Genomic DNA, 134,745 nt, shown 5'->3' on the forward strand with positions numbered 1-134,745 from the left:
TATTACACGTAACAACTATTGTACAGAAGGATTGAATATCAATTGCCTATACACCAGTAAGGGGCCTTATTTTATTTTATTTATTTATTTGTAAATGTTAGGGGATTAATTTGATACCCAAATAAATGGACAATTAAGTTGCTCAAATCGAAACAATTAGAATCTCTTTGAAGCTAATTTACAAAGCTATCAAAACCGATCAGCAGAAGGCGGGTCGGGTCGCAACCCGTCACAACTGCTTTTTGCGTGGTGAGATGAGTTGAGATATTGTCGATTTAACCCACCTATTTGACGGGACAAGTCATTCATATGAGCCTAAACCATTTTGACAACGCTACTCATTTATGTCATTTTTCCTTTTGTGGAATACGTTGATTAAGGAAGATTTGTTTTTAAATTTCTAAATCAAAACATAAATTTGTGTTTAATCTTTATCAGAGAAATAAGTTTTCGTATTTCCTGGTTTACATGGAAAAAATTCTGCACTCTTTAGGGCCACATATCTTTAATAGATGAAAATAGATACAAAACATTGAAAATATAATACTGATATATGATATTTAAGTATCAAATATTTTGAGATCGAGCTTGTAGCCCAGTGGTTTCACCCTCTGTCGGATTAGATGGTTCCCCGGGTTTGATCCTCCTCCCCCGTTGTGTTGTAATAAAAAAAAAAGTATCAAATGTTTTAGATTTTATACAAAAGATAAAATTTTGAGCATAAAATCTCAACAATTATATTAATATCAACATTTGTTACACTTGTTTGAATACTCAAATATCATATATTAGTACTAGATTTGAAAGAGTTCATAATCAAATGCCATATATTAGTATCATATTTTTAATATTTTGTATCAATTTTAATCCGAGAAAAAACATGAATCATTAATATCAATACTTGTTATATATATTTGAATACTAAAAAAATCATATGTTAATATCATATAAGAAATATTTAATATTCAAATATCATATATTAATATCATATTTTTTATTTTTTATATCAATTTTCATTGGAGACCCGAGAGTAACATATTTTTATGGATAATGAGGCAAAGAAGGATTTTTCTGACAAGGACATATCAAATAAAAGTATATCGATAATGATTTATTGCTCATTTTTCGTTAATTTAGTATGTCTGTAGCAGTAAAGAGTTAAGTTAATTTTTTACAATAGTTAATTATGAATTTATAATATTGAAGTTTATGTCAGAAAAAATCATGTTGCGTTATTTTCCAAATTTATTATTGTCCCAAAATAATTTCTTTTAAATTTAATTTCTCATCACCATCTTGAAATACTATATAAACAAAGTAATACCTGTTGTGAAAAAGTAAAAATTTACGGTAAAAAGTAAAAATCTCAAACTCTCAAAATTATCACACTACACACTTTATAATATTTTTCTCTCAACTCAATTGTGATTTTCTTCACAAATGAGAGATCTATTTATAGAAAATTTTTACAAATAATCCAAAAATAAAATACATCATTACCTACATCATCACACACTAATTTTCAATATTCAACACCTAATTTTACCTAATTTTCAACATTCAACATTCACATTTTCAACACAAATATTTAACACATTTTTAAATAATTTTTCAACACTCCCCCTTGTGATGATGATCATAATGATTGTATACATTACGTGTTTTTATACTGCCTCGTTAAAAACCTTACTAGGAAAAACCCATTGGGATAAAAACCATAGTAAGGGAAAAAGAGTGCAGTCACGTAAACTCCCCCTCATGTTGACACGAACAATTCTTCACAAATTTCGTAGATTGCGCATCCCAATATTATATATGTGCTTTCTGAATATTGTCGTAGGAAGTGCCTTTGTGAAGAGATCTGATGAGTTTTCACTTGATTGAATGTGACGAACATCAATACATTTATTCTTCTCAAGCTCCTTGGTGAATGCGAAGAACTTAGGAGGAATATGTTTAGTTCTGTCGCTTTTTATGTATCCTTCTTTCATTTGAGCAACACATGCAGCATTATCTTCATATAGTATCACAGGCTTCTCGTCGAATGATAATCCGCATGAGATTTGGATATGTTGAGTCATTGATTTTAACCACACACATTCACGGCTTGCTTCATGTAGTGCAATAATCTCGGCATGATTTGATGAAGTTGTTACAAGTGTTTGTTTCTGTGAACGCCAAGAAATTGCAGTGCCTCCACGAGTAAATACATATCCAGTTTGAGAACGTGCTTTGTGTGGATCAGATAAGTATCCAGCATCGGCATAACCAATTATACTTGGATTAGCATCTTTTGAATACAAAAGTCCCAAGTCTGTCGTTCCTCGTAGATAACGGAATATATGTTTAATTCCGTTCCAATGTCTCTTTGTTGGATATGTGCTAAATCTTGCCAATAAATTTACGGCAAAAGATATATCAGGCCTTGTACAATTTGTAAGATACATAAGGGCACCGATAGCACTTAGATATGGTACTTCTGGACCAAGAATATCTTCATCATCTTCACATGGACGGAATGGATCCTTTTCTATGTTTAATGATCTAACAACCATTGGAGTACTTAAAGGATTTGATTTGTCCATATTAAAACGTTTAAGGATCTTTTCTGTATAATTTGTCTGGTGAACAAATATTCCACATTCTTTTTGTTCAATTTGTAAACCCAGACAATACTTGGTTTTTCCAAGATCCTTCATTTCAAATTCTTCTTTCAAGTATGACACAACTTCTTGAATTTCCTTATTTGTTCCAATGATGTTTAAATCATCAACATATACAGCAATAATTACGCATCCGGATGTTGTTTTCTTAATGAAAACACAAGGGCATATTGAATTATTTACATATCCCTTTTTCATCAAGTGATCACTTAGCCTATTATACCACATTCTGCCGGATTGCTTCAACCCATATAATGATCTTAGTAATTTCACAGAATAACATTCTCTGGGTTTTGAACTTTGTGCTTCAGGCATCTTAAATCCTTCAGGGATTTTCATATATATATTACTATCAAGTGATCCATATAAGTAGGCTGTAACAACATCCATAAGACGCATTTCTAAATTTTCAGATACTGCCAAGCTAATCAAATACCGAAACGTAATTGCATCCATCACAGGAGAATACGTTTCTTCATAATCAATTCCAGGCCTTTGAGAAAAACCTTGTGCAACAAGTCGAGCTTTATATCTTACTATTTCATTTTTCTCATTTCGCTTTCGAATAAAAACCCATTTGTATCCAACAGGTTTTACACCTTCAGGTGTAAGGACTATAGGTCCAAAAACATTACGTTTATTTAGCGAATCCAATTCAACCTGGATGGCATCTTTCCATTTTATCCAATCCTGCCGATTTTTACATTCACCAAAAGATTTTGGTTCATGATCTTCATTATCATTTATGATGTCGATTGCCACATTATAAGAAAATATATCATCAATTTCTTCTATATCTTTTCGGTTCCATATTTTTCCAGTATTAATATAATTGATAGAGATTTCATGATTCTCGTCAGTTTGTGGTTCTGACAAAACATTTTCATCATCATGTGTTTCTTCAGGAACATCATTCTCTATTTTGTGATCATTATGTGTTTCTTCAGGAACATCATTCTCTATTTTGTGATCATTGTGTTTCTCTATGAATTTTCTTTTTCGAGGATTTTTATCCTTGGAACCAACTGGCCTTCCACGCTTCAGGCGTTTAATGACATCATGACTATCTTCAATTTGTTTCTTCGGAATTTCAATTCGAGCAGGGGCATTTGCAGCATGTATATATGATTTAGTTACCCCTTTTGTGTCTGCAAATGCATCTGGTATTTGATTTGCTATTCTTTGCAAGTGCACAATTTGCTGTACATCTTTTTCACATTGTTTTGTTCTTGGATCCAGATGTAACAATGATGATACATACCATGTAATTTCTTTTTCGGTATGTTTCTGTTCTCCCCCTAACATTGGGAAGATTTCCTCATTAAAATGACAATCAGCAAAACGTGCTGTGAACACGTCGCCTGTCTGTGGTTCAAGATATCGAATGATCGATGGACTATCATAACCAATATAAATTCCAATCTTTCTTTGAGGTCCCATTTTCTTTCGTTGAGGTGGTGCAATAGGCACATACACCATACATCCAAAAATTCTCAGATGAGAAATGTCTGGTTCTTTACCAAATGCAAGCTGCAATGGGGAGTATTTATGATATGCACTTGGTCTGATGCGAATTAATGAAGCAGCATGTAAAATTGCATGTCCCCATATAGAAATAGGGAGCTTTGTTTTCATAATCATTGGTCTAGCAATCATTTGCAGACGTTTAATCAATGATTCAGCCAATCCATTTTGAGTATGTACATGAGCAACAGGATGCTCAACAATGATTCCCATAGACATACAATAATCATTGAAAGTCTGGGAAGTAAATTCACCAGCATTATCAAGTCTAATTTTCTTGATTGTATAATCGGGAAATTGATTCCTCAATTTTATTATTTGAGCAAGTAATCTTGCAAATGCAACATTTCGAGTTGACAATAAACATACATGTGACCATCTGCTGGAGGCATCAATCAATACCATAAAGTATCTGAATGGTCCACATGGTGGATGGATTGGTCCACAAATATCACCCTGAATACGTTCAAGAAACATTGGTGATTCAGTTTGGATTTTGGCTGGTGATGGTCTTATAATAAGTTTTCCAAGAGAACATGCTTTACATTGAAACTTATTATTCTGAAAGATCTTCTGGTCTTTCAATGGATGACCATGTGTATTTTCTATAATTCTTCGCATCATTGTTGAACCAGGATGTCCTAATCGATCATGCCAATTGGTTAATATTGAAGAATTATCAATTACCATGTTTGATTCAATGGGACGTATATGTGTATAATGCAATCCAGTAGGGAGCATTGGTAGTTTTTCAATCACATATTTCTTTCCTGATTTATATGTGGTAAGACACATATATTTCTCATTCCCTTCATTCATTGTTTGAGTATCATACCCATGGGAATATATATCATTAAAACTCAACAAATTTCTTTTCGATTGTGGTGAATATAAAGCATCATTGATCAAAAATTTTGTACCATTAGGTAACAAAAATTGTGCTTTACCACATCCTTTAATCAAGTCTACAGGACCTGATATTGTATTCACCGTTGTTTTTGTTGGTTTTAGTTCCAAGAAATATCTTTTATCTCGGAGGATAGTGTGCGTTGTACCACTATCGGGTATGCAAACTTCAGCTTTGCTCATAGCATTTTCCATATTTGAACTTCAAAAAATATGCAATGAAAAAAAATTAATGACAATACATATTTAAATATAACACATATCATAATTGTACAATAAAACATTATCATATAAATACATGAAAAATAAATTATTGTACATTTATATTCTACCACTATATTGTTCATTTTCAGAGAAATCATTGAGAAAATCTGCAGCATCAATATTGTTCATTTCTATCCCACCAACATATTGATCATTTCCAGAGAAATCATTCATAAAATCAGCAGCATCAAAATGAGTTGAATCACTCAAACGGTCACTTCGCTCAGTGAAGTTGGTCTCCTTTTCTTTCCCCTTTATCGATTCTTTATAAAGTTTGCAAAGATGCTCAGGGGCTCGACAAATACGAGACCAATGTCCTGGAGTACCGCATCTGAAACAAGAACTTTCAAATCTTTTCGAGTGATTTTCATTAACACTCATGTTTTCTTGATGCCTTTTCTGTGGATGGTTTGGGACGTTATTTTGAGATGAGTTATAGAAATAACTATCTCGATTATTTTCAAAACCACGGCCGCGTCCACGACCACGACCACTTCCTCGTCCACGTCCACGTCCACGACCTCGACCTCGACCTCGACCTCGACCAAAACCTTGTCTTTGAATTTGATTTTGGTTTCCAGGTTTAAATTCATTTTTACTTACAGCATTTACTTCTGGAAATGCTGTTGATCCAGTGGGTCGGGACTGATGATTTCTCATTAATAGCTCGTTGTTCTTTTCCGCCACAAGAAGACAGGCGATGAGTTCAGAATATCTCGCAAATCCACGCACTCTATATTGTTGCTGTAGTGTTATATTTGATGCGTGAAACGTGGAAAATGTTTTTTCAAGCATTTCCGATTCTGTAACCTCATGTCCACAAAATTTTAACTGCGAGATTATTCTATACATCGCTGAATTGTAATCACTGACTTTTTTAAAGTCTTGGAATCTTAACATATTCCATTCATCACGGGCGGTCGGAAGTATAACTTCCCTTATATGTTCAAATCTCTCTTTTAATCCTTTCCACAGAGCCATGGGATCTTTTTCGATGAGATATTCACATTTTAAACCTTCATCAAGGTGTCGTCGTAAAAATATTATAGCTTTTGCTTTTTCTTGTGATGAAGATATACCATTTTCTTTAATGGTCTCGCTTAGACCCAATGACTCAAGATGCATTTCTACATCAAGAGTCCATGGCATATAGTTTTTCCCAGTAATATCAAGAGCGATGAATTCGAGCTTTGCCAAGTTTGCCATGGTGGTACTAAAAATTACGATGCATTTTATTAGTTAATGAATATTGCAATACAAAGTAATGGATAAACAACAAGTACAAGTATTCGTAAAAATAAAGAAAACACACGAGGAGGATATTCTCCGATAAATACAAGACTGGTGAGTATGATAACCAAAATAATTAAAAATAACCTCGTGAAAGCCATCTTCTTTTTTTCTTCGAAAATTTGATGAAGAATAATTTTTTGAGAAGAAGATAAATTTGGAGTGATTGAATGTATTTGTGAGATTGTATTTATAGAGCAAAAACTAGCCGTTTTGTTACCGTTTATTACCGTTGGTGTATAAGAAAATAAATGTATGTATTTGTATAATTTTATGGTAATAATATGGTGTATATAATATTAGTCATATTTAAATAATTATGTATATCATATCACATTATTATAATTAGGTGTCATAAGTTATTTTGTTTAAAAAACCTTATAGGCTTTTATACTTGTCGTATCCCTTACCGGGAGTGTGGGATGTCGTCTTAACATCCTCCCAGGATTTATAACAAGTTTTTGAAAAAATTATTTTTATTATTTCTAACAATAACATTATATTATATATTACATATATAAACAATAAATAAATAACAGTAAAATAAATATTATTACTTTTGTTACCTTTTTCTTCTGTTCGGAGCTTGGAAAAATATGGAGGACTTTTAGAGCTTCGTGCTGATAACGTGTTGTGAAAAGTAAAAATTTACGGTAAAAAATAAAAATCTCAAACTCTCAAAATTATCACACTACACACTTTATAATATTTTTCTCTCAACTCAATTGTGATTTTCTTCACAAATGAGAGATCTATTTATAGAAAATTTTTACAAAAAATCCAAAAATAAAATACATCATTACCTACATCATCACACACTAATTTTCAATATTCAACACCTAATTTTACCTAATTTTCAACATTCAACATTCACATTTTCAACACAAATATTTAACACATTTTTAAATAATTTTTCAACAATACCATATATAAAAATTGAACCCCTTGGATGTAAAATCACTAACTCAATGTACAGTCATGCAACATGGGATTTATCCACAAGCTTGAATAAACAGCTACCAGTATCGGTGAACTGAATCGATAAATGTATAAAAACACACAGTTCCAGCACAAATAAGCTTTTCTGGAAAATAAATAAGAAGCGTGCACATATGTATACATTCTTTAAATCTTCAAAACTTACAACACTGAATATGATGCGCACTATTTCGCTGCACCTGGTTCCCAAGGTCCAAAAAATCACTAATTATGTATATGGAGATGAAGAAATCGAGTCGAATAAGACACCGGTATGCCTTGAGGAGATTTGAGTAGTTTGACATGTATATTACATGGATAATTTACAAATTTTATTGAATTCAGGATCAATGAATGCATTTGAGACGGTCTTCGAATCCAATATAGAGTAAAGACAGGAATGTCCTTCTGGTATTCGCATAGGCGAACTACAAATCAATCAGCCAAAAGTTTGAACGTTGGAAGTTTCATAGACGTTCATATATCATTTCCTGCAGGTTCAAAAATTAAATGTCCATTTGTAAGGATCACGAGAATCTAATCAACTCTTTTATTGCTAATTCCCAGGAAGTTAACAACCTAAACTTTGCAGCTTTACATATCTAAGTTTTGCGATAGAGAACGTGCAGTAGTGACGAACCTGATCGCAGATGGGGCACGTGTTGCTTCTTTCCTTCCATTCGAGTATGCATGAAAGGTGAAAGTGATGGCAGCACTTGGTCAAGATTTTAGGATTCTCCTTGTCATACTCTGCAAGCAAAATTGTGGAGAATAGAAAGATTGAAACATCAGACAAGAACAAATAGTCAACCATTATAAAAGTTGACTAAAATGAAAGTGCGTGTGAAAAACTGATCCATTAGTATATACACTGCAAGGGTATTCGTTGAAAGTAGTATAAAATCAGTTCTCAGTCTCTAACAAGTGAAGCTTCATAGAGTTCATTAATCTTTTAACATTTCTTAGATTATATACCAAGTAAGCATTAATGTTAGGCTCTAGAATATTCTATTTAGCGGTATAATAAGGATGAGTCAACTGCATTTGAGTCAAAAAGCTTCAGACTTGGTATCAGAAGTAGCCAATTGAAAACGTAATAACTAGTCGCACTGTGAAAGTGAAAATGTAAAGAACAGATGTAGCATACTTCTGGGAACAAAATATCAAACAGTATTCACCTTCAAGACAGGTGGGACATGGGTCATCTTCATCTGTTGAAACTGGAAGCGGTTCCGACTTAAAAAACTCAAGATCCACTTTCCTCGGAGAAATGGGAAGAATTTCTGATTCTTTTAAGCAATTTGCTTCTTTAAGTACTATGCAGCTAGGCTTCTCCAGAGTATGCGCACTTAAGGTCACTTCTCCAGACTGGGGATCAGTAGATTCTGGGCGACCAAAAACTACATCATATGGGAGAGGTGCGGGAGGGGATCGATAAGTGTCGGGAGTTGACATATTTAGGTTCAAGTCGATTAACAATGCCGAAGCTCGTACGGTAGCTATACCATCATGAGATGTCAGGGAATCATGCTCTTCTGAACCTTGTGGATACTGTGGAATGGAGTTCACATATTAGAATTGATCATAAAAAACTGGCAATGTCCTTAACATGACAATTGCAAACCAAATGTAATGAGATTGCTTCCTAAGATCTCCAATACCATATTCCTATGGAGTTCAAATAACTAAAAGAAATATTGATTTTAACAAGCTTTTTTTAGCTCACATACTCTAAAAAGGGGAAACTATATATTACTACAAACCAAATGTCCATGAAGATTAGAAATACTAACAGAGAAAGACACGTACAAGGATATTAAAATATCACCTGAGGGTCATTAGCAAAAAAATTTCAAAATAAGCTTGGTAAGATCGATAAATAAGATCACTCACATAATAATACACTGGCGTTCGGTGAAACTGAGGCTTCCTAGAAGAACAACAGCAACCTCCCATTGCACCAAGTTTCTTAGTTATTAACTCAGACTTCGTAATGCTTCTCAACCTCTTTTTGTTCCCAAAAGCTATAAAATCGGAAGAATAACGATGATTACATTACAAGAATCTGTTATTGCAGAGCAAAACAAGAAATAAATACGAAGCTGCTATGAAGTTGCCATGAAATAAACCAAATAAAATGCAACAAGGAAATAGGAAGGATCAAAATGATTTCAAATCACACCATAAAACCCGAACCATCCAACAATAAGGGAATTATGTTTGTGATCACAAGTGTTCCCAAAATGACCGGAACGCAATAGTAATCGTGTTAAGAGGGAACTTTATGGAACATGCTACAAATTTCCATTTTCCTATAGACTCACATATTTTCATAGATACAAAAAAAATGATTTCGAACACCCCCATCCCTCCCTCTCCCGAATTTTTCGAGATTCCTTTTTCCCGAGTTCAACAAACTATTGGCTCTGTCACCTACGTACCAAAATTCTCAAACCTCACAAGACCAACAGAATTCCATGGGAATGGGGACACACAGAGTGGTGGCCTTGCCGACTACTAAAAATTTCAAAGGGAATGGGGACACACGGAGTGGCCTTGCCGACTACTAAAAATTTCAAATGAAAGTGTAAGTTTTAAAGCAATGCAATACATTATGACGGCGCCTCAATTACAGAGCCTTGATGGTTCAATATACACCAAATTCAATTTTTTCCTCGATTCCAAATTTCAAATCAAGTACAGCGTCTCATCTTACTCAAAAGCGGAAAAACAAAATCTTTACTCACATCAGTGCTAAAATGCGCAAGCGAGTCAACACACAGAAGAAACAACGACAGATAATTAATCTTATCCAAAAACACTCAATAATTCAGTACAGTAACACGTAAAACCAAATACGAAAAAAAGCTAAAACGAAAAAAAAAAACAACTTTAACAGAAAAAGAAAATATCAATTCCACATAAATTAAGCAGCCCATCAAAACAAAACCGAAAATAAACACACATTTCACAAATCGTAGAAAAACACCCACAAGCAAGGAGCTTTACCATTGAATTCTGGTAAAAAAAAGTTAACAATTAAGAGGGTACTGCTGTGTGCTGCTAGCTCGAGGAAAAAGGAAAGGGTATTTATCCCATCAAACCAGCCTACTCGGCCTTTTAAAATCTTGCCAAGATTGAGGAAATATTTGCCAGTAACAGTAAGCAGAGGGCTTACGTGGGAATGGACAGAAGTTTCAGGAAGTAAAAAATGGTGAATAGATTTGGCACGTAAAGCATTTTTGCGTGGTGGTTAACATTTCCGTTTTATAATATACAAATATAATAATATTTTTTTATTCAGACAGCAAAATAATAGAATAATCAGAAAAATTATTAACAAGGAACCGACGTGTCAAGGATCATGGTAAAAATTCGATGTGGCCCCTCAATTTGGATTTAACGTGAATCATTGCCAAAATGTTTCTCTTTTTTGAAAAAATAAATATTATATCTTCTAGTCTTATTCTTATAATAATAATAATAATAATAAAATAAAAAAAATCTTATTCGAAAGCATGATGCCGAGGGTAAAAGCATGAAATTTAGAGTGGATTGGGTTTGTACATTTCTCGATTCGGTTCGCTACTCTAGATTAAAGTGTGCTATCCCAGTATGTACCTCACAAATCTCATCAGATCATTTATGGAAACCGCCTAGCACTAACTTATTTCGGCTAGATGTTGATGCGGGGTTCGATACCAGGCGTAATAGATTTAGTGTTGGAGCAATAATCAGAGATTCACAGGGAGTAACTCGAGGTGCCCATGCTCTTATCATCTGTAATCCCGGTAGTGTCCTTGCAGCTGAAATTCTGGCTATTCGTTGTGGTATGGATCTTTGTCTACAGGTGGGCGTTGCTTCTGTTTGTATTTATTCTGATTCTAAGGAGGCGGTTCGTGTAGTTCTCAACCCAGATATGGACGCTGGTTCTGTTGGTGTATTGGCTCTTGAAGTTCATTCTATGTTCCTACTGAATAATTTTGTGTCAATCAAGCATATGCATCGTTCGACCAACACCGTGGCACACTTTCTTGCTCATAGAGCATTCAATAGCTCTTCTAATTTACTTTGGCTAGATGGAAATATTCCATCTTGGCTTTCTTGTATTGTAACTCGGGATTTTCCGACTTGATGTTATGAATGTTTAAACTTTAAAAAAAAAAAAATAATAATAATAATAATAATATAAAAATATGTAAGATAATTAATAGGCGTACTCCTTGTTCTCACTTTCTAAGTATTGCAACAGTTCTATGGTAGCTCATTAAATTTAAATAAAGTTAGATTCATCAAATTATTATTAACATAAATTTAGAGATATTTGAACAACTTTTTTAGAATTGAATCAGGTCAAAGACTCGATATTAACATAATAGTCAACACTCGTCGTTATGTGTTGGACTATCATGTGAGCTACTTGATAATGTTTTATATTAACATAACAGTGAACACTCGTCGTTATGTGTTGGACTACCATATGAGCTACTTGATAATGTTTTTAAAATTCATGTTCCAATGATTCATTCTTGTACTTGAGAAGGTGTGTTAAATATCCTATATCAGCTTAATTAAGTTTTTGAAAATTATTCGGAGACAAGTATGGAAGGGTTTTAAACATTAAAATTTAAATCATGTTATAAATAAAAAGAGCTTACAACTGTATAGGGAAGATAAGGGTCCATAGCTCAGTGGTAGAGCAATTGACTGCAGATCAATAGGTCACCGGTTCGAACCCGGTTGGGCCCTCTGCATGTTTTGTTGATTTTGTGATTTTCAAATATCATCTTTTACAATTTTTATTTTGGTTGAGATTACAATTTACAAATAAAGTTTAAAAATTTGAACTCTTCGAACACTTGCCCCGTGAGTCGCTACTTTCACTTTTCTACGTTGTTCTTCTGTAGAAGTAATATGGATTTCATATGGGATATTCGACTTTTTTAAAATTAATTTCTCTTTGTATATGATAAAAATATTATTTTTCATTTTAAATATAGATATGTTTATTTGTTTCACAGGTGATTCGTATGATAAGTTATTATATAATGTGACATAAATATATATTATTTTAAAAATAAATGTACTTATTTATCTTATATTACGCTACTGAATATATATTTATCCTCTAGTAGATATATAGGTTGTTTATCGGCAGCCGGCGGCCGATTAAAGGTTGCAAATCATATATATACATACACTCAGATCTCTTTTTGTTTGCATTCTGAATCAAAACAAAATTTTCTTTCTTGTGATAAATTGATTCCGACAGCTTAAATTACTTACAATTTCAAAAGGATTTCCTTGTTTGCACCGATCAACTTAGCGCTGAGACCAAAAAGATTCAATGTTGGACCCAAAAACAATGATAAATCTGCCGTTAATTTCCATTTTAAGAAACATATTCAAATGAATTTTACTGTATTATTTAAATTTGAACAGTACTATAAATCCCCATGTAGCGAATGCAATTTTTCCAACTCAAGAATCGAACTCAAAAAATGATGAAGCGGGCTCTCTCGGTTTTCCTTTTCTGCACTCTCGTAATGACTTCAATCTTAATTGTTGAAGGGGGATCATGCAAGCCTAGTGGCAAGATCAAGGGCAAGAAGCCCCCGAAACATGGATGCAACACGGGGAACGATTCCGAATGCTGTGAAGAAGGCAAACATTATGATGTCTACAAATGCTCGCCACCCGTTTCTGCCCGCACCAAAGCTGTTTTAACTATCAACGGCTTTGGCCCCGAGGCAGATGGTGGAGGGCCGTCTGAGTGCGACAAAAGGTACCACTCGGATGACATACCGATAGTCGCCCTTTCCACGGGATGGTTCAATAAGATGAAGAGGTGTTTCCAGAACATCACTATTCACGGTAATGGGAGAAGTGTGAAGGCTATGGTGATTGACGAGTGTGATTCTATGAGGGGTTGTGATCAGGATCACGATTATCAACCTCCCTGTGCGAATAACATTGTTGACGCTTCCAGGGCCGTGTGGAAAGCTTTGGGGGTGCCTGAAAAGGATCGGGGTGAGATGGAAATTCACTGGTCCGACTCTTGAGAATAAGAGTTCTTTTTTTTNGATCCTACTAGCTAGCTGCTTTGTGTCTTGAAAATAATGGTTTGGATGTTTATAGTTTGATTCTCTATGTGGAATCTGTGACTCACCACTTATGTGTAATGCCGTGATGATGTTATCGTATAAAATGTCACTTTATCATCTTCGAAAAAAACAACATTGAACCAAAATCACAAAAAAATTAAGATACATAACTAAAATTACAATATTCTATCTTTGTCATCAAAACAAGATACCATGATTATTTACAGAAAAAAACTATCTTTTTGTCATTTATGTTTATATTTGATAATCTATCTTATCAATTTTCAATCTTAATCCTTAATCTTTTTGTTCAAACTAAATTAGTATTTATTCCAAGGTGGCCTTGATCATGTGGCTCCAATGCTAGAATGATACGACGACATTTACATATGTAATGACACATGCATACTCTGAAAGAAATTGTCACCCCAATTTGCTGCTTCCGGGAGCGAGGATCAGGACAGGACGAGGATAGAATTTGAGGACAAAGGTAAGGATTACAAACCCACCCGCCGCCATCCCTATACCAAATGGATCAAATTTGTTATGATCCGGATGATACTTCTGAAGAAAAAATAAATAAATGAATGAATGAATAGTTTATAATATATGAGAAGCTATTATTTTTAATTAGGTAAAACCATGATCATATGCTTTGGCACGTTTTGAAATTTTAACTAAAATCCCAATTTTTAATTAATATGTTATGAAATATGATATTTCTTAAGTCTACTTTGTTTAAATCCACCAACAATGGCACAAGCATATTTAAATGTCGATGCACTTATAAAAAAAATAATCATATCATGAATTTTCATTTTTTTTCATGTTTATTTTAAAATTATAATTAATGGATATTTTGTAGAGTAAACACTTTATTGCATGTGATTAATAATCAGCCTCAAAAGGAAATTAAATGTTTCCTTTAATTTTTCCTAAAAGCACCCTGAAAAATCTCTCAACCCTTTGAAATTTTCATCCACTCCTCCATTTCTATACCAAAAATCAAGGATCCTTCTTTTTATTGTTATTGTTTTCTCTTCTTTTTATTTCTTCTTTTCCATTTCCATTGTCCATTTCATCGTTTCTGATCAAGCTTAGTTTCTTCACAAAATGGTATGTCGATTTTTACTACTAAATATATGTGTGTGTGTGTGTGTGTGTATTTGCAAGCGACCTTACAATTATTTAGATCCTATAGTTTTCTGTGTTTTACATACATATATTCTTCTCCCTGATCTGACATTTGTGATGCGTATAATTTGCACAGCAGGATTCTATAAATGTCGAGAAAATATGCGTAAAATTTAACTCGGAACACGATTTTTTTTCCGGATGTTACATATGGGATTCATTCATACAACTTTAATTATTTGCCCCCTAATTTTAAGCCAATCCATGTAATTTTCTGTGCAGGCAAATGCAGCATCTGGAATTGCTGTGAATGACGAGTGCAAGCTCAGATTCTTGGAGCTAAAAGCCAAAAGAAACCACAGATACATAGTGTTCAAAATTGACGACACTGTCCAGCAAGTCACCATAGAAAAGATCGGTAGCCATGATGAAACACACCAAGATTTCAGCGAAAGCTTGCCGGCTGATGAGTGCCGATATGCTGTCTTCGACTACGACTTCACCACCGATGAAAATTGCCATAAAAGCAAGATCTTTTTCGTTGCATGGTCAGTACCCATACGTATATATAGTACATGCATGTAAGATTTTCTGATTTAAGATATTTATCAAGATGGTTTCGAATGTGTGTTTTTTCTCCTATTATATAAATTAAATTGCTCCAAAATTTCCCACAATTCAACTCCAATATCAAGCATATGAACCACAAATTAGATCAGCACTTTCTAGACCATATGGACACGTGATATAGATGATCAATGTTAAATAAATTTAATCTATAATGTTGTTGGTTGAGTTTAAATTTGTGGTCACGATATATGTTGGTCCCACGTGCGGAATTTGAGATAATAAAACCCGAAAATAAAGAATAAACTGGACACCGAGATTTACGTGAAAAACCCCTAAAAATTATTAGGGTAAAAACCACGGGCAAGATGAAAAGAATTCCACTATAATATTTCGTGGTGTACAACTCACTCACTGTGTTTCCAAAGAGAACACACACTCTCTTAATAAAGGAGAACAAACACCTCACAAATATTATAGAATGTTATAAGATGAGAGAAAACTCGAAGAAGGGATGATTTCAGAATGAAGGGGGAGCTCTATTTATAGAGCCTCTTGACCGTGTGAAGACGCGTTTTATCTTTCCACGAAATAGCCAACCCATGTTTTAATTATTTCAAAACATATTGTTCCCACCTCATTTAAAATTCTTGTCGGCATTTCTCCCACTTGGAGATTAGATTGATAATCAAACATATCTTCACACATCCTTTCAATCTTGTCATTCCCTGCTGCTTACGTTTTCGCTAGACCACTTGAGGATCTACACCACTCAAACTTATCAGTGTTCACTGACTTGGTCAGAAAATCAGCTATGTTATCCTTTGTATGGATCTCCAGCATATCCATGCTTCCTTCCTCTACTACTTCCCGCACAAAGTGAAATTGGACTCCAATGTGTTTAGTCCTGGAATGAAAAGCTGGATTCCTTGCAATGTGCAAGACACTCTGACTGTCACAAAACAAAGGAACATTCTTTTGTTTGTGTCTGATCTCCTCCAATAACCTTTTAATCAATATTGCTTCCTTGCAACCTTGAGTAGCTGCCATGTATTCTGCCTCTGTTGTAGATAACGCCACAACTGTCTGCAGTTTTGAAACCCAGCTTACTGGTGCTCCTGCAAGTGTAAACACATAACCATTAGTAGATTTTCTCTTATCAGGATCACCTACATAATCTGAATCAACATAGCCCCTGAGTGTAAAATCCGATCCTCCATAACATAATGCAGCATTCGAGGTACCCTTAATGTATCTAAGGATCCTCTTAACAGTGCTCCAATGCTCTCTTCCAGGATTCGCCATATACCGACTAACTGCTCCCACTGCTTGAGCAATGTCCGGTCTTGTACAGATCATAGCGAACATCAAATGTCCCACTGCTGATGCATATGGTACTCGAGACATCTCAATCCTCTCTGCTTCACTGCTAGGACACATCTCGGAGGATAACTCGAAGTTAACAGGAAGAGGGGTCGATATTGGCTTGCTATCATGCATGTTGAAGCATTGCAAGACTTTCTTCAAATAATTTTTATGGGAAAGCCAAATCTTTCTGTACTTCTGTCTCGGTGAACTTGCATCCCTAGAATCTTGTTTGCTGGTCCCAAGTCTTTCATATCAAATTCCCTAGCCAACTGTGCCTTCAATCCTTGGACCTGATCTTTGTTGGAGCCTGCTACCAACATGTCGTCCACATACAACAGCAAAATGATATAATCATCACCAGACCTCTTGAAATACGTACAAGGGTCTGCACTTAGTTTGTTGTATCCAAGTCTCATGATATAGGAATCAAATCTCTTGTACCAACACCCTGGCGCCTGTTTGAGACCGTACAGAGATTTGTTCAACCTGCAAACCAAGTTCTCTTTGCCTTTTTCTGCAAAACCTTCTGGCTGGAGCATATAAATTTCTTCTTCAAGATCTCCATGAAGAAACGCCGTTTTCACATCTAGCTGTTCTAGATGTAGGTCAAACACCGCACACAATGCCAACACTACTCTGACTGTTGTAAGCCGAACCACAGGATAAAATATCTCATTGAAGTCAATGTCTTCTTTCTGAGCATACATTTTTACCACGAATCTAGCACGATACCGCTCCACTTGGTTATTGCCATCACGCTTGATCTTATAGACCCAGCTGTTGCCAATGACTTTCCTTCCTCGTGGTAGTGTAACAAGATCCCAAGTTTTATTCCTGTCTAATGCCTCCAATTCTTCTTGCATTGCTATCATCCACAAGGATACATCCGAGCTTTGAGTAGCTTCGTGGAAACTCGATGGCTCACCATCCTCTGATAATAGACAATATGCAATGTTACTTTCAGTGACGTAATCTGAAAGCCAACCCGGTGGTCTTCTGTCTCGAGTTGACAACCTCACATTGGAAACCTCAGACTCAACTTGTTCTTGTTCTTCATGCTCTGGTACTGTTTCACAAGAAATTTGACCTTCATCAGTCTTATTTTCCACCTGAAATATAGTAATTTCTGAATTCGGTGTGCCTTTGTCTCCCTTTACTTTATCTTCATCGAAGATAACATCTCTACTGATGACAAGCTTGTGAACAGTAGGATCCCGCAAGCGAAACCCCTTTACTCCATCAGCATAACCCAAGAAGATACATTTTCTGGATTTCGAATCCAACTTTGATCTTTCTTGCTCATTGTACAGAACGTACACCGGACTTCCAAATGTATGAAAATGAGAATAATCTGTCGGCTTCCCAGTCCACATCTCCATCGGAGTCTTCAGATCAATCGCCACTGAAGGAGAACGATTGATAATATAACAAGCGGTTTTGACTGTTTCTACCCAAAATGACTTGTCTAGACCCGCAGTCCTCAACATAGCTCTTGTTCTGTCCAACAAGGTCCTGTTCATCCGCTCCGCCACTCCATTTTGTTGAGGTGTGTAAGCCGTTGTGAACTATCTTTTGATGCCTTCATGTTGACAATATGCATCAAATTCGTCACTGGTATATTCTCCTCCATTGTCAGTCCTCAAACACTTGATTTTCTTTTCTGAATCAAGTTCAACTTGCGCTTTGAAATATTTGAAGATCTGGAAAACATCTGATTTCTTCTTGAGCGGATACACCCAACATCTCCTAGAGAAATCATCAATAAACAAGACAAAGTATCTCGCTCCTCCTAGGGATACAACCGGTGCTTTCCAAACATCCGAATGAATCAGCTCCAATATGATTTTGCTCCTGGCAGTAGAAGTTCCAAACTTTAATCTGTGTTGTTTACTGGTAACACAATGCTCACAAAAGGGTAGTGACACTTTTGTAAGTCCCGGCAACAGCTTCCGTTTTGAAAGAATTTTCAAACCCCGTTCTGACATATGCCCGAGCTTTTTATGCCATAACACTGTTAATTATTCTACTGAACCATTTGATGGAACAGCTAATTCTACCTCCTTGTGTGTTTCTCCCAAAAGTACATACAGATTTGCAGCAATCTTTTCCTCCTTCATAACCACAAGCGCACCCTTCACAATTTTCAGGATCCCGTTCTCGATCCGAGTTTTGCACCCGATGTCATCCACTTGCCCCAAGGACAAAAGATTTTTCGTCAGTCCTTTCACATGTCGTACTTCCTGTATGGTGCGAATGGTGCCATCAAACATTTTAATTTTGATAGTACGGACCCCAACGATTTCCAAGGCATGATCATTTCCCATGAATACAGATCCTCCTGAGACTGGTTCATAATGATCAAACCATTCTCTCCGAAACGTCATGTGCCATGTCGCTCCTGAATCCATAATCCATGTGTCACAAAATTTGTGTCTGCCTTCTGCAACAGTCGCTGCTTCGCTGAATAATATTTCACCACTGCCTGAAGTACTGGTCACATTTCCTTGAGACCTCTTGTCGATACTCGTACACTCTTTCTTGAAGTGCACTTTACCGCCACATTTAAAGCAGTAAATATTTTTCTTCTTACTTCTCGACTTTGATCTACCCCGTCTTTGGCTCCCACTGGAGTCACGGTCCATAAATCTTCCTCTTATCAACGGTAAAGCCTCTGCATGCTTCGATGTTACCAACCTATCTTCCTGATTCTTGCGCCGGCTTTCTTCTCCGAGAACCGCAGTTAAGACATCGTCGAATCTTAGAAAGCCCATAAGAATATTGTTGGTAATATTGATGATAAGTTGATCATATGAACCTGGTAGACTTTGAAGTAGAAGCTCCGCACGTTCATTTTCCCCTATTTTATGCCCCATGGAAGTGAGTTGGGCAAATAGAGTATTTAGTATGTTGATATGGTCGGTCATCGATGAGGATTCCGCCATCTGAAGAGTATAAAGTCTTCTCTTTAGGAAAATCATGTTGTGTAGCGACTTGACCTCGTACATCTTTGTCAGAGTATCCCATATAACTTTTGTTGTTTTAATCTCAGAGATACTTGACAATACTTCGTCTGCTATAGCCAATTGTAAATTGGCAACAGCGTTGTCGTTCATCTCATTCCACTTTCCATCATCCGTAATCTCCATCGGTCTATCTCCAATAGCCGCCAAGCAATTCTCCTTTCTTAAAACTGCTTGTATCTTTATTTTCCACATCATAAAATTGCTTCCGTTGAACTTTGCTATCTCGTACCTTCCCGCCATTATGTCTACAACAATTTTAGTAGACTGGACAAAATAATCATGTCTTAAATAAAAAATCTCAAAAAAAATCTTTTCTGATGTGGAAGATCAGTCTAGGCTGCAACCACAGAGCAAACTCAGAATTTTAAGAAATTTTAAACCAAAGCTCTGATTCCACTTGTTGGTCCCACGTGCGGAATTTGAGATAATAAAACCCGAAAATAAAGAATAACTGGACACCGAGATTTACGTGGAAAACCCCTAAAAATTATTAGGGTAAAAACCACGGGCAAGATGAAAAGAATTCCACTATAATATTTCGTGGTGTACAACTCACTCACTGTGTGTCCAAAGAGAACACACACTCTCTTAATAAAGGAGAACAAACACCTCACAAATATTATAGAATGTTATAAGATGAGAGAAAACTCGAAGAAGGGATGATTTCAGAATGAAGGGAGAGCTCTATTTATAGAGCCTCTTGACCGTGTGAAGACGCGTTTTATCTTTCCACGAAATAGCCAACCCATGTTTTAATTATTTCAAAACATATTGTCCCCACCTCATTTAAAATTCTTGTCGACAATATATACAATGCAGGTCTCCCGATACGGCTAGGGTGAGAACAAAGATGTTGTATGCAAGTTCAAAAGACAGATTCAAGAGAGAATTAGACGGTATTCAGGTCGAGTTACAGGCAACCGATCCCAGCGAAATGAGCTTGGATATCTTCAAAGAAAGAGCTTACTAAGTCCTCTTCCATTCATCACCTATGCTTTATTGTTATTGTTTTAGGGATAAAAGAACAAGTTTGAAGTAATATTCTATTTGAATTTGAGGTTTTTTGGAAGGGTATTTGTTAATTGCTTTTCTCGATACCTTTTTTTTAAAAAAAAAAAAATCTTTTGTGTTGAGTTTACATGTACCTTGATGTATGGAAAACAGCCATATATAGCACGCAGTATGTGTGCTTAATATATTAATTAATTTAACTATTATAATTTTATTATACCATATGATAATGAAAATAATTGATTGTTTATAATTGTACAAATATAGTCGGTCTATTTCAACTCATTATGTTTGATAAAATTTCCTTCACACAATATATTCTTCTTTATATGATTTTCTTCTCAATTTAGGTCTTCATATAATTACTTCTGTTTTAGGATGGAGAATTGTTTTTATATAAAAATTACAATTTAACACAAATTTTAAAACCACAGAATATATTGCTCCATAGCTTTTTTTTTTTGCTTGCTAAGCATAATTTGCCAATGACAAATGCTGTTCATATATACATTAAAGTTTTGTGCGTAAAATGATAAACAATCTAGATTTTTTTTTTTTTTTTTAAAAAAAAGGTATAATAGAAAAGCATCTATTCCCTAGCATGGGAGTTCATATTTTAGATTTTCATGAAAATCATGTTTCTAAACTTGAATAGACATGATTAAATATACAAAAGAAGATCGAACATTACTTTCAGTTATTGAATGATTTGTAATTATTCTTTTTTTTTTTTTGGTTTGAAGCTTTCTAGTACTCCAACCCAACCCTGTGTAGATGATGTCGTATTTGTTCTTACGAACGTGAGCTTAGGAATCTCAAATTTTGGTATATATTCATATGCATTCTCGTACCATCAATGTGTAAATATGAGAGTATAAAATTTCAAAAAATAAATGTACATGAGTGTCTCAAAAGTTTAACTTTTATACACTGCATGCAACTTTTGTTCAAAAATTCAGATCATTGTCAGCTGCTCAATTTTGTCTTATGCTATTTATGAATTTTAAATGAGTAGTTATATGGTTTGATTTACCCAATTCAAATATTTCTTACACATATATCACTGTATTTTTACAACAAAAATCCCATTCAGTAATAATCAAATTTTGGCCAGAGTGAAAAAAAAAATGATCTTCAAATAATTTATATTCTGCCCCTTTCATTTTGTTCCCACAGCACAACTTATTTTGCTAAATTTTCTTTTCGATCACGAATCGCCTGAAGCTCTGCAGGATCAAAGGAAGGAGGCAATGTGCATGGGCTGAATCTGCAGCAGTTGTCACCATTGAGTGTTTCCTAAAACTCCTCAATCCTCGGACGGAACAAAACAATGTTTCCGAGCATACTTCCACGTCCCCTTCCGGGACAGAAGGCTTATATTTCATAAGCTTTGAGTATTCATGCAAGAGATGGAAAATGTAGTCATAAACATGTATACTTCGTTTTCAGATTTTCTTGAACGTAATCGCTCCCCGATTTCCCGATCTGCTGATGTAGCAATATACAAAGGGGTATATAAAAAAAGAATTATATAAACATGAAATTAAAACTTCGGCAAAACAAAGAACAACAAAAAAATTTTAAAACTTCAGGATTTTTTCAAGATTTTGAACTGTAACTTTTGTTGCAAGATGGCAAAATGTGATTTTTAGTTGTTGGTTGGTATTCTTTTATTTGTTTTGGGAAATCACGAGATAGAAACGGATGAACCAAATGGCATGGCTACAAGAAAATAGTCGAAGCTAGAGCTTGACTCTTTTTCCTTAAAACTATATCGCCACGCCCTGGTTCTCACGGTTGTTGTCAATTAGTTTCCCAAAATACAATGACTACGGCTTCAAAATAGTAGCACTACAATTTTTAAAGCCACACGAACTTTGAAAATGTTTATAACGCTATCAAGGAAGCAAATCAATCATGGCTCTAACATGTATGAGAAACACATTTTTAGCTTCAAGCAATCCGGTAAAATGGCTTTTGTTGTATTAATTGTAAATTATAACAACTTACTCGCATAAAGATGACTTGATGGAAGGATAAAAAACACCTTTTGCAGATGTACCCTGCTTTCTACCAATTGTTCCGAGAACGACTTCGTACAAGCCACATTTATTTCAACATATTGAATACCTGCAAATGAAGGAAAACACAATATCAGATAAAGTAACTGACAACACAACGATTGTACTCATGAAGCAATGATAATTAACTAACAAGCCCACCTGCAAGTTGAAGTTTCTAGAGCAGTCTGAGAATGTTGAAATTCCTCAGGTGGGCACGGGAGCTACCGAGAGGAGTGGCTGTCAGTTACAAAGAAAATTGAGCTACATTGCCAAAATGGAGGGAAACCGCAAACTATGACCTCATTAACTTGAAACGGGCTCATCAGTTTGTTAGTCAATGGAACAATTCGCTCACGTAGAGATCTTTTGAGAAGATTTTCAGAATCAAAATTGGGTAGACCAACTGTTATGGAGGAAATATAAATAGGTTCCAGAAAAGAAGAAGGGCTCCTGTATCCAAGATTCCAAATGAAAATTCAATCAGAGTGCATAACTAATAACCAATTTGCACATGAAGAATATTTCAAATAACTCTTACAATTTCGCAAAGCATGTTTCCATATGACCTATTTGTGAGATCAAACTACAGCCGTTGGAATTTGCAAAACTCAAATCTTTTGAACCATATAGTATCCAAAGGGACATGTTTTGCCTATTATCTCAATAGGGACAATTATTGTTTCCCAATAACTGCGACAACTTGCAGATTATGGAACAGAACGTCAGACCTTAACATTGATATCAATTGTAAGATTAAACGTCTGCTACTTTAATAATAACTGAAACTAGTAATGGTGTTGCAATGTATATATTTTAATGCGTACAATAGTCATAACACCACGTTTCAAACTGCTATCTTAGTTATTGCTTCCCACACCTTTCCCACTCAAAAAATAGTAGAAGATTCACTTTATCAATACATAACAGACAAATTTTAGGGTACTATTAACTTTTTTACTTGCTATTTGCTACTTCGATAAATAGTCAAACCTTCAAGTAACAACAGATGGTGTTGTGATCTATCCTTATAAGTTTCCGTGAGGTACATGACATTCAAGATGAGACAAAACATCACATTCTAGAGGTGAATCTATAAGTCATTAGTGTGGCATAAATTCTCGTGACTTATTACCTTAGTGAAACATCCAAGAAGTTATCATGAGCTAAAAGTAAGTAACCTTGAACTCCAACAACATTCCACCGTGCAATCTTGTCAGATCAACTTACTGACAAAGTTGTATCTCCTCGACCAGGCTTCCTATGAACAGTACCAGCAATTGAGAAGAGTGACCTGGAGTCTAATCTTTAAATAAATCAATATTATTCAAATCATTGCAAATTATATAGTTATAAAAACCCATGCCAAAGAAAGGAAAACAAGAAAGCTACATGTAAAAGGAGTACAATAATTTGGTCCAGAAAACATATTAAAGGAAACTAGCAAGGAAAAATTCATCAGTAATACCATTGTGCGTCAGAACAAGTGATGCATTGCCCGTCTGATACTTTTGATGAACCATTATTTAAACATGTGAACGTCTGAGAATTAAGTGAGACATCCCCACCTGTAACAGTATCAGAGAAACATAACTTATTGGAGGTAAAATAAAAGTCCTATCCAGAAAATACTACAAAATATTAGACATCTACTACCTACATAGCAATGGTGATACATACAAATGCAACTTCCAGCATTGTTTAAATTTAAACATTCCTCGGCCAAGGACACCAGAGTTAAGAAGGAAAACTGATTTGGTAATATTGTCATTCTGCAACTCTGTGCTTCTGTTATTATGCTCATATTTACTTTACAATAAATTTTTGTGAGGCGATGAATCTCTGAATAGAAGAGCCTGGTTAAATTATATGTAATCAATTAGATGACCTGATACCTTCAGATTTCTCTTCTTCGTTGCATTGCTGAACTAGCTACGTTGGTCACTTATACAGGACGGACCAAAACCAGGGAGGCCAACTAGTCACCCTCTCAAGTTAAAAAAAAATAAAAAATTTAAATTTTATTCTGCTCGTGCATCTAAAATCCTAGTCTTTATAAAATCAAGCCAAATTTTACGCAACAAGAAAATAGTACATACATAGAAATTTAGCTAAAAGGACAATTTGAGAAACTGAAATCCTACCTAAGGAGGGATCTTCTAGCAATGACTTAAGCATGAGAATCATTGAGGACGTCGCTATTCAAACTCCGTCCCAGTTCCCAACGCAACCACTTGTAATTCTGACAATGTTCACATAAACAAACACAAAACTTAAAATCACCCGAATAAAAACAGCATAAGGAATCCACGATCTGCAGGGACAAACCTTGAGTAGGGCCGGAGAGAAGAAACGCTGCCAAAACAGAGACTTCACGTCCTTGAAGCTTCCCCTTTTTGGGAAGAGAACTGTAACCGACGATACTACCTCTGAAACCCTCCCCCCATTGCTTCTGAGGTTCGGGTGGAGGAATGGCTTCAAAATGGGCTCCCATGGGGGTTGAGGAAACTGAAGAATTGGACGACTTATGGGCCCATGAAAAGGCCTTCATTCATCCAGTGAACTTTGAGTGGCCCAATAAATTTAAACTGTTTCCTTAAGCATAAATCGGCCCAATTCCATTGGTAACTCACAAGATAAGAAGATAATTCAAGTAATGAACTTTTACGTGACACAAACAAGGAAAAAACTTGTGTGAGACGATCTCACAGGTCATATTTTGTGATACGGATCTCTTATTTGAGTCATCCATGAAAAAGTATTACTTTTTATTGTAAATATCTGTATGGTTGACCCGTCTCACAGATAAAGATTCGTGAGACCATCTCACAAGATACCTACTCCACAAACAAACAACATTTCAGCAATCTCATATTTTATTTTGGGGAATAATCCCATTTATTTGTTTGAATAAATAATATATGTAAGCAAGTTTTTGTTTCTCTTGAAAAAGAGAATCATGTGTGGCCCTCCACACTTTTACTTAGAAAATAATAAATAAATAGTACTAATAATAATATATTTCGATCTCATTTTTAATTCATATAAAAGATGGCATAATTTTTAAATATAGATTGAGGTATAGAATTCAAGTCAGGGGCACTTGCAGTTTGAAAAATATATATATAACGACGGGGGGCCCCCTACGTCATAGATTAATTGGTGAACACTGGCCATAATGACTTTATTAAATTATTGTCCTTCCAAAGTTGAAAATAATAAAATAGGTTGATATTATTTTGAATAAGTTTATATCTAACTTCGTTTAATACACATTAAATAATATAATGAACCTGCTAAAACTGTAAATATCTTTCAAAAATTATAATTAAAATCATTCTCATAATAATAGTGAACAACCTTTTTTTTTTTTTATCACGACCAGCATCATTTATTCAACTTCAACTTGGGCATTACAGTCGTTCAATATTATAGTGCTAATAGAAAGATACATTACATCAAAAATACCACAACAAGTTTGTTGGAGAACTGTTTTAACCGGCTCTATTTGTTTGTCTCTTAACATGAACAACCTATTTTTAGAAAATTACAAATGACGGAATAATGTAGATGAGTCAGCATCTTATTCTTATCTGGATATACGCTACGTGGAGTGGCTCACACTCAACAATTTAATATTATTGGCCTCGAACTATTTGGAAGCATCTCTATGCGTAGCTATCGTGATTTTTCATTCGAAAATTATGTGTGTTACTACTCTATTTTGATTTATATCAGTTAAAAGTTTGATCGAAAAATTCGAAAACTCGAGTTTGATTTGTTTAAGACATAAGTTCGAATACGGCTCGAAATATTCGAAAATGTTGTCGGATTATTCAAAATAAAATGTCGAAATATACATGTTTACTATATGATTATATTATGTTAACGAAATTATGAGTTGAGATTAAAAACGTCTATGCTTAGATATTGAATAGATAGTCATCGAGAAACACTTGAAATAAATCTCATCATAAAAATGTTAAAAAACTATAAACATATTTAACATTTAAATCAGAAATACAGATAAAAAATAACAATATCACAAATAAAATTATATAATTTTTTTTAAAATTTTCGAAATAAAGTCAATATCAATAATTTATTTTTGTTAAATATTAAATTTTAGTTTTTAATATATAAAATATCGTATTTGGTTTTTTAAAAGTAAAATTAATATTTTATATAATTCAAAAAATATATAAATCTTAATCATGAAATTTTAATGTAATATATAATTTCCACTTCATTTCGTCTGGCATTGTAAGAGGGTCGCACCTTCGTTCTCTCTAGATTTTACCGTATTTTTATTTATACAGAAAAATGGCGACCGCAGTGGCTGAGGAAGTTGTTACGGAGAATCCTGAAGCGACGGAGCCACCGGTTGCGCGGGTAGTTGAGAAGCCGAACCAAGCTGTTGTAGATAAGCCTGCTGTCGCGCCACGTCACGCCGAAGTTGTTACGAAGAATCCTGAAGCGGCGGAGCCGCCGCTTGCATCGGTGGCTGAGAAGCCGAGCCACGTTGTTGAAGATAAACCTGTCATCGCGCCACCTCCCGCCGAAGCCGCTAAAACTGTTGCAAGTAACTTTGATTGAACAAATCCCTGTTTTTTTTTTCCTTTTTAATAATTCGTGACATACGATTCTGTAGTATCAGGAACCCAGACAAATTAATTCACTTTGCTATGCTCCTAAGATATGCGTGCGGAGAAGAACTTAAAAGATGACAGATTGAGTTACTTACAGTGGGTTGGATCTGGTTAATCGACTGTTTCTTGCTCAGAATCTTGTACTGTTATTAGTATCAAGTTTCATCTAAGTAAAGAAAAAATAAAAAATTTAGAATAAATATGAGTCGATCTGGCAAATTTGTGAAGTTGGAGTTGTAAATTAGAGTCTTGACGCAGATTATTTGAAAAGTTACACCTGAAATGCAAAGATTGTGTTTAAACTTAATGAGGGACATTGTGTCCAAATTTTCGTGCAGGCGTGCCGGAACCTGTGGCAAAGAAAGGCTCGAAAAAATCCCTTGATAGAGGTGTGTATATGATTCGATTTATCCAAGTTATTGAAGGAACAAATAAATTTGTGTAGATGCAAAAGGAATGACTCGTGTCTAAAATGTTTTACAGATATTGCTCTTGCGAAACTTGAAGATGACAAGAAGTTGTCGTGCATCATGGCGTGGGAGGAAAATGAAAAAAGCAAAGTGGAGAACAGGTAAGGCTCTGATCAACTCTCCTGATGTTTACTTCGAAAGTCTTGTGAACGATTCGTATTCATCAAGTTCTACTCTTTCAGTCTGAGTTGTCTACGGAAATTTAACGTGCAGTATATCAATCTGGTGTGGAATTATAAGAACTCATGTTGCAACTATGAAATGTGGGGAAGAATCAATTACGATGAGGGGCAAATTCTTGATTTTTAAAGGTTTATGAATTTTTTTGTATGAACTTGGAACTGTTTGAGACTGTAAGCTCGATTAAGATAAAAGAACGGACATTGGTGAAAAGGAACACCTATCGGAATTTGACTTCATCATTTGTTATTCATGGATTTACTTGTAAATTTCTTGGCAATCAAGAAAATTTCCACATTTTTTTTGAAATTTTCCATTTTATGCTATAAGAACCTGCTGGTTAATTGTGATCACAATTTATATGATGGAACAGGGCTCAAAAGAAGGTCGCAGATATATCTTCATGGGAAAACACCAAGAAGGCATCTCTTGACGCCCAACTAAGAACACTTGAGGTAAAAACACTCAAGTTCGATTCACTCCCTCACATCTTCAAATTCTCATGTGTTCTAATGTAAATATTTTGGTGATGAAGCTACTCATGATCATCACTTCAGATTCCATAAAATCCTGAACAAAGTTTGAAAGTTGTAGATTCCAAATGTTGAACTTATTCAGCTAAGCTTGTATCTCTACAGGAAAAACTAAATGAGAAGAAGGCATATTATGAAGAAAGAGTGAAAAACAAGGTGGCACTAATTCACAAACAGGCAGAAGAGAAGAGAGCCATGGTTGAAGCTGCACGTAAAGATGAGATATTCAATGCAACAGAGGCGGCTAATACATACCGTGCAACCAAGCAGATTCCTAAGAAATCTTTTGGATGCTTTTAACGTGTGAAGTATAGCAAGAAGTGACCCACAAAGTTCGAAGATTTCCTTGTAAATTTTGTTTTTTGATATGGTTTTTTTTTTTTTTTTATGTGCAATAAATAAATGGGTGTTGATCTTATTGTGTGTCCTCGTGTGTTAATGTATGGTTTGAACACTTTTCCTGTGCGAAAACAGCTTTGATGCTCGTAGTATGCAACTACAAATCAATGCTAAGAGCATGTTCCTTTCCTGTTTGACATTGTAGAGTCGTAATCAGAATTAAAGCCTTTTTCACAAGTCTTTTGCTTCGAACTCTAATTAACAACTTACATCGCTAAATTGACTAGTCAATTCATTGAGAATCTAACATTCAAATCAGCCTTCTTCGATAACAAACATGAGATGGTGATAACCGAAAACATTACAATCTCCATTTTTCCAAAAGCTGAAGACAATAACTAATAAGAAACTAACAAACCCAATTTCGGTAGCACTGAAGCGAAATTCAGCCAAAAGCTTGAAGTGGAGAAAGTTGCAACCCAGCTTTTTGTGTATAAAATCACTACCATAAGCTACAGAAATCATGATGTCCCAAGAAACTCATGTCATTATTACTTGGAAAATCAAAAAGCAGCTGGAATCCAGATTCAGATGAATCCTCTAATTCTTCTGAACTCGCTGTACCCAATACCCGTTGTTGCACATTATCTGTGCAAGATTTGATAATCTTAAGCTCATGCTCGTGGTCTTTCTTGTTCCCTACGTTCGGTGAGCCCACTCGACTCAGGTCAACTTCGGTTGTCATTCCTGAAATAGAACCACACTTTGTTAACGACGATGTGATGGGACTTTGACAATCCAATTTCTCGGTTTTCTCCTCGTTTTTCAGTCTACGAAACGTCTCTCCAACCTCAGAATTCCACAGACGTAAGAAGTAATCGGTGTCTGATTTTTGTACTTTCGAGATTAAGAGTAGGGATTCCTTGGAAAGTCGGGCTTCGGCTTCGAGCCTGGCGTTCTCCCATTGTGCCATGTGGCGAGTTGAAGGAGACGAGGGTAGTCGATTTGATGATGACAGATTGGATACGAAGGCCTGCTCGTGTGTCTGAGGGTCGATTCCCACCTGCAGCAAACGCTTCTTCAGATGAGTGTTCCACAAGTTCTTGATTTCATTGTCTGTTCTGCCCTGTAATTGAGAAGCAATGGCGGCCCATCTAAAGAAAATAAATATCCGATTCAGTAAAAGAAAGGTCACAATAAACATTTACTGAAACATTCAAGAAAAAAGTGACAGTTGCACCATCAGCTGCAGCAAAGTTCTTGTTACAGTTCAATTCCTTTCTAAAAACCAGCAAATGTGAGATTCGGTAAGGAATGAGGCCATTTTCGGCCTGGTGTATCTGCCTATGATGATGCAAGTAGTCCCACGTTTAAAAAAAGAGCAATTGACAACTTGGTTCCTCATTTTTAATAAAATAATAATTAAAGATCCTAACAACATCAAGGGCCTTTGAGCCTGGTGCATTAGCGACCTGCAACAAGAGTTTCCAAAACTTATTATTGTCAGTGGTTGCATCTCAATTTGAAGCCTGTGTCACGCATCAATTCGTGGTGATGTAAGATTGAATGATCACAGGCAATCTCACATTACCACTGAAAATAGTTCGCCCGCACATAATCAATATATCGTAACCATGACCTGTTTCCAAGAATGGCATGCAACTGAATGACAAGCTTTTCTTCATCAGGAGTGAAGGGGCCTCGTTTGATGTCTGGCCTTAGATAATTCGTCCATCGTAGCCTGCAACTCTTCCCACACCGAAGAAGACCTGTAGAAAGAATTGTGATAAATGAATAAACTGAAACTGGAAGATTGGTGCCGTGCATCAAACTCCTAGCCCCTAGGAATACAAATTCAAGAGCGAGACACGAAGACTCGTCGACCACCAGCTGATCCGGACTCAGCTCAGTTCAGAACAAAATCCTCACACATTTAATAAGAATCCCATAAATCAATTTCAAAACTTTTAACTTCATTCGCTGCTACATTATCTGCTCCAAGTTCTTTTTGAATCGGTATACAAAGCTCGTGGTATCATAACTCATACCTATAATATAACATGACATTTATCCAAGTAAACGCACTTCAAGATTTGAAATGATGAATTATATATTCTTGAAAGTAAGAATAAAGGGTAGAAAACCTGCAAGTTTGGGGACAGAACGCCAGCTCCCATGGCCGTTTTTGCTGATATAGTCTACCAATTTCTCATCTTCCTCAGAAGTCCAAGGTCCTTTCTTCAACCCTTTTTTGTCACAACATGGTGCTCTCCCCATTAACAAAAATACAAACAAAAACAGTCCAATGATTCTTCAAAACGACTACCTCTTCCTTTCAAACAACAGTACAAAAATGTACAAGAAACCAAGAAAATACAATCCTTGAAGATTCTTGGAACTAAATTGTATTCACGACAGAAGAAGTGAAGTGAAAAAGTAAAAATTGAAAACCCTTTCGAAATCTTGATAAAAGATAATGTGAAAAGACATAACAGAGAACTTTACAGATCAGACCGGCGACACATCGGCCGGCTACGCATTGAATGCTTTCACTTACATTAATATAGAGATATATTCATTCAGATTCTAAATATAGGAGCATTTATCTATCTTATCGACTGAATATGTTCTAGCAATAATTTTCAATGACATCGAAGAAGATATAATGGCTGAATTTATTGAACAAAGAAAAATTCTTGTATTTATTGTGTCCCCGTTTATTAGTTTCCTTAACTCTCAGGTTTCACGTTAATTTATTTCTGGCATTTATGTGCATGCAAGTCTCGTGCAACTTGATGAAGTATGCATGTTAAATTTTAAGTGATTAATTTGTCAGTGTTTGCTGCCTCTAAAAAAAACATTACACTTTTTAATTTAAAAAACTGTTTTTTTTTTTTCCCGATGTTTCGTACCAATTTTTTTTCCTTCTGCTGATCATTTGAATTAAATTCAGAACGTGTTGATTATGATTTTTCAAAAATGATTTTGATTTTTGGTAAATAATATAAATCTTTTTGGATACTCTTACCCGCAATATTTTTTATTTTTGTCTAATATAAAATTACTCTTCAATTACCTATATTCATGTTCACGATATATCATTAAACGGATTTGGATCATCTACTGTGACTGAAAACACACTATGTCCCCATCAAACTCTATCTTTTGCAAACACTCTGATAAAATATTTGTTGTGTTATATTAAAGAGCCACTTATTTACCAAACAATCTAAAAATTTCAGTTTTTTACCAACTAAAAAAATAGTTTTCATTTTTATTTTCAAATACTATTCATTTCTGTATTTTTCTCAATTATTCATAAATTTAATTATTTTTCTAAAAGTACAATATTTGCAAACACATTGCCCACATGAATAAAAACACTGTAAATTGGTAATAATATAACATCAGAGCACAAAGCGATAGAAAATCTGAGAAATATTAATTAAGAGAGCAAAAGGGAAAGTGAAAATTTCAAAATTTGTGCTACCAAAGAGTACTGTTGGACACTGTGTGGGTGGTATTGTGAGGAGTAAATGCAAAGAAAAATCCAAATGTGAAAGAGAGAGATGCATGTGAGGATGATGGCGTTTAATGGGGGCTTTCTTCAATGGTGAAAGAACACATTCCATGCATTCAATGAATTTCTCTCTTTCTTTTTTTACACTTGCATTCACACACATGTTTGCGGGGTTATCAATGCCTAACTTCATTACAATATTCATAAATTCGTGTGGATCAATTATAAAATACATGAGATACATATTACAATAGTGTATGTTATGTAGGGAATATTTTTATCTAAGTATCTTGAATGACTACAATCCCATTATATAGGTAAGCACAACGGTTTGATCTTCTGTAGGTGAGCACGGATCCGGTAGATAGAGAATAAATAATTATAAATTATTTAAAGCTTATACACAGTATATACGACCATTAGGGTCCGATTTTTATGAGGCCAAGGATAAATAATAAAAAGACATGATGATCTGTTGAAATAATTTTTTTTTACTTAATATTAAATAAAAAGAAGATAAAGTTTTTTTTGACCTAATATTAAATAATAAAAAGAGTAATCTGAATATTTTTTGTTTATAATTGATTAAACTCGATCTTTTCTTAAAGTTCGGTTTGAACAATTTAAACATTATCAAGAGACTTTGGGCATTCATTGAATTTGGAGAAGTTAACGAGTTATTCTTTAACTAGCTTGATGAAGTATTGTATAGAGATTCAACAATTTTTTAAGATGCTACAGTATTTGACAAAACTGAATTATTTATTCTCAAATATTTATATTGCCTACAAGATTTTGTTAACCATCCTAGTAACAGTTGCATAAGCAGAAAGAAACATATTGAAGTTGAAGTTAATAAACATGTATTTTCGATCAATGATGTCACAAAATAGACTAAATGAGTTAGCTATGCTGTTGATTAACAAAGAAATGATTCGAAAACTGAATTATACGAATTTGATACATATTTTTTCCTCTGAAATAGCTAGATAATTATTATTTATGTAATTATTTCAAATATTTTTTGACTTATTTTTTTTAATGTAATATATTATTCTTGTGTTTATTGTATTTATTATTTGCTAATAATATGTTAACATTATTTATAACAACAAAACAATTAATTTTTAAATTTTCGCTTCAATCGCCCATCAAAGACATGTACAACTCTGACAATCATGGCATCCGAAGCTTGCATTTAATGGAGGGGCAGATGTTGATGAAGCAAAAGAAAAGGCAGGCAATAAAGACACTCCCTTATTATTTTTTCTTCTTATGACTTTGCTTTCTTTCATTCTTTCAACTTCGGACTTCGAAAACTCTAGTTACGGTACCATAGCTGGTTGCTTATGTGACTTGTTCCTTCATTTCTAGACTTTAACCAAGAAATAGCACGAACAATATCATGACAAATCAAGCAAATATAACAAAAAGTTTATATATACTTTACATTCGGTATTTTCTTGCAGGGTTCTATCCATGCATGCTCAACATAATTTAAAGAATAGGTCTCTTGTGAGACGGTCTCACGAATCTTTATCTGTGAGACGGATCAACCCTACTGATATTCATAATAAAAAATAATACTCTTAGAAAAAAAAAAAAATTTCATGGATTAAAATAAGATATCCGTCTCACAAAATACGACTCGTAAGACCGTCTCACACAAGTTTTTGCCTGATGAGTTTAAGGATAAAGTAGTTTTACATCTAATTCTTAATCAAGATAAATTGTGAGTTAAAAATAAAATATTTTGTGGAGCAAAATAACAAAAGCCAATTTGATCACCTCTAAGGCAAGGAGTCAAAGAGAGCAATGACTTTTGTGGGGGCTAACAAATGAAAGGCTGGCAAACACCTAGTGGGTCAGCTCGATGGCGATGTCCGATCAAATGAATTAAATGCCGTGGGGTAATAAATATTTATTGTTTCTTGCCGTCAAAAAACACAACCACTACATAAAATATTCATCGTATTTTTTACATTGGATATCTAGTATTTTTTTAGTGTGCTTCGACCATTAATTCTTCAATCCATTTGATTTATATATTTTTACTTTAAAATGTGATCATAACACAAACACAAATTACCATTTTATTAAACTTCCATAGGCATAGATAAAGGACAGGGAAATCTGTTTTTCATCATTGATGGGAACGTGCAATTGGAAGGTGAGTGCACCTCGATTCACAGAAGTGAACATGTTAGCCCAGTGACCACAACATTTTAACCTTGAATATACAGCATTTCGAATCATTACGGGTTAAATGGTCGTGCGACGTCCAATATCTTGAAAATTCTTGTATCGTCTGCCTCACAAATAAAATAGAAAGTGTTTCATGACCAAGAGCATGTAATTTCTCTGTGACAAGCTACTGGTTTCTGCCATAAAGAAAGATGACGTAGATGGTAAATCAACGGTCTAGGAGGGATGCACAATCGTAAAATGATGTAAATACCAAAAATACAATATCCATGCGATCTATAACTCACCGGTGTTTTCGATCAACTGGTAAATAGCAGCCACCAGAGATCATTGGCAATATATAGCTTGATCTATATGTGGTGGGATCTGCTTAATCTCCGTCCCTAGTTCTTGTTCCATCCTATACCTGAAAGATGAGAGACACGTGGTAACAAAAAAAAATCTCAAGAAATTCACAACCCAATAACTCTATTCCATATCAGTGACCATCAAAAAACAAGGAAGTAAAGTCTTACAAATTGAACCGATCCTCGAAGGTAATCAGATTGACAGCTAACCCAAGGCGTCCGAACCTTCCAGATCGACCAACCTACATGTAACATAAACAATTTATGAGGAAACAATTCGACAAGTATGACAAGTGAACTGGCCAACAACCCAAGCCACCATACCCTGTGTAGATATGTCTCCGAGTTTTTAGGAAAATCAAAATTGATAACAACATTGACAGCTTGAATATCTATCCCTCTTGTGAATAAATCTGAAATTTGATACACAGGAGAAAAATGAAAATAAAGTAATATACAGATACAGACACACACACACACACACACACACAGAGAGAGAGAGAGAGAGAGAGGACATCAGATAGAGTAACTAACAGGAGAGATCAAAACTGAATAGGATGAGATTAGAATCAGAACCTCACAACATAAGTAGCACTATTTCCCTACTGCTAGTACAAAGTCATAAGCAAGTGCCATGATATTTCCCTAGGATGGAGTTAAAGGTATAATGCAATTTTATGGAAAGAAAAATACTTTAAACTGTGGAGAACAATAGAAAATGGGTTCGAGAAATCCTACTGCAGAACGTACCCGTGCATACAAGATTTCTACAGGCACCATTGCGGAAATCATGAAATACTCTGTTGCGATGATCTTGAAGCATCTTAGCGTGAATATAGAAACAAGAAAAACCGAGTTCTGTTATTTTCTTGGCCAGAAGTTCTACTCGATGCACGGAATTGCAGAAAATGATAGACTGATTTATTTGAAGCTGCATCACAAAGACCACAGATTTGACAATCAGAACAAATTCATCACAGATGGCAATACATAAGCAACATATTATCTCTAAAATATAAGATAACAGGAATTTGAACCTTTGAAAATAATGTATTGAGGCAGTGAACTTTTTGTCTTTCTTCCACAAAAGCATAATACTGAGTTATACCCTTGAGGGTAAGTTCATCCATCAGGTTGATGACGTAGGGCTTTTTCAGGTACCTATCTTTGAAATCTTTTACAGTAACAGGAAATGTCGCAGAAAACATAAGAATCTGACGATTTGCAGGTAAAAAACGGATTAATTGCTGAACAGAAGGTTGAAACTCCGGTGACAAAAGCTTATCGGCCTGAAATTATTGACATGATGAGGACAAGATTAGCGCCCATGTTCTGATATGTCATGACGTTACATACACTTATTTTCTGAGTTCAAATAAGGAAGAATAAACATCCCAATAAAAAATATATATAATGTGAGATACCATGACCAAAGAAAGACCAACAAAGTCAAGTTAAATCCTCCCACCATAAATGAAGAGTTGTTCTAAAAAATCCAGGTACACCATTGGTCTCACTACACCAATCACAAGTTCTTTAAAGAGAGCTGACAAAAGTTGATGGAGAAAAGACAATAGTAAGATTGGTTAAATGAGGGATTTTTTAAGTTGATATCATTGTTATTTAGGAGACAAGATGTGTGCCTTATCAAAGAAAAACTTGCCAAAAATGATATTTTTATAATCTACGTGATTGAGATGAAGTTTAATACAATATTACATAGCAACAAAAATATATTTTAGAAACAATTAGGATTTAGAATTAGGAGGGATTGTCTCAAAATCCAGGGTGAGAATGATATCAGCATATTATGCTTATTCCACGTCTTTTGTGTTCCTCCATTATCAAGTAACATAATAAAAAACTTGTGGGCAACATCAATAGATTATACACACCTCATCCATTGCAAGCATAGAGCAATCTTTCAATACACAGATACCCTTTTTTGCAAGATCAAGAACTCTCCCAGGTGTCCCAACAAGTAAATGAACTGGCTGATAAAGTCGCATTATGTCATCTTTCAAGCTTGTTCCACCAGTGGTAACCATGACTTCAATTTTTAAGTGCTTCCCAAGTTCTTTGCAAACTTGGGATGTTTGGAGAGCAAGTTCTCTAGTAGGCACAAGAATAACAACTGCATCGAAACACAAAGACAGACAAGAAAGGTAAAAATTTGATCAATGCACGAAAAATATCTCAATCAGATATTTGAGAATCATATGATACCAAATTAATTTAGAAAATGTGTTCGATAAGCTTAAATGATGGAGCAAGACTCAAGCAATAGCATAATTATTAATTATCATACTAAACATAATCTTCCTAAGACCTTTAATAATCATTATTAAATGCAGTAACATAATGATATAAGGTAGTAGACTAGTTATCAGAAGGAAAAAATAACTGCTACCACTACATATTTGTCTTTACCTCAAATAGTCAGATTCAGTTCTCACAAATTATCAGGTTTTAGCTCATATAAACCTGACAAACATCATACTACAAACTAGGACTCAAAAGAAAGTGTGAAGATGAAAATATTCTTGGTCCTAAATGGATATTAAACCTTGAATAGCATTTTTATCTTGATCAATTTTTTCCAAAGCAGGAATGCAGAAGGCAGCAGTTTTCCCGGTTCCATTTTTGGCCCTCGCCAATATATCGCTTCCAGTGAGAGCAATTGGAATACTCTCCTCCTGAATGGGAGATGGCCTCTCAAAGCCCTTCTCATATATTCCCATGAGAAGCTCACGCTTTAAGAAGTAGTCTTCAAATTCATTTCCTTTTGTAGCCGTTACATCCTAAAAGACAAGTGAAATAGCATTCAGGAGCGAATTATACATATATAGATGCATGCAGGAAAATGACAAATTATAGATGAATGTGACACAAACAAGTTTCCATAAAATAATGCTGCTACTAAAGCGTAACATAAGAAGAAAAAATTATAGAACTTTTGATGCATGCAGCAAAATGACAAATTATAGATGAATATGACGCAAATGAGTTTCCACAAAATATTGCCACCAAAGCATAACATAACAAGAAACGATGATAAAACTTTTGAACAGCACATACAGATTTCGGGATGGTACATAATTGGTAAAGTCGTATCTACTTAAGAGACCATCCAAGATTCAGAGCTTTTGAAGCGCAGATTACAGAGTATCCAGTTGAAGTGGAAGCTCGAACAAGGATGAAAGTAAATTCAAGTGGCAAGATAGCCAGTTATGACCTACAAACTTTTTTTTTCCTTTTTAATAGTCGCAAAGAAACTAGGGCAATCCTGTTTGAGTCCAAGCAACATATAAAAGGTGATAAGGTTCCATCAATGACAAATTAGATTCAGAGGACAATAGTACATTAGAAAAAAATCCGTGGCTAAGTTTTCTGGCAAGCTTGTGTTGGTTCTGAAAACATGAATTTTCCTTCAATTTCTTTTGCGGCGTTTTCTCAAGGTAATGAGTGCTGCAAGCCACCAGAATCCGATATATCAAATGAAATTACAACTTCCACAACCATTAAAAAAAGTTACGTCATTAAAATTCAAATGAAAATCAATTCATCTGTCAAAGGTAATAAATATATACCCCTCTAATAGCTTAACCAGATACACTTATACACCTTAATGGGTGATGTTTGATCCACTTATTGATTGAAATTATTAAGGAGCTTTACCGGAGCATGTAAAATTGTTTTTAAAAAATGGCGTCTAAAAAGAGTATGGATATTATTCAGCTGAAACATATCAGGTTTTCATATAACATAACAAACAAGACAATCATTATCACAGCGAACTTGGGACCTTAGGTACTAGGAACAATCAAACAACGTTTAATATACAAAAATTTTAAAGAAATTGACAGGGCAGCACACACGCATGTTGGAAATCTAACCTCGGTTTTAAAGCGGGTGTCCTGAGGTGGTATCTTCAACCGGGCCTTCCAATCTTGTGAACTGGTCAAGAAGAAACGTAAAAATGACCAATATTTATATGGATATTGAGAATCATGAATAACAGTACAAGTTGGGGAGAAAAAAAGGGATGAATACTAAAACTTTCACAACGCCCATATGAGACATTTTCACATCCTCTGGAGTAAAGGAAAAAGGTAAAACATTTACTTTACCCTGCATTTAGTTATAACAGAGTAGATCTCTGTAAGATTTGACACTAAATTATGACGATTCGAGAAGAGTGTAACTGAATAAAAAAGAACTGAGGTAATATCATGAATAAAATGAATCATCTTTTCATGTCCACGCCCAAGTTAAGGTTATCTTATAGGACTATCAAAAAAAATAGGGGAAAAACGTGAACACGACCTCTATACTACTAAACAAGAGAGGTCTCGCTGGTAACAAACCGGAACCATGCAACCAAATTTCAGGCCCATAAGCGAACACAAAAATTGAAGTTATTTCATTAAAATTATATACCATCCCATTGACCTTATGGACCCACCAGAACACCAATTGCTACGGTACTTACAGTTTGTTGGATACTCATTTCAGCCAATAAACTATAGGGCTTGACAAAATTTTAAAGCTTATTCAATTTGTTTAAGAAGGTGTTTTGCAGAACTTATAAACTCTAAAAAACAGTTTATAAGTTGTTTTAGAGCTTATAAGCTTTCATAATATGTTTGGTAAAAAAATTGCGCTTATAAGCTTTCATAATTTGTTTGGTAAAAAAATTGCGAACAGCTTATAAGTTGTCAAAATAAGTTGTTTGATAGCTTATAAGTTGTTTTAAAAAAACTTCGGATACCCACTTTTTTCAAAAAGATCTTATTTTAATATTTCACTTTTCCAAAATATCATTGTATAACTTCTTTAATTCCCGCTTCGTCCTCCTCAGATTTTGACAAATTATTAACCTAACATATTACTTCTACTTCTTCTCTTCTGAGCACCACTTCGCCTAATCGCCCCTCCGTCTCATCATCTGTCGCTGTGAGTCCTCATCCTTGTTAATAGTGTGAAGTTTACTGGTTTTGTCGCTAAATAACTGTGTTTATTCTCGTCAAATCTGTTAATCGTTTTTGTTAAATCTCCAGAGAGTTTGGTAAGAGATTTTAGTTAGGTTATTGTTTTATTTAATCATTGGTGATTGTGTTCTTTTACAAGAATTTTTTGTTATTTTGTTGTTTGATAATTTAAGATTCTCAGCTTAAAAGCCCATCTTCTTGTGTTATTCATTTTTAGAATTGATTGTCTTTCTGTAGAATGACTTGTATTTGTAATATATTTTGCTTTAAATTTTTTTCAAGTGATCAGCATCACTTTGTTGTTTACGCTAATTCCAAGATATTCAATTATTGACAACGGTGTTAAGGTTTTATCGAGTAAATTATTAACTACAATTTTTTTAATCAACATTTTACTTGCACACATTAAAAATAATATTAATTTTTTCCCATGAGTTGACCTGTAAATATGAATTTCATCCCACAAGGGGAATGTAAATCTATGAGAAAATAATTATTTTTTTTTATAACTTGTGCTCATGATATAGAAAATAGGCTACTGCAAGAAATATTTAATCATTCAGGTGAAACCATTTCAAGAATGGTGGTGGAGAGGTTCAGTGGAAAGGGGATCGTTGTGGAAAAAAATAATTCATAGTTTATATGGGATACAGGAAAACAAGTGGGATTTGGGGTTGGCAAAGAAGACAACTTTTAGAAGTCCTTGGTAGTGTATTTCTCGATCTTACCAGACTTTTCATCAACTTATCAGGGGGGTGCCAAAACAGGGGAATATCATTCGTTTTTGGGAGGATGTCTGGGAGTGAGATAACTCGTTTAAAATAAGATTTCCAACTTTGTTTCGTATTTGTATTTCTAACAATAAACCGCTTAGTCATTTCATTGAAGTTGTCAATAGTGCGGGTAACGTTTCTACCATTTGGGACGTTAGATTTAGAAGAGATCTCAGCGAGGATGAGTTTCTTGAGTTCAACAACTTGTTTCGAGTCTTAGAGAGTGTCAGATTAGAGATGGGTACTGAGGATGTTAGAGTTTGGAGGAGGGACCTTTCAGGTTTGTTCTCTGTTAGATCTTTTTATTGCTCTTTTTTCCCTATTTCCATCTTTCCATTATTCGACTTCTTTAATACCATTTGGAAAGTACATGTCCCACAAAAGATTAAGATCTTCTCGTGGATCGTGGCCTTGGGGAAGTTACCTACGTGTGATTCAGTGCAAAGAAGGTGGAAGAATTGTGCTTTAAGACCGCAGTGGTGTTGCTTGTGTCGAGAGCACGAGGAGAATCAAGATCATATTCTTCTACACTGCTCCTTCACCACAAGGATTTGGATTAGAGTTTGCAACGAGCTGAGAATACAATGGGTTATGCCGAGGCATGCTAAAGATCTCTTTCATCTCAATTCAGGGTGCATTTTCAACAAGAAATACTGTGAATTCTGGTACATGATCATTCACGGCATATTTTGGTCCATTTGGTTGGAGAGAAACCGTAGAATTTTTGAAGACAAATCGGATTCTGTTGATCAAGTATGGGAAAATATCAAATTTAGGGTTGCATCTTGGATAACTACCTTGCAAAAGTTCAACCATTTATGCGTTTCAGATTTAGTGAGGGACTTCAAATTTATTTGGTCAAGAGAACTTTGTCTCCTTGTAATTCTGGTGTATTTTAAGGCTGTTGTTTGCTGTAATGCTGTCGTGGAATGCTCATCCACGTACAAATTGTATTGTCCAAATATTATAATAAAATTAGTTTTCTATCAAAAAAAAAAAAAGAAGATATTTTCAGAGTTTTGAAAGTTGTTGGTAAGCTAGCTGATGATATAATTAAACCTCATCCTGACTACAATGAAGGCAAAGGATACCATAAGCCTCAAAATCAACGATACACACCATTTTTTTATGTTTGTTATATTTATTTTGAATATTATATATTCATGTATTAAAGTTATTTAATATTTGTAATCTGCCAAGAGTTTATTTTCTAAATGATTAATAGGATTGCATTGGGGCAATTGAAGACACGCGTGTCGAGGCACGATTACCAATTGATGGCACACATGTCAAGGCACGATTACCACAAGGCAAAGCGATCCCATACATTGGGCGCAAAGCTTTTCCCACACAAAATATTCTTGCAGTTGTAGATTTTCATATATGTTTTACATTTGTGTGGGCTGGGTGGTAAGGACCTTTTCATGACAATAGAATATTTTGAGAAGCTATTTGTAGGCCGGAACTTAACTTTCCTTACCCAAAAGGAAAGAAATACTACTTGGTTGATGCTGGATATTCAAATATGACAGGATATACGGGTCCTTATAAAGTTGAAAATTTAAGGTATCATGTTGAAGACTTTCGCCGAGCATGTAGGAATTGTGTTGAATGTACATTTGGAGTTTGGAAAGCATGGACTATTTTGGCCAATATGTCTTACTATCATATTGATACGCATAGAGAAATTGTGTTGGCAACAATGGCCATTGACAATTTTATAAGAAAGAAAAATGTTTCAGACGAGGCATTCCAAATGGCTGAGTATGAAAGTTATCAACCATCTGCTGAACATAATACATCTACTACAAACTCTACGGTGGAAAATGAAGATAACCATGACAATGTATATTGTATGGCAGTGCGCGATTCAATTGCTATGGAAATTGCAAGAAGTGGATGATAATTTTAGTGATAGATTTTTTACGTTTTTTTAATTAGTAAGTCATGTGTTGGATATTTGGTTTAAACAATTTTGTAGATTATTTTTGTGTTATTTTGTTCTTGTGTTATTTATTTTTAGAATTGATTGTCTTTTCTGTAGAATGACTTGTACTTGTAATATATTTGCTTTAAATTTTTTCAAGTGATCAACGTCACTTTGTTGTTTTCGCTAATTCCAATATATACAATTATTGACAAAAGTGTCAAGGTTTTATTGAGTAAATTATTAACTACAATTTTTTTAATCAACATTTTACTTGCACACAATAAAAATAATATTAGTTTTTTTCCCAAAGAACATCAAATTTTGTAATTTTAAATATAAAATAGATTTATTTCTTACTATTAAAATTAAAAATTATTTTCAAATATATATGTGTAACTACTTACATTAATATTATACTTTTTTGGTAATTTTGAAAATAAAAAGATCTTATAATATCAAGCTCATTAACATCTTTGAATTTTTTAAAAATAAATTCATCCAAACACTTTACCAACTTATTTTTAAAATAAGACCTCTCATAAAACAGATGTAAGAGCTTGTAAAAATAAATTTAGTCAAACACGCTCTAAATCAATAATTGGCCTATAGTTCCTGAGAGTCTAACGATCATAACTCACATGAATATTTTTGTCTAAAATCCAATGCCTAAACTCCAGCACGTCAAATAGTTGTCCACATTACCACCCTTAACAGAAACACTGAGACATACCAAAAATAATAAGTTCCAACATGCTACTTCTTGTCAAGAAAAAAGAGGCATTTGGGCAAATTGATACATCAATACTCAGGACAAACGGCTAGAAATGAGCTAAAACCGATGTGAAAAATCAAATCACTTAAACCCTTTGTTTTGGTCCATTGAAAATCAATTTACCCCCCAAAATAAATTACTTAAAAAACCATTAAAAAAAACTGCACAACTTCAACTGGCGTCTAGGTTGAGCAGCTAAGCTAATCATGGCCAAGAATTCCCCGTAGATACAGAAAATACTAACCTGGAAGCAACACCCTCTGATTGCACGGTCTTTTCAACTTCCTCGAGGGCTGAATCAACGGGCGGTAGCTGAGTTCTTCGCAGCCATTGCTGTGGCTGAGAGTTCTGCAACACTTGATGGTTTTGAATATTCGGAGCTGGATTCCTCTGCACGTATTGTTGGGTAGGGTTTCTGGGTTGAAAACTAGGGTTTGCTCCAGCATTAAAATTCATTCCGCCACCTCGGCCGCCGCCCATTCCCGGCGGCGGATATCTCGCTCTCGAACTCATCACCCGGCTAGAAATACTAGACCCAAATTCACACTAAAAACAAACAGCACAGTTTTTACGCGTACAAGTATAACCGAACTAGGGAAATGTAAACTCGAATTCACAGATCGACTCCGCCGCTGATTTTCGAAACAAAGATTTAAGGTCTAAAACAGAGGGAATAACGAACGCCGTTCAATCGGAAAATTACTTATGTATTTTGAAAGAGCAAGAGGGCTCCAACGCCGCGGAGTTGACGAAGAGGAGAGACGGAATCAGGGCGTACACAAAATGGCGCGTGCGGAATTGAGTTTGCTGGAGTTATTATTAATATTACTAGTAACAGTCGTTTATACGAAAAAAATTTGCTCATAAATTGGGGAAAAAAAAATTCAGAATTATCTCTGATATTTTCAAAACTAGTATAAAAGAAAAAGATATAAAAAATAATAACAAAAAATGCAAATAAAAGGTGATTGAGTTATATTCAGTTTTTATATCATGCACACCTATGTGAACATCGATGAGGTGTCACTCACTTATTGGATGCGCAATTTTTCTATATTTCATCACATCCAATAGGTGAGTGACACCTCATCGGTGCTCACATAGGTGTGCACGGTAGGTGTGCAGGATATCAAAACTGGAGTTATATTTATGTATATGTAACTTGGAATTAAATTGAAATGATAAAAGATTTCATTTAAATTTTGGAATTTGATATAATATAAGGGTTAATGGTTGAACATAAGGTTGAAAGATGAACCAAGAAATAGTAAACACGAGGTTCGCTGTTAATTAGGAGGTATAAATTCATGTTGTAGCCCTTCAGCCTGCTTAGCCGATAAATGGTGTTTAAGATGTTTATGGGTGATTTTTATGAATTTTTGTTTCTGAAATTGTCCTCGATAAATCCTCTGTTGTTTAATTTCTATGGTATATCTTTTGTAATTCATTTTATGTTTTGTAAAATTGCCATAAATGAATCTTATATCCATTCTTATTGTGGAAATTAAATAACTCCTTTTATTAGTTCAGTAATTTGAATATGGTATATAGGCTGGAAACCAATAATCTCCATGTATGCGAAAGCCACTAAGGAAACATTTGGTAAAACAATGCCACATATCAAATTCAATTTACTTAACTAATAAAAAGAGGTATTTAATTTCCAGAATAAGAATAAATATAAGGTTCATCTATAGGAAACATTTTGTAAAACAATGTCACGCATCAGATTCAATTTGTATTCCAAGCCTCAGATAGTATCAGAGCCATGGAAATAGTTTTGGTTGATGATTTAACACTGTTTATTCAAATGAATATTTTCAGTATGAAAGAAACTGTTAAAAACAGTTTAAATGAAGAATATGATTTACCTGAAAATTTAGATTTATTAAATAAATAGACTATTCCTAAAATAGAATCTAAAATGATCTATAAATAAGGAAACATTTGGTAAAACAATGACACATATCAAATTCAATTTGTATTCCAAGTCTCAGATGATTTAATTTTACTTATTGCAATTATTCAATAGTTATTTTTAGTTTATTATTATTATTTGACAAAAACTTGTGTGAGACGATCTCATATGTTGTATTTTGTGAGACGTATATCTTATTTGGGTCATCCATGAAAAAATATTATTTTTTTATGCTAAAAGTATTGCTTTTTATTGTGAATATCGGTAGGGTTGACCCGTCTTACAGATAAAGATTCGTGAGACCGTCTCACAAGAGATTTACTCTTATTATTTTGTGACAATGGACTCTCGATTCTTTTTTTTTGCGCGCATTGATAAGCTAGGAGATAACGTAATGATTTTCAAACAACATCAGTCGTGTATATCACATTGGCAAAATCTTGTACGACTAAGTTGTCCGAAAAATGTTGATAATATTTATTTTATTATTTTATATATTTTTTATGACAAAATACTTTTGTAGGACTATATTACGAGTCAATTTTATGATACAGATCTACAACCTGACCAACCATGAAAAAATCTTACTTTAAATGTCAAAATTGTTGCTTTTCATAGTAGATATATGTAGGATCGGTCCATTTAATTGATATAAACCCGTGAAACGATTTCACAAAAGATTTTTTTAGATATTTTTTCATTAAATTTAAAATAATAATGTTTGTATAGTATCAAAAAATTTAATAATTAATTTAAAATTAATTCCATATGTGAATCCAACTGCGGAAAACGAAACCATTTCCTATCTCGGAGGAAGGTTGCCGCTCATAATTTCCGGTAATACCTACTAGGTATTGATTTCGAAATTGTGTAATTTACAACTTGTGATGCAATTCGTGAAATTTACGTGTTGATGACTTACGCATGCTTCTCGTGTGTGTAGAAATACGAGGATCCAAGAGATTCTCGACGAGGATAATCTAAAATGGTAAGTTAATCTGTAGATTTTGATATCGCGACATTTCTTAGGCTTTTAAGATTTTTGCCCTTTCTCTTGGTTTACAAGAACTGATGTTGTTTGCTTCTGTATTGCCAGTCGGCGCTCTTCAATTTCCATTCTTTCCTAACTGTAGTATTGTTAGGCATCTGTGCGTGCACGTATGTAAAGATTCAATTCCCGGCACTTCTTGAGCAGAGAACTGGGTGAGTCTGCTTGTTATTGTTGATTTTGCGGATTCAAATTTCTGCAAACCAATTATATGTTATGTGATCTTTGCAATATTTGTGTTTATTATCTTCCATGTAACATTTTCGATGGACAAATTTGGGGGATTTGTAAGATAAAGGTAATGCCAATCATCTAACGCTCAACTCATATAAGTTATAGCACTATTGTGGCCCTTGATTCACTTGCATAATTGAGCTAAGATTCGAGTGTCATTAGTACGGATGATAATTTGATAAACAATTATTCTTTTTACTTGCATTTGCTGAATTGTTTTTGATGTCTTATTTCAAATTCCGTTCTTGAGCCTGCATACTCCCTTGTGCTAATGATCTTTATATTTTAAAAAGTACAATTCCTCTTACAAAGATTAGGCGAACAATGATAACTTAAATATTGGTTGAGCCTGGTGATGGAGTAGAATGACTGGACTAGTGGACTATGACCAACCAATCAGTAACTTCAACAAGGTAAAGGATAGCTATTGCTTCACTGATCTAATTACCATGTCATTTACTGCTTCCAGGAGGAAATGGGTTGAAATTATATGTGGTAAGACTAACTTATTTTTTTCACAAACATTCTTCCTTGTTTTGGTCACTATCAATCGACACTCAGCAATGATTCTACCAAGATATTTGCGTCATTGCAATCTCAGAGTACTAACCATTAGAACGTTGTAGTAGTTTCGGACTTTTAGGACATAATGCCTAGGATAGATTATTTTTAGCGAAACTTAAGTTTCATAAACGATACCCTATATGTAAATACATCTGAGCAATTCAAAGTTTATCATACTTCATGCATTTGCTAAACGGTTCGCCCAGACGAAACTCAAATTCTAAAATGATTTGACAGTTTGTTATTTGCTGTCCTTTGGTGCCCATTGATGTAGTTCTGGAAATTATTTATGATAATGGTGGCTTATTTGTGATTATGGAGTTACAACCTATTAGTTCAGGAATTCTCCTATATGTTGATATCCTTTTGCTCTAGTCGAATGGCAATATATTTCCTGTTGTAGTTTATATTTTTTACTCTCTCATTATTTCTTCTACGATATATTGATGATCTTTGATTTTATTATTGGGCGTGTTTTTCTAAGTAAACACTTCTTCCTCACACATTTTTAGTATGGCAGGTTTCGAGGTGTTTTCTGGAAGGCTGCTAGAATAGGTATCGTTAGCTATATATTTTAATGTACAATACTTGTTTTGCGGCGACTGAATTATTTGATTTATGTGAGCAAACTTCAAATGTATCATAATATCATAAGCACGCACGATGATTGTTTACAATAGCTCGGCTCTTCAATTTTCTGGAACATCTGATATTAGACTTATAGATAATGCCTCGAGTTTTAGAACCACGTCAGATAATCTTTATTCTTGAGTAGTCCAGCCATCTTTGCCAGGATGGTTCTCAGTTGCTTAATTGTTATATGCTTCTATGTGGGAGCAACATTGATAATAACCATGCGATGTATCAACAGAAAGATGAGGATCACTTGCTTGTTTGTTTTTATTTTCCTTTTGATATGATATCCGTGCTCTATGAATTGTAAAACATTATAGTAAGAGATATGTTTAGTGAGCTTTTCTCATGAATATTTGGTTCTTGTCTTTTCACCAACTTTCAATTTTTTCTACACAAATTCAAACTGGATTCTACTCCCTGCAACAGGTGAAAGACTGAGCCCTTGGGTGGCTGTAGGATGCTTCACTATGGGTGTTTCAATAATCTTTTTTTGAATAGGATCTGTGTGCTTCAGAAGTAAGCTCCGATGACCAGATTGATTTTGCATTATTAAATACTCTGTTGTGTTTTGTAGTAAAAAGTTCTGTTCAGAGTTTATTTGGACGACACAAATACCATATTTAATGATGTCTTTTGTCCAGTTGGTACTAGTTTCATGAATCATCATTTTTTTTATTATCATTATTCAGAATTTAGGATCAAAGTTGCAGTTTCTTGGTGTCTCTTGTAAAACTTGGTTTCTTTCATTAATACTAGAGAATAATACATGCAACTCACTCATGTGCCCGCATTTTAAGTGGCTTTGCCAAGTTTTTTTAAATGCATTATAGTTTAGGGTGAAAATTTAATAAAAATTAAGAGTAGTTTGGTTTTAAAAATGATGCATCAAGATGTTAGATTTATTTTTTACTTTCACCTGTTGTTTGATAATAGTTGCTAGTAAAGATCTATGCTCTGAGTAAATTAATGAAACAAGAATTTTTTTCTATTAGAAAGTGACACACCAAGAAACTAAATTGATTTCTATAAGCCTCCCTTACTTAATATATAACTAGCGATTTGGCACACACGTTGCATGCGTAATATATTAAAATATTATATGTTACACATATTTTGTTTATCAAGTGTAGCTATGATATTTACAAAATTAAATATGACATGAGATCTAGTAAGATGAATTTTCTATAATTATGAAATCTGAAATTTTTAAAACATTTTATAATATGAAATAAAAAAATAAACAAATAATAATTTAATAAATAAATGAAACACAATCATATTTCTTGTTTGAAAGAGTTAAATTGAAGAACAAAATTATATTCATTATGATCAAATGTGTGATGGGTAATTTCGGAATTAAAAAAAGCTTTACCAAAAGTTAGTTAAGTATTAGGGCATATCCCTTAATTAATTGTATAGATGATAAGTATAGATGGATAGATAGATAAAGATTCAGGTTTATTTATATTTATCAACTTCTGTAATGGAACCCCGTGAGATGCCATCCAGCAAGCCTGTCTGGATTGAAGAAAGGCCCGTACATGCTATTTTCCATTCTGAGGTTTTACCTGCCTGTTAGTTGGCCTATAACTTTTTTTTTGAAAAAAACTTGTTTACTATATTCACATCTGTAGATGAAGGTTTCTTGATTCATGTTGTTGAAAGTACTCTTCATTGTTTTTGAGTTCTACTTCTTTCCTTGTGATAGCTACTGCCTTTTTCTCAATGCTCGTGAGTCATTTGGAATTGGCTGTAAAATTTGAGATTAGAGCTGACAATTTAGCAACTGATACCTTTATATTTTCACTTAAATGTTCTCCAGTGAAGTAGAAGTTGGAAATCGGTACATGCAATTGTAGATTAATTTGAAATAAATTACGGCATTTTAGTAAATTGAACATTAATCTTGAACATCCTAATCTGAAATTAGTACATTCAATCTGTTTAGCAAGGAATATTTTCAGGTTTTTATTCCCCACCACTAATTTCTAGTTTCATTATTTGCTTGGATTGCTCACCATAAGTAGAGATGTACTACTTGTATGGTCCGGAAAGAGAAGAATTCTGATACACGTTTCAAAAGATACTGACCTATGTTTTGTTTTGTTTTGTTCATGAACTTGGTTATCGTTGTCTCATATATCTCCAGAATGCGTGCTACCATCACAAATTATGCTGTCTCATGCATCTCCTAAAATGTGTGTCCCTTCATAAATTTCACATCAGGAGATCCATAGATTCCTACTACTGAATAGTTCCCTCTATGATGTGTTTATTTATTTGACTGGAGAAGTTTTCTGATTCCAATGTACTTTTTTCCTTGTGAACAATTATTAATCAGTGGAGTTAGTTCTCATGAGAACTATAGTACACATGTTCTTTTCATATCCATCTACAGATTCCGCCCCCTGTTTAGTGTTTTCACATTTACACCAAAGGGTTGGCATGTGTGTGTTTAAATACAGAAGCAATTTAGTGAGTTGAAATAAAGGAGGTAGGAGCTTCCAAATTAGCAGTCACACAATTAACAACATAGATTGTTAGCTTATGCTTGAACCTTCTGAAAATCAGGATTCTCTCCTCTCCCCATTGAAAAACTGCGAGAATTATCTTCTTAATCGGTTTCTTCTCGTTTGTGTTGGTTATCACTTTCCTTGTAGCAGGTTCTTCTTTGCTTCCTTTAGCTGTGCCGTTTCTTTCCTCTACTGCTTCTTTACTTTCTCCGGCTTCCGAGTCCGTCCCCCAGTCAAGAGGATAACTCCTTAAAAAAACCCTTCTAGTGTTGTAGTCTTCATAGCGAAAACTCCGCACCTTCATATAATTTTCATCCATGCCTTTGGTCTAAATATTCAAGATTGTAGGAACTCAAAGACAGCTCTTGTTTTATAGGTGCTGTTGAAAAGTGTTAGTGTGTGTTTGTTTGTGCTGTATGCTATAAAGACAGAGACTGTACTAAAATAATAGCTAATCAACTAATTAAGATCATATTTATATGATCAATGTGAGTATTATATCTATTTATTTGTCTTTCCTAGTGTTTTCTGCACGATTGGGTTTAATCGGGAATATTTAATCACTCTATGCTGTTGCATTTCCTAGGTAATGTTTTTTGTTTGATTGAAGTCCTGAATATGCTTTTGGAATACGTAACATTAGTTCTTGTCTAGCATTCTATTTGAACATAAAAATGAATCGATGTAGAGATTATTAAATTATAGAAATTGTTGGGATGGTCCCGATTGATTGATTGAAGGCAAAATTAGAGCTTGACTTCTTGGATGGGTATGATTTTGGAGGAATTTATTAGCAATTTCTCCGTTTAATGAGAGTAGAATTAAGATGATCGATTTTTTTGTGAAGTTCTCGTGCATCAAGTTGTCGATATTGTATCTTTTGATTTGGTTTACTAGGTGAGCTTTAAAAGAGATGATAGATCCTAATGAGTAAGACTGTCTTCGCTGAGAAATGTTAAGAATAAAGAAATGGTGAGATTGATCTCGAAGGAGATATGTGATGGCAGTGATAGTGAGACGTGTTTCTCTCCAGACTCATAATTCAAATAGTCCGACTCATCGGGATCCAAGTAGTGCAGCTCCTCATGTCCACACATCGCTTAGTATGAAACTTCGCGTTGACGTAATTATAAGAAAATAAAGTTATACTTTTGTTAAAAACTATAGTTTTTGACATAGTAATAAACCTTTGATTCTTACCTAGAGCTAGTCCAAATTGAATTTATGTTGTTATATGCGCAACTTAAATAATCTGATCGTCACTGAAACTAAAAGAGAATTAGAGTAACGGGATGCCTGTTTTCCAAATACGTGGTTAACATATTTTAAAGTGAACCCGAGGAGATTTATACAGCCAATTTCAACCTATATTTGTGTAAATTATAAAAGAAAAATGTTAAAGTACATAAAAATAACCAAATTTTAACAGCTTACCATCGACGGCAATACCAACTATGTCACTATCTTGTGGCAACGTATAGCAGGGCAAGGCACGTCGAAAACGATTACCATTTGCAAATTTTAACTTTTTTTATTTACTCAAATGATTTTTTTGTTTTATTTTAATTGAACATTGATTTTGCAGATACACATACATTTACATTTGATATTCGCAATTCGGCGCAATTACATGACTTTTGTTGAGGAAAATGAATCTTCATTCGGTCGATTTTATCAAATGTTTTTGGAAACTCAATTTCATCAATTAGAAAACTATAGCTTCCGATACTTTCTACTCGTGGAATTGTTGGACTTTTTTTTTTTTTTTTTGGAAAGCTGGAATTGTTGACTTTAATCATAAATACATGCGTTTGAATGTGTGGATAATTCATTTGCAGCACAAAAACTTAAACACGACAATTTTCCGGGGCATAAATCTTGTAAAGTCGAAAGTTTTTAATTTAAAAGAGATGAACCAGTTTCGTTGCTTTGTTTCCTATTGATAAACAATATTATGTAGACAAATGAGATTGATAACAAATCTAACTAACATAACTACCATACACTACAAAAGGAAACACTGTCCCCTTCAAAAAATTCCCTCCCACACATTCTTTTAATGGAAGAAGTGAAGAATCCCACCTATTTTCCCTCCACTTTAACCGGATTCTGAACCATTTTCCAAGGCAATATCAATCCTCCATTGCTTCACAACCAATGGCATCTCTATTCAGAAAATGAAATTCTATTATTGGGCTGATATAAAATTGACTTTAGTTTTCAGATAACCTATTTTTTTTTTACCTTCGATTCTATCAGTCTACGTCTCCGCGTACGTGGGAAGAAATAAAAAACTGTGTTGAAGTTGCAGAGATTTCGTGAGGGAAAGGCGCGAAGAAATGGCGGCGGCATTTACGGGAACTTTGGATAAGTGCAAGGCTTGTGATAAAACTGTATATTTTGTTGATTTGTTATCTACAGATGGGATGAATTATCATAAATCTTGCTTCAAATGCAGCCATTGTAAAGGGACTCTGGTGGTATGTAATCTTTATTTTTAGCCCAACCATGGTGGCGAGGATTCAAATGATTTGGCATACAGATTAAATTTTGCAATGTTGTTTGCAGATGAGCAACTACTCTTCCATGGATGGAGTTCTCTATTGCAAGCCTCATTTTGAACAACTTTTCAAGGAGTCTGGAAATTTTAGCAAGAATTTTCATGCTTGTAACACATTTTTTTTTTCATTTCAATCAAGTTTTATTCATCCCTTATACTATTCTTGATTATAGTAAAGTTTAATACATTCATATTTTCTTGCTAAATGTCGTATTATTCTTTACATTCTTATAAATGTTTCAGCTGCAAAATCCGAGAGGGAAAGTTCTTTGGTATGTTGTTCGTTTTTCGTTCTTAATTTCAGTAAACACCTATAAAATGCAATAAAATGATCTCAGATAATCAATTTAAGGAAATCACATTTTTTTCTCATTTTTACAAGAATTTTTTAATGTTAAGAAAAAATCCCATTTTTACAAGATTTTTATAATATTACATTATATGCAGACAAAGACACCTAGTAAGGTTTCAGCAATGTTCTCTGGAACTTTGGACAAATGCTCTGCTTGTAAAAAAACTGTTTATCCTCTGGAAAAGGTATTTAAGTGAAAACATGTTTTATGATATATAGTTTATAAATGATTTTACTGAGTTTATATATCATTTTTTCTCTTTATATTTGGTGTATTAAATAACCTTTTGACTAATAATTATAAATTATGATAAAAGATGACAATGGAGGGAGAATCATTTCACAAATTATGCTTCAAGTGTGCTCATGGAGGATGTCCTCTTACACACTCATCATATGCTGCATTGGATGGGATCTTATACTGCAAGGTTCATTTTCAACAGCTATTCATGGAGAAGGGAAATTACCAACATGTTCTCGATGCCGCTACTAACAAAAGGAGTGGTGTAGAGCTGATAGAGTCCACAGAGACCAAGAACGAGACCATCGATCACGAACAGTCGGATGATAATGAAGATGGTCATTCAAAATCCGATCTTGAACTCGAATCTGAGAAGACACAAGAACAAAGTTGAAAAGTGTTTATAATTTTTTTAGTTGTTGCTATGAATCATGAAAGTTTTCGAATATCTTGTTGTTTTAATTTTTCTATTCTTGATTTGTGACAAACCAAAATATTATTTTATGTTGAAAAAAAATGCTTTTATACAATTTATTAGTCTTGGACACGTTTTATTTACATTAAATTAGAGTTCTGTAGATTAACAGAACTGTTGATTTTTAACCTAAATTTTTTTAGCTTAGGTTTGGTGACTCATACATTATTTTTATACACTATAATATAATAATATAAAAATAATAATATTTGCGTTTGGTACGTAAATGCATGCTGCATATTTAAGATATCTTTTTAGCAGTGCACAAATTCATGACAATAATTGACTCAATATTTGTTGATTCCATCTCTGGTGAATTTGGATTGAAACTTGGATAAGGGAAGAAGATGCAGCAAGATTTCAATGTGTAATCTTTTCAAGTTTTAACATCTGTTTTATGTCTTTGTTTTTTTTATTAAATATTTAAATATTAGTTTGTAAAATAAATAAAATAAGGGAAACAATACGACAGCCATACACTTAAAAAAACCAGCCGATTCGGGAAGACCAAAGGATAGGTCGGAACTACCGGTCGGTTCGGAATCCGAACCGAACCCACGCAATCAGCAAAGGAGTAACGCGTCCGATGAGCATCGACACGTAGGAGTTCAGAGCTTTCGAACAGTGAAGGTGTCAAGAAATCAGTGACACGTACAGTTAGCAATATCTCTTGTCCCATCGTCACGGGAAAGCCTGTCGCAATGTGATAACATCAGCAATAAATAGAATATCGTGAAAAACAGTCGATGTTTCTTACATCAAAGCTGATTTGGCCCCCGATGGAAAACGTTAGGTTGAAATGCGCAAACTTCTCACAGAGAACAAACACCATTTTTGAGCGTACGTTGTGAATCTGATTAAATATGAACTCTTTCCATCAGAAACAAACTAAAACGAGACTAGTTTCTACAATTTGGCCAGTTCTAACCTTGAGCTTCTCGTCTCCAAGAAAAGATTTCAAGCTCTGCATTGAGATAGATAATATGGTTAAATTAAGAAGTGGCTAACAAATGTAAAATTTAAGAAGTTTAAAATGAAGAAAGTCTACCACCATTTTAATAATGCATCCACGTTCAACATGTAGTTCTCTAACACAGGACTGACGTGACAGATATAGCAGCCTTTTTTCAAAAAACTAAATTAAAGTAGTCCAATTATCAGTTGATACCTGTGTTCCAATCAACATGCCATCCTTGTAAGCCACAAGGCCATTCTCAGCGAACACAGTCGTAGTCACTAATTAATAACTGCACAGGTAAAGAATATATATATGCCATCTTCAGAATGTTGAGAGTGAAGACGGCCACGATTAATTATGATATCACAACATAGTTGCAAAATAATAAATTGAAAGAGCTATTAAATATTGAGAATGAATAAGTAACTGTACTTTAAAGCAACATTGTATGATAGATTTCCAAATTTAATCCAGCATAAAAAATCAAATATATATAGACATTTATTTTGGCATGGCTAACGTGAGGATATTGAGAACATCTTATCACGCTCTTCCTTCTTTCGTTGCAATGAACATATCAAAATGCTGGGGGAAGGGGGTGGGGACTCATGGCTACAAGTTCCTGATTAATTCACCAAGCTAAATGATCAAGCATTTGAGACCAGGTCTAACTGGAAGGTGACCTGTTTGTCCAAGCTGTTCCGATATTTTAACAAGGTCGGATCCTCCAACAACACCTACCATAACAACCTGGAATAAAAAGATTACATTGATTAAAGCACCATTTTCTACTTTCTACGTGATTTTTTAAAAAAAGGGAACCATGATTGAAGAAGAGACATTATCACATTATCCTACATTGGGATCATGAGCTACTTGAATTAATAAGTTTAATACCTTCCGAAGTTCCCGCATAAATTCTAGCATCTTAGTAGTAGTCACCTATAACAGACATATTAAAAGCATAAATTGAATTAGGAAAATATTAAAAATCAGTAATAATGGGCATGAATTTCATTGAAACTGCCAAGAAAAACCATTATATGTCATATATTACATACGTGCCACTTAAAAGCCATCGAGTACGAATATCATACATCATATATCGCATATGCACCGCTTAAAACTACCGAGTAAAACTACATACACCATATATCACGTAAGCACCGCTTCGAAACCGCCAAGTACAACTATCATACGTCATATGAGCACCGCTTCAAACCTAGCCATTCACTCATTTCACTCCATGTAATCCATGGCTTCTCATCATCCACAAACTACTCAGTCTCGAGCTTCGATACATCAATTTTTTGCAGCTAAACACAGGGAATTTTAGCATCATATCTAGTGTACACACAAGATGCATTGATCATCACTACATCACATAATGTTTTTCGTGCATAAAGAAAACCCCATAATTCCGCCTGTGCTTTCTCAGCAAAAACTGTATTCTTATCACTATATAAAATTAAGAAAGCAAATGGCCACAGCTCTTGAATTATTAAATTAAAACGACAGACAATTCATTTACTTGAATCGGAAAAATATTCTTCACACTAATCGAACCATTCATGGTGAGAAATCCTAAAAATTCACGTTAAACCAAAAATGAAATCTTTCTGGGAGCAGTAAGAGTTCCGTCGACATCAAACAGGGCAATCAAAACGGATTTCTTGACAACATCCGTGACCAAAATGAACAGCTTTATTCCCCTGAAATCCCAAGTTTTTGTCATATCTCTTCAGATTCAAAATATTAACAAAGAAAACAGAAGATTCAGTTCAAAAAGCATCATTACCTCTGAAGATGAAGAGAGAGCGCTGAAAGCGATACACGGAAGTGATCTCAATAAGACTGGCCGTTACTTGGCTGTGTGGAATGAGACATTTATAATAACGAGTGAATTTTCAATTTGGCCACTATATTATCGTGATTTCTATATAACCCCCTGTAGTTTCTAATATTGTCCCTTTGCCCTGTTTTAGGGAATCAGCTTAATATATATGAATTTTAAATTTTGACTAAATATTTTGATAAATGAGTTTTAAAATAAAAAGATATACGTTTGATTTTTTATTTGGAAAAATTATTTTATCGTATACATCAAATCATGTAAGATTTTGTTTGATAAATATTATTTAATATTTAATTATATTTAAGCTGATATCTATGTTGAAGATTAATAGGAATAAAGCATTTTAAAATGTAGTGTGTGGTCAATATATAATATAATAATTGAGTATTTTTTTAAGAAGAGGGTCAAAATTGAATTAAAAGTGATAGTTATATTGAGAAGTAAAGAAATTCATAAAAAGCACCTTTTTTTAGAAGAGTTTTAAAAATATTATGATATTTGTTATTAAACATGGTATTATCGGAGAAACGTTAATGTAATTAATGAAAGATAATGTGAACAATTAAGTTAGTTCGGGAAAAACTAAAATTTATACGACATTTAAAAGAAAAAAGTCGATATCATCCATAAGTTAAATATTTGACAAAAATTTGTGTGAGACGGTCTTATGAGTCGTATTTTATGAGAAAGATCTTTTATTTGGGTCATCCATGAAAAATTATTACTTTTTATTGTGAATATCGATATGGTTGACCCGTCTCACAGATAAAGATTCGAGATAAAGTCTTACAAAAAACATACTCTAAGTATTTTAACACCAAAATTTGTTATATCTAAATATCAAATCAAATAGGAAGGTTTGTTGTCATATACGTACTATTTGAAAATAATACATAATTTTTCTTAAAATTACCAATATGAGAGACCAAATAAAAATTATTTCAACATATTTGTTAATTTTGTACATTAAGCACTATTTGATCAACAAAATGAGATGATAGATGATTCTTGATATACAGATAACATATTATTTATATCTATTCTATGATTCTTTATAAAGTTTAAGTCAAATATCCAATGAAATAATGATATATAATCAATTAATAACTTATAGTTTATATCAAATAATGCCTAACACTTTATATTTGATAGGTTAAATAATTCATAATTTTTATTCAATAAGTTTCCACATCAATTCGTATCTCTTAAAAATTTCTATCAATCCATAGCTAACATTTTCATACGATTAATTAACATGCACAAAACTTAGTCCTAAATTAGTTGGAATCGGCTCACAAATCGCTAAAAAGCGTGTCATAGAAGTGAAATTATGAAGTCCGCATAATTTGTTACATCAAGGACAGTTCAGGGAAGAAAAGCCTTATTATTAAGAACAAATACAAATATTAGGCCTCCAACTTCTCTATCTATAACACTTGCTCTGGTTTCTATACAAGTTCATAAATTAGTCCCTTTTTTATTGATTAGGCATAATCAACACACACAATGTGCTGCAGAATTTTTAAGCGTTCTGCAGAGAAAAATTGTCTTTAACATAGAGAAAAAGCTTCTTCATTTCTCATGAACAAGAGGGCTGTAAACAGGAAACCACATGTTGTTTCTCACATATTGAACGGTCTCTTCCTGCATTCGAAGTGATCAATTAATATACTAAAACTTCTACATCTACTTGGTAAGTTAGACATACACTTTGTGTGCGCATAAGATTTATTGTAAACAAACCTTTTATACTAAAGCTAAAATTTTCAGACTAGATCTCTAGGTGGAAAAACATCTTCATCTTAACAAACATGAAACTGCATATTATTTTTGGAAATATATAAACTATACCTTAGACATGTGTGACAGTTCTTTGGGCCCAACATCGCCACGGCCTTCGGCAACTTCTTCAGCAATGGCTTCCCTAAGAACAGCAGCTCCAACCTCTGCTGTTATATCCCGAATACTGATGACGACAAAACACAAAAACTTTAGAAGCCGCCAAATCAAGTTGAGTATTGATTGTATGTTAAAATTATCCAAATTCAAATTTCATTCATATTTTTTCTAAAGATACGGTTTCCTTCCAAAGTGATGAGTCAACTATCATCGAAGTTCTTGAGTTGTTTGTGTCAGTCCGTATATATCCCATGGATCATGAGTAATTTCTCCCAAATAGTTATGATTTGCAACCATAAATAAACTGTGTCGTTTCTCCCATAAAAAATTTAAAGAATGTTCTGGTCTATAAGTTTACATCATGGATTATCCTCTCTCAGCATTAGGGGTGAAAAGATCAGAAGACACGTAATTAATCACCTGATATCAATTTTAAGAATGAATGCCTATCTCTCTGCTGTGAAAAGTCATTTAAATTTGGGAGACAAATTTCACGCTTTTAACATGGACACAAAAAATTCAGGCATAATCTTGTGATTCTTGTCAGCTTTCTTTAAAATATTAATCGAACTTGGGAATCAATGAAAGAAAATGTAAAAAATTCACATAAGATTAGACAAAAAGGGAACAAAATAATGCTATATCACTTGTGAACTTGGAGATGTTACCTGTTAATAGAAGGATACAGGATACCACTTTCAATTTCTTCATCTATCATAGAAGAAGCAAGGCTGAAACAAATAAAAGGAAGAGAACAAGACAAATTAGGGAAAGATAGCTATTTTATCAACGATGCACTTTTCTGAAAACAAATACAAGAAAACACCGGACTCCCTCCTATATTAGAGCATTCATTAAAGCACACTATTCATACGGTTTTCAAATGAAAAAACCTTTATATCTCATGCATATTATTCATTAAGTCATAATGTAAAAGATGATATTCCATTCCGCTCGGCAGCAGCTTGCAGCATTTTATCCGTTATGATGCGAGCACAGAGACAAGACTTCCCAAGCCAATCCTAAATGACCAGAACCATAATTTTTATGTTCAATACTGATAGCATTAAGTTCAAGTTTAGTTATAAAAGTCATTACTAACCCTGTAAACAGGTACATGTTATTTGCTTGATTCACATTACCTGTTTTTCCACTCCCTGCAATAAATTGTACGAAATTGTTATTCAGCTTAAAATTTTGAAAGTATGCAACTGCTATATTATTGCCTCCACTTCTTTCTACTTGTCCCCCCAGAGAGAAAGTGCAAGAGAAACTTGAAGGGTAAGATGCTCTTTACTTTCATACCAAGTTCAACATTTGCAAAAGGACTTCCACTTGCAAAGACTATATTTTCACCAGCATATTTGAAAGCATCAGCAGCGGAACATTCAGCTGTTTGACAGGGAGTGGAGTGAGCACATAAAAGTTAAAATGCCATAAAATAAACAAAACATTTGGTAGAAAAAGAATGCCCAGAACAAACCATTTGCCATGGGATTTGACATCGCAAAAATAGCGGGTTTAGTGGAGTCTGAGTCTCGCATGGCCTTAAGCACCTGGTCACGTAAGATTTGAAAATTAGTAAGAATTATCATGCGAAGAAATACATTTGATGGGAAGAGGAGACACTGACCTCTATTCCTCTTCGCATCAAATGTATTTCTTCGCATGATAATTCTTACTAATTTTCAAATCCTTGAGTAATAAAATTGCTTATGTTGCATGCAATGTTAGAAAATGCAAAGACCACTGAAACGAGAATTCGAAAAGTAAACAGTCTCTTGATTGTAGAATGCTGGAATACAAGATGAAAACTAACAAAGACACGAGAGAGAGAAAGCATGCTTTTCTCAATAAAAGTTTGGATAAAAAGCTATGTCGGAGTGAAACCATGCAGATAATGGGTGGAAAGAAGTCACAGGGCCTTTGATGCGATCAAAAAGGGAAACCAGGAAACATGTAAAATATGGCAGAGATTCTTATCGTGATGCTAAAATAAGGTGAATGAGAAACTATTATGTTGGATAAAATATTAAAGTCGAATCACTGAAAAAAAACGAAGGTTCATAACACAGGTACCAGAAGAAAGTTCAACAAAATGGTTGCACACCTGCTCATTAAAGACACCGCCAACTCCAGACAAACCAAGAAGCACATGTGGCTTAACCTTTTTCACCTGCATCAAAGTTTGTAGTCCAAAATTTAAATTTAAAAACAAAGTTTTAATAACTAAAAGAAGGAGAACCTAAGTAATTCCAAAGACCAAACCTTCAGAGTAATGATATCAATCCTAAACATGATTCAACCCTTTCCAGGCAAGTTAATCTCATGATAACAATTTAAATGGTTTTAAAGAAAAGACCTACCACTTCAATGAGACTGGATCCTTCACCAAGTCCAAGTCCTTCAATTTCACTATGGGATTTAGCAAATGGAGCAGCTGCGGGATCAATACCTTTTCTTTCTTTTGTTATTAGACCCTGTGGTCATACATATTAAAAATAATCAAAGTAGAGGAACTATTTATTAGTATAGATTTCCACTCTGGCAGAGTTCAAAATGGTAATCAGCCCATTTTTCTACAGAACCAATCCCATTTGTTGGTTTCATATCTATCTCTCACATACAAACATACAAATTTTCTCCTTTTTTTTTTTTTCATTTTTGGTCTCCTAGCTTTCTGTCGGAAGGGATTATAAATATAACACAAACAAAATTTAAGGTTAAAGAAAAAATTCAAAAAACGCTTGTATAATTGATAACATATTGATCTTTTCCCCATCCATTACACACAAAGCCATTATTTTTTCCAAATATGCAACATAAATACCACTAAAGATTGCAGTAAGATGCTCGAAAAAAACTTTGCAGTAAGAATAGAATAGATTTGGCATTGGCAAACATAAATAAATATTGCTTGAAAGAGGTAAACCAATACATCTTTGTCAAGCAAGAAAAAGTGTGAATATGCAGTTGATTTTGTCATTCTGGAAACAGCTTGTGAGGCCATCTTAAGAACACCAAGTCCAGCGCTGCAATCAACAGAATGAAGCGAGAAATAAAAAAAAGTGTCCCCACGTGGATTTATCATGACACAATTCAATCAAATAAAGATCTGTAAAAACCAATAGTACACAACCTTCCAGCTCCAACCACAACTATCTTTTGGTTCGCAAAATCAGTCAAAGGCCGTCCCTGTGCCCTAACTGCAGCAAGGAGCCCAGCCAAAGCAACACCAGCCGTTCCCTGCATAAGAAGAAAATAAGCATAAGAACACTAGTGCATAGATGCATAATACTACTGCCAGAACATCTGACCAAGTTTCACAGTTTTTACTACTGTTAGAGGGATAGAAGGAAGGGCTTGCCTCCAGTTTACCTGTATGTCATCGTTGAACATGCAAAACCTTTTACGATAACGTTCCAATGTCTCAAAGGCCCACTTCATTTGGAAATCTTCAAACTGGGAACATTGTCTCAACAACCAAACTGTCAGCATGGTCTAGAACAATATGTCATACAATTTTCAATACAAGTATACCTGCACAACAGCCTTAGGCCAACGCGTATGAATTGCTTCAATAAATTCATCAACAATTGCTAAATATTCGTCTCCTTCCAGCCTTGGTTGTCTTAATCCTAAATCTGTAAAACTACAATCATGTGAAAAACAACACTAACAGGAGTCATCTATCAGCAAAAAGCTTCAGGGATTTTATTACATCTAACATACGGAAGCCTTAACCAAGAAATAAGATTGAGATAATCTTTTAGGCACTGTCGGTACAAATGATTAAATAAGGATACATTTATAATACATATTCATCCTTGATTTGATCAACTGATTAATGATTCTATTTTATTTCTTATCCTATAAAATTAAATGATTTTTCATTCAATAAATAATCACTCATCATCATATCAACCGAAACAAATGGTGTCTAATATACAACAAAATTGGAGCCGAAAATAGCAAATTTATGAGTTTCCAATGTTAGAGATGTAAGCGAGCATGTAGAGTAATAATCAAAGAGCTTCGCAACTCTTTGTTTCTTGAACAGAACACAAAGCTTTTAGTTAAACAGTATCTTAACCCAACTAACATGATATGAATTCAGAGGAGAGAATCATGTCTAAAGTAAGAACAAGAAAAAAAAAGACTGATATAGGATCAGAGAAGGGATAAAAGGCATAATCAGCAAACCAAGATATGAATAAGCTTAATCATGTTCACTCACAAAGGGGATCTTCAAGAAGCTTTGGATTGTTTGTGCCGACATCAAGCATAACGGGCAGTATCTGGAAACATGGGAAATTAATTCCGTGCACCAAAAAGAAGGAACAAAAAACCAAAAACAAATAAGAAAAATAGTTGCAAGACTGGCATACACTCAATATCATTAAAATTATCTAGCTTTGTTTTCAAAGACCAGATCTGTCTCATTATATCTTGATATGGCCCTAACTTTGGTCCACCACAAAAGGTTGGCTAGTTATGGACATGCGTATATACATTTTGTAGATGCTTGCATATTATATTCATGCTTATGTGTTTTTTATAGTGTGATCAAAATATCTACCAAAGTAAAATTATAAAAGATCATCCCAAATCCAAAATATTCAGTGAGGGCACAAAAACACGAAGATGTCATTTCACTAGGCTGTCATCTATACAAATTCTTAGAGAGGAACCAGTAGAACATACTCTTTGTGGGTTGATGCCAGCAGCTGCTACATAAATGTCAAGTTTCCCTATTGGGATACCTATTCCCTGAACACCAAGATCACCCAGACCAAGGATACGGCTGCCATCTGTCAGCACAATCATATCAACCTGCAACATGAAATGGTTTGACATGTAACGCTAATCATGGTAGCTGGTGAAACATCATTTCAGGGCTTTAAAACTGCATAAGATTCAAAACAATACAAACGAGATGATAATTTCATATCAAACTCAATAGCTTCACAAAAAGGAAAATCACACACACACAATCCACAGTCATGCGAGAACATAGACTTGTGCCTTCTTTCTCATGATCAATGAATGGAAAAAATCACATGGTTTAATACCAATCAATAAGAAAATCCATGGTCAGAAGAGAAGGTTTATACAATTATAATTTGTTAAAATATATAGGATGTATTTGTTCATGTGAAATCAGTCACAAGGAACACTTTCCCATAGGATCCTGGACCTTCTCCATGCACTATAATTTTTTCAAATTTGACTTTGTAAGAAAAATTTTCATCGGGTCAATTGTGAGAATATCAATTTTCTTTGTAGTACCGAGCATTTGCTGCGTCACCAAAAGCTATAACTGGTGATAATAGTAGAACTCAACTCCTTTAAACCACACGGTAGCTCAAGTGTCACTTTTTGATTGTTTTACTCAGCGGACGCAACCTATACTCTGATATCATTGTCTGATCGAGCGCTTTCCGCTCTACAAAAAGTTATATCTTGTGGTAATTGTGCGACTTCAGCATCATGTTTCATTTGTTTTACCCAATAGACACAATGTTGCATCCCAACAAAAGTGGACAAATGAGCATCAATTTTTTGAAGAGATAAAATTAAAGTTAAGGGGATACAGAACGAGCTCGTGGAATGTAAGAAATATTATATTAAAACAGTGAATTCATACAGCTGCTCCTAAAGAGCCAACAGTAAAAGTGACTCAGATAAATGTCACATCACTATTTTCCACAGAAATTATGCAAAAACTCACAATATCTACAGTCATCTTAAGTGCATAGATGGTCAGCTCCACATACAATCAACTTCAGGCAGCAAATAAAACTTGACCCCGCTCCATAGGAAAATGGTCACCAATGACAAAAGAATAATGGTATCGTTGTGTTGCCTCTAAGAAAATTATACAACACCAAAGGCTATAGCCTATAAGAATTTCTTAGAATATCAAAGGCTGATGTCGTGCAGAAGATTCAAATAAAATTATAAATAATGAAAATTAGGATTCCTAATTATCCTCATGTTTCTTGTTTTTGGTTCTGAAAATTGCTCCTTGCCATTTTCCGGATTGAATTTCAACAAGAAAAAGAAATATCAAGTTTGAAGAGAGAAATTATTTAACCACAAAGATAATAACAATGAAGATGGCATCCAAGTTCTGCACAATACCTGACGAGCCGGCCAGTTGTAGATCACAGACATCATTTCCCCCTTATCTTTGGCACTGAAATACATTCCACGTGGACGTCTAAATAACCCTGAATAGTTTTGGCATACCAATCCAACTGTTGGAGTATATATTATTGGAGCAAAATTCTTTATGTTATCAATGAGAAAACCTGAAAGGGAAAGCAAATATCACTTCGACTGATACTGATCTTACAAAGGTTTACCTCCATAGAAGCCATGTATCAAAAAACTTACTCGGTAGTATAATGTTTCGTTCCTGTCATGCAATCTATTCAAAATTCTCCATTTTGCAAGGGATACACTATCACTGGGCTGACCTTGAGTATTTTTTTCCAATGACACATATGAATCCACTGAAACAGAAGAAGGATTAACTTTATAAGCTACAAGCTCTGGCCATTATAAAATAACGTACCAGATAGATGTATAAACTAACAGCTAGCTTGATTTCTGAAGTCTTGAAGACATAAATAAATATGTAAGTAAAATAACAGAATACTCCTAGGATAATTAATGACAACAAAAAATACATAAATTAATCCTTTGCTCGGCAAACATATATATCTCTAAGTCCTTCCTATATAAATTAAATTCCATTCATATTTCTTAATCAGATGATAAAAATTGAAAAACGATCAGTCAAATCGTCTCTTCTCCTGAGTACAACACCTATCTCCTTTGCGATGATTTTTCTCCAGTTTGATAATCATAAAAGAATTTAAGAAAATGACAGCAACAAGCTCTATAAATCTTACAAAAGCTATTTTAATTAAGGACGATTTTGCACTTAAAGAAATGACGGACTCTTTGTTGATAGTACATAGAAGATATCAGGTAAATGTCATCCAGAAGACAGTGGCTTTAATAAAACAGAGCAACACAGGATTTGACAACATTCTGATCTTTGCATTTTTTGAGAGAGAACGAAAACACCAACCAATATGTTGTTACAATAAATAATTTTGAAGAACAATGAGTATCAAAGAGTGATGAACTAAAGTACTAAACTGTTTCAAAATTGAGTGTACGGGTTAGCTAACTCACTAAAACGAGCATACTGCTGTTCAAATGATATCACGCGAGGTGGAAGGAGCCCACGTAGCCCCAGACGATCTCTTTCCGTCAAAGGGAAGCCTGTATCCTGCTCTTCGGAACTGAATCAGTCATAAAATTTTCAAAACATATCTTCGGAAATGCTAAGATGACTTCATACTCCGAATAAATATACAATCGCTTGATATTATTCTATGCATCAATATACTTTCTTAGCCTAAAAAAATAAATCACGCCAATGCATAACCAATAAGCACACAAAGTTACTTCTGTTTTAGTAAACATCTACAGCGTCTTTTTTCATTCAACAATAGACAGAAAATTCAAATCACGCAGAGATACATTATGCATCGTGTCATACTCGTAGTTCAGACTGACGGAAACCGAAAAGAAACACCAAGGAAGCAACTTGAAGTCATAACAAAACAAATACAGATATTGAAATGCAAAAACGAAGCATCATACAACAATTTAAAGATCGAATCAAGTCAAATCAAGAAAACTAGAGGCTAAAAGACAAACCTTGTTAAACCAGGGGTCGTGGAGAATGTCGGCACCACGCTTGTGCACAATACACGGTCCAGGAATCGCAGTCGACATCCACCGTCGCGATTGTCGGAGACTCGACGTCGCAGATCGCGCAACTTTCCACATCATTTCCCTCCTGTGTCAAAAAATCTACAAAAACGATAAATCAGTCAACCAGCCTTCAAAATACTGTGCTGATATATATAGCGGCTCGACGAACCCGAAAACATATAGATTCGATGAATTGGTAGTCAGATTTTAACTTTTTGTCGAAGTTGAAATGAACTCGAAGCTGCTACGCTGACAGTGACGACGCGAAAACGACTTTAGCTTCCCGTAAAAAAAAACAGGGGGGCAGGAGAGAGGCTGGGCCTGGTGGAGGGCGGGAGATTACTGATTAGGAATATCATAATACTTCCCGGGAGGGCAGAGTTACAATTTAATACACTAATTTATAATTTTAATTTTAAGTCACGTTTCAACGATAAAAAATATGATTTAATATTGAAAATATGTTAAGTAAAATATGCGACTAAATCTTCTCGTTTCCTTGGGTGGTTTGTGTTATTTGGTCAGGTATCTTGTGAGACGGTCTCACGAATCTTTATCTGTAAGATGGATCAACCCTACTGATATTCACAATAAAAAATAATATTTTTTCATGGATGACCCAAATAAGAGATCCGTTTCACAAAATACGACCTGTGAGACCGTCTCACACAAGTTTTTGTCGTGTTATTTTGCATGTCTAATATTAAATTTAATGGTATTCATAATTGTAAATGACTTTGTCTTTTAAATTCGATCTTTCGGTTGCTCCATATTTTTACATCAAATTTTTATGTTTTTAAAGAGTTGTGTAAGTACTAGATACAATTATTTAAAAAAAAATCATGAAAGTTTTTCATATTTGAATCTAGGCGTTAATGATCTGTTTATTCATGAATAAATTATTTTAAAATTTTATTATCAAATTATATTTAAAAAAAATTCACTTGTTATTCTAATGAAAATTAGACTATTCACTTTCTGAAAGGTTGCTCTGAGACTGAATAGCTGGAAGTGGTTCTAGTTTTTTTTTTTTTTTTCTTTTCAAATGTATTTAATTTGAATAAGATTATTTATGTTTGTTTGTTAGGATATTACCGACTGCTGCCGGCGAGTTGAATTGGATTGGAACATCACTTCATCCCACACAAAGCTTTTTAGTATTTCTCTAGAAGTTAGTTTTCTTTTCTGATATCTAGTAAACGTCTCCCATACAAGGTCTTGCTTCGGAGTTTGCAAAAAACTTTAAAAAAAAAAAAAAAAGGAAAGAAAAGAGAAAAACTAAGTAAAGAAATTGGACAGAGATAAATAAATAAGAGATCCTATATAAGAAACATCTATTTTAGAAAAACAATACATAAAATGAGTAAGTATCTTCTGAGATATTTTCATGAATTTATATGTGAGAAAAGTCGATTAGATCCATATTTATAGTGAAAAATAATATATATTTTTAAACATAAAAAGTAAAACCAATATTTTTACATGATGAGATATTTTTTTTAACCCTCATAAATCATTTTCATAAAAAAATAATTGACCGAGGTTTATTTCACAAATTTCACCCATTAAATTTAAGCCAAAAACAAAAAAAAAACATCTATATTCTTAGTTTATATTTGTTATTTGTACAAGATAAAACATCTGTTTTTATTTAAGCATGTTATCAAACCGGATTAAATCGGTTCCAAATTATGAGAGAATGGAACCGTACTAATCCTATAGGATACCAGATTGAATTTATTTATGAAATAATATACTTAAAATTAAATATATTATTAATCCGGATTTAACCCGACCGGATTAAAATTGTCCTTCTCTATTTTCAAACAACTCGATGCAATTCGACATAGATGTTGGATTTGGTCCAATTTGAAACTGGTTTGATTGAACCGATTATATCGGACCGGTTCGGATTGACCCAATCTAACAAATATACCTATTTTGCTCCACTTTTTTTTGACAAAATAACACATTTTTCACCAAAATTATTCACTAACATTTACGTTATACATATAATAGCTGAGTGAAATATAATTTCTTTGAAAAGGAAGTGAAATATAATTTGTACGTCAAAAAATAACAAATCACGAACCTTTCTGCCAAATACTTGCGTTTAACGAGTAAGAATTCATTACATTTATATAAAATAATAAAATAATGCATCATACATATATAAATATGAATTATAGTAATAATTTTAGTACCTTTTTTTTTGTTGTAATCTATACTACTATAATCAACAAGTTATATTTTATCGTTTACTTTATTATTTTAGCATACCGTTGCTTCTTATTAACCATATTATTTATATAAACACCTCCACATATTTATGCCAGTAAGTATAGTTAAACACCTTAAAATTATTGATTCTACTCAACCGATAAAAATAATTATATAACTTATTTAATAATATCACTATTGGTCATTTCAATAAATCAAAACTTGCTTTTGAACATACTCTCAAATATGGGATTAAACTAATCGAGCCAGTTCGCTAACTTTTTGAGTCGCGAGTTCGCTAGCTTTTCGAGTCGACTCAAAAAGATAACGAACTTGAAAAATATTCGATTCATAATCGATTTATCAAAATTGACTTGAATTCGAACATGATCGAACTTTTTAAAGTTAAACTCGAGCGTTCACGAGTCGTTCGCGAGCTTGACATTTTATTAATATATATCAAATAAATAGATTTCGGATATTTTGTTTATTTATTTTCGAGCAATATTATAAATAATTCGCGAACATGTTCGAATCTTTTTCTATCCCAACTTGAACTCGAGCTCTGATTTGAACCGAAACTCAAACCAATAATTTAAATTTTTTCGAGCTTCGAATCGAACTCGAATTATCTATTTAGAGCCGAATTCGAATCTTAAATTTTTCATCATATCCTGCTTCATTCAGTTCGTTAACACCCCTCATCTCGAACAATCATATTTTTCTAATTTGAGTTAAAAGAATGTTTATTTTCCGAACATAAACATTTGTTTAAAGTAAAAAAATACGAAATATCTTTATTGTAAACCCAAAAGTGACGAGTGATGGGAAGACACCAAGGTCTCAAGTTTGAAACGAGATCTCGGATTAAAACAAATTTATGGGGACTGTTGCGAACGAGGAATAGCATTTAAGGTCAAGGTGACACCTTCAGTGTATGAAGTTGGAGAGACAGCCAGAGTCTGAATCAGCTTGGTTATATCCATGGAGATATCGGCCGGGGACTTGACACCACGATCAACCTAAAATATGTGATTTTGGGAGAATGTGTTTTGACCAATCAAATAGGTTAGTGATTGAGCTATTGATTTCTCAAAATATAGATCTTGAATTTGCGTCAAACTAAATGCCCAAGCGAAAAAAGGTTCAGAGGAAAAATTAGATAACCGCGAATAAAAGATGCGAGACAGAGGCAGAGAACAGACGGAGACTAAGATGCACATCTAACTAATTGGCTCAATCATTTGGTTTCTCAAGATCTAAGTTTGTCCATCGGATGAATGTAAAAGTAACAAACACCAACACCTATCTAGATTTTCTTAGAAAACATACTGTTGTAAATACAAATCTTCAGCTCCTCGTATATCCACACTTATCACCTTAAGAAGTCGGCTTAGATGAATGAAGCCGATGCATGATTGTGACTAAGAAAGAAAGATTTTGTGAATACTAGGTGGTTCTTGATAAAACGATGAATGGTAATATATATCAGGCCTCGTGGTTTTTATTCAATAACATCACTTGTTTAGAGTTCTTTAAACAAATGGATGACATGACAGTAAATACCGTAAGGTTAAACACATTCTCTGGCTCAGTGCAACCTCACACAAAATAATGAACACGATTTAAGTGATTTGGTATTTTGGTTTAACTAAGACTTCAAGCAGAGCACGTGCATGTAGCTGATTCAGACTAGTTGGGACTAAAGTTTGTATTAAAATGATGCTGAATGTATTTAAGACAAAGCATGGATATCATCTTTTGAGAAACATACCGAGGATGCAGACATTTGATTGATCAGTGAGGTATTATAGCCTCTGACATTTGCAACAACCTCAGCCATTTGTACCCGTGACACCCTATCTGGACCTCCAACATTTAATAGCAACTGCATTTGCTTATGCCCTGGTAAAGCATAATGAATTAGATTGTGTCGAAACACATCTGTTGTTTGGGGAGTAAAATTGAATGAAAGGACCAGCAAACAACTTAGGCACAACAATTTGGAGGATGAAAAGTTGTTGCACAATAGATATCTTGAAAGAGGCAGTGTTCTTTATGTTTACAGAGAATTACTTCATAAGGCTAAAAAGTATTGTCACACTTCTTATGGGTCAAGCTTTTTGGATAAGTGGTTTTCAACATGGTAAGAAATACACGATATCAGAAGTATCAAGTACTGGGTGCGTGATCATATTTTTAGTAGAGATAGCAATGGATCAGATTTGGATAGGATTTCATATCTTCCGTCCCCGTCCCCATATCTGTCCTAATTGGTCGAACCCGTCCGAGGATTGAATATCCATATCCAACCCAAACCTACAATTGTATTTTCTTAACTTTGAATTATTTCGAATAAACTACGAATATTCACTAAATTGTTGAAAATATTAAATATAAAAATCATCAAATTAAACATTATAAAAAAATAAAAAAGCATTAGTCCTACCAAAATAGCATCAACTTTATACCGATAATTTTATTCATTCCATCAAACTAATATCATTCAACAAAAGAATATTAGAATTATCATCATAGCCGAGAAATCAAATAATATATTTATTAATTTAATCGGGTATGAATAGCATTCTTTAAGATCTGTCTCAATCTTAATAACCGAAAATCCCAATATCCGATTACTTATTTATTTAATTGGGTAAAAAATCATCTCCATAGTCTCCTCCATTCGGGTCGGGTATCGAATTCTCCGTCGAGTTCAAAGGAAATTATAATACCTAAATTTTTCAGGCTATGATGCCAATACTTGATTACCATACAAGTGTACTCCTTGATCATTAACTATGGGTCCATGTTTCCCAGTAATAGGCTTCAACGCGAAGGAGCAAGTTAAAAACATAAAACTATTGTTAGCTATCCAAAAACGCAGCTGGAGCTACTCTATCACTAACGCAATGTTTGCCTACTCAAAAGATCATATAAAGAAAGGCAGTCCACGTGCGACGTGTCCCTAATCCTCATCTTCGAACACAAGTTCTCTCAACATCCCAAAGATGAAGAGAAAGTCCATCCTCAGCAATAAACCCCAATAAGCTTGAACGTTTGAGACAATTGGTTTCTAGTACATAAGTTAAAAATTAATTTAAGGACATAAATAAGCTAACATTAGTTAACGACTAAACGTAAACCATTGTTCATCTTTCATTCACCATGTAATTGTGTTTTTTTCTAAGACAAATTCATGTGGGTATGGAATAGAGGAATGGAACCCCAAACATTGATCAATGCTAAACTCAATGGTTTTTCTTGGTAAAACACAAAACCACAAAAAAATCTAGAATGCTTTCAGGTGTGGTGTTGCCCCGAGAAATGAAAGTACACATGCCACACCAATAAATCTGAATGGTACTGCATGCATATGGATATACAAGCAGAAGAGTCTTCTACCTGAAATCCATCGTTCAATCAGTATCCTTGTGACATTAACAAGATCCTTCACATAGACAGGGCAACGAAATTCGTCATGAAAAAAATCCAAAGCCTCTCCCTTTGCAAGGACGCTATCCATCCACTGGACCACAAATATCTTGTTATCAGTTTGATTAAATCACATAGCTAACGTAACAAAATTATCTTTCTCCAGTTTATAGTTTGGGTAAGGAGTCTGGATTCAACCAGGAATATAAGACCAGTTCAGGTCACAAAGTATCAATATCATAGGCAAATGTTTCATATGCTTCAAATATAAAATCATAGTTTGCTCATCGCTCATGATAAAAATCACTAACTGGAATATTAACTGGAAGATCCTTTATTTCAATATGAATAATTATAGACTTTGAATTGGAAACACATTCAATCACTAGATACATATTAATTAAATATGTAAATGATGTAGAGGTTCAATTAGCTTAATAATTTCAAAACTGAGGAAACAATGTAAATGTGGAAAATCTAGTGTGGTGCATTATATATATATTCATCACCTAAAAGTTAAATCTCAAAGTAACATAAGTATACATATGAACCTGGATAGGAAGTGGTTTTGGAAGTGGTGCGATAGTTTGCTGTCCATATATGATACTGCTTCGCAAAATTGCAAAGTTTGGGTATTTTGCAGATACAAATCGCTCTGCCTCCACCTTGGATTTTCCATAAACATTCACAGGAAATACATCATCCTCTTCCTTGTAGAAGGATTTGGACCCTTCATAAACTGCACTAACGCCAAAACATAATTATTTTTTGCCCATGAATTTGAGTCATTTCACATAATTATTAAAAAAACCCATAAGGCATGTACCAAGACTAACCTTGATCAGTTGACAAATGAATAAGAAGAGTTTTGTTCTCTCTAAAGCTCAATAACCATTTCACAAGTGCAGTAGGCACATTAATGGCCATGGCAGCTTCTGGATCCATCTCACAGGCACGGGGAACGGAAATAGCAGCACAATTAATCACCACATCAGGCTGAAATATATATAAAAAGATTATTCGAAACAAACATTTTCTGAAATGATTGGCCATCAAATTTTTAAGCAATTGGTGTTACTGTCTTTTTCAAAGAATCCACCTTCAGTATTGATCCTAAAGAACTCTAACATATCCGACCAATTTACTTTCCCCTTCCCATACTCAAATCAAAGAAAATTCAATTTCATTCTAATCATGTTGGATATAGAAAACATTTTTCCCCGTTGAGGATAATAAACCGGAAATGCTGTTCTTCCAAAATAGATTTTATTACCCACAGCCCAGCATATATCAGCTAAATCATAAACCGTGGGAGAAAATTAAAAAAGGAAAGAAAGCTAAACAACCACAATGCACCAACTTCGAGGAAAAGCGTCGATCTTTGGGAACAACTCACCTGCCACAAGTGAAATACATAACCAAACAAATATCAACTAGCATCAAAAACCCAAAACTAGTAAATTGTGGGTCGATTTACTAAATTAAAAACCTGGCCGAATAAGTTAGAGATAGCGTCAAGGCCATCGCCAGTGCGTACATCGACATGGAACGGGAGCACGTGCGGAAGGGCATTGAGCAGCAGTTGAGGAGGCGGCTCAGTGTTGTACGTAAAAGCAAGCGATAATTGAGGATGGGCTTTGTAAGAAACGCCTAGTGATTGCAGAAGGTGCTGGCCTAAGTAGCCCGTGCCTCCAACGATAAGCACCCGCTTCAAGCTCATCATTCTCCCTCTCTCTCTCTCTCTCTCTCTCAAACACGCACACTCTGAACTGAAATTACAGGGAGCAGAAACTCGCATTTTTGTTTGGTAAATTGTTGGATTATATAAAGAATATCTACTTATTAATTACACTTAAGTAAATGGGAAATTATGTTCCATTTTCTTGTAACATACCAAAAAATATATAATTATTTTATTATTTAATTAAGATATTTAAATTAAATATTTAAGTTTTGATCTATTTTTTATGTGAAGTTTTCAGGTACTTGATTTTGAAATTAAGATTCAAAAGGAAGATGAACATGATAAAGGTTTTATTTTTATTTTCCAATGATATTTGTTGGTGATAAATAAAATTTAAATATTTGAGTTTAACAGTGAAGAAATGAATTGCAATATTTTATTTACTGGTTGTAACTTCACTTTTATAATTTAGGCTTATACAATTTTAAAATTAATTAACAACTTTAATAGTGAGTTAGAACTTTTATTATAGAATTAGCATTTTTAAATTATATTAATTAGAGAGAAAAGTCCATTTGCCAACCTATTTACGTAAAAAGAATTTTGAAAATATAGAGAGGTAGAAGAGGACGGCTACTAGGGTTCTTTGGGAAGGTCGAATTTTGGTACAAATTTTGAAGGATTTGTGTGTGTTTGTAGTGTTTTTTCTTTGGTGGAATCCTCTTCAAACCATCTACATAATAATATTCAAGACAAATTTAATGATACGTGACAAGCTTATGACTGATTTTACGAGCGTGTGGATGTCGGCATTGGGTCGGGGACTCAGGGTGTCCCGCTAAATTTAAGATTCATTCCATTAAATTAAGCTAGAAATCAGATCTATTCTGGGGAGCTAATCCCGAAGATTTATGATCTTGACGGAAAAGTTACGAGGCACGTTTTGCAAAAAAAATTTGAAGTTATGAGAAAAACGTTAAAATGAGTTGAGGTGTTGAGAAAAATATTTTCATATGATGATGTTTGAGGTCTATGTTTAATACATACTAGATTTATTTAGTATTATTTGTTATCTTCGGAACTAGTTATTGGGTCTTTAAGCTAACTAATTTCATCGATGCACATAAAGAAGGCTGGAGAGGTGCTAGCTAACGAGGAACGACAAACTAGGGCTAAGGATGAGCACTTATCCGAGCCTTAACGGTTTCCACAAGAAATTTTAGATTTTTATTTATTTAATCTAGTCAATGAAATTTTAAGATTGGATCATTACCTTAAAGATTGTGTTTATCGTCGTGTTGATATTTTATTTTCGTAAACGACAGTTGCATGACATTATTAATGGTTGATACCTTTTTTAAGTAGAACGGTATATTTGATCATATAGAAGTTTAAAGAAAGTACAAGGTGCGCGGGGCTAAAATTTTCGAAATAAAAAAGTCACCTAGAAGCGTGCCCACGTCTTGTGCATTGTGTATGGCTTAATAATGTTGGTTTTTTTTTCCACGCAGTCAAAATAGTCCCGCTTGTGAATTTTACGTAGTGCAAGAACATTTTCTGTCACGTAGTTACATCTAAAACTAGTCAAACATGTCATGGAGTAGCCTGAGGCACCACTGTATATGGATCGTAAGACAATGATTGATTATCGTCATTGTTTTCTCCGACGGTAGCTCAAGTTTTAACAAGTATTTGTATCATATCTTGTTATCTTATCCAAATATATATATTTATCATCTATATTATCATTTAAAAAATAGAAGTTTTATAAAGTGTTGATATCATATTATATTTAAAAAAAATACATATAAAATTTAATTATACATTACCCACCGGAGCCAGCAAACAACTCTTGAAATGTTGCCAAGGCAATAGATTAAGAGTATATACAATAACGAGCCATTCCAGATAGAACATAAATTCTAGTTTAACGAGTGAATCAAAATTCATGGAAGAAAATGAAACTATTCTAATCTCTTTATGTACCACAATGAAGCATGTAGTTGCTTCCTGCTACCAGATGAAACATCTAATAAATCGAAAGGTGCAATTCTAGGAAAGAGAGAACTTCTTACGCATTTTCAATGCATGAACTGCTAGGCAGCTGGACTTGGTTTTTCTCAACAAGAAACTCGAGTTTCTGAAAGCAAGTCAAATTTAGAAACATGTATCAGACGAGTACACATATGAGCAAGGGCCATTAAGAACATGTCACCATTGAGGTACTCAAGAACAAAATTTTGTAGCCTCTGAAACAAGATTTAATCTTGTCTCGCTTTGATATTATATTGATTGAAGCTACAAAATTCAATTATGAAGGAGCCATGCGATATAAAGAGAAACTGAGAGATCTTTACCCTCACTGACTTGCTAACTTCTTCCAGCTTGTGAAGCATCAAATCTGAAGTTGCTACACCTCGTGTTTCTACTGAAACATGATGAGGAGAATTCATTGTCTGCAAAAAAATCAGCCCAAGTTCTATAAGGAGACAGGTTACATGAACCAATTGGAGACAATAGTTTGGAGAAACCATAAGCATGCATGCAGGCAGGCAGGCTGGCTGGCTGGCTATTTTTATCCATCATCATTAACACTCCAGTATACCAAGTTATGCTGGTAAACAAATGAAGATATCACGACTTCTCTATTCAAAATATAATGAAATCAATTGCAATTTGAACTGCATACGGCAATATGGCCTTAAGTAAAAACACTTAAGAAAAAAAAGCAATAAGATGGCATTAGGTTGGACTCTTGTATTAACCCAACCAGTGCTCTAAAATGCACCGCCGAGGCGCTGAGTGGTCACTCACCGCGTCGATTTTTAAAAACCGCCAAGGCAGCCGCCTAATGTGATATAAATAAATTTTTATTATTTTTTTTTTAAAAAAATATCGTTTGACATTTTTCAATCAATTTATATCGTATAAAGAGGAAGAAGATGTCATTGATTTTGAGTCTGAATCCGATATAGATGAATTATTAAAGAAATACAGAAATAAACAAGAAAAAATATATATTTAAGTGGGAAAAAAACAGTTTAGGCGGCAGGCGGCGGGCGATCGCTCGCCTACTACCTACCACTTTTTAGATCACTAAACCCAACTCAAAATTTTTGGAAAAGGTGTTAAAAATTATATCAATATTGAAGGTTGATATAATGAGTACAAACACATGTGCTATGATTTTTGAGAAAAGGTGAAGTAGTACGATGATACGTAAAAAGAAAGGTATGGCAAAAAAATGATTGCGAGATTGTCATATTTTAAATAGTTGATTTGAAATTTGAAATGATGTGTATTGTAAAAATTTTGAAAAAGAACGAATGCAGTTGGTTGGTGTTTTTTAAAAAAAATACGCGATGGGGTATCATGGGGAATCTATAGGCCTCTTGTTTTGATGGAACATTGACAGGAAAAAGAGAATCATGTGGAAAGTTTATTAACTTGACCAACCATCCAAGTGATGCACATTAACAAAGTACAGAATTTATAAGTTACCTTCCATCCTTTAGATGGCGAATTCAGTACAGCTGGACCCAAGGTCAAAGATTCCATTCGAAACATGCTTTCACCTCCAGAAATTTGAAGGTTAGAATTCCAGGTTTTGATATCGCGTATGCTCTTTGAAGCTTGTGTTACAATAACCTACATATCATCATTTAACGATTACACCTTCAAACTCAGAATAATACCGAAAAATAGTAAACCGATATTATAAAAAAATTACTGATAATTTTCATAATTCAACATGAATACGAGAGAAAAGTTGGGTTTTAGATACCTTCCTCAGAAGTCTAGGGTTATGAACTCCTTGAACCCGTAATTCATCAACAGGTGCAGCTTTACCATGTGCAATACTTTCAACTCTAAATGTATGCAATCCATACATTGATTGTAGGCAACCTAAATATTGACGATGTTAAAAAGGATACATATTTGTGGTAATAGACCAATCTATTACTTTTAGTTTCAAGCACTAAATTGTTTTCAATGCTAAAAAGATTCAGATTTTGTCTACAGAGTTTTTCACAGCATACACTTCCCCACCAAAAAAGCAATAAACAAGAGCACTTTCCAATAATCTTTCTTCAAATCAGCCTTTATCTATGTCATTTCGTGTTGTCTAGTTCTATTCTTTGTGGGATCATTTTCCCGTCAGATATGAACTATAAAAAGGACAGCAAGAAATTGCTCCTGATCAGAAGCTCCAGAATTTTCACAAGGGCTCTAGGGTTTGCAATAATGCCACACCATACCAACTTAAGCGAGTAGCTGTAGAAATTACGAATCGAACATTCCAGATAAATTTGGCTAAAACTGAGAACTTACTTCCACCTCCACACTGGACTGATTTCTTTATCCAATAAAAAAAGGATACGATGAAAACAGAGTTATATGCATGATCCCTATGCAGCCAACCACGACATTGTGAAAAATCAAGCACTTTCCTTAATTAAGGCAAAATGACAAGTGTTTTGAGTTATACCTTGCTCAATTATGATATCAATCACCATGGATAGAGGCATATGCTTCTCAATCTTTGTTTCTCCCCAAAACGGCATATAAGAAGGCCTTGTGACCTAATAAGGTGAGAAAAACATCAGGATATTATTTCTTGCAAAAGGATTACTACACTACACCTGAGAGATCAAATAGAAGATTAAATACCTTGTACACAATTTCTTTTGACATAACATAGAGTTTACGTGATCCAATATCTTTCTGAAGCACATATCTTCTGAATGGCAGATAAAGCAACATGATGATCCCGATACCCCAGGCCATAACTAGCAATAGGGATATTGAGAGCCATATTATCGTATCATAATTAACATTCTTTGACGCAAGTTCCTCAAATGAAGCCGTGTATAGAACTTGCAAATGAGTATCAACTTCTTCATCAATTTCCAGCTCAGACACAGAATCCGGAAGCAATAAATCCTTCGCAGAACCAACTTTTGGCAAATTCTTGGCATGACCCATCGGTATTTCACAAGCTAAAGCCTGCAGATAGGCTTATTCAATTCATCAACTGCAAAGGTTAAACACTTCCCCAAGAATCTTAGGAAAATATAATTGTAGTTAAAAGCATAGCAGATGTTTATACAAAATACAGACACAAATCACAAGGACCAACAAGCATGCTGCTTAATCTTCCAAGACGACGCAGGAAAAATTAAAAAGAGGAAAGATATACCAGTCAACTCAAAAAAATAGAATTACTCATACAAGAAAATTCCGCTTTTCTCTCATAACGAAGTTGACAAAATAAAGCTTACATATAGAATTACCACGCACTAAAATTATACAATGCAGGTTTCTATGAACAAAATGAATTTAAGAAATTGAAAGCTTCTAACCTTGACTTTATAATTCTTCCGGCGGAATATCGCTGGAAGATAAGGTCTTGCAAGCGAAAATCATATCCCTCACAGCCTCTCTCGATGGGAAAATTGGGTGATCGGAGTCCTTTCTAATATAATCGAGAAGAAGATGGTGAGTGTATTTTACCCTTTTGTCCGTATGACTAAAACCTCCATTAATATTAATAATTGAAATTTTTATTGTTACTCAAATTCTAGTTAGACTTTTGAATTATGTGGATCGGGTTTTGTAACGATGTGGGTCGAGTTTTGTGGGTCGGGTTCCACCATACTTGACATAGAACATATAAGCTCGATCCACATTTTATAACTCTTCTCTAATTAATGTTTTCGACAATTTGTGACATCATAGTAACGTTTTTAATATTAAAAATTGGGCCAAATTTGTGAAGTCATATTTTGGGTCAGAGAGTCAGTTGGTGTGGGTTGAGTTTCACGAAATCCGACCCAATATCCTGTCCAACATATACCCGACCCAGATTTTAAAAAATCTCTTTTTTCATGACAAATGACTTTGATTCTATTTTCATTCCTTTTATTGAACATTCATTTGATTAGAGATATGTTTTTCAATTTTTCCACCAAACTTGAAAGAAATCAATTTGAGAGTAAGTTGACACGGGGTCTCATTTCATAGACGAAGGTGATAAAATTCATTTATTTTTGTATGAAAATGAGTCGGAGCATTTGGTTCAACAAACAAAATTCAGTAATTTATTTAGAATTGTCAAAGATTATATGAATTCGAATCAGTTTTTCTGGTTTTTGATGAGTATAGAGTCTTATGATTGTGGTAATATTGAATTTTGAATGATATATAACAAGAGACCTATATGTTTTTCTTTGTTTGATCACTAGCCTGAATTACTCAAAAATCTATATTTGCGTGAGAAACTGAAATTGACTAGTCTTTAAATTTCATCCCACCTTAAATCTTAAGATGACGTGTCTTTTAAGCATCAAAATTCATTTGAATTGGACCATCGTTGTAATTATTGTAGTCCTATTATTTACATCAAAAGCTTGCAAACACTATATAGTATATACAGTCATTGTCACGAGTGAATCTCCGTCTATGATAGCGGCATTGGTCTTATATTATTGTTTCTTATATAAGCTAGCCGTGTTATTTTCCCCCCTTCTATTTTAACAAATAATATTATCTTTCCACTCAATTCATTTATTAAACATTTGTGTATATATTCCCATTACTATTTTATGTATTCTAATCAGAATATTTTAGATTCAAATATATGATTCTTATAAAATGATTTTCCAGAAGCAGAAGCATTAAGCAATTGGTACCATTTCTATCAAATACAGTACCGGATAATTTCAGGCTACTGGAAATGCATTCAAACCAATCACAGGAGACCATAACACACTCTTGAGAAAACAGCAGACCATAACACGCTCTTGAGTTTATTTCGAAGTTGTGTCCTGAATTATTACATTTATGTAAAATCATGCAAATCCGCGTGTCGAGGCCAGTCGCACTTCGCGTTAGATCAAATCCACCTTCCCAAGGAAAGGAACCAACTCTCATTCATGAATTGATATAGATAATCCATCCTTTGGCAGAGCGAAAAATAACTACAATGCGGTTCCAGCATATAAGGCATAAGAAATCGGAACAATTCCTGCCACGCTGTGAAGACCATAGATAATAAAAACAAGGATCAAAGCAGAGAGGGGCAGCTTCTGAAGTTCAAAACATGGGGTAAGACAGGATGAGGAGAATTAGGCGGGTCTTTTGAGAAACTTGCATCTTATATGAATATTTTTAAAATTTGGGGATAGTTCCCCCAGTTACTGGATCAAAGAACAATGCTATGGGCAATGCATGCTCGTGTTGTTGTGTACAGATATGGAGACATAGATCTTCACCATTTCATGGAAAGATTGCATTAACGAACGCCTCTGGATCAAAGGGTTGGAGATCATCTAATTTTTCGCCGACACCAACAAACTTCACAGGAATGCCAAGCTCATCAACTACACTAACCTGCAAGTAGAATTAGAATATAAGATATGGTGTCCCATAAATTTGAAGGACAAAGAGTTAGGGGTCGCCATAATACTAATAATGAAGAATTGCATATGGCACCCTAAAAACATGTTAGTTATGCAAAACCTCGGCCAAAATTCATGATTACATCTTCTTTCCACAAGTAACAAAGACAATTAGGCATATTTTGTTACCGTGGAGTCATTTTATACCAGATCTTTGGCATTTTTTAAGTTCGGTAGGTTAGATGAAATGTTGAGTTTTGGATTGGAGGTTCATGTGTTGGAGAGGGTAGTAGATACAATTTTCCATAAGAAAGAGATAAAGAACAAGAATAGGAAATTTCAATATACCACACAGCCGCCTCTCGCAGAACCATCAAGTTTGGTCAAAATCAATCCCGTCACTCCAACAACCTGAAACAGAGTATCAAATCTAACTCTTTAATCCAAGACGGGATTTGCTATGAGAAAACCCCAAGGTTCTATTAATAAGCTATAATTTCAAATTACATCAAATAATTACTAGAAAATTTTAGGCGCAATTATTCAAAATGTTCGAGGCATAATGAAGAATGCAGGGGAGCTCATGGCGAGGGGTGCCATCTCAATAAACTTGTACTTTTAGAGTAAATATACCCGACTATTTAAATTTCTTTTTTTGGGGGGTAAGGGGGGTAATTTAAAATTATAGAATGTTAAAACAGTGTTGACGACCATGGATAGGATACATTACATCATTGAATTCTCTTGCTTGCGGAAGCATATTTAAGCCAGTTGTCCCATCCAATACTTGCAGAATTTCCTGTAAATTGTGAAATAATTTACATAAATATTGGCGAAAGTTCAACATGCCACCATCAGGTATCGAGCCATACAATAAAAATCCGCAGAAATTCGAGAATACTGACATTAGGCGCGCCAGAGACAACTTTGCCAACAGCTTTCTTGCAAGCTACCAATTCTTCCATGAGGCTATAGTTAGTGTGCAAACCTGTAATTATGATAAGAATGCAAATAAGGAAAAAATTGTTAATTAGCAACAAAATTGTAGAACAGAAAGCAAAAACATGACTGTATCAAACTTACGTCCAGATGTGTCGCACAGAACAACATCAAAACCTTGCTCTCTCCCTTTTTTTACAGCTTGCGAAAGAACTACATGGGAAAAACTTCAAAATCACATGTTAGGAAACATTAGCAGCATTTTTAACATTTATATAACAAGTAAAGCCATATATTCTACCTGACGAGGCCTTTGCATTTTCTTTTTCAGCAACAACAATCTCACAACCCGTCCTTTCTGCCCATATCTCCAATTGATCAGTTGCAGCTGCTCTAAACGTATCTCCAGCTGCCAACAACACCTAGCAAAATTTTAAAAGTATGCCAAATAGAAATGAGAAACAATTTAATTTTAGGCTAGGGTTATGTTTATGACAGAATAAACGTCTAATTTCCATGGAGTAAGAGAGTTAGTGAATTTGTGTTTTATTAGGCAGGAAATTTTTTTGATAGGAAACGATATTACATTAATTACAAAAAGCGGATCAGAGGTCCACACAAAACGAAAAGTGAAATAAAAGCATCTGGACTACATTCTCTGAAGGCTTAAACCAAATGAAAGTTCAACCTTGTTTTATTAAGATTAATCTTGAAATAATAATTTAACCAACAAAAACAAGACAGGAAAGGACAGGACGGATAGACATCTCACCTTGATCCCTTCTTTCTTCAATCTGTTGGCAAGTTTTCCTGCACAGTGGACGGAATATTTTTTCAGTCTTATGACTTTAAAAATCTATAAATCCAGGAAATCTTCAAAACCAATATAACGAAAAGCGATAATTGAAATGACGTTCTGTTTAAACTATTCTGGCATGCAAATATCTGTTGGATTTTAAATATTGTTAAAAATATAGTGAAGATAGCATGCAACAAAATATAGTATTTAATTAATTTGATTGCAAGTCCTATATCTAGCACACAATGGCAGAATATTAAAAATTCTTACTGGTGAGTGGTGTCTCTTAATACAATTATGACACAATGAAAAAGTCTTAGGAAATATTTCATGTAATTATATTTTTCTAAATCAAAATAAAATCATACCAATCACACAAAAGATACATTATAATTTTATTTTTAATAATAACAACTCTGTTTTACGGATATATTTTTTGTTTCCAAGAAGAATGAACCATAATTTACAGACCAATTCAACTTACAAGAAGATTATAGAATATAGGTACTGTTTATAATCGCTTCATTCATGGACATGAAAAATACAAATAATTTTTTTTCCAGGAGCAAGCAAAAAAACCATCATCCTTGATGTCCCAAAGATGTTAAACTTAAAAAAAATATTTCAATATCAATTTGATAGGATTACCGAGAGATGTAGTCTTCCCACCTCCATTGACACCAACCACCATGATCACAGCAGGTTTTCTAGCAATCAAAATTTAGTCAGTCACCCACATGGAACCCAAAACAAGCCAACAGACAATGTTTCATTGAACCAGTTCTGACCTGAAACCAAGCTTGAGCTCGGTTTTAAGTCCCTTTGCAGTTAACAAATTCAATACACTCCTCTTTAAAGAATCCTATAATTAAATACTTACACTCAGATAATACTTGAAGCATAAAAACATAATCTTGCTATATAAAGCTATTACATAAAATAAACATCAGAAAATAATTACTTTAATTTCGCTCCCAGATTTGAGTTTGCCAGCGTATATATCATCCCTCAAACTCTCCACGATCTTTATGGTAATCCTTGGACCAAAATCAGCCACTAACAATGCCTAACAGTAAATAGAAAAGGAAATATAAAACTGATCCAAAAATATACAAGCCCAGTAACTTAAATTCATATCATGAATAGTTTTAAACCAGTATCAATCGAATAATAATAAAATGAGTATCCAAACTCCATATTCAGATGAATTATAGTTGGTGTGATTATCAGCTGCGAACAGTCCCGGGTAAACAGATTATTCTCTAATGTCAAAGCGAGAAATAAAAAATTCGAATCCAAGCAAGAAGCTTCACGCATAATTTGGCAACAAAATTACAACAGAATCTGGGAATATAGAACCTCTTCCAACTCATCCAGAACCCGGTCAGTATCAGATAGATTCCAGTAAAGCAAAAGCTCGTCGATGACAGCTAAATTATCCCTTGTTTTGGAAAACCCGGAGAAGATTTTCTCCACGTCACTCTTAGCTTTCTCTTGGATCAACCGCCCAAGTTTTGTGAAGAACCCAGTTTGCCCAGATGCACATTTGAACCGGGAGGTACGGGTATGGGTCCAGACCGGTGAGACGTGGAGGAGTGTGGAGGAGGAATTCAGTGGAGATGGCAGTGGCGGTTTGGGGGGTAGGAGAAGATGAGAAGGCAGCGGTGAAGCCATTTTGTGGGACGGTGATGAAGTGTGGGCGAAGCTGCAACGGACAGATAGAATTACCAGAAAGCTTTAAACGTCGTCGAATTGCATAAGTTGCACTCTTTTTTTACAAAATATCTTTCAATTAAAAGTAATAATTTTGATTTTTTATTTGTTTAATAAAAGCCAAGTACGTAAAATTAAAAACAAAAATAAAGTTGTGTTGCAAACTCAAGAGTCAAGACGACGTCGATTAGCTGAGCTACTTTGATGGGCAGCTCAATTTGCATTCATATCCTTATCTAGTTGTTGATTTGAATTTTATATAAAATATGTGTTTGTGTGCGTGTAGAATAAAATATATATAGTCATCGTCGCTTTCTCTTCTCTTCTCTTGCTTACGAATAAATAAATGCAAGAGTTTTGCAAAGACTTTGCCTTCCAATTTCACGACATAGCTTACCTTTGGATTTCAAGTCTATTAAGTTTTTTGTTTGGGTTTGGACAAAATATTGTATAGTTTAATTTGGAAAATATATAATTTCTTCTAAGTTCATAATGGATTCATTTAGATATTTCTTTTTATTTTTTTCAAAAAAAATATTAATATGTATATTCTATGAGCGATGATACATGTACATCCATATTTGTACAACACAAAAAATTCAATGCAAAAATTCAATTTGTCAAAATCTCACTATACATTGAATACAAAACATCACGATATAACAGTAAAATATCGCGATATAATGGTTGTAAATATCGCTGTAACGATATATTGATTGTATCTTTGGTATTATTCATATTCTATTTAGACATTTAATTTTCAGAACGTGGAGACAATCCATCTAGATTGCACGGAAAGAAATGTCCATTGTTAGATGAAATGGATGAATATGGACTAATCATAGAAACTAGGAAAAAAGACTTACAAATTTGAATGATACATGAAACATTCGCGATCATTTAATTTTGTGTTTTTTTTGTCATATGTTTCCAACTACTCCAATATCTAAAATATAAATAATTGTCGGATCATTTATAGTTAATTTGACAGCAATATTATAAATTTCAGAATATTTTTTAAATTCGAGATTTAATTATAATAAATATATTGTGCAACTAAAAGAAAAAGGTGGAAAATATTTCTAAATCATATCTCTTACGCAGGATCAGATATATAATAATATATCTCTTTATTATTATTATTTTATATAAAAAATAATGTCCATTGACAATTATTAAAATTAAAATCAAACTTTCGATCTACGCTGCCGCCATCTTCCCCCTCTTTTCCTGTTGCATTCCTTGATTCTTCAGAACATCTATATAAAGCAGTACCCAAACTCCTTTATTATTCAGATTTGAAGATCAACACAAAAGGCTAATTTTAAGAACCCACATGGAAGTACGAACGTCAAAAGCCATTGAAGTTACCGTCATATCCGCTGAAGGTTTGCTCGAGAGTCGACGAAAACCCGTGAAGAAAAACGCGTTTGTTGTCGTGAAATCCGACCCACGGAATCCCATATCAACGGGTGTGGATTCGGAAGGCGGGAGTTACCCTTCGTGGAACCAGAAGCTGGAGATGGAGCTTCAATCGCATGTCCGTTTCATCGCGGTGGAGGCGCATTCTGGCAGCAAGGTCATAGGATCCGCGAATATCCCGGTCATGGATTTCTCGGGTGGATCTCTGCCGGAGAATTATTTGAGTTTCTTGAGTTACAGGCTGAGAGACGCCAACGGGGAGAAGAATGGGATTATCAATCTGTCGGTGAAGGTCAAGGGAGGCGTAAAAAGTGGCTACGCAGCCAGTTGTTCGCGACCCTGGATAAGGGCTCCGATGGATGACAAGGTGGCGAACTGGATTGTAACTGGAATTCCTGTTTCGTATTGGTAGGTTGTGAGTTTAAGAGTGATAGATCACGTTATTTTTGAAAAGGAGAGATTACGTTATTGTTTGTTCATATTGTTTTCTATAATTATTACATTTATTTGTTACTTTATTATTTATTAAATGCGTAAGTATCGAATTTTTTTCGAGAAATTGGTCTTCAGTCCCCAACCGTCGATTTTTTTTGTGTTAAGCCCCTGAGTACTTTTTTAGTACCACATTTTCACGTGAAGTATACCACATTTCCACATGAAGTGTACCACATTTTGTATGACATAGTACCACAATTTTGTGGGTAGGGAGTGAACCTAAAGAAATATTTTGATTGAGGATTTTTCACCGACTTCCTCAATTTTCTCTTAGATTTACATAACCATAATGCTCACAAATAAGAAAATGTGGTTTGCATCTAGCCGCAAATCTAACGAAACTCTACCAGAACTTTCAGTAGTTATTATAAATTTTGATCTAATTCTAGGATTTATTTTTTGTTGGGTTGATTCTCTATCAGGTGGTTATAAAGTCTGTTGATTCTCTATCACGGTTTTATATGCACAAGAGATTTTCATTATTTACAAATTCTAACAAAATCATGGGTTCTTTATAATACAAAGTGATCCCAAATTTTTCTTTGTTTTGTGCAGCTAAAAGCCCCTACTCTCGACTGTTCCGTTTATCCTAATTGAATCAATTGCATCTCCCATGCCCCCGTCGTCAAAGCCAAATGTTCTTCTTCATCTTGGCCATCAAAATTGTAACACCCTAAAACTATAAATGAATTTTTTTATATTAACACGAGTTTATAATTAAATATTTACAATAATGAAAATTAATTATACTAGAGGAGTTGTAATGTCAACGACCAACTAGAAAATAAATTATCTTCATATATATTTCATGATTTTAACTGTTTAATTTATTAGTTATATAAAAGATGAGATAGTACATTTGATGATTATCATGAAAACAAATATTTAATTACTATATATTATAAATGCATTATTATCGATTCAACAAACTAAAAAAGATAAATGTCATTTGAGCTCGAGATTGACATGTGTGATGTTGTACATCATTAGACCTTATGAGCTAATGCAACAATGAAACTACATATACTGGTGATGTGCTTTGACTCGTTTACTGACTTCATGAGGTTCATCAAGTGACAATATTGAGTGTAGTCACGAAACATATATGAGTCGATGTATTGTAGTAGATGATTAATAGCTCGTTTGCTAGCATAAATATCCTATGTTATCTGTTGATATCATAGTGCAAAAAATCTCTTGCGAGAGTAAGGTATGTGTTTTAGGAAAATGAAGTTTCCTAATTGCACATGTGATGTTGCTTTGAAATTCAATGATACTTCACATGGTAATCAAATTTATATATAAATTTGGATGTACCAATAATTATAGATTCGATGCAATATATGTGATGTAAGGATTATATTATACGTTAACATAATTAATGGGTTCTTGTAGACATTATCAGTGATATTAATAAAACATGGAGAAAAACATTGAAAAAAAAAGCTCCCTCTCACCCTCTGATTGGCAGCTCACGAAACCGCCATCGTCTGAGCTTCACGTGGAAGACAAGTTCACAAGACAAAACTCTATCGTGGTATGAGACAAGTTGTATGGAGATAAGTAATATTTTTTAATAATAAAATATATAAAAATGATAGTAATATAATGTTTGATTTGATTGATTAATTTAATTAAATTTGAGATAATGTGATATTACCGTTTTGTCTTTTTGAAAATATTAATAAAATATTTATAATATTATTTATTAAAGGTAATATTGTAATTTCAATTCAATGATTTGATTGATAGATGGATAAATAATATGGTGCATCAAACATGAGATTAGATTTGATAAAAATAATGGAAAAATAATATAGCGAACCAAACGGTACCTTAATAAAACTATTCTAAAGAGACTAGCATTCTATGTAGTAAGATAAATACAAAATCGTAAAATCTAATTCTCTAATTCTTTAGCTAATATTATATAACTATATATATATATATATTTTTTATTAACTTATACGCAACAAGCACCAGTGGTCTAGTGGTAGAATAGTACCCTGCCACGGTACAGACCCGGGTTCGATTCCCGGCTGGTGCAATGATAATCAGGCTTGCGATGATGATAGCTGCGCCATAATCGCCGACGGTTGGGTCTGTCGCAACATCTGCTCGCGGATGAAATCAGGCGTCGCTGAGCTATCCCTGATTTTTTTTAATTTTTCCCCCTTGATATTTTATTTTTTTTGAGATTGAGATAATCGGGCAGACACTCAACGTTGTTAAATTACGAAGTTAAGTTCTGAATACCTACTAGGCCAATTGTTTGTTTGGTAAGACAATAAATAGTAGACAGAAAAAACCTTGACAAAACTTGTAGCGTTTAATCCAAATTTCATTTGAAAACTTTACATCTACCTTCAGCCTAAATGTAAAGATAAAAAAACAGAACCGCACCACAAAAAAAAGACCAAAGTGCATCACAAGAGACATTGGTCTTTAGTCAATTAAATGGATTCACAGCTTCCACAACTTTTTTGTTGCTACAAGAATCTTCTCCTTCCCAGGCGATTCGGATTGTTCTTCGCGTACAGACACCCTCCATCTTACGGCCCAAGAAATACGATCTACTTTGTCTATTGTTTCTGGGGAATCCCGGATGACAACTGTGCCTTCTGGGCGCAAAATTCTATCCATTTCGACCATCAAATCCACAAGGTTACACCTGCAAAATGGAGTCTAGGTCGTCAAACTGGTACAAAACTTCAAATGATTATATACTAATATTAAAACTGCAAAATAGATTGTTACTAAAATCTCACACTAAACTGATTATTGTCAAGGTTAGTGCAAGAACCGAATGCATGCTATTGCCATGTAAACTATAACTCTTAGAGGCAGCATAGTTCAAATATTGTAGATCGTATAGTAACTCAAAAGCCAGTGACCGTGACAAATGTTGCTCTGCTCAATAATCTTTCATAATAATTGCTCCAATGTGCACGTCATTGGAATTGAACATGGGACCATGGCTCCAATACCATGCGTCAAAACATGTCTCCTGCTATATAAAAACTACAGATAGTGGTGGCAGTGCAATTGAAATTTTAGAAGGTGTACGGTAGCCCAAACGAACACATTGCAACTACTATGAATGGCAGGGATTATTTTGCATTTATGGCAAGATCCTATGACGTAGTTTGATGCTAACAACCATGGCTGCAAGTGGTGCAGCCAAGTTCGATACGAAAAATAAAAAAAAGAGTGAAAATCAGCGTACCTGTCCTTTCCAGAACTGGGATCCTTTGTAAGGGATTCTATATCAGTTACATGAATCAGATCATATGTTCGAGGATATGTCGAAAAAGGCTCACACCTGAGAGCAACAGCCACAGACAAATTTCAGCAGTTTAAAATATGTGATACAATGCGAAGCTATTATTTGAACACCTATCATAATCCAAAAAGATTATTATTTCATAGAAAGAACCTTTACTACTTGGTCAACAATATATGTTAGCAAGCAGCACATACTATCATATATTTGATGAGTTTGGGAATGAACAAGTACTAGAGAGACGTTAGAAATGAAAACTGGGCAATGTCTACCCACCAATCATGATAAATTCCAATTAGTCCTCGATCATATATAACATCAAGAGTAGTAGGTTTATGAGCTGGGACAACATTCATCACCCAAACAGGATCAGATATTATTGCAGCGGCAAAACCTCCGAAGAAAGCGTTCATATCCATGACATTTCTAATTGATGGAGTACCGAGTTTTAGATTTAGTGATTTCTTGTAGTGATTAACTCTCTTTTCCCATTTTTGGCTGTCAGCTTTAAACAAATTGAGCCCATTTTTCACAACATTCGCTCTGGAAGGTGCTTTTGTCAATCTCTCTGGCCATTTTGGAATCGTCCCAATAGAATAATCTCCATAGGACAAAGATATCCTGCTCACACATTTCTTCAATTTAAAATACCTGAAATTTCAAATAGTTAAGTCTAAATTATGTTCTTGCCATATAAAGGGATTGTACATGCATATTTAATGATTTTCAAGAATAATGAACTGCAACACATATTATAGTGTACCATGCAAGATTAGGGTTATCAGATACGTTGCAAATGTTGATTCCAAATTTATTTTTATTCAGAGGACATAAACTGTCAGTAGGCTTTTTCCAAATGGCCGTGTTTCCATCAACGATAATAAGCTCATAACACAAAGATCTAGCTATTGCCTGAAGATCAGCCCATTCCTTTTCCTCTTTAGACCATCTAACTGGAGGGCCAGATATGACTAGGTTGCCTCCTGGGCGAAGCAACCGATCAACTTCAAGAAAATATGCCGCATCTGAAAAGTCACAAGTATTTTGTGTTACTAAGAAAATTATTGGATTCATAGAACCTTGATTTGGGAGAGAGTTTCTTTACAAGACTACTCTAACTTACCGTAGGCAGTGAAAGGAATTAGGCATCTTGAACAATGCACAAGATCAAATGAGAAACCAGGAAAGGGCAGTCTATGAGTTCCTAACATGGCGATAAATGCTGGTACTCCTCTTTCAAGAGCAAACTGAATCTGAGCTTTGTGCGAATCTCTTGGAGCAAAAGAAAGAGTCAACATGTTTTCATTAAGCATGTATCCGCCGAAACTAGCAACCTACAATAAGAATGACTGCTGAAAATTTTAAAATATCATTCATTGTTAAGATCAGATTGGGAACAGGATAGAAAATCGTACCCCACATCCCATATCAAGAGCTGTTCTTAAATCTCCACTGGCAATGGGGATATACTTTTTAAGTTTCTCGATGTACTGAACTGCTCCATCAGGAAACATTGTGCCCCCACCAGGGAATATGAAATATGGACCTTCCTTTTTCATCCACCCTTGGTGACCTTTTCGATCAGCAATTTTATCATAGGGCATGTTATCATGCCATATCTGCATATCAACTCTGAGTAAAACAAGAATTCCAAGAATACATATCTCACCACTATAGATCAACTATTTCAAATAATATTCCAATCTTTTGTTCTATTTTTACATTCATAAATACAAGTAATGTTGAAGTTATCTTCACTTCATTTTAGAACATGGGTCATTCAACTGCATAAATAGATCTCACAAGTCGCAGATACAAAGCATGAAAACTAGCGACTCTAACATCCTAACTGGATAGACATATTTTTGAAAGTGTATGTAGCAAAAGCAATGAATCTTAGATTAATTAGACTCATAAACAAGTAATTCTGTCAAGTGAGTAATCCTTGCATTACATTTCCATATCAGGAGATTCCAAACTACATTTTACTACATTTTATCAATCAATAATTACATTGTGAGACACTACTCTTTAGTAGATAATTTAAATATCATCATAAGCAAAGTATTCAAAAACCCCATGACAATCTGCACCATTTTTTTAAACGCAAAATGGATATTTCAATAAAATTTAAGATTTCTCGGTCCATGCCTAGTATAGGAAGACCTCACAACAAATGAAAGGTGCCGAAGCTATCGCCAAACATTTTAAACGAGCATAAAAACCAGTATCAATACTTAGTAACATCCAAGTCCTAAATAGGAGGAATGAGCATAAATTGGGAATTTACGAACACTAAGCCTACAACATAAGCATTTCACTTTACTAAAAGCCACGCAAAGCAATTTATCACCATCTCATAAACTCAAATTAAGAAGTAAGAACAAAACTCATACTAATGTGGTAGTCACTTGCCAAATCATTAAAGACTCGCCTATTTACTACATTATCCACCTTCAACTATAGCGCGCAGACGTCTAGGCAGAACAGACAACCCAGAAACAACAACTGCACTTTATACGTAGGTTAATCTCAAGCTCAACACACACCAAAAATCTAATCTTTTACGACTTAACTCACTACATAAATAATTATAAACTCAATCAAGCCAATACTTGAATCTTTCTGTATAATAAATGGAATCAACCAATTAAGCAATAAAGGACAATCATTTCACCTTGTGCAAACTCTCCGGCCATTGCACTGAAACACGGTATCCCCGAGGGGGAGGGATCAAGCACAACAGCGTCTCCTCAACCGGCGGGCAATGCCTCTCCCGATAGAAATTCATCTCCCTACTCAGCTTACTATTAAGTCTAGGATCCTCACAGGGCATGTGATCCACCATTTCAGCAGGGCAAGAATCGATCTTCACTGCCTGCCGGCCAAGCTCCACCTGCGCCACCAGCTTCGCACGTTGGCGCGGATCTGAACCCGACGAAGGAAGAAGCTTCTGGTCCCTCGGCGCCGCGAGTGAGCCACCCAGTGGAGTGAATACTACTAGGTAAAAGAGAAACGCTGCTCCGAAAAACGCGGCGCTGATTATGTTCCGCAGACGCCATTGCCGCACATTTCTCTGCTTCGAAGACAGAAGATTAGGATGGCCCATTAATTTGTTCGCCACCAAGTTCCTTTCTTGGACAAGAACCGAGCTTCAAGATCTCATTTTACGCATTCGCATACACATGTAACTGCATGTACGTACGTTATGTCGTTATCCTTCTTGAATCTGTAGCAGAACTCAGAACAAATGCGGATTGCTTTTCGATGATTACACTCAGAAAACTCGTCCGATGGAGTGATTTTTGATAATTTCAGGGACGGCGGGGGAGTGTATCGCTAAAGTTTAACGTACATATCAAAGAAAATCAACAAACCGTTACTTTACGCGCGCTTCCTTTGGGACTCGGTTGAAGTATAGACCCCATATTCACATCAGATTGAATTAAAGCAGCTTGCCACCGTAAGTGTAATTTAGATAAAATTTAGGTAAAATGTAATTATTAAAATTAACATGAATAATATGATATTTCCTTTTTAACCGTGTCACACATCAATTTTGTAACAATTTTCATATAATAATAGATTATTAGCGCTCCTATTTGTAATTAATTTGTGAAATAAAGATAGTTTTGTAATTTACGTAAAATGAAGATAACATCATAATTATAAAAATTAACACGAATAACATGATATTTTAATACCAATTTGGTCGGAAACAGATGTTATTAACAAGTTTTTAGAACTCTCTTCGATAATTTAGGAGTCTTGAGATTAATTCAAAATCTAATCGCGCCGGATTCTTTACGAACAATACATCATCTTATTTGTTTCATTGTTTCTTAAATATGTTACAAGTAGTTTCAAAAAAAAAAAAAAAATATGTTACAAGTTCCATCTGATTATATTCTTTTCTTAGAATCAAGGTATGCCCTTTCATCAATGGATATTGCTGCCATCCATGATGTTTTGTGGGCTATGGATATACGACACTAGGATTTTACTAAATGAGTTCATAATCAGTCTTGTGAAATTGATTAAATATTGAATCATTGAAACTCCTCCCTCTAGGAATCGATAACGGTGTGATGTATCCTCATCGCCGGCAGACAAATCGATCCACAAGTACAAGGAAATGCCAGAGATACAACACAATTTTTGAAACTTCATTGATTCATATATTACATACACTGATCTAGCATCTTTAAATATTCTTGGTAAGTTGGATGCAGAGAGGTTTGGGAAACGCGAGGCCGGGTTTCCGGATGATGCTTCCTTCTTTGGTTATTTTCCAGCTATATCGAGTGACCATGTAATGGATGAAGATGGCCAGCTGCAGCTTTGCGAAGTCAGCTCCAGAACACATTCTTCTGCCTCCACCAAATGCCAAGAAATTCTTTGATGCAGTATGCATTTCTTTCCCCTATTTCCAATATTTATCATTCGATTGATTAGTAAGTTACATATATATCAAGAACGGTGGAAAGGATTGTAGTCATTAGACACACACACACACACACACACATATATATCAATCAGTACCTTCCACCTCGAGGGATTGAACGAATAAGGATCCTGGTACTCGTTCGGATTTAAATGAGTGACAGATGGTATAGCAACAATTACCCATCCTGCTGGTATTGTATATCCTGTGTTTATTCAATCAGTTTGAGTAATATTTTTTTTAATGTAATTTCAATGGAATTATTATTAAGGAAAGATAACCAATTTATGAATTATATCCACATTCTTGTCCAATATAACAATAAGATAAATAAATGAGTTGCCTTTTAAGTTAACTTCTTGCAGTACTCTTCGGAACATCCCGAAAACATTGTCTGCAAGCCTAACTGTTTCGTTTATAACCTGCAAAATTTTAAGCCAGAAAAATTGGGAGACTCTTTTAATTGTTCTTAACTTAGTAATTAATCATTTGATAAAGTAACACCGACCATATTAAAATTGACAAAAAATTCCCGTCTATTGAAAAACCAAAAAAAGTAAAATTCTGACCATATGAGTGAAGGTCATCGACTTGTATTCAGCCCATGTTATCCCTGTCGCCTCCTTGTTATCTCGGATACTCAGAATTTTATCGTGCTCTTCCTATAAAATAAATATTGATTGTTAAATACTCATTTATAATACATCATTAATGGCTCGTGGATGAGACGATGAAAGATGTACGATCACTTACGTACCTTTAGTTGGGCTAACACCTGGGGATGATCACGAAGGAACTTCAAGGCTACTGTGGTGGTGGAAGAAGTGGTTTCATAGGCACCAAAGTGAAGCCCGAACAGTATATTTTCAGCCATTGCTTCTGTTAGAATTGTTTCTCCATCTTCTACCTCTTTCAATATGCAGCTCAAAAAATCTTGATGTTTTTCTTTGCTTCGTCGTCTTTCCACAATGGTTTCTCTGATGATTTCTAACGCCCTCTTCTTTCCCTGAACCAGTTAAGGGGCAAAGAGAGAGCACAAGATGAACCAACAATCTTGTGGCTGGTGTAGTGATATAATTACGATCTACTTTAAACAGAAACCTCTCGTACGTCCCTCATTATAATTATAATTATAGTATAAATATATATGTGTGTGTGTGTGTGTGTGTCACCTGTAGAACGGAATGGAAGCCAAATCCTGGAATATTAAGAGGAAATGAGACAAAGGATTCCTTAAAATGTTTATAATTTTGTCTGAGCTCTGAGGCCTTTGCTTCATCCAAACCCATTAACATCTTTGCCGCCAATTCAAACAGCATCTAATCACGTACGTCAAACAAATGAAAATGAAATGGAATAATTAATGTTTCTATCATTTGTCACGATAATTATAAATAACAGGGACTCACGATTTCAGTAGCTTCTTTCACATTCACTTCATTAGAAGCATGCCACAAGCTTAGATGTTTCTGGGTAACTAGATCGATTTCGTGAACTAATTCTTCTCTTAGGCTTTCCGGTCCGAGTATATTTCGTGCCAAATTTTTGAGATACCTGTGCGCATCGCCCTGATGCACGAGCAGCCCTCCGGTGATTTTCAAAGCACTCTCTGTGTACCATGACTGAAAAAACTTGCCTTCTTGCTGAAATATGTATTGATTTATTTCAGGATCAGTGGACATCACTACAGGAAGCCCGACTAAACTTGTTCGAAAGATTGGCCCGTATCTGAGTTAAAATTATCAGAGTTAATTCAATATCTGAAATCAAATCATTGTCGTAATTACCTCGTTCAGAAACAATATATATATATATATATATATACTAGGAAAATGCACGTGCGTTACACGTGGTTAACAAAAGATCGAATCATAATTATGAAATTTAGATATTGTTTAAAATCGTTTGAGTAACATCATATTTAAGAATATTTCTCAATCTAAACAAATCAAAACACAATAGATAAAATAACATGATGACCATAAACATATATATTCATTTGTTCATATGAAAAATTTTCAATCAACGTGATTATGACATAATATCAACTTTGTCAAATCAGAAAATATTTTTTTAATCTAAATATCATTCATAAAAGAAAAACAATAAAAATAAATTAATAGAGTAATGGATTTACTATGACCCAAACCACATGTACTCAAATGAAGCACACAAAATTATAAGCAATAATAAAAAAAATTCTCTTAATTAATTAAAATTAGCATACTATTGTTAAAATAAAACCACTAAAATTGTTATCAAGTTTAATTCAATTGTTTTTGCTAACTTTTAACCTTTTATAGATTTTGTTTACTTTTTTATGCTTGGTTTTTAGAATTACATATTTAGATAATTAATTTTATATCAGAATACATATTTTCGATGGATACTTTTATCTAAATTTCATTAAAAAATTTCTACATGCAAAAATGCTTCATAAAACAAAAATTTACATCTTATAGCTTTCGAGCAATGGCTGTAAACAAAACATAGAGATTGTTTCCTCTAACATCCATTTTAAGGGGAAAAGATTTCTAAAATTATTTTCAAAATAATCTCAAATTTAACCAAAAATTCACTAACGATATTGATAAAAGAAGATCATATGCCAAATCAGTAAATCAACTGCTATAACTATTAAGTCTCATTACAAAAAACTTGAATAACTTGCTATCATGAAAGATTTTCATTCACATGATTGTAATATAACAGAATAAGATATGGTAAAAAATGAGAATGACTTGAACATTATCAACTATAATGGAGCGAATTTCTACATATTTAACATCATCTTTGGGACAAAACTAAAAAACTGAGTTAATATAAATATATATTCTACCTTTCTTCTCAAATGATAAAAAAAATGCCCTAACCAATAAATAGACATCATATAAAAATGGATCAAGAATGTCAAGCACAATAAAAGTACTTCAATTTATTTGTATCATCAATTGCTAGCTCTAGGGAAACATCAAAGGTTAAACAAATTATATATGTGAACAAATGAAATGAAAAACAAAATGAAAACAAAATACTACAATCATCATAATAGAATGCAAAATCTCTTTCGACAAACAAATGTCACAAAGAGGGGAAAAAAAGGTGAAAATAACAAAAAACGAATGTCACAAAGAAGAAAAAGAAAAGCATGGAGAAAACAATTTAAAAAAAGTTAAGAAGAATGATAAAACAAGTGAAAAAAGAATACAAAGGTAATACTAAAGGTCAAAAGAATATAATAAACACATGAACTAAAAAATAAATGCACAAGACATCAATTTCTACCAACATAAATATAATTGAATGATAACTACTAAAATGAATTAAATCATATTAACCTTAATATGGACAATGACTAAAATAACTCTATCAACTATATCAAAATGCAAAACAAGAGGTCATAATAGTAAGCTCACAAATAGAACTCATATATTTATAGGTACTAGAAATAATGCACGTGCGTTGCACGTGAGAAACATATGTTGAATTAATTAGAATTTGAAATAAAATTAGTTAACTCAACAAAAGATAATGATAATAGTATTGTAAATTTTGACAATTCGTGTTAATTAGCATATGTAACTAATTTGGAAAAAAAATATTTTTTTAATTTTAAAAAAAGATTTGGACTACTAAAATTTTTATCATATCTATTTTATCATATTGTTTTCTTTTGTTATTTGTCATATTCTCTCAATAATACATATATTTTATTATAATATTCAATTATTAAAATCTTTTTTGACAATCAATGATATGCAATTTTTTATTTACAATGTTGTTTGATTATTATTCTCTTTCATGTAAATTGACAACAATTTATACCGGATGCTTTGACTTTCCTAGTCACCTTTAATTTATTAGACACTTATACTTGATAACATATAAACTACACATTATTATTAGGGGTGAGAAAAATTTCGGTTAAACCGAATTAACCGACCGAACCGAGTCAATTCGAAAATTTGGTTCGGTTATTTCCGAAATTCGATTTTCAAATTAAAAAAATTCGGTTATATCGATTAATTTGGTTTGGCTACGGTTTTCAAAATTTTGAAATCGGCTAACCGAATTAACCGATATACTAAGTACTATTATTTAATAAATTTTTATTATTTATCAATTTTAATATATTTTTTAATTTTAATTTTAAAATCAGCCCTAATTCTAAAGAAAAATTTGTGATGTATATGATTTTATGTTTTTATTCATTTGTGTAGACTGTAGTGTTCAAAAAAATTACATATATAATTAAAGTTAAATCACAATTTTTTTAAAAACTAATCGGTTAATTCGGTCACCAACCAAATTAACCGATTTTAATTTTGTTCGGTTTTCATCGGTTATGAAAATTAATTCGATCGGTTTGGTTATTGCTAAATATTTCGGTTCGATCTGGTTATGACTAATTTGGTTCGGTCGGTAACAGAACCGACCGAATGCTCACCCCTAATTATTATAACAATCTATCATCATATAAAAAGTACTGATGGGTTGATTTAATATTCATATTAACTCATAAGTATAATTAGCACAATCAAATTACTAATGTCATATTGGTATTAGCTCCAGAAAAATAATATATTTAATTTTTCTAATTGTTTAAATATCTTAACGGGAACATTTGTGTACCCTTATCTTGAGAAAAATTCATTGCATTTATAAAGTTTGAACGATAAATATAACTTTATAGTGTACATTTAATTTGGAAACTGAATTCATTGTATGACAAATACTTCTTCCATTTCTATTTTTTTTGTGTAACCTAAAAGAGTTAATATTTTTTCTCTTTTATCTTCTCCAACTCACTGTAAAAAGTTATAAAAAAATATTTATATCTAGAAAAATATTTTTATCTATTGTTTTTCTTGTCTATATATTTTTTTATATGTAAATATATATTCTAATTCATTGTCTTAATTGTCATATATCTTTACTATATAATTTGTGTATATTGAAGATGAATAAGTTCATTTTGTAGTTTCTTATTACCTGGACTTAGGTTGATATATTAATATGTGATATACATAGATATAAGAATTTTCAAATTCAATTTATTCACAATGATTTTTCATAACAAAGGGCAACTCAAAATAATAAAAATTAGGATTCATAATTATTTTAAATATGATATAAAAATAATATTTGGAAACTTTTTTTGACATTTTAGTTGCAAAATACAGTAATAAATGCATGTAGGTGCACTATTTCATTGTGGCAATTATAACTTTATTTAAATATTTTATTTCTCACTCAATGATCAAAATTTGTTTATTTCTTATTTTGATTTTCGAAAAATCCAATATTTCATTTAAATTTTTTTTGTTAATAATATTTACATGGGTTTTATTGTATATTTATCCAATTTGAAAAGGGATAAATTATAATTCAATATATAATAATATTTGAAAACTCTAGAATGCTTCTATATTTAAAAATCGAGTATCATGTAAGGGATCAATTCAAAACTAAAAGTATTTGCAACATGTTTATTCTAGCTTTACAATCGAATAATATAGAATCAAGCGTTTGTCACTTTACCAAAAGCTATAACTGATGGTAACTATGCAAGTCAAAATTTTAAATCATACAACAGCTCAAGCGCTGTAAGGCCCGAGATTTTATCATTTTAATCCGAGATTATTTAATTTATGAATTTTGGAATGTTGAATTAGATTCCATGGTTTTTGTAATTAAATAGGATTGAAATGGAGTTAAAAAGAGTTGTGAGGACCAAATTACAAATAGTGAAGATTTCAGGGGTTAAATTGCAATATTGAAACTTGAATATGACACTTGTCATGCAAATATAAAGTGGAATCTTTCATTTCAATTGCAAATGTTCAGAAGAAGAACAGAGAGCTCCCGAGAATTTTCAAAGCTTTTCCATCCTTTAGAAATTTGATTATTCAAGATTCGGCTATCAGAATTTCGATCTGAAGACAGTTCTGAGATCCTCTCGTCAACTGCTACTACAAGACGTAAGTTTCATTGAGTTCTGTTATCATTTGAAATTGTGATATTGGAGGAATTATTATTTGATCATTATATGGTGTTCTGGATATGTTAGACATCGTAGAATCGAAGTCAGATCGAAGAACAGATTGTTTATGAAATTGTTATGATTTTTACGATTATATTGATTGAAATTGAATAGATTTGGATTATGGATTGATTACAGATTGTATTGGATATGAGTTATGATTGGTAATTGATATATGTTGATATGGTATTGACGGGAATATCGGGATGGTACCGTTATGCCGTTGATTTTGAATTAAATTCAGATTGATCAGATTCGGTATTGAATTGTGAATGGAATGTTGATATTGCTATTCTCGATATGTCATTTCAGATTGACAGAGACAGTCTTGAATTCAGAACTTCCAATTCTTCAGACCGAGACTACGAACGAAAGGTATAAGTCGACGTTAATCGGGAGATTAACTTGAGTCAGATTGGACTCTAGTTTCCCTAAAACCACATACTTTATTTTATTGCAATTGTTTGACATTGATATGCTTGTTCTATTGATTTATAGAAAGCATGTATTAGACGAGTATTAGACGAGTGATCTTGTGACAGTAGTGCCGAATAGTGATGGAATCGTTACTGGCACATTGCACATTGTCTCAGGATAGTATATTGATGAAAATGCCATAGTCTGTGACGGATAGGTCAAGACACCGGATGTTTGGTTATATCGAAGTGGATAGAATTGGAGTTTTTTCTATTACTGTTATTCGATATAGGAATGCCAACGTCTGGAAACCGGGATCCCTAGACTAAGAATGAGTCTAGTCTGAGATATGGAGTCATGAGTTGATTGGCAGTTTTATATTGATTATGTTTTCAGAGTTGATACATATGACTGATATATGTTGCATGCTTTTACGTTGTTTATATGATTGCATGTTTCGTTGATTTATACTGGGATGTATATCTCACCGGAGTTATCCGGCTGTTGTCGTGTTTGTATGTGTGCATGGCAACAGGTGGGACAGGATCAGGGTCGAGGAGATGATGAGAGATCGTGATTAGAGTGGAGACTACGGACTTTGACCTTGCTGTATATAGGATTCAGCACTTGACATTTAGTTGTTGAACCTTAGTTTGAGTTTGATGTTTGTTGTACAAGACCTGTACTTTTATACTGATATGTATATTAGATTGAATTACATTACGTTCCGCAATTTTTTTTTTAAAAAAAATTAGACCCAGATTAATTAATTGATCCATTTGTCCCAATGACGATTAAGAAGATGATTAGCGTCCGGGTCCCCACAAGCGCCTACCCATCGTAGACAATTATTGTATCAAACAATCTATCTCATAATAATTGCACCAATTGCAATCAATGAAAATCAAAGTCGCGATCTTGACTCTGATACCAATTGTAGGCTAAGTGTTTACTATTTTATCAAACTTATAGATTCTGGTAACAATGCAAATCAAATATTTTAAATAGTACAACATCTCAAGCACAACATTTTAATTACTCTGACCAACATGATCAATTATTGTACCCAACAAATAAGTTTATGCAAATAACCTTTTATTATATCATATGAATTTATAAAACATTTGAGTAGAATATATACTTGATATTCTACATAAATAGTATAGAAAAAAAATCATTTTTCATTTATTTGAAAATTTATAATTTTAATAGATTTAGCATGTTTATCCACTAAAAATATTGAAAGAATTGTTTATATAATTTAATAAAAAAGTCAAAGTACATCATTTTCTGATTCTGAATAACGATCACATTATTATTACGTTACAATGATAAATAAATTATTATTTTTAGTTTATCATCATAGTCTTTACCTCAATAAACACATTTTCGAATGTAGGATGTTAAATTTAATATTGACATTAGATAATTATAGTATTAATTCTAACATTCTTTTTTTATTCTTCTCAATATATTACTTTTTCTATCTTCAAATATATTAATCTATTTATTATTGTATACAAAGTATAATAATTATTTGGTTAATTGATCACATATAAGATTAGATGTTTAGTAAAAATTATAATATATCTTTAAAGACCAATAGATGATGAAATTAAATTTAAAATCAAGAGAAAAATTAAGAAAATATAGAACACTACAGTGCATAAACTTTCGCTTTGTACAATGACAAAACATAAGGTGAGATCAAGTGAGATACTTATATATATGAGTCTCATTCAAATTAGCCCATTATAATATTTTTATTAACTCACTTTGTCTTTCGTTTTTACTTCACTAACTGTGCAGTGTGACTCATTGAAGCATTAACTTTTTATTTTTTTAGTAAATAGCGGTCTCCACTCTCACCGACTTCAATCTTTAAAAGTTGGTATTAGTAGTTTATACGTAATAGACAATTATTTAGTTTTTATTTTCTGTCTTTTGATTAATTGTGTAATTTTTTACTACCTAATTCATTTTTAGAATTTTTATTGAATTTTTATAATCATGATTATAAGTGTTGCACGCCTATAATATAAAATTAATATATTTTAAAATGTTAATATTGAAGTGTCGAATAAATGTATTAAATCATTATTTAAGAACTTTTAGAAATACAATATACATCATAATTCAGATTTAAAGATTAACATACAAATAAAAAATTACGGTGAATATCTTATAAAATAAATTGTATTAGCCAAAAAGATTAAATATGATTATCGTAAATGAATTTTTCTTAATTAATTAGAAAATTTTTAGCAAATACGCTGAATTAATTAGAATGTTTTCAATATAGTATGTCGATAAATATTTTTCCATATGAATTAGTAATTGAGTCCTTATGAACATTTAAAATGTGTCTTTAGTTATAGTAACGATGTCTTATAATTTAAAATATTAAATGAAACAAATTATCAAGATAAAAAATTAATTAGGAAATTCAAGAATATGTGATTACTCAATTAATTTAATTGACACGCTATTTAGTTTGCTGATTTAATAGATGTTAAATCAACAATCATTGAGTTTGACAAGAATTTCTGTAGAATATTATAATAAATTACTTGAATGTATATGTAATAAAATTTTGTATATTTCATATATGTTTGATTTATTTCATTTATAAGGTTGAAATTTTATATATTAAAATATAAGATTTGTTATATATCTTAACATCGATAAATTCACTAAAAATTTATATATTAATTTTCGATACCATATAATTCTGGTTTCGCCCTAGACTTTTGTGTATTCGTTTGTTTGAATTTATTATTTCTCATTTTACCAAGACCCATAATATGTCAAACATGAAAGTGAATATTAATTTAAATAGATGATAATAATTATATATCGTAATAAACATATTTACCCCTCACGATACTGATAAAACTAACTTAAAAATAATATGTTGACGAACATATTGTCAGGAATCCAAAATACAACTCAAATGTCAACTTTGACACTCAATTTTGAATGACTGCCAAAATGTCTCATTAACCCATAATTTTTGGACAAGATAGTATGTAGGACCGAGCGCTTGCTGCTTTAACAAAAGCTATAGCTAGTGGTAATGGTGCAACTCAAATATTTTAAACCGCACAGCAGCTCAAACACCACGGTTCGATCTCTCTACCAAGCAGAGACAATTATTGCACCCAACAATCTCCCTCCCAATAACTGCACTCCTTGCAATCAATGAGAATCGAACCCGTGACCTTGGCTTTGATATCAATTGTAAGACCGAGCGCTTGCCGCTTTACCAAAAGCTATAGCTAGTGGTAATGGTAATGGTGCAACTCAAATCTTTTAAACCGCAAAGCAGCTCAAGCACCACGGTTCGATCGCTCTACCAAGCAGGGACAATTTTGCACCCAACATAGCAACATCACAATTTTGAAATCAAACTGATATTTTTCATTTTATATCAAGAATTCATTATTGAAAATCGATAATATTATATTTATATATATATATATATATTTAATATAAACTCGTGCGAGCTCATTTAGGCTCACCTTTAAATGAGTCGACAAAATTTCAACCCAACTCACTTAAATTGTTTGGCGGTGCAGTCCAAAACGAAAAGACCCAACCCAAATTGACGGCTCAAAGCACAACGATCTTTTACCGTGTTTTATTTAAATAATTTTTAAATATAAAACGCAAAAAAATTTCGGTTGCAAAAAACTCTTATTTAAACACATAAATTCTAGAAAATTGTCACATGAGGACATGAAAAAAATTAATAAGACACCAAAGAAAATTCACAATTCGATAATAAATTATTTCTAAACTTTAATTAATTTAATTTACATAATGAAAAGATAAATAAAAAATTAAATAATTGGATTAAAAATAACATATTATAATGTGGGTAGACATAAAAAACCAAATACTAATTTACATAATGAAAAGATATCATTGGATAAAAATAACATATTATAATGTGAGTAGACATAAAAAATCAAATACTAATAATCACACATATTTAAAAAATGAATAAAGAAAAAGAAAAGACACATTTAAAGTAAACAATTAATGTAAAGAAAGTAATTAATAAGGAGATAAAGGTAAATTCATATATAAAGTCACATATTTATATATATAATAGATATATATAGTACGATATGTGATAAAAATGAAAACCTTAATTGTAAACTTGTAATGAAGTAGTACGTACTTTGCCATTCTTTTTGCGATAAAGGGAGGAATTCCCTCCAGCGGTTGAGCAGAGAAGTATTGGAGAGTTTCTCCTATGACAGGGAATCCCATCGAACCCGGAGGCAACACCCCATTGCATTTCGGGTTCCGCCACCGGAACACCCACCGTGTTACCGCCACAACGAGAAGCGCCAACGTCACGTAGAGAAAGATACCCATCATAGCTAGCTAGCTAAATCTTTTTTATTGAACGGAGCAGGTACAAATAACAACCCATGCATACAAGCCATATTATATAGTAGAAATTAGCCTATTTCCTTTTTTCCCCAAAAAAATAACATTATAATTTTGGTTTCTTGTTAAGAAGTGCTTGCAACTTCTTAAAGAAAATTCATAATCATTTTTTTGTCACGCCTGAGACGGAAGCGTGAAACATTCAGCGTTGTTCAACAATCACATAATCGTAAAACAACAAGTCTCGTAGTATAGTACAAACCAAATCAGTCTATTTCATAAATATCGTAAAATTATATTATCTTAATAACTTAAATCTCCAAAATAATAGTGTATAAAACAAATATCACCGCGAAAGCGTTTTATAACTTTATTCAAATAGCGAAATAAAATATTGGTCTTCATTAATCAGGGATTCATCACATCTTCAAAAGTACTATTGTTCCTCTTCTTCAACTTGTTCTTCGTCCTTATCTGGAGGTGAATGTATGAGATGAGTATTTTGTGACATAATGCCCCTGAGACACACACACACACACACACACACAACACACACACACACACACAGATATATNACTTCATAAACTTGGCGTCATGACACATATAATATTAAGTACTGAAATTCATCAACTTTCCATAGTTTATTGATTTCCTAAATTTTTATCCTTTAAGGGACGATGCCATAACAACGGTTGAATTATATCGTATCAGGGCCATAAACTTATCGAATTTTAGAATTCTCATTAATATCCAGTTGAATCTTAACAGTACTCAAAACACATGGTTCTTTCAACACAATACGAAACGAATAACTCGTGCTCGAACGAAACTGAAACAATTCATATACGAATTAATTTAATTAAGCCCATTTACAGAAAGATTCTCCAAAAACTTGGAAAAGAACTGGATGAAATTGATCACCCAAATTTAAGTAAACTTGCAAAAGCGCTTGCGACCAATTGAACCATCAGATCGAGCTTAAATATGAACAACATGTTAATTAGGGAGTAACTAAATTGTGAATGGTGAAGATTGACTTTGGAGATCTTTTATATGAGTTTTTAGATGAAGAATAAAATTTGAACAGTTTTATTGTAGAGACTATATACAAAAATTCAATGTTGTATTGAGCCGAAATTTGTACATGTTATTTAGAATATACGATAGTATATTATGAACGATGAAGACGAATTTGGAATAGAAATTTGTCTTGAAAAATCTGCGAAAATGATTCAGAACCTTGATGATACTACTCTCAAATTTATGGCGTTTGAGAGGTGAAAATTTTTAAGAATGACATAATTGTGTATTTATAGGTAGAGTGGATATTTAATAAACATATCATATTTATTTTAAAATCAAATTTGAAAAATTAAGATAGATTGTAATCAAGTGATAGGGGGTTTTTACTTCCCTTAAGCATGGAGATCCGGGACTGGGCATGTCATATTAACGAGACGCTATAGATCCATTGTACACGCCGACTTGTTATGTCGTAACATATCTTTCGCAACGGGATCTAGCGTTTAATTTTGGCTGTGTATAGATGAATAACACGATCTTCTTATCTAGTAAATATTTTATCTTAAAATATACATCTTGTGCTCAAATTTTGAAATTCTTGATCTTGATCTTCTTATCTTTTAATATTTTATCTTGAAGTATACATCTTGATCCATGTACACAAAAAATCAAAATGTATGTATTTATCTAGTTGAAGTTTGAATCTCATGCATAAAATCTCAAACAAATTTTGAAAACTTATCCGGTACAAATTTCAATTATTAAAAAATATCAAGTTTGAAAATTTTTGAGTTTTACATCCATCCATCTTTATTGGAAGTTTTGTCATCGAAACTTAGGTTGACTTGGTCTTTGAAGAGGCAAGGATATTCACGCACATTTTTTTTCGAGTAGGTGACTTATATTTCAGTATGATTAGAACATCGTCTAAAATTCCTAAGAATACCTCAGTGATTCTTGTTATTCATTTTAATCTAGCTAGTAGTTGAAATAACTAGAGTGTTGAGTTACTAATACTTTAAAAAAATTATTTTTACTTCTAACACAACATTTTCTTATTATCACTTTTCTTGTTACAACCAAAATATAATAACTGCTACACCCGGGGTTGAAGAAAGCGGAGGATGATCTCCGGTATCATAAAGTTGTACAAACGATGAATGACTCTTGGGAGGCTTCAAGGCGAATGGATTATGAATGAACTGATCATATACTGGAATGGGATGGATTTTAAAACTGTTCAGGTATGAGACTGTGCATTTGAAGATATATTGCTTAAAAATATTTTATAGGTACCCATATCATCAAGGTGCATCTTCTTTTCGAGAGCTTATCATTTAAGAACTCCAAAGTTAAGTGTGCTTGACTTGAAGTGATTCTGAGATGAATGACCCTTAGAAATTTTCTCAGAGTTCGTGTGAGTAAGGACATAAGCACGCTAGAAAGACACATGTTGGTAAGTGGGGACGATCGTCGGATCAGGAGAATGACCGAATGATTGTGATACCCTTGTCCCACATTGGCTGAAAATGAAGGTGTAAAATGCATTATAAGGATTTATAATAGACTACTATAGCAACTTGAGTTAACCATTTTCGTAAAACGATGACGGATATGAAGTAGTTTTTACATGGGCATATTACACAATCACGTGAGCCTAAGCCCACGGCGTGACACTTTTTTTAAAAAAAAAAAATCACAAGCACACTTTAAATTTATGTAAAACGACGTGTTCTCTCAGGCCATATGTCTTGCTTTCCATTCTGATGTGTTCAGTGTCGATTTAAATTTAGACATACACTCTCTTTTGATCCATATACTTGACAAAGTAGATACTTGAAGGGATCTCCAAGTAACTGTCAGACACATTCCTTGCATGTGCATAATATAATACATAAATATTACGTTAATATAATGACAAAATCTAAAAAAAAAATTCATTTGAAAAAATTAATACATAAGTTCAGCTTATATTTACACGAAATTTTGAAACAAAACTATAATTAGAAAAACGAAAAATTAGATAGAATATATGAGGATAGTTGGAGGAGAAAAGATAAAGAGGACATTGGACAAAAGAAGGTGAATATTTTTTTAATGGCAAAAACTTGTGTGAGACGATCTTATGGGTTGTAATTTGTGAGACGGATCTCTTATTTGGGTCATTCATGAAAAAGTATTACTTTTTATGCTAAGAGTATTACTTTTTATCGTGAATATCGGTAGGGTTGACCCGTCTCATAAAGATTCGTGAGACCACTCATAAGAGACCTACTCTTTTTTAATATATTGATGCATAAAGACAAAACAATATATTAAACAAAATCGAGTGGAGTTTGATAACAAAAACAAATTACTCGATGACAATGGCTGGAAGAATCTTTAACAGGGACCCGTAAGATATTGAAAATATCTCATATTTAGCATTAATCTATAATCAAATTGTATCCTATTCATATATGTGTACGACATAAATCGAACCCAAAATTTATATCTCCACGATATTTTGATGGGGCACAATTATTGGACAAATCTAATTATTATAAAGAGCCGAAAGAGTACTCGTCATCCAGCCCCCTCCGAGGGCACATAATAGGTAGGCATATGGCTTGCTTTGCCATGTTTTAGCAAATTTAGATATAAATAAGCGCGAATGTCCGCCAAGTACTACTTTGCCATCCGGCCCTTGAGCAGTTAATTCGAAGACGAGGACAAAGATGAAGATGCTATATCTCTATCTCTGAAATCTCCGAACCCACTCTAACAACAATAACAACAACAACAACAACAACAACAATGATGGAATCACTTATTTCATTGTAGTTCATATCAAATATATATTTTAAAAATCACCCTTATTAAAATTATTTAATATAGTCTTTTATAATTTAAAATACTAAAATGTTTTTTTAAAATTTTTTCCCGTCTCAATAAATTACTAAAAGTGAAAAATGACTCTTTTTTTAAAAAATAATTTAAATAAACTTGTTTAATTATGCATTATTTTATCTTTTAATATTAATAATGAGAAGTTTAAATTATAATATATTAAAAAATAAATTAATAATAATAAGTAATTAAGTATAATACATAAATATAAGAAATATATTAATAATAATAATATTATTCATAAAAATAATAATAAAAAATTAATTTCTTAAAAAGTTAACAATGTTATAATGACAATAAAAACGATAATATTAATAATGAGAAATATGGATGTCTAGATTATTTATTTGTATTGTGGTTTTTTATTCATAAATTTCAATTATAGATTAAAAAATAAATATACAAAAACTACGATACCTCTAAATCCAAATAGGATGACAATAATGGAGAAGAAAGCGATAGAATGATTATGATTGATGAGATTTGATCTTTTCTGTTTTTAAAAGATGGATTATTTTAATTTGTAACAAAAAAGATGGATTATTAATGTAATTATATGTGTTTTGATTAAGTAATTAATATTATTATTTATAGATGTCGATTCGTTTAAAAAAAATTGAAGGCATTTTTGGCCAACTCGATGAATATTTAAAGCCGAGATGATACAAGAGCTAGATTTAATAATCTACGGGGTCGAGTTTAGGAGATACTCCGGTTAGGTTGAATTGAGATGCGAGTAGAGATATAATTCGAGTGCGGAAACAGAAATGGAGATGACAAGTCCGCCCTTGCTTGCCCCGTCCCGCCCCATAACAATCCTTAAATGAATCCTATTTCTCATGTACGGGGAATTAATGTGCCATCGTTGCTTAAAAAATTGTGATTATTTGTAAAAATGTTTTGTGATCAAAATAAATGTGAGGAGCTCGCAATTAATATATTTAAATACCTACGGGTCTTTACTCTTTACATAATATTAGGTAGGGGCACCTCAAGACCCAGATTTGTAGTTCATCGTATGATCATTTATATTTTTTTCCAGAGGAATTAACCATATGTTCATAGTTATGTATGTCTTATTCAATAACTTAATTTTAAAAGCTATAAGTATTATGAGTACAGTAATTTTTATTTTATTTTATATTCATAGTCATACTATTATTATTTCAAGTTGGAGTTGTGCTTAAGAAAGTAAAAAATACGAAAGTACAAGGAATTTATAGAAGTTAAAATAGTTAAGAAAAAGATTGCTCTGCGTTCAAATGGAAGAAGTTTAATTACCCGCTTTAAATTGAACATACGTGCATCTTAAGAATGTTTTAACATTCTTCCAACAGCTTCCTTCAAACCTGGCAATCCCATATTCTGAGTTGCAGTACCATCTGGGACGCTTCTATTAACCAAGGAACCAACTAAAGTACCATCCATGTAGGCTCTACATGCTGATAGAATAGCATGGGCATGGGAACGAAAATGATCGGACATGATATCTTCAAAATGATAGAAGTGCAAAAGGATGTATATCAGATAGCAAGTATCACGGTAATATTATATGTCAAAACAAGTTAGTTAAAGTTCATAATTTGTACCTTTGGCGGTCTTCTAAAAGTATAAATCATTGTCTTCAACGATAGAATGAATACATCCTCGTTATATGAATTGGATTTCTCTCTCTCTCTTGGCCAACATACCGAGTATCATATGCAGGCTCGTTAAAGAAAGGATTTGCATTCAAAATAAGAGCCTGAATAGACAGCAATACTTGCAACATGGTGGATGATTTCAGGCTTTCAGTAGTCACTTTTCATTGTCTCTACAAGCCCAAGTGTTCAAAAGCTGAGGCACACTTTTCCACAGGCATACAAGTTTGGGTTTAGCCGCAAGCCACAAGAATAATAGTAAACCATCTACAAAGCAACAAAAAGCGAAGGAAAGGATAAATAAATATAAATATATGTTCCCAAAAATAAAGATATTGAAAGACGTACTGGTGGTACATAAGGATATGCGTGAGAGAATAGAATATCAAAAACAAAAGACCATCATGATAGGGAGTGCCTTGTGGTCCTATAATAACAGCCTTCAAAAGATCTATCCTTGTTGCATAATCTCTTACAAATATTGTATCTGTAAAAAAAGGAAGGAAGCAAGAATGACGTGAATTAAACCATCAGAGATGCAAGAATTTAGATTACGCTATAGTTGAAAAAAATTGACATAAGCATAAGTAGCATGGAAATACTTTGAGCATATGACTACCCTCTCTCACTTTTAAAAAAATATCCTTTAGCCATCAGTAGCAGTTTAAATTCAGTTTGTTTTTATTAATTTTAACAATTCTTATTTTTGTCATTAGCTCGTCTTCGAAACAAATAAGGAATACATGCCTGCTCAAATAATCTGGTTATCGTGATGGGGATAGTTTCTTGAATAAAAGAAATCATCTAATCGAGAATTCTTTTGCATTATGATATGAAAAAAATTTTCTTTTTTTTTTTTATAGTTTTTTTAACTATTATTATTATATTAATGTTCTCAAAGTACGGGCTGAACATGGGTGCTGAGGTTGTCACTTTTTTTTGTTTTGTTTTTTTGTACATATTTGTGTGTGTGCATGAATAATATTAAATATAAAACTGAAAAATAAAATTAATGCTTCCGCAATTTCAAGATTTATTTTTAACTATTTTAATTTATGGAGGGTTTGTGTATTGTTTCTATTTCTTTTTCTTCAGTTTTTTTATAGTCTGGTTAATCTATGACACATTTTTCGGTTTTCACAAAATTATGAGATTATATTAGTATCCAATTATTTAATTTCATAGTCATTTTGAGTTCTTTTGTTCCGAATTATATAGTAGTCACTCGTTATTTTAGTTTTATTACGTTAACTTGGTTGGTACATTTAGTTTTTTAAACTCCCATTATATTTTAGCGTTGAATACACTAAGATTTTAAATGTTTTTATCGATTGTTTAATGAGTCATATTACGACTAATACTTAAGTTAAAGTTACCATGTTCATAAATCTATTAGCGCCAGCAATGTCATTATGTGTGACAACCTTATAACAACTATCACGATTTAAATAATGATCTTCTATTTTCGAATTTATAATAATTTTTTATGGAGTAGATCTCTCATTAGATTTTAAGATGAGTAAATACTTTCTAGTCAGTTTGAAACTTGTTATTAAACTTCTCTCGTTCGAACACCAACACAATATTTTTTCTAACTATTTTCGCTTTATAAATTCCTTGTTTTCCCAAATTTCGTATTCTATTAAGCACATTGCCAACTTGAAATACTAAATGTATGAATACTGATATAAAAGAAAATAAAAATTTGTTATACTCATAATACATATATATCTTTAAAAATTATATTATTAAATAAGACCTTCACAAATATAAACACATGGTCAGTTACTCTGAAAAAAATATAAATAATCATGTGTTAAATCTGGGTAAGACAGCTCAAGAATTGAGGTGTCCCTACCTAGTATTGTATAATATATGCTTATTTGAGTGAAAATTATTATTTTTACAAATAGCTAAATATCATATCGACTCATATCATGAATATAGATATGTGAAACCGTTACACAAATGACATAATCATTTTATAATTTAAAATGCATGATATTGTAGAATTTGAATGATTTGAAATGGCTTATTTTGTAAAAATAAATAAAATCGAGAACGTTTACCTGAATATTGCCCTTTTCATGACATGATTTGTTAATATGTGTTTACAACACTCGTTTAATTTTAATGCATTGTTATACAAATTTTACATTTTTTAAATTTCAAATTTTTTATATGCTATAAATAGTTTAATTTTTTATTATTTTTACACGAATTACTCATTGTTTTATATACACAAACTAAAGAACCATATATTCTCTTACCATATTATAAATTTTTAATGTTCACCATATTTTATTTATTAACAACATGTGTTATTTATATACACAAATTAAAGAACCTTCTTGACTTTTTATTATTTTCTTATTACTCGGAATCATTTAAAAATAAAATAATGAAAAATTGTGTAATTGGTGCAAAATTCAAGAGTTCAAGTTGTATATTGAAACTACCCATAAGTTTAGGGAGCAAGCTGAAATTTACCTAAAATGCTAATACTTGCCCCCGATGTGGGCAAGCCACACAGTTCTTTTAATGGTGGTATTGGAGGAGATGGGGTTTCAAAGGCTTTTCAATGTCTGAGTGATGAGGAGAGGCGGAAAAAATATGATCTTGTTGGGTCGGAGGAGCTAGTGTACGAGAGGCGAGGTGGTGCTGCAAATGGCATGCAAGGTTTTAATGGTTTTTATGATGCGGATGTTGATGCTGAAGAAATTTTTAGGAATTTGTTTTTTGGGGGTATGCATCCGGCAAACACTTCTAATTTTGGTGGGTTCTCGTTTGGGCCTAGGGTGAGGATGAGGACACGTGAAGTTGATAATGGATCTAATTCGTTGAGGGCTTTGATTCAATTATTGCCGATCATACTGATTTTGTTGGTGAACTTCATGCCATCATCAGAACCAATTTATTCTCTTTCAAGGTCCTATTCACATGACTATCGGTTTAGTACACGAAAGGTAAGGCCGAGAAGCTGGAAAAAGAAGGACGCCGACAACGCATAGAGCAAACCTTTTTTGTTGGACTTTGATCGCTTCAATGGGGGAAGACGAGAACCAAGGTAAGGTGAAAGCAGATGAAAGAATGTTAAAGATAGCAAAACAAACGAGGTAAAAAACAGAGCAAGAAAGCTAACAAACTGAAAAGGAAGCAACGCACAGACACATAAAACAAGAACAAAAGAAAAACAAACCCAACATGTTCAGATAAACCAAAAAAAAAAAAGGAACAGAAAGAAGAAGGCTGCGAACAACACACCAAGCAAACCGTTTTCATTGGGCTTTCCTCGCTGCAGTGGGGGAAAGGCGAAAACCAAGGCACCAAAACAAAGCGAGACGAGGAAAACGAAGAGACGAAGAAGGAGCAAACCTCACTGTAACCGGCAGCTGTATGGTGTGGTGGAGAGAATATCCCATCCCACTTGCTATTGTCCCTGTTATGTGCTGCGGTGGAAAGAGCAGGTCCATGACACCTGTTGGGGCCTAACTTGTAACCGTACCAAAACTGGCCAATTTGCCCATTTTCACGCTTTAAGTATAGTAGATGTTAATAACATCTTTGTTGGGCCTAACTGAAAGCTAAAATTTTTTTGTTGGGCCTAACAGAAAAGTTTTATCTATGCGTGAGAGTTGAGAATTACTCACACTTTTGTCAAATACAACTTATAAATTAAACTCGAGTCACAATAAATTTGGATTGCAAGGTCTACATGTAATCTCAAGTTCATAAATTACTTTTAAAACCGAATATTTGTCGTTTAGTTAAAGTTATATTTTATGTTAACAGTGCAATTCAAATCTTTTAAATCCTACAATACTTCAAAAGTACGTTTGAATTGCGCTATCCAGCATAGATAATTATTGAACTTCGATAATACTCGTTAATTATATATATAAAACAAATGATAATATTTTTATGCACAAAAATACAAATGCAAATTATTTGAGAAACAAATAGAAGCTTATAAACCAATTCCTTAGATTTCAGCAAGCGACATGTTCAAGGTGAGATGAAGTTGGTCATGATGATATCATTGTTGCTAAATTCATCTTATGATTTTAAAGTGGTGAGATGATATAACAGACACGTTGAAATATGAATTTTTTTATTCAATTCAATAATTTGTATTAAAAAATAAAATTATAACATTGAAAAAAGATTAAATTTTTTTTTAATATCACATAACTAAAATTGTAAAACTTACCAATAATTTAAAAAAATTCCTGAAATAAAAAAACAAAAAAAACCAGTCATAACTTAAAATAACATAATAAAATTGCATATTATTAAAACAAATTCAAATTACAAGTAATTATTATTTTTTAAAAGTTACACGCTATTTTTAAAAAATATACATGCAATTAAAAAATTAAATCTAGCAAACTACCAAATAAATTACTGATTGAATCGTTTATAAAGAAATTTGTGGGATCGGATTAGAGTTTACCTTATAAAATTTTATAAACTTTAAAGTGTTATTAACAATATTTAGGGTGTTAATATTCTTGAATGGCTAGTTCTGGAAAATAAATAAGTGCAAAAATGGTCAGACTTGACTAGTGATGAACTATATAATGAAATTGACAATTAACAAAAAAACAACTTGAAATATGATATGCAAGAATCTAAAGTACGTGATGAAATAAAACAAGTATTTGTATGGATGTTAGGAGATAACACTCCTACGTCCCGTCTTCTATTTATGAAGTTTTTCACTAAAAGATTTTTATTTTATAACGTTTTATAACAATTTACTTCTCACTGCCTAAGCTAAAATTCTTATTGATTACTTTACAAATCTGAATGTTTAAAAACTTTTTGAGATAAATACGACAAGATAAGATTTATAAAGATTTGAATCATGCTATTTTCCTTGATTGAGTTCAATAAAAATTGTAAATGAATATTAACTAATATGAAATATTCTCTATATTTTTCTTTATTTTCTTTTTATGATTTATAACATAAAATTTATTTCCCAAGTGATTAATTATTAGTTTTATCCCATCTTCTCTGTAAAAGGATATTGAATTATTGATGCATCCATTAAACTAAGATCGTTGAACTATTTGTCCTTTATTTTTATTATTTGTTTGATTAATTCACCTGAAATTCATATAATATGAAAGTACATTCAATGTTACATGCCGATTTTATAGGGGGAAGACAAAACATTGACCTTTGAATTAATCAAATTTATACATTTTTAAATAATTTATATCGTGTAATTTGGCTGTATTGATCTTGGAATTTTATTTAAACATATCCCTCATTTTAAAGAACCATAAGCTTAAGTCAAATTTATCGATCAATTGATTAATCCAATTTGAAGTGTTGTGCTCGGTAATTTCATAGCTTGTGACGGTGGTTCTATAATTTAAAATGGGATTCATGAAATTATATAAGACAATTTAAAGTCCTATTTTAATTTGTGAGGAAGTAAAGAAAGAAAATAAAATAATTTCTTTTATTTTCAAAAAACTCATCTGATTAAATATTCTTTTTAGCATAGATTGCTCCAATTTTTTTTAAAAAAAATATATCCGAATGAATTTACAGTTTTTACTACACAAATCAAAATGTTTTCGCCTCCTTTATATTTATTAAAATACATTTTTTACGTAAAAAACATTAAATACGATAAATCCCTCTTATGTGAAAATTATTATAATTTCGATTTTATCCTAACTTTATATTCCTAACTTATGAATTGAAAATGGACATCATTTTCAAAATATAAAAAGATATTGATTTACATGAACAGCATAAACCCTTACATATCTCGAATAATCAAATGTGGTCGATTTTAAGAATAAATAGGACAATCAAGCATGGAGAACACTTGTCAATAGAAAATTAATTGATTAATTACTGTCTATTTTTTTTACTAAATTATTCTGTTTTTTTTTTTAAAAAAATAAAATTGTTATTATCATTCTAAAATTAAAGCACATGATGTTGGGTATGAGGCAGGTAGGCGTCGTGGACCTGCTAATCACCTTTCCATTGTTTTTGCCAAAATCTTTTTTGAATTCATCAACCAATTGGCTACATGCAGCACGTCACTTTTTTNCACTTTTTTTAATCTTCATTTATATACTCACTACTTTACACACACGATACGTATGTATACAGCTTTTTTTATAATTATTTATATACTAAAATAAAATTTGACAAATTATTTAAGGATTAAAGTGCTATTTGTATAGTTGTAATTTTAAAAAAAAATAAAAAAATATGTTTTTTGAAATTAAAAAAATAAAAACAAAAAAGTAATTGTGATATAAAATAAGGACAAAATTGAGAAATAAAAAAAATCAATTTTTTTGTTTCTATTAAAGAGATTCTTAATAGATAGTAATAGACATACCTTTGTTAAAATAATATAATGTTGCAATCAACCCTTGATTCGAAAGAGGGGCAGCTTCTTTGCACACTTCGCTTTCTATTTTTTTTTTTTTACGATCAAAACTCTTGTAATTTATTGAGTCCTTAATTAATTTGGGTTTTGACTCTAAAATTAAATTTTATATCATGATTTAAGTTGCCTAAATATCTAATAGTGCTGATTGCACATCTCATGGGCACACGAAGAACTGACAAAGTGATTCAAATTTTAAATTGGGGTGAAAATAAAAATTCTAAGAAAAAACTCATAAATTGAATCAAGAAGGATGCATTAGAGTCTTAATTATAACACTAAAAGAATGGTTTTTAGGATCAGTGAAGATGGCTTTTATAATAATGTTTATAATAATTTAATAACGATTTCTAAATCATCTCTTTAAAATATATGCATGAATGTACAAAGTATATAGGAAGTATATATGTACAAAAGCGGTGTTAAAAATGCGTATTACTTTAGTTAAAAACATATTATCTTAAAATTCCGGGAAATAGTAGGCTTCTATAGTCTTCTTTCAATTTTAGTCATTTTTCATGAGAGTATGTCATCAATTTTGAGTAGCACATCATCATTTTCTGGTAACATATCAGTTTTACGATGAAAAATGAATAAAATCGAAAAAAAATTCAAATTTAGTGGACAAAGACCGTAAATTGAACAATAACAATATCATAAGAGAAAAACAAAAATAAGGGGCAAACTTTGATGGAATTGTGGATCGATTGCATGTGATAGGTTTAAAAAGCTTTACACAGGTCTTGAAATTTAGGACATTTGACTTGTGAGATGTTTTATGTGCTGTCATGCAGTGATCAGTTCTTGGAAGATAACAAAACTTTTTGTGCAATAAATCAAAGGACGACATGTGATAATTGAATGTCTTCGATACGTGATGTTTGAGTATCTTATAAACTGTTAAAAAAACTGAAGTTTTATCGTTGTCACAAACTATAACATTTATAAAAATAAAAACGTTCGATCTTACAAAATTTTTTTATTAGGTGTTTCATAATGATTAGCTAGGTTGGACTTGAATGGGGTAGATGACATCAGACATATACTTAATCGCGCAGATAACTGTTCGTTGCTCCACAATTAACGACTCCCAGTCCATAATTATAACAATTAACAACTTTCAGTCTATGATTGTAACAGTTAACGACTTTAAGCTAGCTAAGTGGCGACTATAGGATAAGTTGTTATTTCTGGGATAGCAACGTTAATTGTTTGAATTATTATACTAAAGTCAAATTTGGACTAAACTTAAAACGAATATTGATAAAAATAAAATTTTGACTGACGTCAGTCATCAATTCAATTAGCTAGGCTTGTGGGACAGTGAGCATGGGTTGGGACCTGCCCAAGTAAGATTGTTTGTTAATGGATTCTACCAGGACAAAGCAAGGGAAAAAAAATTGATCTTAGACTAGCTGAGAAAATATGAAGTGTTGGGACAACACTTCACTTCTATGGTATGATACACAATAATTTTTGTATTTTTTTATAAAGAAAACTATTCGTTTTATTCTTTCGTTAAAACACCAAAAATTATTATAAAATGATGTTTTAATAATTCTAATGTTCGAAAAGTGGTTTGAGTGAACATAGTGGATGAATTTTTAGATATAAAATCAATAATTTATTTGATAAAATTTACATTATAAATTGAATATCGATATTTTATAAATATTTAATATTATTTTTTTAGAAAATCCAAAAAAAAAAAAAAAAACTCACTCAACAAAGTTTTTTCAAAACAATAATACACTTTGATATTTTTTTTGTTGAAAAATTCAAAACAAATTATTATTTGTACTTTATTTTTACAAATTTTCATATCATATTTACTCATATATATATTTAGTTTTTGCGCAAGTTACACGTTGATTTGTTAATTTAAATCAAGTTAAATTTAGGCTAATAATTTTATTTACCAGCTAAACTAAAAAAAATAAAAAAAAACTTAATACTTAATAATATTTTTCAGTATGAGCTAAGTTGAATATTTTTTATTATGTACATAAAAAATTACATTAAATATACTAAACATGTTCGGAAAAAACGACCCTGGGCCGGAGCTACTATCAAAACTATGTCATATTTGTTTTCAACTTATAATTAAAGAAAGAGTAGGTTTTTTTTGTTAGACGGACTCACATATATTTATCTATGAGACGGGTCAACTCCATCGATATTCATAATAAAAATTAATACTCTTAGCATAAAAAGTAATACTTTTTCATGAATAATCCAAATAAGATATACGTCTCACAAAATATGCCCATGAGACCTTTTTTGCCTTAAAGAAAAATGATTAAGAAAACTTGTTAGAAAAAAAAATCCAATATATACATCTCGGAAACCTTTTCGTGTGACAAAATTTGGTCAACATAATACAATAAATATACATCCCATTCTAGTTTAATGCAAAATCCAATTACGATATTCTCTTTAAAATATGTTCAACCAGGAATAGGTCGTATATATCCAGCAAAGGTAATATTTAAGGCACGACCCTGTTAATCCGGCGTTCTTACCATAAGAAAGGAGCCTATTCTTTCACGAGGCAAAGGCGGCGCGTGTTCCCACCCCAAACCATCCGTCTACCACCTATACATGCTTACACTCCCCCATAAGTCATCTCTTTGAATTTGACTTTATTTTCGATAAAACTATTTGGCTATACCTTCTCCGCAAATTTCATCCAATACTCGGGTGGGAACGGTTGGTGAGAAAAATGGCGATCTGTGGCAACCTAACACACTGCCTTTCCACCAAAACGAAGAAAACAAATCTCTATTATATGGCTATAGTCGTCGTTCTTTGCTCCGTCTCCTACCTCGTCGGAATCTGGAAACACAGCCGCTGGGGGATCACCTCCGCCACCCTCCTCCCCACCCTTCCATGCAAAAACGACCAATTAACCAAGAACCCGACCGAAACCAATATAATCACCCTCGACTTCACCGCCCACCACACAGCGGAGCTCCTCGTCCCACCCTCTCCGGAGGCGCGTGCCATCCACATCCCTCCATGCAAAGCTGAATTGTCCGAGTACACGCCGTGCCAGGATGCTGCGAGATCATTGAAGTTCGAAAGGGAGATGCTTGTTTATAGGGAAAGGCATTGCCCCGATAAGAACGAGCTGCTCCAGTGTAGAATCCCAGCGCCTCATGGGTACACGACGCCGTTCCGGTGGCCGCAGAGTAGGGATACGGTGTGGTATGCCAACGTGCCGCATAAGCATCTGACGGTGGAGAAAGCGGGCCAGAATTGGGTCCGATTCGAAGGTGATCGGTTCAAATTCCCCGGTGGCGGGACTATGTTTCCACGTGGTGCTGATGCTTACATTGATGACATCGGCAAGCTCATTAATCTAAAGGATGGCTCCATCAGGACGGCGATTGATACTGGCTGTGGGGTACGTTTATATTTCTTGAAATTATTCATTTATATTTTTATCCATTTTTTAGTATTTAATTTCTCAAAATTTTCTCGAACCAATTCTTGATAAGCACCAAGTAAATGCTGGCAATTGTTTTTGGATTCGAATATTATGAATAGAAGAAATTTCTGACCGTAAATATTAGTTGAGTCATCTCACACTTACTGGTACGAGGCTAATTTTAATCATGTGTTGATAAGTTTTATCGTAGATTAGTACATATCGGAAAAAACAAGGAAGAGATAGACTTGCAATGGTCGTGTATTGAATCGGTAGTCACGACGGAGACGTGTAGGTTTGCTAGTGACTTAAAATATAATTGCAAGGATGCTGACCTTTGACTTTTGCTAATTTTTTCATGTCTACGTAATCGTTCATGTTTAAATATTATATATTCTTGTTTGGCTTCAAAGGTTTGGTCTAGTTGTGAATTTGTGTTGTATTTTAAAAGATTGAGTTATACTTTTTCCGAGATTTTTTTTAGTTCACATAGTATGAAAAGGAGATTAAGACGTTTTTCAATTATCATTGAATTTGATTTTCTGATATCACATTTATAGGAATTCCAAGATTAATAGATCTCAATCAAGATCAATATTGTTAGTTGTTACGCTAAATTAGCCCATGAAATTAGCCATGCTTTTGTTAGGAAATGGGTATTGGTGTGTGTAGGATGGAGACAGCAAGTGGGTTGTCAAATAAAAAAGTATCTCATTTTATTTATACCTAATTTTAAAATGTTTTATATATAATATATGTGATTTTTTGCTCTATATTTTTAAGTGATTGATTAATTAAAAGTCATGAACTGACCCCAGTTGGTGAAGTTTACCCACCAGACACCCAAATTTTATGTTCAAACAAAAAGAGAGAAAGTAAATAGTAGAGGAGAAGCCAAATCAATTAAAGGTTTACATTTTCTTGATTTATACTCCAAGAACATAATTTTATTGAAAAAAACTAGGAGTGCAAACGAATAAAGCCGCTTGTGAGGGACTCGATCAAAGCATTTTCTCTACCTTAATTTTTATTTGTATTGTCATTAATTTTTTTAATTGAAGCAATTTGAATGGCACAAGTGAATGAAGTAATCTTGAATTTTGATCATCTGGAATATTTTTTTTCAGTGCCAAATTCAGATTGATTTTATTGAGTGGTTGCACTTTTCATGATACGATCTTATATTTTCCTCTGATAATTAGGTCCGTGGAGACACATATATTGAGTAGGTCTCTTGTGAGACGGTCTCACGAATCTTTATCTGTGAGACGGGTCAACCTTACCATATTCACAATAAAAATTAATATTCTTAACATAAAAAATAATATTTTTTCATGGATGACCCAAATAAGATATCTGTCTTACAAAATACGACCCGTGAACCCGTCTCACACAAATTTTTGCAATTTGTTTTACCTAATTAATTAAACATCATCTACTTATATGATAGCAAATATCACCATAATTGTTTTAATACCCTATTGACACTAAACCCTCGATGTTATCGACATGAAACTTGTTAGATGATTGTTGTATTGTCCCAGATTCGAATACTATCTTTCCAATGTGCTTATGTCCTCACTCACAAGTATCTTAAGAAACTTTCCAGAAGGTCATTCATCTCATAATTCCTTCAAGTCAAGCACACTTAACTTTGGAGTTCTTATGCGATGAGTTCTCGAATAGAAGATGCAATTCTTGATATGAGTAGTACCTATCAAATTTTTAAGCACTCCTCAACTGCACAGTCCTATACCTGAATAGTTTTGAAATCCCTCTCATTTCGACGTGAGGTCGGTTCATTCATGTTCTTTTCGCCTAGAAGCCTGCTAGAAGCCGCTCATTGTCTATGCAACCTCATGATACCGGCGAGCACCTCATGCCTTCTTTGGCCCCAAGGCATCACAATTTTTAATGTGTGTGTGTGTGTGTGTATATATATATATATATATATTATATAAATTGGGTAGGAAGATAACAACTCGACGTCTTGAACTCGAGACTTCGTTCTTTGGTTGTGATGCTGGCCTTTGGCTGATTTTTAATGTTTGAAACCATATGATTAGTCCTTTAAATCATCTTATTTGTTCAATTCTCAGTCCTAAACTAGTTAGATGGACGCATTAATATCACAAATTTGGAAAATTTTAATTAAAGTTATTGATGCCATGTATCATAATCTTACATACAAAGATCTTTTAGTAAATTTTTCCATTACATTTTTAGGTTGCTAGTTGGGGTGCTTATTTGCTCTCAAGAAACATTTTACCCATCTCTTTCGCGCCAAAAGATACACATGAAGCACAAGTCCAATTCGCCCTCGAACGCGGAGTTCCAGCTCTGATTGGAATTTTGGCCACCGAGAAGCTCCCCTATCCTTCTCGAGCTTTCGACATCGCACATTGTTCCCGATGCCTAATCCCGTGGGGTCGATATGGTATATAACCTTTTCTTGATATGAAAAACTCTTTCATTCATCATTTATGAAATGTTTTTATTGTTACTTCGCATTAACGAACTGTTACATCAGATGGACTATACTTGACTGAAGTGGACCGGATTTTACGTCCTGGTGGATATTGGATCCTCTCGGGCCCGCCAGTTAATTGGGAGAATCATTGGAAGGGTTGGAATAGAACTAGAGAAAGCCTGAATGAAGAGCAAAATGGGATTGAGAGTGTGGCAAGAAGCCTTTGTTGGAAGAAATTGGTGCAGAAAAATGATCTTGCTATTTGGCAGAAGGCGACTAATCATATCCACTGTAAATTGAATAGGAAAGTCTTTAGGAAGCCTCCCTTTTGCCAGGATCAAGATCCAGATAAAGCTTGGTAAGTACAATGAAATTATCTCATATAAGTTCAAGATTCTTCAGCGCGTTTTCTGGATTTAGCTTTGCACTAATGCAGGTACACTAAGATGGAATCCTGTTTGACTCCCTTGCCCGAAGTATCCGACATCACAGAAACATCTGGTGGCCAACTAGCTAATTGGCCGGAAAGATTAACCACTGTCCCACCAAGAATCCTAAGTGGAAGTATAAAGGGGATCACTGGAGAATTTTTTGGCAAAGACACCGAACTTTGGAAGAAGAGAGTGTCGCATTACAAGGCCGTAGACCATCAGTTGGCGGAGCCAGGAAGGTACAGAAACTTGCTTGATATGAATGCATATTTAGGAGGCTTTGCAGCTGCATTGATTGATGATCCCGCATGGGTTATGAATGTCGTCCCAGTTGAGGCTGATGTGAACACCCTCGGAGTTATCTATGAACGTGGATTGATCGGAACTTATCAGAGCTGGTACGCTTCTCTCCCCATTATCTCACTACATACAAACATTTTGCAAGGCGCAAAGAGATAAAAAGTAGGAAAAGAAATCAAATCCCCGATAACTCCAAAATGGAATGAGCGGTGAGACACCTTCAAGAAGATGTTGGTAAGGGTACCCAAGAACTCGAGAGAAGGGGGATACATTAATGATTAAACTGAAATGATTTTCATATGAATGAGCTGATATCCTCTCCTCTCCACTCGACCAGCCATTGGTTGTCTGATTATATATAGCCAACGGTGAAATTTTAAACTTACCACCCTCTAACAGAGTTGTATATACTTATCATTCGGCTCCTTATCAGGCTCCATCGCATTTGAGAGATGCGTCTAACAGAGCTAATCGATCATTTTTGCAGGTGTGAAGCTATGTCAACTTATCCAAGAACATATGACTTCATACATGCCGAGTCAATATTCACACTATACAAGGATAGGTAAAATCTAACAACTTGTACATATAATGTCACACATTAAGCATAGAACACAAAGTAATCGAGCATCGACCCTTTGTTTTCCAGATGTGAAATCGAAGATATTCTATTAGAAATGGATAGGATTTTACGACCACAAGGTAGCGTGATCATACGGGACGATGTCGATGTTCTAGTGAATGTCAAGAGTGTAGTAGATGGACTTCAATGGGACAGCAGAATGACTGATCATGAAGGTGGTCCTCGTGTTAGGGAGAAGCTTTTGATTGCTACGAAACAATACTGGACAGCTCCTGCAACTGATAAAGAAGCAAAACAAACAGCTTCATAGTGTAAATTTAATTGATTATTTTTCCTGTTTATACTCTTCTTTTTATATATTCAAAATTTTTGAGAGACTTATTTTATTTTATTTTATTTTTGTCTACCTTGATGTTTAGAAATGAATTTGCAAGATTTATTTTATTTTTGTCTACCATTATAAATTTTGAAAAGTTCTAATTATTGTTGATCCCACATACGACAACTTGAGATATAAATATGAAAATAAAGTATAAAATCGGACACCGAGATTTACGTGAAAAAAATTCTACTATAATATTTTATGGTGTACAACAACTTATTGTGTTTCCAAAGAGAACACACACTCTCTTAATACAAGAGAACAAACACTTTACTTATATTATAGAACTAATCACTTAAATGCTATGAAATGAGAAATAAAACTGAGAATAAAATGATTTTTGAGTGAGGGGAGAGAGGTCTATAAATAAAGCTCCTCGTCAGTGTGAAACACACATCTTCCCATCTGAACGCTTCCATTGTCAAATTGATACACAAATCATTTCCCTCAATAATCACAAACAAAAATGCATTCAATGCATTTCTTGTGTCAATCCATTTTTTTGCCTACAATTATCATCCATGAATTTGAGCCAAGTTATATAATTTTTTCTTTTAAAAAACATAAAACGTCTGATTATTTGAGATTATGATTTCCTTGCCATTGCTTATAAACAAAGGTATCTCCACAATATATTTCTTTAGTAAAAATCGAATAAGATTAAGAAACTTTGGTCTATAAGCCATCGTAATCCGTATCTTATTCTTTATTAAAGAACAAAAACTCATGGATGGACTCGTTGATGATATTTATGTTTATAGATTCTTGAATGGATTCCACTCACATAGTTTTAAAAATAAATCGACCGTCCAAACCGAATTACACTACATCGATTTTTGTCAATTTATTTAGAAAACCACGATTAAAAAATAAATCCTAGACCATGCAGCAATTTCTTATTTCATAGACACAAATACAAAATATTAATCTTTATGTACCACCAATGTTTTAATTATTTTTATTATATTTAATTTTGATTACATTATCTTAAATTAATATCCTTTTTTTTATTGAAAAATTACATTTGATCTAGTACCGTTTCTCAATGTATGGATGTTTCGTTTTTGTAAATTTTTTAACTCTAAAACCGCGTATCTGCCCAGAAAATCGTCCAAAAAAAATTTCTTCAAAAATTTTAAAAAAAGTATAGAACCCGAACAATAAGAATTAAAATAAAATAAAAAAAGATAATGTTAAATTATATAATTTTTATAAGTAAAAAATATTAAATATTAAAACAATTGAAATCAATTAAATTAAATGTTAATTACCAAGCAATTAAAAAGAAATTTAAATATCGGTTTACGAACGGCAACACAGAATCCTGGCCTGGCCTTCAACCAAGTGAGAGGGAATCGGAAAAAAAGAGTTGACCGTGGTTAATTGGCCATCGAACTTGAAGAACTTGTAAGCCAAATGCAATGATTTAATTGACCCAAAACGCTTGAGTTCCATCTTACTCATACCCATGTGTTTTTCTCCGTCGATAAGTGTTTAACTTTGTATTTATGCTCTCGAGTTATCCATGAAAAGGTATTTTTCGCCGTTGCTTTTCATGTGTTTTTCGGGATTTATGGGTGTTGACCGGCGCTGTGAATATTGGAATGAATTTTGTCTTGGGTTTTCTGTATGTTTATTAATCTGTTAATTGGCTTCTTATGATACGGTGAGGTGGGTCTTCGTTCTTGTTGACCAATTCGATGAATTTGCTCGATTTTTATCTGATTTGTGTTCTTCTTCATTGGATTTGGCTTCTCTTTATGCGAAAAGATTGGAACTTTGTGTGCGAAATTGAATTTTTACTTGATTTCTTTGGACTTTTTGTTCTATCTTTGAAGCCTAGGTGTGATGACTCTCGCAGGCTTGATTGGTTTTTTACTGAAGCCAGAGTAACATATCCACTTGGGGCTCTTTTTTTCTTTTTAGGTGGCTGATTCACTTGTATATATTTTTGCTAGGTTTACAATTTGTAATGCTTTGCTGATTATTTGCATATGATTTACATTTAAAGAACAGTTGTGATTAAACAGATTTATGATCCTTTGGATGGGCTGTTCTCACTCTCTCTATTATCTGGTTTTGTCAATTTTACTAACATGTAAAATGCTAAGCTGAGTTGATGATTCAGCTTTATCAAAATTTCAGTAAATTGATGGATCACAAAAAAGTGGAAACTAGTATCAATTTCTTGGAATGCCTTGAGACGTCCTTACATATCATGAGCTTCTTGGATGATCCTGCTGATGTAGTTCGTGCAAGTGCTATCTCGCAATTTTGGCGGAATTTCGGTGAGCAGTGCAAGTTAATAATCTGAAATTCTGTTTTAAAGGTTGAATTTATACGTGTATTCTTTTCTTGTGATTACAATCCTTGCTTATAATATGAGTATGACACATGCTTTTTTGGGTTTTATTTTTATTATCGTATGTAATGACACCATCTTGATGAGCTCACGAAGTCGTATTGATTGTTTTTAGTGTCGTTGCTGAATGCACTCATATGGTTACAAAATACGCATGCATGTTCAGTGTTCACGAAAGGGCGTTGTGTTTTTTCATGAGAGATCTCTTTTGTCGCATTTTTGCAGCTGATGTTCACGTTGCGTGTCATGGAAAATGTTAAATGCTGGATTGTAAGAGGAGAAGATAAAGAGAAATGACTATTGCACATGATTTACATGGTTCAATCATGAATCGTAGTTCCGTGATCGATAATCATTTGTGTAAGAGCCAAATCATTGGCTCTTGTTTTGAGTAAAGCCACCACCTACTTCTCTAGGTGATATCTCTGATTACCAACACCGTTGTTAAGCTATAGTGAAAATGGGTCAAAGGAACCATGATTGGTTTTGCCGTCTCCAAGTAATAAAGTCAATTGGGTGAAAATGAAAGCATAAACCATATTGTTTTACAAGAAGTCAACACAAAAATTGGGACTCTGCAGCCTACGATTCATCTTGTTAGAAGAGAAATAAAAGAATTGCTCATTTTTAACGTGGAATTATTCAAAAATCTTTTAGTAACACAAGTTATTTTTTTTTTTCTGAGTTATTACCATTTCAAAACTTGTTAAGCATTGTGAACTTGTCATTGTTCACAACGACTCTGTTTTTCCAGTGATTACAAATGGACTTGGGAAAAAATTATGCTTGAAATCTTTCCGACGACTCTCTAATATCGTCGATGTCATTAAAGCGAGTGAAGAATCGATAGATTCAGTCAGTCGCAGCAGAGATGAACAATGCCATGGAATGGAAGATTCTTGAACGGGATCACCAGGCTTATGCTTCTCTTCATCAGGCTCTCACAAAATCAAATGTTTCTCTTAAAGTTTGCATATCGAATGCTGTTAGCGCGTCCAGCACTGATAATTATCCTGATGAAAGTGTTGTTAATACTTTGAATCCGGGGGACAGATTTATCCGGAGAGCATCTTACTGGTCAAGTAAAGGACAAAGTAATCCTGATACTCCCGAGACATTAATATATAAACTGCAGGACGGTATTTGGGTTATAACTGAAGTTGACATCCAATCTTTTGAAGGTAATTCAGCTTAATTTTCTCGTGTTTGTTTTTTCTTTTGATGTTCACTTGTTTGATATTTCTGATTCGACTGCATGTACAATACCATGTCGAATCTTCAGCTTTTTCCAGGCTGGAAAACCTATATATTCTGTGAAATTTGTTAGATTTCGTGTTGGTTATCCTAAAAACCTGAATGAGATTGAAATGGATGCTTCCCAAAAATCCGCTGACGACAAGTTTTTATGGAGTTACACATCTCCACGGTTTCCAATGATGCAGGTTAAAGTTTTTCACATATTTGATTTTTAAAATCTTCAGTTACATCTTTAATGTCCTTTATGGGTGAAGTCATGATTTCCATGGCTAATCCAAAGACCAGCCTCCAAAATGTTCGTCTCTTTTGTGTAACTTGGCTGGTTTATTTTCTCTAATGACTTTCGTTTTGTTACATATGCTAAATTTTTGTGTTTGTCGGGAGTTGTGAAAGTCCGCAAACGTTTGGTTTCCTTCTTACTTGAGGAAAAAATTGGTTCTATCAAGATTCATGACCTGTTTCACGTCTACCTGAACAGGAAAATCGATTGCAACCATTTAAACTACCAGAACCTGTTCTTTGTATTGATGGATATTTGCAGATCGAGCTATTGGGTAGGGTTCAAACACAAGAACTGGATGGATTATTCTATATATGGTTAGTTTATTTATACAGAGAAGCGTATCTGTTTTGAATTTGTTTAGGTGGAATAGTTGTTTAAAATAATATATTTTAGAAAGTTATTTTTAAGAAGTGATGTTTGGTCGGGTGATTACTTAAAAAAGTTGGGATCGAGAAGTTGGAAATTGTGGGTTTTGGCCTTTGTATGTCAACTTCATTTAGTTTTAAAATATGGAAAAGACTGTACTGTCACTATTATATCAAAGAATGAATTTGTTTCCATTTTGTAAAAAATCACACTTAATATAGTGTGCTTGATGTCTTTCCTAAGTTAATACTTCTATGTCCAACCTACACCTTATTTATGTAGCTCACTCTCAAATCATTTGCATGTTTGCAGCATATGTTATCTACGAGTTCTGAGCCGCCCCCTTTTTACTGCATTCGACATAGAGCTTGTTGAACCATACAGGAAGTTCTTATTGAAGTATCACTCTGAAAATCTTAGCTTGGTTCTGCAAGCCTCACCAAGCAACGAAATCCCACGTTTGCGACGCTTCCACCCTAAGTTTTATGGTTTTCATTTTTGTGATGCTAATTTTCTTGTGAATTAGAGCCTTTAATGGTTTATGTGCGCGATTTTAATTACGAGGTTCTATTATGGATATCTTCAAAATAATTGACTGGATATCGAAAATGTACATTAATACATGCTTCAAAGTTATTTTGTCAATCAACTGTGATGCAGTGAAAATATTTTTGATTTTGTTTTGGCCAGATTTTCAATTTATTAATTCTACTATATAAAAAACGTTTGAATGAAACATGAACAAGAAATTTAATTTCATGTGCATGTTTTTTATTTGTGATTACGTTGTCGGTCACTTTATGGGTTTTTTTTTTCACTATTTGAACTTTTTTTTTTAAATTTTTGATCTTTTTACATTGAAGATACCAACATGGAGCATTATTTCGGCAATTTTCGATGTTAGAATTTTGTAATGTCACGTCAATGTTTTGATAAATGTTAAAATTGAAAAAATAAATTAAGATCGTAGATTCATTGACATAATTAAAAATGAAAATAAATTTTCGTGGATCCTGACGTTGAGATTCTCGTAGAGGTCATTTCTCGTATTGAATAGAATCAAACGACGACACAATCAAATGACAAAAATAATAAATAAATATAAATGTACTTTTGTTGAAAAATAAAATTTAAAATGTGTGTATTGAATATTTGAATGTTGAAAATTAGGTAAAATTAGGTGTTGAATATTGAAATTTGTGTGTGATGATGAAGGTAATGATGTAATTTATTTTTGGATTATTTGTAAAAATTTTCTATACTCTCATTTGTGAAGAAAATCACAATTGAGTTGAGAGGAAAATATAATAAAGTGTGTAGTGTGATAATTTTGAGAGTTTGAGATTTTTACTTTTTATCGTAAATTTTTACTTTTTCACAACACGTTATCAGCAGGAAGCTCTAAAAGTCCTCCATATTTTTCCAAGCTCTAAAACAGAAGAAAAAGGTAACAAAAATAATAATATTTATTTTATTGTTTATTTATTTATTGTTTATATATTTACTATATAATATAATGTTATTATAAATAATAAAAATAAATTTTTCAAAAAACTTGTTATAAATCCTGGGAGGATGTTAAGACGACATCCCACACTCTCGGTAAAGGATACGACAAATATAAAAATCTATAAGGTTTTTAAACAAAATATCTTATGACACATCATTATAATATTGTGATATGATATACATAATTATTTAAAACATTACTAATATTATATACACCATATTATTACCATAAAATTATACAAATACATACATTTATTTTCTTGTACACTAACGGTCATAAACGGTAACAAAACGGCTAGTTTTTGCCCTATAAATATGATCTCACAAACACATTCAATCACTCCAACTTTCTCTTCTTCTCTAAAATTATTCTTCATCAAATTTTTGAAGAAAAAAGAAGATGGCTTTCACAAAGTTATTTTTAATTATTTTGGTTATAATACTCACGAATCTTGTACTTATCGGAGAATATCCTCCTCATGTGTTTTCTTTATTTTTACGAATGCTTGTATTTGTTGTTTATCCATTACTTTGTATTGCAATATTCATTAACTAATAAAATGCATCATAATTTTTTTTAGTACCACCATGTCAAACTTGACAAAGCTCGAATTTGTTGCACTCGACATTACGGGGAAAAATTATATGCCATGGACTCTCGATGTAGAAATGCATCTTGAGTCATTGGGTCTAAGCGAGACCATTAAAGAAAATGGTATATCTTCATCACAAGAAAAAGCAAAAGCTATAATATTTTTGCGTCGACATCTCGATGAAGGTTTAAAATGTGAATATCTCATCGAAAAAGATCTCATGGCTCTGTGGAAAGGATTGAAAGAAAGATTTGAACATATAAGGGAAGTTATACTTCCGACCGCCCGTGATGAATGGAATATGTTAAGATTCCAAGATTTTAAGAAAGTCAGTGATTACAATTCAGCGATGTATCGAATAATCTCGCAGCTAAAATTTTGTGGACATGAGGTCACAGAATCGGAAATGCTTGAAAAAACATTTTCCACGTTTCACGCATCAAATATAACTTTACAGCAACAATATAGAGTGCGTGGATTTGCGAGATATTCTGAGCTCATCGCCTGTCTTCTTGTGGCGGAAAAAAACAACGAGCTACTAATGAGAAATCATCAGTCCCGACCCACTGGATCATCAGCATTTCCAGAAGTAAATGCTGTAAGTAAAAATGAATTTAAACCTGGAAACCAAAATCAAATTCAAAGACAAGGTTTTGGTCGAGGTCGAGGTCGAGGTCGTGGTCGTGGACGTGGACGTGGAATTGGTCGTGGTCGTGGTCGAGGTCGAGGTTTTGAAAACAATAGAGATAGTTATTTTTATAACTCATCTCAAAAGGGCGTCACGAACCACCCACAGAAAAGGCATCATGAGAACATGAGTGTTAATGAAAATCACTCGAAAAGATTTGAAAGTTCTTGTTTCAGATGCGGCACTCCAGGACATTGGTCTCGTATTTGTCGAGCCCCTGAGCACCTTTGCAAGCTCTATAAAGAATCGATAAAGGGGAAAGAAAAAGAGACCAACTTCACTGAGCGAAGTGACCGTTTGAGTGATTCAACTCATTTTGATGCTGCTGATTTTATGAATGATTTCTCTGGAAATGATCAATATGTTGGTGGGATAGAAATGAACAATATTGATGCTGCAGATTTTCTCAATGATTTCTCTGAAAATGAACAATATAGTGGTAGAATATAAATGTACAATAATTTATTTTTCATGTATTTATATGATAATGTTTTATTGTACAATTATGATATGTGTTATATTTACATATGTATTGTCATTAATTTTTTTTCATTGCATATTTTTTGAAGTTCAAATATGGAAAATGCTATGAGCAAAGCTGAAGTTTGCATACCCGATAGTGGTACAACGCACACTATCCTCCGAGATAAAAGATATTTCTTGGAACTAAAACCAACAAAAACAACGGTGAATACAATATCAGGTCCTGTAGACTTGATTAAAGGATGTGGTAAAGCACAATTTTTGTTACCTAATGGTACAAAATTTTTGATCAATGATGCTTTATATTCACCACAATCGAAAAGAAATTTGTTGAGTTTTAATGATATATATTCCCATGGGTATGATACTCAAACAATGAATGAAGGGAATGAGAAATATATGTGTCTTACCACATATAAATCAGGAAAGAAATATGTGATTGAAAAACTACCAATGCTCCCTACTGGATTGCATTATACACATATACGTCCCATTGAATCAAACATGGTAATTGATAATTCTTCAATATTAACCAATTGGCATGATCGATTAGGACATCCTGGTTCAACAATGATGCGAAGAATTATAGAAAATACACATGGTCATCCATTGAAAGACCAGAAGATCTTTCAGAATAATAAGTTTCAATGTAAAGCATGTTCTCTTGGAAAACTTATTATAAGACCATCACCAGCCAAAATCCAAACTGAATCACCAATGTTTCTTGAACGTATTCAGGGTGATATTTGTGGACCAATCCATCCACCATGTGGACCATTCAGATACTTTATGGTATTGATTGATGTCTCCAGCAGATGGTCACATGTATGTTTATTGTCAACTCGAAATGTTGCATTTGCAAGATTACTTGCTCAAATAATAAAATTGAGGAATCAATTTCCCGATTATACAATCAAGAAAATTAGACTTGATAATGCTGGTGAATTTACTGCCTAGACTTTCAATGATTATTGTATGTCTATGGGAATTATTGTTGAGCATCCTGTTGCTCATGTACATACACAGAATGGATTGGCTGAATCATTGATTAAACGTCTGCAAATGATTACTAGACCAATGATTATGAAAACAAAGCTCCCTATTTCTATATGGGGACATGCAATTTTGCATGCCGCTGCATTAATTCGCATCAGACCAAGTGCATATCATAAATACTCCCCATTGCATCTTGCATTTGGTAAAGAACCAGACATTTCTCATCTGAGAATTTTTGGATGTATGGTGTATGTGCCTATTGCACCACCTCAACGAAAGAAAATGGGACCTCAAAGAAAGATTGGTATTTATATCGGTTATGATAGTCCATCAATCATTCGATATCTTGAACCTCAGACAGGCGACGTGTTCACAGCACGTTTTGCTGATTGTCATTTTAATAAGGAAATCTTCCCAATGTTAGGGGGAGACAAGAAACATACCGAAAAAGAAATTAAATGGTATGTATCATCATTGTTACACCTGGATCCAAGAACACAACAATGTGAAAAAGATGTACAGCAAATTGTGCACTTGCAAAGAATAACAAATCAAATACCAGATGCATTTACAGATACAAAAGGGGTAACTAAATCATATATACATGCTGTAAATGCTCCTGCTCGAATTGAAATTTCAAAGAAACAAATTGAACAGAGTCATGATGCCGTAAAACGCCTGAAGCGTGGAAGGCCAGTCGGTTCCAAAGATAAAAATCTTCGAAAAAGAAAATTCATAGAGAAACACAATGATCACAAAATAGAGAATGATGTTTCTGAAGAAACACATGATGATCACAAAATAGAGAATGTTGTTCCTGAAGAAACACATGATGATGAAGATATTCTTGGTCCAGAAGTACCATATTTAAGTGCTATTGGTGCCCTTATGTATCTTACAAATTGTACAAGACCTGATATATCTTTTGCCGTAAATTTATTGACAAGATTTAGCACATATCCAACAAAGAGACACTGGAACGGAATTAAACATATATTCCGTTATCTACGAGGAACGACAGACTTGGGAATTTTGTATTCAAAAGATGCTAATCCAAGTATAATTGGTTATGCCGATGCTGTATACTTATCTGATCCACACAAACACGTTCCCAAACTGGATATGTATTTACTCGTGGAGGCACTGCAATTTCTTGGCGTTCACAGAAACAAACGCTCGTAACAACTTCATCAAATCATGCCGAGATTATTGCACTACATGAAGCAAGCCGTGAATGTGTGTGGTTAAAATCAATGACCCAACATATCCAAATCTCATGCGGATTAT

The 134,745-nt window shown here is 33.3% G+C and overlaps 19 protein-coding genes, 2 non-coding genes and 2 pseudogenes across 35 annotated transcripts; 12 read left to right on the forward strand and 11 right to left on the reverse strand.

Annotated features, from left to right (window-relative positions):
- Positions 1 to 7,651: 7,651 nt before the first annotated feature.
- On the reverse strand, positions 7,652 to 10,864 carry LOC140987221 (probable E3 ubiquitin-protein ligase RHB1A). Of its 4 annotated transcripts, none has more exons than XM_073455652.1 (5): positions 10,635 to 10,864; positions 9,519 to 9,649; positions 8,804 to 9,176; positions 8,266 to 8,375; positions 7,652 to 8,116 (listed from the first exon to the last, which is right to left on the reverse strand). In XM_073455652.1, the coding sequence occupies exons 2-5, from the start codon at positions 9,579 to 9,581 to the stop codon at positions 8,093 to 8,095; spliced, it is 570 nt and encodes a 189-aa protein (XP_073311753.1). In that variant the 5' UTR covers positions 9,582 to 9,649; positions 10,635 to 10,864; the 3' UTR covers positions 7,652 to 8,092. The 4 variants fall into 4 exon arrangements, with proteins under 4 accessions (XP_073311753.1, XP_073311749.1, XP_073311751.1 ...); XM_073455648.1 differs by having other exon boundaries at positions 9,519 to 9,690; positions 10,635 to 10,806; XM_073455650.1 differs by lacking the exon at positions 10,635 to 10,864 and adding an exon at positions 10,237 to 10,364 and having other exon boundaries at positions 9,519 to 9,690.
- A 299-nt stretch (positions 10,865 to 11,163) lies between these two features.
- Positions 11,164 to 11,760, forward strand: LOC140988461 (uncharacterized). The gene has a single exon (XM_073457470.1). It carries the CDS (start codon positions 11,164 to 11,166, stop codon positions 11,758 to 11,760), a length of 597 nt encoding a protein of 198 aa, XP_073313571.1.
- Positions 11,761 to 12,302: 542 nt separating this feature from the next.
- Positions 12,303 to 12,374, forward strand: TRNAC-GCA (transfer RNA cysteine (anticodon GCA)). The gene has a single exon. It is a non-coding gene; the product is annotated as a tRNA-Cys (tRNA).
- Positions 12,375 to 13,127: 753 nt separating this feature from the next.
- On the forward strand, positions 13,128 to 13,687 carry LOC140987184 (kiwellin-1-like). Its single transcript, XM_073455594.1, has one exon. It carries the CDS (start codon positions 13,130 to 13,132, stop codon positions 13,685 to 13,687), a length of 558 nt encoding a protein of 185 aa, XP_073311695.1. The 5' UTR covers positions 13,128 to 13,129.
- Positions 13,688 to 14,691: 1,004 nt separating this feature from the next.
- On the forward strand, positions 14,692 to 20,994 carry LOC140988609 (actin-depolymerizing factor 7-like). Its single transcript, XM_073457633.1, has 3 exons — positions 14,692 to 14,845; positions 15,146 to 15,411; positions 20,641 to 20,994. The coding sequence occupies exons 1-3, from the start codon at positions 14,843 to 14,845 to the stop codon at positions 20,789 to 20,791; spliced, it is 420 nt and encodes a 139-aa protein (XP_073313734.1). The 5' UTR covers positions 14,692 to 14,842; the 3' UTR covers positions 20,792 to 20,994.
- A 1,769-nt stretch (positions 20,995 to 22,763) lies between these two features.
- Positions 22,764 to 25,475, reverse strand: LOC140988462 (tRNA-specific adenosine deaminase TAD1-like; annotated as a pseudogene).
- A 1,661-nt stretch (positions 25,476 to 27,136) lies between these two features.
- On the forward strand, positions 27,137 to 29,260 carry LOC140987833 (remorin-like). Its single transcript, XM_073456517.1, has 5 exons — positions 27,137 to 27,474; positions 27,880 to 27,930; positions 28,025 to 28,112; positions 28,565 to 28,646; positions 28,830 to 29,260. Exons 1-5 carry the CDS (start codon positions 27,216 to 27,218, stop codon positions 29,022 to 29,024), a joined length of 675 nt encoding a protein of 224 aa, XP_073312618.1. The 5' UTR covers positions 27,137 to 27,215; the 3' UTR covers positions 29,025 to 29,260.
- A 105-nt stretch (positions 29,261 to 29,365) lies between these two features.
- Positions 29,366 to 31,373, reverse strand: LOC140987834 (transcription factor MYB17-like). Its single transcript, XM_073456518.1, has 3 exons — positions 31,208 to 31,373; positions 30,703 to 30,832; positions 29,366 to 30,217 (listed from the first exon to the last, which is right to left on the reverse strand). Exons 1-3 carry the CDS (start codon positions 31,338 to 31,340, stop codon positions 29,566 to 29,568), a joined length of 915 nt encoding a protein of 304 aa, XP_073312619.1. The 5' UTR covers positions 31,341 to 31,373; the 3' UTR covers positions 29,366 to 29,565.
- Positions 31,374 to 34,661: 3,288 nt separating this feature from the next.
- LOC140988209 (DEAD-box ATP-dependent RNA helicase 6-like) lies at positions 34,662 to 44,407 on the reverse strand. The gene is made up of 10 exons (XM_073457199.1): positions 43,846 to 44,407; positions 39,032 to 39,092; positions 37,702 to 37,936; positions 37,031 to 37,269; positions 36,173 to 36,424; positions 35,886 to 36,066; positions 35,460 to 35,548; positions 35,304 to 35,377; positions 35,076 to 35,194; positions 34,662 to 34,964 (listed from the first exon to the last, which is right to left on the reverse strand). Exons 1-9 carry the CDS (start codon positions 44,112 to 44,114, stop codon positions 35,116 to 35,118), a joined length of 1,479 nt encoding a protein of 492 aa, XP_073313300.1. The 5' UTR covers positions 44,115 to 44,407; the 3' UTR covers positions 34,662 to 34,964; positions 35,076 to 35,115.
- Positions 44,408 to 46,252: 1,845 nt separating this feature from the next.
- Positions 46,253 to 48,651, forward strand: LOC140987158 (uncharacterized). 2 transcript variants are annotated; one of them, XM_073455565.1, is made up of 5 exons: positions 46,253 to 46,370; positions 46,463 to 46,507; positions 46,616 to 46,722; positions 47,886 to 47,920; positions 48,428 to 48,651. In XM_073455565.1, exons 2-5 carry the CDS (start codon positions 46,505 to 46,507, stop codon positions 48,493 to 48,495), a joined length of 213 nt encoding a protein of 70 aa, XP_073311666.1. In that variant the 5' UTR covers positions 46,253 to 46,370; positions 46,463 to 46,504; the 3' UTR covers positions 48,496 to 48,651. The 2 variants fall into 2 exon arrangements, with proteins under 2 accessions (XP_073311666.1, XP_073311665.1); XM_073455564.1 differs by having other exon boundaries at positions 46,289 to 46,356.
- A 3,778-nt stretch (positions 48,652 to 52,429) lies between these two features.
- Positions 52,430 to 54,208, forward strand: LOC140987418 (LIM domain-containing protein PLIM2c-like). Of its 2 annotated transcripts, none has more exons than XM_073455914.1 (5): positions 52,430 to 52,994; positions 53,083 to 53,182; positions 53,321 to 53,346; positions 53,522 to 53,611; positions 53,744 to 54,208. In XM_073455914.1, exons 1-5 carry the CDS (start codon positions 52,854 to 52,856, stop codon positions 54,059 to 54,061), a joined length of 675 nt encoding a protein of 224 aa, XP_073312015.1. In that variant the 5' UTR covers positions 52,430 to 52,853; the 3' UTR covers positions 54,062 to 54,208. The 2 variants fall into 2 exon arrangements, with proteins under 2 accessions (XP_073312015.1, XP_073312013.1); XM_073455912.1 differs by having other exon boundaries at positions 52,443 to 52,994; positions 53,318 to 53,346; positions 53,744 to 54,203.
- Positions 53,910 to 58,273, reverse strand: LOC140988463 (phosphomannomutase-like). The gene is made up of 9 exons (XM_073457472.1): positions 58,252 to 58,273; positions 56,899 to 56,944; positions 56,711 to 56,812; positions 55,998 to 56,037; positions 55,784 to 55,850; positions 55,311 to 55,378; positions 55,071 to 55,106; positions 54,621 to 54,995; positions 53,910 to 54,035 (listed from the first exon to the last, which is right to left on the reverse strand). The coding sequence occupies exons 1-8, from the start codon at positions 58,271 to 58,273 to the stop codon at positions 54,855 to 54,857; spliced, it is 522 nt and encodes a 173-aa protein (XP_073313573.1). The 3' UTR covers positions 53,910 to 54,035; positions 54,621 to 54,854.
- Positions 58,274 to 58,409: 136 nt separating this feature from the next.
- On the reverse strand, positions 58,410 to 66,748 carry LOC140987260 (NAD-dependent malic enzyme 59 kDa isoform, mitochondrial-like). Its single transcript, XM_073455701.1, is given in 20 exon segments — positions 58,410 to 58,599; positions 58,807 to 58,921; positions 59,523 to 59,585; positions 59,809 to 59,851; positions 59,854 to 59,876; positions 59,957 to 60,011; positions 60,160 to 60,246; positions 60,338 to 60,410; positions 60,965 to 61,030; positions 61,221 to 61,334; positions 61,793 to 61,886; positions 61,994 to 62,100; positions 62,233 to 62,316; positions 62,395 to 62,498; positions 63,092 to 63,152; positions 63,559 to 63,687; positions 64,999 to 65,164; positions 65,252 to 65,372; positions 66,064 to 66,160; positions 66,595 to 66,748. Coding segments are annotated over 20 exon segments (1,809 nt in total). The 5' UTR covers positions 66,730 to 66,748; the 3' UTR covers positions 58,410 to 58,527.
- LOC140987258 (uncharacterized) lies at positions 66,610 to 74,111 on the reverse strand. 4 transcript variants are annotated; one of them, XM_073455700.1, is made up of 6 exons: positions 73,796 to 74,111; positions 73,143 to 73,302; positions 72,858 to 73,045; positions 72,277 to 72,400; positions 70,646 to 70,776; positions 66,610 to 66,750 (listed from the first exon to the last, which is right to left on the reverse strand). In XM_073455700.1, the coding sequence occupies exons 1-6, from the start codon at positions 74,102 to 74,104 to the stop codon at positions 66,742 to 66,744; spliced, it is 921 nt and encodes a 306-aa protein (XP_073311801.1). In that variant the 5' UTR covers positions 74,105 to 74,111; the 3' UTR covers positions 66,610 to 66,741. The 4 variants fall into 4 exon arrangements, 2 of the variants coding, with proteins under 2 accessions (XP_073311801.1, XP_073311800.1); XM_073455699.1 differs by lacking the exon at positions 66,610 to 66,750 and adding an exon at positions 69,687 to 69,893; XR_012177094.1 differs by lacking the exon at positions 72,277 to 72,400.
- A 1,755-nt stretch (positions 74,112 to 75,866) lies between these two features.
- LOC140987256 (uncharacterized) lies at positions 75,867 to 79,526 on the reverse strand. 3 transcript variants are annotated; one of them, XM_073455694.1, is made up of 7 exons: positions 79,354 to 79,526; positions 78,662 to 79,041; positions 78,480 to 78,573; positions 77,775 to 77,896; positions 77,492 to 77,638; positions 76,348 to 76,446; positions 75,867 to 76,130 (listed from the first exon to the last, which is right to left on the reverse strand). In XM_073455694.1, exons 2-7 carry the CDS (start codon positions 78,974 to 78,976, stop codon positions 76,062 to 76,064), a joined length of 846 nt encoding a protein of 281 aa, XP_073311795.1. In that variant the 5' UTR covers positions 78,977 to 79,041; positions 79,354 to 79,526; the 3' UTR covers positions 75,867 to 76,061. The 3 variants fall into 3 exon arrangements, with proteins under 3 accessions (XP_073311795.1, XP_073311796.1, XP_073311794.1); XM_073455695.1 differs by having other exon boundaries at positions 78,662 to 79,054; XM_073455693.1 differs by having other exon boundaries at positions 78,662 to 79,025; positions 79,354 to 79,525.
- A 1,158-nt stretch (positions 79,527 to 80,684) lies between these two features.
- On the reverse strand, positions 80,685 to 84,884 carry LOC140987704 (cell division protein FtsY homolog, chloroplastic). 3 transcript variants are annotated; one of them, XM_073456342.1, is made up of 12 exons: positions 84,488 to 84,884; positions 84,090 to 84,194; positions 83,917 to 83,990; positions 83,777 to 83,835; positions 83,102 to 83,139; positions 82,631 to 82,751; positions 82,474 to 82,542; positions 82,296 to 82,378; positions 82,121 to 82,189; positions 81,739 to 81,801; positions 81,265 to 81,382; positions 80,685 to 80,970 (listed from the first exon to the last, which is right to left on the reverse strand). In XM_073456342.1, the coding sequence occupies exons 1-11, from the start codon at positions 84,800 to 84,802 to the stop codon at positions 81,269 to 81,271; spliced, it is 1,110 nt and encodes a 369-aa protein (XP_073312443.1). In that variant the 5' UTR covers positions 84,803 to 84,884; the 3' UTR covers positions 80,685 to 80,970; positions 81,265 to 81,268. The 3 variants fall into 3 exon arrangements, with proteins under 3 accessions (XP_073312443.1, XP_073312441.1, XP_073312442.1); XM_073456340.1 differs by having other exon boundaries at positions 80,685 to 81,025; XM_073456341.1 differs by having other exon boundaries at positions 80,685 to 81,024; positions 81,256 to 81,382.
- A 1,271-nt stretch (positions 84,885 to 86,155) lies between these two features.
- On the forward strand, positions 86,156 to 86,772 carry LOC140988899 (BON1-associated protein 2-like). The gene has a single exon (XM_073457984.1). The coding sequence runs from the start codon at positions 86,178 to 86,180 to the stop codon at positions 86,673 to 86,675; it is 498 nt and encodes a 165-aa protein (XP_073314085.1). The 5' UTR covers positions 86,156 to 86,177; the 3' UTR covers positions 86,676 to 86,772.
- Positions 86,773 to 88,734: 1,962 nt separating this feature from the next.
- Positions 88,735 to 88,805, forward strand: TRNAG-GCC (transfer RNA glycine (anticodon GCC)). The gene has a single exon. It is a non-coding gene; the product is annotated as a tRNA-Gly (tRNA).
- Positions 88,806 to 89,059: 254 nt separating this feature from the next.
- LOC140987375 (probable pectin methyltransferase QUA3) lies at positions 89,060 to 93,501 on the reverse strand. Of its 2 annotated transcripts, none has more exons than XM_073455848.1 (7): positions 92,938 to 93,501; positions 91,457 to 91,660; positions 91,165 to 91,375; positions 90,805 to 91,066; positions 90,318 to 90,692; positions 89,985 to 90,080; positions 89,060 to 89,429 (listed from the first exon to the last, which is right to left on the reverse strand). In XM_073455848.1, exons 1-7 carry the CDS (start codon positions 93,148 to 93,150, stop codon positions 89,222 to 89,224), a joined length of 1,569 nt encoding a protein of 522 aa, XP_073311949.1. In that variant the 5' UTR covers positions 93,151 to 93,501; the 3' UTR covers positions 89,060 to 89,221. The 2 variants fall into 2 exon arrangements, with proteins under 2 accessions (XP_073311949.1, XP_073311948.1); XM_073455847.1 differs by having other exon boundaries at positions 92,719 to 93,500.
- A 641-nt stretch (positions 93,502 to 94,142) lies between these two features.
- On the reverse strand, positions 94,143 to 105,379 carry LOC140988696 (cytochrome P450 87A3-like). 2 transcript variants are annotated; one of them, XM_073457742.1, is made up of 8 exons: positions 105,132 to 105,379; positions 95,895 to 96,213; positions 95,658 to 95,804; positions 95,243 to 95,491; positions 95,055 to 95,147; positions 94,829 to 94,907; positions 94,584 to 94,690; positions 94,143 to 94,464 (listed from the first exon to the last, which is right to left on the reverse strand). In XM_073457742.1, exons 1-8 carry the CDS (start codon positions 105,332 to 105,334, stop codon positions 94,246 to 94,248), a joined length of 1,416 nt encoding a protein of 471 aa, XP_073313843.1. In that variant the 5' UTR covers positions 105,335 to 105,379; the 3' UTR covers positions 94,143 to 94,245. The 2 variants fall into 2 exon arrangements, with proteins under 2 accessions (XP_073313843.1, XP_073313844.1); XM_073457743.1 differs by having other exon boundaries at positions 95,895 to 96,245; positions 105,132 to 105,272.
- An 8,014-nt stretch (positions 105,380 to 113,393) lies between these two features.
- On the forward strand, positions 113,394 to 114,283 carry LOC140988464 (chaperone protein dnaJ 49-like). Its single transcript, XM_073457473.1, has 2 exons — positions 113,394 to 113,864; positions 114,200 to 114,283. Exons 1-2 carry the CDS (start codon positions 113,394 to 113,396, stop codon positions 114,281 to 114,283), a joined length of 555 nt encoding a protein of 184 aa, XP_073313574.1.
- A 5,521-nt stretch (positions 114,284 to 119,804) lies between these two features.
- Positions 119,805 to 124,925, forward strand: LOC140987148 (probable methyltransferase PMT15). Its single transcript, XM_073455553.1, has 6 exons — positions 119,805 to 120,731; positions 122,982 to 123,192; positions 123,286 to 123,583; positions 123,662 to 124,054; positions 124,444 to 124,521; positions 124,606 to 124,925. Exons 1-6 carry the CDS (start codon positions 120,048 to 120,050, stop codon positions 124,847 to 124,849), a joined length of 1,908 nt encoding a protein of 635 aa, XP_073311654.1. The 5' UTR covers positions 119,805 to 120,047; the 3' UTR covers positions 124,850 to 124,925.
- Positions 124,926 to 126,477: 1,552 nt separating this feature from the next.
- Positions 126,478 to 129,825, forward strand: LOC140987255 (F-box protein At4g00755-like; annotated as a pseudogene).
- The last annotated feature ends 4,920 nt before the right edge of the window (positions 129,826 to 134,745 follow it).

The sequence above is a fragment of the Primulina huaijiensis genome, chromosome 11, assembly GCF_012295235.1.
Source record: "Primulina huaijiensis isolate GDHJ02 chromosome 11, ASM1229523v2, whole genome shotgun sequence".
NCBI lineage: Eukaryota > Viridiplantae > Streptophyta > Magnoliopsida > Lamiales > Gesneriaceae > Primulina > Primulina huaijiensis.

Coding starts and splice junctions, on each gene's coding strand:
- LOC140987221 (XM_073455652.1), bottom strand. CDS start 9,581: ATGGGAGGTTGCTGTTGTTCTTCTAGGAAGCCTCAGTTTCACCGAACG. Junction 9,177..9,518: donor GAACGCCAGTGTATTATTAT/GTGAGTGATCTT, acceptor TCCATTCCACAG/TATCCACAAGGTTCAGAAGA. Junction 8,376..8,803: donor ATGTCCCACCTGTCTTGAAG/GTGAATACTGTT, acceptor TTTTGCTTGCAG/AGTATGACAAGGAGAATCCT.
- LOC140988461 (XM_073457470.1), top strand. CDS start 11,164: ATGAAATTTAGAGTGGATTGGGTTTGTACATTTCTCGATTCGGTTCGC.
- LOC140987184 (XM_073455594.1), top strand. CDS start 13,130: ATGAAGCGGGCTCTCTCGGTTTTCCTTTTCTGCACTCTCGTAATGACT.
- LOC140988609 (XM_073457633.1), top strand. Junction 15,412..20,640: donor AAGATCTTTTTCGTTGCATG/GTCAGTACCCAT, acceptor TATACAATGCAG/GTCTCCCGATACGGCTAGGG.
- LOC140987833 (XM_073456517.1), top strand. CDS start 27,216: ATGGCGACCGCAGTGGCTGAGGAAGTTGTTACGGAGAATCCTGAAGCG. Junction 27,931..28,024: donor GAAAAAATCCCTTGATAGAG/GTGTGTATATGA, acceptor AATGTTTTACAG/ATATTGCTCTTGCGAAACTT. Junction 28,647..28,829: donor CCCAACTAAGAACACTTGAG/GTAAAAACACTC, acceptor GTATCTCTACAG/GAAAAACTAAATGAGAAGAA.
- LOC140987834 (XM_073456518.1), bottom strand. CDS start 31,340: ATGGGGAGAGCACCATGTTGTGACAAAAAAGGGTTGAAGAAAGGACCT. Junction 30,833..31,207: donor TTCTGTCCCCAAACTTGCAG/GTTTTCTACCCT, acceptor TTCTTTCTACAG/GTCTTCTTCGGTGTGGGAAG. Junction 30,218..30,702: donor CATGCCATTCTTGGAAACAG/GTCATGGTTACG, acceptor TATTTTCTTTAG/ATGGGCCGCCATTGCTTCTC.
- LOC140988209 (XM_073457199.1), bottom strand. CDS start 44,114: ATGAGTTCGAGAGCGAGATATCCGCCGCCGGGAATGGGCGGCGGCCGA. Junction 37,270..37,701: donor AGATAAAAATGCTATTCAAG/GTTTAATATCCA, acceptor GTTTCGATGCAG/TTGTTATTCTTGTGCCTACT. Junction 35,549..35,885: donor TAGAAATCTTGTATGCACGG/GTACGTTCTGCA, acceptor ATCAAATTTCAG/ATTTATTCACAAGAGGGATA.
- LOC140987158 (XM_073455565.1), top strand. Junction 46,723..47,885: donor CTTCTTGAGCAGAGAACTGG/GTGAGTCTGCTT, acceptor TTAGTATGGCAG/GTTTCGAGGTGTTTTCTGGA. Junction 47,921..48,427: donor CTGGAAGGCTGCTAGAATAG/GTATCGTTAGCT, acceptor TCCCTGCAACAG/GTGAAAGACTGAGCCCTTGG.
- LOC140987418 (XM_073455912.1), top strand. CDS start 52,854: ATGGCGGCGGCATTTACGGGAACTTTGGATAAGTGCAAGGCTTGTGAT. Junction 52,995..53,082: donor ATTGTAAAGGGACTCTGGTG/GTATGTAATCTT, acceptor TGTTGTTTGCAG/ATGAGCAACTACTCTTCCAT. Junction 53,183..53,317: donor TAGCAAGAATTTTCATGCTT/GTAACACATTTT, acceptor TAAATGTTTCAG/CTGCAAAATCCGAGAGGGAA.
- LOC140988463 (XM_073457472.1), bottom strand. CDS start 58,273: ATGACACGCTTTTTAGCGATTT. Junction 56,038..56,710: donor ACTGCTCCCAGAAAGATTTC/ATTTTTGGTTTA, acceptor GTTATAGGTGAC/TACTACTAAGATGCTAGAAT. Junction 55,379..55,783: donor GGAACAGCTTGGACAAACAG/GTCACCTTCCAG, acceptor GTTATTAATTAG/TGACTACGACTGTGTTCGCT.
- LOC140987258 (XM_073455699.1), bottom strand. CDS start 74,104: ATGCGAGTTTCTGCTCCCTGTAATTTCAGTTCAGAGTGTGCGTGTTTG. Junction 73,046..73,142: donor TCATTTGTCAACTGATCAAG/GTTAGTCTTGGT, acceptor GCGTTAGTGCAG/TTTATGAAGGGTCCAAATCC. Junction 70,777..72,276: donor GATTGAACGATGGATTTCAG/GTAGAAGACTCT, acceptor ATGCTTTACCAG/GGCATAAGCAAATGCAGTTG.
- LOC140987256 (XM_073455694.1), bottom strand. CDS start 78,976: ATGGGTCATGCCAAGAATTTGCCAAAAGTTGGTTCTGCGAAGGATTTA. Junction 78,574..78,661: donor CAAAAGAAATTGTGTACAAG/GTATTTAATCTT, acceptor TCACCTTATTAG/GTCACAAGGCCTTCTTATAT. Junction 77,897..78,479: donor TGATATCATAATTGAGCAAG/GTATAACTCAAA, acceptor GTCAATATTTAG/GTTGCCTACAATCAATGTAT.
- LOC140987704 (XM_073456342.1), bottom strand. CDS start 84,802: ATGGCTTCACCGCTGCCTTCTCATCTTCTCCTACCCCCCAAACCGCCA. Junction 83,991..84,089: donor AATCTGGGAGCGAAATTAAA/GTAATTATTTTC, acceptor ATTTAATTATAG/GATTCTTTAAAGAGGAGTGT. Junction 81,802..82,120: donor AAGCAAGAGAATTCAATGAT/GTAATGTATCCT, acceptor ACTCTGTTTCAG/GTTGTTGGAGTGACGGGATT.
- LOC140988899 (XM_073457984.1), top strand. CDS start 86,178: ATGGAAGTACGAACGTCAAAAGCCATTGAAGTTACCGTCATATCCGCT.
- LOC140987375 (XM_073455847.1), bottom strand. CDS start 93,150: ATGGGCCATCCTAATCTTCTGTCTTCGAAGCAGAGAAATGTGCGGCAA. Junction 91,376..91,456: donor CTCTTGATATGGGATGTGGG/GTACGATTTTCT, acceptor TTCTTATTGTAG/GTTGCTAGTTTCGGCGGATA. Junction 90,693..90,804: donor GATAACCCTAATCTTGCATG/GTACACTATAAT, acceptor TTGAAATTTCAG/GTATTTTAAATTGAAGAAAT.
- LOC140988696 (XM_073457742.1), bottom strand. CDS start 105,334: ATGATGGGTATCTTTCTCTACGTGACGTTGGCGCTTCTCGTTGTGGCG. Junction 96,214..105,131: donor ATCGCAAAAAGAATGGCAAA/GTACGTACTACT, acceptor ATTTTAACTCAG/ATACGGGCCAATCTTTCGAA. Junction 94,691..94,828: donor GCAAGAAGTTAACTTAAAAG/GCAACTCATTTA, acceptor GAATAAACACAG/GATATACAATACCAGCAGGA.
- LOC140988464 (XM_073457473.1), top strand. CDS start 113,394: ATGCTAATACTTGCCCCCGATGTGGGCAAGCCACACAGTTCTTTTAAT. Junction 113,865..114,199: donor ATCGGTTTAGTACACGAAAG/GTAAGGCCGAGA, acceptor TCCTCGCTGCAG/TGGGGGAAAGGCGAAAACCA.
- LOC140987148 (XM_073455553.1), top strand. CDS start 120,048: ATGGCGATCTGTGGCAACCTAACACACTGCCTTTCCACCAAAACGAAG. Junction 120,732..122,981: donor CGATTGATACTGGCTGTGGG/GTACGTTTATAT, acceptor TTACATTTTTAG/GTTGCTAGTTGGGGTGCTTA. Junction 124,522..124,605: donor TTCACACTATACAAGGATAG/GTAAAATCTAAC, acceptor TTTGTTTTCCAG/ATGTGAAATCGAAGATATTC.